At 46.5% G+C, this 144,179-nt stretch overlaps 1 protein-coding gene across 4 annotated transcripts; it reads left to right on the top strand.

The window, feature by feature from the left end:
* The first annotated feature begins 23,517 nt into the window (after positions 1-23,517).
* On the top strand, positions 23,518-130,340 carry LOC147122344 (volume-regulated anion channel subunit LRRC8D-like). Of its 4 annotated transcripts, none has more exons than XM_085983395.1 (4): positions 23,518-23,855; positions 25,489-25,741; positions 37,012-37,154; positions 127,051-130,340. In XM_085983395.1, the coding sequence occupies exon 4, from the start codon at positions 127,053-127,055 to the stop codon at positions 129,621-129,623; it is 2,571 nt and encodes an 856-aa protein (XP_085839521.1). In that variant the 5' UTR covers positions 23,518-23,855; positions 25,489-25,741; positions 37,012-37,154; positions 127,051-127,052; the 3' UTR covers positions 129,624-130,340. The 4 variants fall into 4 exon arrangements, with proteins under 4 accessions (XP_085839521.1, XP_085839519.1, XP_085839522.1 ...); XM_085983393.1 differs by having other exon boundaries at positions 25,457-25,741; XM_085983396.1 differs by lacking the exon at positions 25,489-25,741.
* The last annotated feature ends 13,839 nt before the right edge of the window (positions 130,341-144,179 follow it).

Raw genomic sequence — 144,179 nt, 5'->3', positions numbered from 1 at the left:
ATGGAGAGAGTGCAGTGAAGATTCACCAGATTGATAACTGGGATGGCAGGAATGACGTATGAGGAGAGATTGGGTCGATTAGGCTTATATTCGCTAGAGTTTAGAAGAATGAGAGGGGATCTCATTAAAACTTATAAAATTCTAACTGGACTCGATAGACTAGATGCAATGGCTTCTCTTCCTGCTCCCGCACTGTTACAGCCGAAGTTCCTCAAGGATCTATCCCTAATCCCCTCCTATTTCTCATCAACATGCCACCCCTCGGCAACATCATCCAATAACGCAATGCCAGGCTCCACATGTATGCTGAGGACACCCAGCTCAATCTCACCATCACCTCTCTCAACCCCTCCACTAACTTGGATTTATCACGTTGCTTGTCCGACACCCAGTCCTGGATGAGCAGAAATTTCCTCCAACTAAATACTTTATTGGGAAGACAAAAGCCATTGTCTTCGGTCCCTGGCACAAACTCCGTTCCCTCGCCATCGACTCCATCTACATCAAAGGCACTATAGAAATGCAAGTTGTTGTTGTTATTCTTTAAAATACAACATTTAATGTTACTCTTTCCAAATCCTTTCTGTGGAAAAATGGTCAAAAAGATTCTGAAATGTGACAAGCACAGATGTAGCTAATTAGGTAATACTAAGTGAAAATAGCAGTTATATTATACATGTCATGAGAGAATTTAGTGCAGGAAGGAATTTCCATGAGCCAAACCACTATGACTTAATCCCTACTGGTCTTATATTTAAAGTCTTACCTTACATACAGCCAGAGGGAATAGCATTGAACAGATGGTGGAGCCCCAGACTTGTAACAGTTTACTCAATTACATAGAATTACATGGGCCCAGAAATTCGGGTCGGGGGCTTCCCGCGGGTGTAAGCCCCCGACCTGCACTTACCTAGCGCGCCGGCCGTTGAGCTGTGGGCCCCCGTGGGATTCCAATCCTGGGCCTCCTCCAACTGCCGGCGCGCAGTGCTTGCGTATCCCAGGGGCGCAGTTAGTTCGATGCGTCCTCTGGGATCACGTGGGCCATGGGGAGCCAATCGGAGCAGGGAATGCTTCATTCATAAGTTTGACAGGAAGTGCTGTCAAACTTAGAAATACTACGAGCCCCAAAACATCACTAAATCTTCAAATAGATTTTTTTTAAATCACATTTTTTAAATAAACTATAAATTACATGAAATAACTATTTTAAACAATAATTTAAAATTTTGAAAAAATAATTTTATTTTCTAATGGGGCTAAAAATAAACTTACCTTTCTTTAAAGTATTTAAAAATAATAAACCTGTGGAAAAAATGTTTTAATTTGAATTAATTCACCACTTACAGTACCTTGTAAAAAGCAGGCTTTTAAAATGTGTAACTTCTGGAGACTTACCCTCCCGGGAAAACCTGCAAAAAAAACGCAAGTTCAATGCGCACGCGCAGCCTCTCCTGCGCACGCGTTCGAACTCTGAACCCCTTCTTTCAGGGGAACGGAAGTGCCGGTTTCCCGCGCATGCGCAGTGCATGCAGGAAACCGGCACTTCCATTCGGCCTACGGGTGAGTACCTCGTGCGTACTCATCCGTGGAGACCCGAAGTTCTGGGCCATGGACTTTACAGCACAGAAACAGGCCAGTCTATGCTGGTGTTTATGCTCCACATGAACCTCCTCCTACCTTACTTCATCTCACCCTATCAACATATCCTTCTATCCCTTTTCCCCTCATGCATTTATCTAGCTTCTCCTTAAAGGCATCTCTGCTATTCACCTAAACCACTCCCTGTGGTAGCAAGTTCCACATTCTCACCACTCTCTGAGTAAAGAAGTTTCTCCTGAATTCCTTATTGGATTTATTACTGGCTATCTTAATACTATGGCCCCTAGTTTTGGGCTCCCCCACAAGTGGAAACATCTTCACTATGTCGACCCTATCAAACCCTTTCATAATCTTCAAGACCTCTCAGCCTTTTCTTTTCTGGAGAAAAGCACCCCAGCCTGTTCAGTCTTCCCTGATGGTTGTACCCTCTCAGTTCTGGGATCATCCTTGGAAATCTTTTTTGCACTTTCTCCAGTGCCTCTATATCCTTTTTTGTAATATGGAGACCAGAACTGTGCACAATACTCTAGGTGTGGCCTAACCAAGGTTCTATATAAGTTTAACATAACATCTCTGCTTTTCAATTCTATTCCTTCAGAAATGAACCCCAGAGCTTTGTCTATATTTTATACGGTTTTCTTAACCTGCGTTTCTACTTTTAGTGATTTGTGTATCTGTACCCCTAGATCCTTTTGTGCCTCTACCCCATTTAGACTCTTATTTTGCAAGGAGTAAGTGGCCTCCTTATTCCTCCTACTAAAATGCACTACCTCGCACTTAACTACACTGAAATCTATTTGCCAGTTACACGCCCATTCTGCAAGTTCCTGATGAGGCTAGACTAGGCAATAATGTAATTTACATAACCCCACTACTTTCACTTCTGTTACTTTCAGACATTGGAGGAAGTATCGAACTAATGTTATACACCATATTGTTAGGATATTCTATGATGTACAAGATATGTTATAGCAATGCGTCAATAGAGTGGCTGAGCAAAAGCACATAATATTGCTTGTAATGCGATTGTAGTGTTCAAATGGATGCGCGTGCTTATTTTATTCATAATGTCCCATCTCTTCAGACAGCAAGAAGAACCAAATTACCCACAAACTGAATCAAAGGAACGCCGGTCGGCAGAGCATCAAATTTCATTGTTTGAAACGCTCACAAGTATGATACACGCAACAATTTTGATACTTCTGCTGAGGAGGTAGTACAGGATGAGCCAATGAGTACTGTTAAGGAAGGGGTAATGGTGGTGATAATTGAGGGGCCTGCTGGTACAGGACAGAGGCGAAGCGTGCTTCATGCCCTTCTTGCATGAATATGGATGCAGATTTTATAGGGTCTGCTTACACAGAGGCTGGTGTAGCAACGGGCTGTACCGAGAACAAGAACAAGAACTTGTATTTATATCGTACTTTTAATGCAGAGAATGTCCCAGGGCACTTTGCAGAAGTGTAAGGAAAAGAAATGGGCACTGAGCCAAAAAACAAAATATTAGGAGGTGTACTCAGCAGTTTGGTCAAGGAGATGGGTTTTAAGGAGTGGCTTAAAGGACGAGGAGAGGAGGCGAGGTGGTGGGGCTTAGGAAGGAAATGGGTGGCGAGCGGGGTTAGAAACATAGAAACATAGAAGATAGGAGCAGGAGTAGGCCATTCGGCCCTTCGAGCCTGCTCCGCCATTCAACGAGATCATGGCTGATCATCCAAACCCTGGCACCCGGTCCCTACACCGACAGCCATCCCACCCAAGCCCTACCCCCGTAACCCCACGTATTTAATCCCCCCTAACACTAAGGGTCAATTTTTTATCATGGCCAATCAACCTAACCCGCACATCTTTGGACTGTGGGAGGAAACCGGAGCACCCGGAGGAAACCCACGCAAACACAGGGAGAATGTGCAAACTCCACACAGACAGTCACCCGAGGCCGGATTTGAACCCGGGTCCCTGGCGCTGTGAGGCAACAGTGCTAACCACTATGCCACCGTGCTGCCATGTTGGGTGGGGGGGGGCGCTGGAGGCATGCACAAGAGGCTGGAGTCAGAGGAATGGAGAGCTCAGAGGGATTTGTAGAGCTGGAGAAGATTACAGAGGTGGGGAGGTGAGGTCGCAAAGAGATTTAAACACAACAGTGAAAATTTTAATTCTTATGTATTGAGGGACTGGGAGCCAATGTATGTCTGCGAAGATAGGTTAATGGTGACTGGTGAGCATTCTTTTTGTGGGATTGGATACGGGCAGAAGAGTTTTCAATGAACTGAAGTTTACAGAAAGTGGCAGATGGGAGGCCGGCCAAGACTACATTGGAGTAATTGAGTTTGGAGGTACAAACGTATGGATTTCAGCGGCTGATGGGCCGAGTTAGGGAAGGAGGTGAACGGGTTTACAGAGGTGGAACTAGTGGTCTTTGTGATGGAGAGGATATGAGGTCAGAAGCTCAGCTCTGAGCCAGACAGGATATCAAGGTTGAGAACAGTCTGGTTCAGCCTGAGATGGTGGCCGGAGAGGGGGATGGAGTTAATAGCGAGGGTACGGCTTTGTTATGCTAGGATTCAAGACAATGGCTTTGGTCTTCCCGATGTTTAGCTGGACAAAACTGTGGTTCATCCAAGATTGGATGTTAGCAAGCAGTCTGACAGCACAGAGGAAGTGGGGGTGTTAAGAGAGATGGTGGAGACATAGAGCTGGGTGTCATCAACATGCATATGGCAGCTGACCCACATCCACGAATGATGTTACCAAGGGGCAGCATGTAGATAAGGAAAAGGATGGGACCAAAGAAGGAGCCTTAGGGAACCCTGGAGTTAATGGTGCCTGGTGGGAAGGGAAACTATTGCTAGAACTACCCTGGCTACAATCAGTTAGGTAAAACTGGAACAAACTGAGGGCAGTTCCATTGAACCAGGCAGTGAAAAAGAGGAAATAAAAACAGAAAATGCTGGAAATACTCAGCAGGTCAGGCAGCATCTGTGGAGAGAGAAACAGAGTTAACGTTTCAGGTCAATCACCCTTTGTCAGAACTGGAAAAAGCTGGAGATGGATGAAAAAGAGCTATCCAGCCTAATCCCACTTTCCAGCTCTTGGTCCGTAGCCCTGTAGGTTACGGCGCTTCAAGTGCATATCCAAGTACTTTTTAAATGTGATGAGGGTTTCAGCCTCTACCACCCTTTCAGGCAGTGAGTTCCAGACCCCCACCACCCTCTGGGTGAAATAATTTCTCCTCAACTCCCCTCTAATCCTTCTACCAATTACTTTAAATCTGTGCCCGTTGGTTATTGACCTCTCTGCTAAGAGAAAAAGGTCCTTCCTATCCACTATCTAGGCCCCTCATAATTTTACACCTCAATTAAGTCTCCCCTCAGCCTCCTCTGTTCCAAAGAAAACAACCTCAGCCTATCCAGTCTTTCCTCATAGCTAAAATTCTCCAGCCCTGGCAACATCCTCGTAAATCTCCTCTGTACCCTCTCTTGGGCAATCACAGCTTTCCTGCAATGTGGTGACCAGAATTGTACGCAGTACTCTAGCTGTGGCCTAACTAGTGTTTTATACAGTTCAAGCATAACCTCCCTGCTCTTATATTCTATGCCACAGCTAATAAAGGAAAGTATCCCAAATGCCCTCTTAACCACCTTCTCTAACTGTCCTGCTACCTTCGGGGATCTGTGTACATGCACTCCACAGTCCCTCTGTTCCTCTACACTTCTCAGTATAATTTATTGTGTATTCTCTTGCATTGTTAGCCCTCCCAAATGCATTACCTCACACTTCTCCGGATTGAATTGCATTTGCCACTTTTCTGCCCACCTGACCAGTCCATTGATATCTTCCTGCAGTCTACAAGTTTCTTCCTCACGGTCAACCACACAGACAATTTTTGTATCATCTGCAATCTTCTTAATCATTCCTCCTACATTGAAGTCTAAATCATTTGATCTATACCACAAAAAGCAAAGGACCTAGTACTGAGCCCTGCGGAACCCCACTGGAAACAGCCTTCCAGTCACAAAAACACCCGTCGACCTATTGCTTCCTGCCATTGAGCCAATTTTGGATCCAACTTGCTACTTTCCATTGGATCCCATGGGCTTTTACTTTTCTGACTAGTCTGCAATGTGGGACCTTGTCAAAAGCCTTGCTAAAATCCATGTAGACGGCATCATACGTGCTACCCTCATCGACCCTCCTTGTTACCTCCTCAAAAAATTCAATCAAGTCAGTCAGACACGACCTTCCCTTAACAAATCCATACTGACTGTCCTTGATTAATCCGTGCCTTTCTAAATGACGTTTAATATTGTCCCTCAGAATTTTTTCCAATAATTTGCCCAGAACCGAGGTTAGGCGGACTTGCCTGTAATTATTCAGTCTATCCCTTTCTCCCTTTTTAAACAATGGTACCATGTTAGCAGTCCTCCAGTCCTCCGGCATCACACCTGTAGCCAGAGAGGATTGGAAAATGATGGTCAGAGCCTCCGCTATTTCCTCCCTTGCTTCTCTTAACAGCCTGGGATACAGTTCATCCGGGGCTGGCGATTTATTTACTTTCAAAGATGCTAAACGCCTTAATATTTCCTCTCTCACTATGTTTATCTCATCTAATATTTCACACTCCTCCTCCTGAACTACAATCACAGGATTGGGGTAATATACTGGCATGGGTGGGAGATTGGCTATCTAACAGAAAACAGAGAGTTGGGATAAATGGTTCATTCTCGGGTTGGCAATCAGTAACTAGTGGTGTTCCGCAGGGGTCAGTGCTGGGACCCCAACTCTTTACAATCTATATTAACGATTTGGAGGAGGGGACCAGGTTCAACATATCCAAGTTTGCCGACAATACAAAGATGGGAGGGAAAGCAGTGAGTGAGGAGGACATAAAAAACCTGCAAAAGGACATAGACAGGCTAAGTGAGTGGGCAGAAATTTGGCAGATGGAATATAATGTTGGAAAGTGTGAGGTTATGCACTTTGGCAGAAAATTCAAAGAGCAAGTTATTATCTAAATGGAGAGAAATTGCAAAGTGCTACAGTACAAAGGGATCTGGGGGTCCTGGTGCATGAAACACAGAAGGTTAGTATGCAGGTACAGCAGGTGATCAGGAAGGCCAATGGAATCTTGGCTTTTATTGCAAGGGGGATGGAGTATAAAAGCAGGGAAGTCTTGCTTCAGTTATACAGGGTACTGGTGAGGCCACACCTGGAATATTGCGTACAGTTTTGGTTTCCATATTTAAGAAAAGATATACTTGCTCTCGAGGCAGTTCAGAGAAGGTTCACTCGGTTGATTCCGGAGATGAGCGGGTTGACTTATGAGGAAAGGTTGAGTAGGTTGGGCCTCTACTCATTGGAATTCAGAAGAATGAGAGGCGATCTTATCGAAACATATAAGATTGTGAGGGGGCTTGATGGGGTGGATGCGGGGAGGATGTTTCCACTGATGGGTGAGACTAGAACTAGGGGGCATAATCTTAGAATAAGGGGCTGCCGTTTCAAAACTGAGATGAGGAGAAACTTCTTCACTCAGAGGGTGGTAAATCTATGGAATTTGCTACCTCAGAGAGCTGTGGAAGCTGTGACATTAAATAAATTTTAAAAGGAGATAGACAGTTTCCTAGCTGATAAGGGAATTAGGGGTTACGGGGAGCGGGCAGGGAAGTGGACGTGAGTCAAGGTTCGAATCAGCCATGATCCTATTGAATGGCGGAGCAGGCCCGAGGGGCCGTATGGCCTACTCCTGCTCCTACTTCTTATGTTCTTATCGTCCCTCTCTTTTGTGAAGTCAGACGCAAAGTATTCATTAAGAACCATACCCACGTCTTCCGCCTCAACACACAGCTTACCTTTTTGGTCTCTATTTGGCCCTACACTTTCTTTAGTTATCCTCTTGCTCTTTATGTATTTATAAAACATCTTTGGGTTTTCCTTGATTTTACTTGCGAAGGAAGGAGGCAACCCAGACAGCCCCTTTCTAGCCGGGATATCGGGGATTGAATCATCTGACTGCGTTAAGAGTGAACGCAACCCCAATTCCCCTTTCAACATTAGTCCCACACCTTACCTTCCCTCTGTTACTGACCATCACACCGTCCTCTTGGCCATGATGCTGAAATAAAAGCTATGACAAAGCAAACATTCCAATCAAACTTTGTTCATCTATCCATCCAATATTATATCAAAAAATCAACTAATCACTCTTGTGCATTCCCTTAGTGACTCTGTTGCGTGTGTCTTTGCCTATCCTTGTGCTCCTGCGCTGTGCTAGCCCAGTGGCTGCAGCATGGCTGATGGAAGGCTGCTGACTTTCAGTGGGGGAGACTGCAGATAGCCTTGCAGGATGACCTCAAGGAGCTCTGGGCCTAGTAGGCCCAGCTTCAGACTGCACCGGCTCGGCATGGGCGGCAGCAGTCTGGGCTGGCTGTCTGACAGGCAACAGCAAGGGCACAGGCGGAGTGGCAGTGGTGGGAGGATGAATGCTGTCATCCTGAGAGAGGACAGTAGGGTCGTCCTTCACAGATCCACTGCCGCTCCCCCCGGGGCAGCGCTTCAGCAATCCTAATAATCTGATGGAGTACAGACTGCTGGGCTGCTGTGACACCCTGCAAGCTCCTTTTAACACTGGTAAAACCAGTCTAAGCTTCCGTTGCAGCACCAGACATTGGGCGGCTTCTGCTTGTGCTGCAATGGATGCTGAGACTTCGGCCATCAGACGCAGCATGATGGTTCGGTCCACATGCATTAATGGATCTGCCCAGCCCTTCCACACTGGAAAAGATGGTCTCCAAGCTCTACCCAAAGCCTGTGCAAGGCTGGAGCTGGACTCCTCCATGCTCCCTGACATTGCATTCAGTCTTTCTGGCAGGCCTACCAATGCACCAAACATTTCAGAATGTAAGAAATAAGAGCAGGAGTAAGCCATGCAGCCCCTTGAGTCTGCTCCACCATTGAATAAGGTCATGGCGGACCATCGACCTCAACTCCACTTTCCCGCGTGATCTCCCTATCCCTTGATTCCCCTAGAGTCCAAAAATCTATCTCTCTCAGCCTTGAATATACTCAAAGACTCAGCATTCACAGCCCTCTGGGGCAGAGAATTCCAAAGATTCACAACCCCCTGAGTGAAGAAATTCCTCATCTCGGTCTTAAATGGCCGACCCCTTATCCTGAGACTATGCCCCCTAGTTCTAGACAGATGTGGTGCCAGTGGACTAGAGGACTGCTAATGTTGTACCGTTGCTTTGTTTAAAAAGGGAGAAAGGGATAGATTGAGTAATTACAGGCCAGTTAGCCTAACCTCAGTGGTGGGCAAATTATTGAAAAAAGTTCTGAGGGACAGTATTAATCGTCATTTAGAAAGGCACGGATTAATCAAGGACAGTCAGCATGGGTTTGTTATGGGAAGGTCGTGTCTGACAAACTTGCTTGAATTTTTTGAGGAGGTAACAAGGAGGGTTGACGAGGGTTGTACATTTGATGTCGTCTACATAGATTTTAGCAAGGCTTTTGACAAGCTTCCACACAGCAGACTGGTCAGAAAAGTACAAGCTCATGGGATCCAAGGGAAAGTGGCAAGTTGGATCCAAAATTGGCTCAGTGGCAGGAAGCAAAGAGCAATGGTTGACGGGTGTTTTTGTGACTGGAAGCCTGTTTCCAGTGGGGTTGCACAGGGCTCGGTACTGGGTCCCTTGCTTTTTACGGTATATATCAATGATTTAGACTTCAATGTAGGGGGCATGATTAAGAAGTTTGCAAACGATACAAAAATTGGCCGTGTGGTTGACAGTGAGGAAGAATGCTGTAGATTGCAGGAAGATATCAATGGACTGGTCAGTTGGGCAAAAAAGTGGTAAATGAAATTCAATTCAGAGAAGTGTGAGGTAGTGCATTTGGGGAGGGCTAGCAATGCAAGGAAATACACAATAAATGGTAGGATATCGAGACGTGTAGGGGAACAGAGGGACTTTGGAGTGCATGTCCACAGATCCCTTCAGGTAGCAGGACAGTTAGAGAAGGTGGTTAAGAAGACATATGGGATACTTTCCTTTATTACCTGATGCACAGAATATAAGGGCAAGGACTGAGCATGCCCATCAGCATTCTTCTGTAGGCCGTCCCATCGAAGTCTTTATCGGAATCCTGTGCAGTAGAACTAGTGTGCGATCTCATCCTCCAGAGTCTGGCCCCTGAGTTACCCTTTCCTCTTGCCCTGGCAGGAGACCACTCATGCCGGGTGTCTCACCACATGCAGTTCCTGCATCTAACCTAACCTCTAAAGTATGCAGAATGTCAGTATCTGAGCTGATGGCTGGGAGTGTGAAATTGAGTGACGGTGTTTCTTCTTCTTCTTCACTCTCCTTTCCCTCTTCTTGTTCAACCACTGGCTGGGCAGGCTGGATTACTTGGGTGCCTGAAATGAGAAAGGCACAAAGATAGGGTTGTGGTGAGGGGAAGGGTGAAAGCAAGAACTACATGCTTACACCATGCGTAGATTGTAAATCAGAAGAGATTGTGGGATGAGGCAGAGGTAGGATGTGAGGAGGATAACGTATGAGGATACCGGCTTCTTGTATTCTTTAGCCCTGCTGCTGCCCACGGGTTCAGCCATGCCCTTGCCAAGAATGGCCAGCACCGTCTCCTCCAAGGGTTGAGGTGATGCTGGTGAGCCTGTCCCCCGCCGGTTAAAGTCTGCTGGTGCCAGTTATGCGCCACTTTTTCCTGCAAGTGAAAGGGAAGTGTGTCAGTAAGTGTGGTGTAATGTGTTGGAGTGATGTGCCTGTCATGGTTGGCTAGCTGACAGTGTGTTCAAGCTACGAGATGTGGGTGTGAGGCTTGCAGCAGTGGTAAGTGTGTGCTATGAATGTGAGGTCTGCGTCGTGTTTGATAGAGATTGTTGGTAGGTGAGTGATGGGGGTGTGGTGCATTGTGCAGTGTCTGAGGCTAGTGGTGCAAATGGGGGAATATGGCATTTGAAGATGCAGTCACTGACCTTGACCACTCGTGTGAGGTCATTAAACTTCTTCCTCCACTGAGTCCAGGTCCTTGCAGCTATACTGCTGGCATTGACCACATCTATCTGCTCCCGCTGCAGTTTTGTCTGTTGCCTGGAGGGCCTCCTGCCCCCCCTGTTAAAAGACGACCTCTCGCCTGGAGTTGATCTCCTGGGTCCAAGGCCGCCAGAGCTGCATCCAAGAACCCTGGAGCCCTTTCTCTGGCCTGTTGAGCTATTACTCAGTCTTCTCATTTATAACACTTGCCTCCATAAGCAGTTCCAGCACCTGTTGCAGGAAGCGGGCACGTCCCCTTTAACAGGTGCAGACTGCCTTTAAGTAGTGCAGGCTAACTTCAATTGGGGATAGCCTCGCATGAGCTTGGGGCCACCTGCTGAGCATTCAGCCACTCAGCAACGTGTTCAGCGCTCGGCTGAACACTACAATCATGTAAAGTAGCAGGCAGCACGAATTTCACATGCTGCCTGCAGTCCTCTGAACAGGCGTGGGTTGCTATCGCATCGCAATCCTCGCGCCCGTTTTGGGGGGATACCGAATTTCTAGGCCTGTGACTTTAATTAGAGTTGTTTTCGGTGCTGTGGGAGGGGCAGAAACCTGATAAGAAAGATTCAAACCGGGTGTTGCAGAGAGATGGGCACAGATCTGGGAGGCAAGAACACGTCAAGGATTTTGAAAAGGAAAGAGGTTGGAGATGGAGCAGTAGTTTACAAGGACAGAGGGGTCAAGTGTGGTTTTTTTAAGGAGCAGGTGATAATGACAGTTTTGCAAGGTAAAGGGACAGTGCCTGAGGCTAGGGAACCACTTACAGTCTCACTTGGAAGCCAGTTACCTTGCATAGTCTGGGTCATCTGGAGAGATTCAACCCCCAGATATGTGCTACTATAGAAGAATGCAGTCAACAATTAAGCACACAACTACACCAGTGGCATCTGCAGCGATTATGTCACATATGTAGGTCATAGGCATACTTTATAAATGCTCTCACTGCTGCAGTTATAGAGAATTTAAGGTAAAAAGAACAACAACTCCAAAATGTAGTCATAGCTGGTTGCAGCTTATGTGGAGAATGGTTACAAGCAATCATAAGGAAAGATTCCAAGACCTCGTGCACTAATCCTGCAGGAAGAAAGGGGATGGTCTTCACTGCAATGAATGTAAGAATATGCAGAAACAAGTTAAAAGGGTGATCGGGTGGGCAAAGAGAGATGAAGAAAAAAGCACAGCTGCAGATGAAAGAACATGACATTAAAAACATTATTTTCAGTGTTTCAACAGTAAAAGAGGTGAGGACCATAAAACATACAAACCAACCTGAAACAGGGCAAGCACAAGTCAGTAAACATTTTGAATGACCTCTTCCTCCAAGTATTGACAAGGCAAGACACGAGCAACATGCCCTCCCCAAACGGAGTTAACCCAGACAGGTAAAAGGGCTCAAAAACAATAAGTCCCCAGGGATAAACAGTATTTATCTGAGTGTTAAAGGATACTGAGTGTTAGGGAGAAGATATGCGCAGCCTTGACAATCATTATGAAGGAGTCACTAGACACTGGGGACGTCGCAGTAGATTTGAAACAAGCCAATATTCAAAACGGTGATAAATCAGACGCAGGCAACTACAGACTCAAAGGGCTTGACTTTGCCATTGGTGTGGGCTGGGGGCGTGTCAGCCGCTTTTCGTGTTAGCCACCCGGCTCCAATTTGATGTGGGAAAAATATGCGATTTTCCCCTAATTGGGCAATTGATTTCCAGCGTGTGGGAACGCCTGGCCCACATAGTCTTTCCATCCTGAAAGTCATTTCCGATGACGTCATCAATGCTGCTGGATTTAAGGCCTGCAAGCAGCCTTGATTCTTCTGGAGACTGCAAAGGCTCTGCAATTTATATGAAGGAGTTGAATTGTGGAAAATGTCAACTATCAAGCAAAAGTGTGCTCCTCGGTTTGATGAGCCCTCCCTCCAAGCTCTGGTGCACGGAGCCAGCTGTAATAAGGAGGTACTGTTCCCTTCCTCAGGGAGAAAAAAGCCACCCCAGCAGACAAAAGCTGTGTGGCTACAAGTGGCCCAGGTTGTCAACTCCATTTCAATGAGCCGCAGAACCTGGCTGCAATGCAGGAAGAGGTTTCATGATCTTCTCCGCACCGGAAAAGCGAGTATGACTTTCCCATCACCCTCAATCTGATCCCCATCACCTCTCCTCACCAGCACTCTGCTTTGCCAACCACTTCCTCCACATTCCACTTGACACTTACATCCCTGCACCCTTACCCATTCCCTCTCTCTCTATGGTCACATTCACTTAACTATTCGACCATGCAGCCCTCACACTTCCTATCACTGTGATGACATGACAACAACTACTTACAACACACAGGGACAGTCCTTTGTATCCTTCTAAGCATCTATGCTATGCATTCACTACACTCACTCCTTCCATGGTCCATGACTGATACCTGGGATGGCAGGAATGACGTATGAGGAGAGATTGGGTCGATTGGGCTTATACTCGCTGGAGTTTAGAAGAATGAGAGGGGATCTCATTGAAACTTATAAAATTCTAACAGGACTAGACAGACTAGATGCAGGAAGGATGTTCCCGATGGTGGGGGAGTCCAGAGCCAGGGGTCACAGTCTAAAGATAAGGGCCATGGTGTGGTGATGCCGGAGTTGGACTGGGGTGGACAAATGTAAGAAGTCACACAACACCAGGTTATAGTCCAACAGCTTTATTTGAAATCACAAGCTTTCGGAGCGCTGCTCCTTCTTCAGGTGAAGTGGAGAAATGCATAAAGACACAGCTTATATAGTCAGAGAATCATGTCAGATGTTTACAGGTAACCTTTCCAACTGCCATTTATCACACCTCGGCAGAGAGATAATCACAGCAGTCAAAGGTGTGAATGGTGTCCAAACAGGTCAGTCAGGGAAACATTACATCAAAGCTTGTGATTTCAAATAAAGCTGTTGGACTATAACCTGGTGTTGTGTGACTTCTTACATTTGTCCACCCCAGTCCAACTCCGGCATCACCACACCATAGCTACTATCGACACCACAAACTGCCGGCTCAAAGTGGAGAGGATCTCCAAGAAGATCGCGCATATCGACACAGACATCAGGTTTCTACAGAGATGCAAGAAAGCAGACAAGATCCCGAAAGGACTACAGATCACTAACCCACTCAAGTCGACCTACAACACAGACTACGCTGAGAGACTCTGCCGTCGTACCTCTCGCACACTCCTCAACCATCTCGTACACCAGCTCTACAGCAGACACCGCAACCTCGAAACCGAGATGGAGTCCATGTTCTCAGCCTGTGCTCAGGACGCAGCAGACCAGCTACGAGACACCGCCAAACAAACAAGGCAACAGAACTACGCTACCTACATGCACACCAAGAACAGGAAGCTTGAGAAACTTGGCATCACCAGCAGCAGCAACCAAGCCTCCCCCGGTACCACGGTTGAAACCACAGGGAAATCCATGGTCAACCTGTCCGACCACACCCTTCAACCAGACGAAATTGAAGTTCTCAGCCGAGGGCTCAATTTCTGCCCCACCACCAAAATGGACCCCATCGGTCTCGCGGCAGACACAGAGGAATTCATCAGGAGAATGAGGCTCCGGGAATTCTTCCACAAATCCCAAGATGTCAGCAGCGAACCCAATGAGACAATCAATGATCCGGAACAGCAGACAGAGGGATCCGCAGTGCAGCAACCGAAGAAGAAAGAGTCAAATTGGACCCCTCCGGAGGGTCGCTGCCCTAAGCTTGACATGTATGCTCAAGCTGTCAGGAGATGCATCAACGCCAGATTCATCAGCCGCACTCACAAGACAGTCCAGAATGTCACCCGAGCACAACGCAATGCCATCCACGCTCTCAAGACCAACCGCAACATCGTCATCAAACCAGCAGACAAAGGAGGTGCCATCGTCATACAGAACAGAACGGACTATTGCAAAGAAGTATACCGACAACTGGACAACCAGGAACACTACAGACAGTTACCCGCAGATCCGACCAAAGAACACACCCGCCAACTCAACAGACTGATCAAAACCTTCGATCCAGACCTTCAAAGCATCCTACATGCTCTCATCCCACGTACTCCCCGCGTGGGAGACTTCTACTGCCTCCCAAAGATACACAAAGCCAACACACCTGGACGTCCTATCGCATCAGGCAACGGAACCCTGTGTGAGAACCTCTCTGGATATGTCGAGGGCATCCTGAAACCCATCGTACAGGGAACCCCCAGCTTCTGTCGCGACACTACAGACTTCTTACAGAAGCTCAGCACCCACGGACCAGTTGAACCAGGAACACTCCTCGCCACGATGGACGTCTCGGCACTCTACACCAGTATCCCCCACAATGACGGCATCGCTGCGACAGCCTCAGTACTCAACACCAACAACAGCCAATCTCCAGACGCCATCCTACAACTCAGCCGCTTCATCCTTGACCACAATGTCTTCACCTTCGACAACCAGTTCTTTACCCAAACACACGGAACAGCCATGGGGACCAAATTCGCACCCCAATACGCAAACATCTTCATGCACAAGTTCGAGCAAGACTTCTTCGCTGCACAGGATCTCCAACCAACGCTATACACCAGATACATCGACGACATTTTCTTCCTATGGACCCACGGCGAAGAATCACTGAAAAGACTACACGATAACATCAACAAGTTCCATCCCACCATCAAACTCACCATGGACTACTCCTCAGAATCAGTCTCATTCCTGGACACACGAATCTCCATCAAAGACGGACACCTCAGCACTTCACTCTACCGCAAGCCCACGGACAACCTCACGATGCTTCACTTCTCCAGCTTCCACCCTAACCACGTTAAAGAAGCCATCCCCTATGGACAAGCCCTGCGAATACACAGGATCTGCTCAGACGAGGAGGAACGCGATGGACACCTACAGACACTGAAAGACACCCTTGTAAGAACGGGATATGACGCTCGACTCGTCGATCGGCAGTTCTGACGGGCCACAGCGAAAAATCGCATAGACCTCCTCAGAAGACAAACACGGGACACAACCAACAGAGTACCCTTCGTCGTCCAGTACTTCCCCGGAGCGGAGAAACTACGCCATGTTCTTCGCAGCCTTCAACATGTCATCGATGACGACGAACACCTCGCTAAGGCCATCCCCATGCCTCCACTACTCGCTTTCAAACAGCCGCCTAACCTCAAACAGACCATCGTTCGCAGCAAATTACCCAGCCTTCAGGAGAACAGCGACCACGACACCACACAACCCTGCCACAGCAACCTCTGCAAGACATGCCAGATCATCAACACAGATACCATCATCACACGTGAGGACACCACCCACCAGGTACATGGTACATACTCATGTGACTCGGCCAACGTTGTCTACCTCATATGTTGCAGGAAAGGATGCCCCGGAGCATGGTACATCGGCGAGACCATGCAGACACTGCGACAACGGATGAACGGACACCGCGCAACAATCACCAGGCAGGAGTGTTCCCTCCCAGTCGGGGAACACTTCAGCAGTCAAGGACATTCAGCCTCCGATCTTCGGGTAAGCATTCTCCAAGGTGGCCTTCGAGACACACGACAACGCAAAATCGTCGAGCAGAAACTGATAGCCAAGTTCCGCACCCATGAGGACGGCCTCAACCGAGATCTTGGGTTCATGTCACGCTACATGTAACCCCACCTGATGCAGGGTCATCCAGACTCGAGTCGACATTGGCTTGTTCTCTCTACACAGATGCGGCCGGACCTGCTGTGATTTCCAGCCAAAAAAAATGTTTTTTGTCTTTTTTTGTTTTTCATACAGACCCCAGCATCTGCAATATTTGACCCCTTGTGACCCCACCTCATTGTTCTTTGATGTAATGTTTCCCTGACTGACCTGTTTGGACACCATTCACACCTTTGACTGCTGTGATTATCTCTCTGCCGAGGTGTGATAAATGGCAGTTGGAAAGGTTACCTGTAAACATCTGACATGATTCTCTGACTATATAAGCTGTGTCTTTATGCATTTCTCCACTTCACCTGAAGAAGGAGCAGCGCTCCGAAAGCTTGTGATTTCAAATAAAGCTGTTGGACTATAACCTGGTGTTGTGTGACTTCTTACATTTAAAGATAAGGGGTAAGCCATTTAGGACAGAAATGAGGAGGAATTTATTCACCCAGAGAGTGGTGAACCTGTGGAATTCTCTACCACAGAAGGCAGTAGAGGCCAATTCATTAAATATATTCAAGAAGGAGTTAGATATATTTCTTAAGGCTAAAGGGATCAAGGGATATGGGGAGAAGGCAGGGACAGGGTACTGAGTTTGGATGATCAGCCATGATCTCATTGAATGGCAGAGCAGGCTCGAGGGGCCGAATGGCCTACTCCTGCTCCTATCTTCTATGGAGGAGCTTAGTCGCAAGGGTATTGAAAACATGGTCATTGTTCAGAATAGAATGACATCTCTTGAGGAGCGATGGTCAGCTATTGGGCAAACAAAGCAGACCTTCATGCAAGTCCTCTGGAGTAGGACTTCCAGTGCAGAAATGAGTCCTCATGGCGCCCCTGCAGTGCAGCAAGGTGCTGTCAAGCCACTTGCTACCTCTGAAGTGGGGCGGACCCATGAGTGGGATGTTGGTGGCAGACAACAAGGAAGTGGGGGCTCCTCTCCAAGCGCTCACATGACCATGCCACAGCAAAGCCCTCGGTCAGAGCCCCACCAGTGTCCTCACTCAAATGAGATGGGCGTCTCAGCCCCTGCACAGCCGTAGGAGCAACAGACTGTTGGCGAGCCCGCACAGGTTCGCAACCCCAGAGGACGCCCGCCAAAGGCGTTGAGACAGGAGCAGCAAGAGAGCGAGCAAGGGGCCTCCACATCTGCTGAAGCCACAGGAGAAGCACCATGTAGGAGCACGCATAAGAGGAAGATAAAGCACAAGTAGTCACAAGGGTAGTCACTTGGGTGCTGTGTTGTTTTGTTTTTGGACCAGCCATCATTGTGATTGTATTATAAAGTGTTTTGATGGCAAACTGTTGAAGTTGTGGCCTGTGTCATTTCGCAAATGGGACTTTCACATTGAGGGCTTAGGGTGCCTTTCGATTATCAGAATGGTGGTCAGAGTGACAGGATTCCGTAGGTTCTTCTCCATTGTCGATGATCTGGTAAGAAGGAGCGAGACTAAAGTGTTTGATTGTGCAGGCTAAGCAAATCTGGCCAGGATGAGTGCGTCCCTTGTATGCTAGGCAGCAATATGGTGGCGCTCTGGCGCCTTCTGGCCTGTGCATCTTCAGGTGGGTGACTAGCAGCTTGGCGCTCCTGTTGATGTTCCTGCTGTTGGTGCTGCTGTTGTTCATGGTTCTGCTGCTGCCGCGGCTGGTCTTCATCCGAATCTGATGTCCAGGAGGAAAGGAATTAAATGGTCGCCATGCTTCTGGTATATGCCTCAGTTGAGGAAGCACTTAGTCAAGGTGGCGAGAGGGGTTTCCCAGGAGGTCACACTGGAGATGGGTGTCAGGCTCCAAACTTCCACAACACTGAGTATGCCTGCTAAAAGTTCCCCAGACCTGAAACAACAAAGTTCTGCCACCTGCAAATGATCATCGGTGAAAACTCCTTTGTAATGGTGGAGCTGCAGCTGTTCGTAAGCAATCCACGAGTAAGGCCGCCAGGATTACCTGGCGTGTTCCAGAGGAGGCATGTAGGATGGGGGAAATGTGTTAAAATCGGAAAGGCCTCTCAAAATGGGATTATAGAGGCAATTGACTGGTTGTTAAGGGCCTTAAGGGCCTATCCCGCCTCTCGGAAAACACGCACTTGGGAAAATTGCTCGGAGGCGGGATGGAGGCGGGAACGGGCCCGCCCGCCAGTTTTGGCAATTTTAACAACTTGCACGCCTCCAAACCCGCCTCCTCGAGGCTGGGAAAATTGAGCCCAAAGTCTTACTTCAATTCCATGTGAAATAATGGAATCTATTGTCGGGTGTAAACTTGGAGGTAAATTTGGGACTGATATAAGGATGTTTTTCTTCACACAGAGCGATTAACACATCCAATGGACTCTCAGATACTGAAGTGGAGGTGAAAACACTGAAGAGACCCCCCTCCCTCACACATCGGGTCCACAGGAAGATGAGAGACCCCCCTCCCTCCCCCACACACAGGGTCCACAGGAAGAGGAGAGACCCCCTTGCCCTCCATTCCCCTCCCTCTCCCCCACATACAGGATCCACAAGACTTCAACGTAATTCTGGATTGGTGAATTAAGATGAGCAAAATTGCCTTCTCATCCGTAAGTAACTTGTGATCTTGCGCTGGTGGCACTCTTTCCTGTTTGTGGGTTCAAGCCCTACATCAGGATTTGGTACTTCAGTGCAGTACTGAGGGAGGGCTGCATTGTCAGAGGTGCTGACTTTTGAGATGTCAAACCAAGGCCCTGTCTGCTGTTCTGCTGGATCAGGTGATATTGAAGATCCCAATAATATTTGAAGAGGAACAGAGGTTTTTCTGGTTTCCTGGCAAATATTCCTTCCTCAATCAATACCACTAAAAGCAGATTAACTGGCCATCCATACTCCTATCTTTTATGTGGGAGCTTGTGTGCAAAATTGCAGTTGCATTTTCCTGCATGGAGAAAGATTGCACTTCAAAAGTAATTACAGGAAACTTTGGTTTATCCAGAGGTTATGTGTCCGGAATATTCAATCTAACGGCAAAAATCAGGAGCCGTTTTCTATATGTTTTTTTAGTTCTCGTTGCTTTTTTTTTTCCCAGTCAAGCACTGCAAGGTCTGTAGCTATAGCAACAGCTTCAGCTACAGATGCTTGCAGCTGCAGCTGACTGTTTTGAAGCTGTTGCTAAGCAACAGGGTTTGTTGATTCACACAGAGCTTCTCAGTTCTGTATGTTTAAACATTAACTCTGGTATGTCCGGCACTTTTGAAGTTACGGCACCAGCTCGGTCCCGTCAGTGCCGGATATCAGAAAGTTTCCTGTACTTATATGAGAAGCACTTTGAGATATTTCAGAGAAACGTGATGACTATATAAATGCAAGTTTTCCTTTGGTTTCTTTCTGTGGCATTAGAGTTGAGGGCAGTAATGACCTTCACTGTCTCTGGTAGTGCATTGTTGAACAGCTAAATATTGCAGCAGGTTTTCAAAGCCCAGGTAGCAACACCCCACCCCTGACTCTGAACTCCTGTCCTTTTGCACTGTGATGTAATTACCAGTGGCTGCGACACCCAAGCTCTCTGACATAAATAGGCTGTGTTTACGTTCCACTAGTGTGCGCCACTGTTTACCTTTCTGATAAGACTCCTCTTACTTCATGCCTTTTCTTCATTTCTGTTCTGTCTTCCCATTGTTCTTTGCATCCTTTCATTATTCTTTGCGTCTTTCTCTTACTGTTTCACCTGCAACCCCGACTATGTTTTTAAGTGGTTAATATCAGTGCAAATCAGACAATGCTAGAGCCCAGACTCTGAGCAAGCCCCACTGTTTTATAGCTCCACAAAAAGGAAACAAGAAGTTTTACCTCAAATGTACACCTAATAAGTCCTATTTCACAATTTCAGGTTGTTTAATGCTACAGGTGGCAAGGTATTTGAAAATGTACCCACATTTTCTTTTCAACAATGTTGTCCAATTTTGTTTCACTTATAAAATCATAGAATAGTACAGCACAGAAGGAGGTCATTCGGCCCATCGAGTCTGCACCGGCTCTTTCGAAGAGCAATCCAGTTAGTCCCACCAACAGCCCCCAACTCTTTCCCCATATCACTGCAATTTTTTCTCCTTCAAGTATTTATTTAATTCCTTTTTGAAGGCTACTATTGAATCTGTATCCACCACCCTATCAGGCAGTGCATTCCAAATCCTAACCACTCGTTGCGTAAAAAAGTTTTTCCTCATGTCGCCGCTGGTTCTTTTGCCAATCACCTTAAATCTGAGCCCTGTGATACCTGTTTACCCGTGTTGCTTTTAAAAGATAATTACAGTATACTGGCTAATCTTGTAGCATTGCCCACCCTATGCTAACCCTCAATATTTGATATACTTTAACCACCATTTTCAATCTTGCTTATATTGGTACGTATCTGGAGCATTACCCATCTTGCTCCATCTTCAAAACATATCTCTTCTTCAACTGTACATTTGATCATCTCCTTAACTCTTCACCTAAGCCCTGCTTGGTGTCCATCTCACTTGTCAAGTGCTTTGGGACATTTCACTATATTTCACTCTAAGTTGCTATCTATGCCCTTAAATTGTAACCCTCGGCAGAATTTGGCAAGACTGGACAAAGCAAAACCCAACCTGCGCATATAAGGGTTGCATTTTTGAAATAGAGCCAAGAGAAAATTGATGTAAAAAAAGGAATCCTTGCTATGGTATAGATGAGGAAATTGTCAGTGGCATTGTCCATGTAGCAGGTCAGAAATGCAGAAAAAACATCAGCAAGTAAGATCTTTAAGCTGACTTGTCAGTGTGGTGAACTTCTCTGCTTTCCGGATTGCTAGAACTAGGAATAGCTTGCCCCTGTGACTAGTTGGCATGGGGAATTGGCCATTCTACAATCAACCAAATTACATATTCCAAATCCGTGTAGCCCAGAAATACTATTCTGGGTGTTCTATTGCATGACTTAATTAGGTGCCTATTTTATTCCAATATTGATTGGTGTCACTTTAATTTCTGGTTCTAGTGCCCATTGAATAATCTGATCTGTGTCAGAGAATAGAAAGAATTGCCAAGATATGCACTGGAAAATAAGTTTTCAGCAATTCCATTGAAATGTTCCCAATTTAGTCAGTGCTATAAAATCTGCTCTGTATGTTACATTTTGGTACATGTTTTCCTGACCGCTAAATATAAAGCAGGGGAACAACCTATACTCCAGATCTTCCAGTATGTTCGGCAGTCAGTGTTATTGTGCACCTCTGATGGTTCGGTTGATAAAGACAAGCTGTAACCGAGCCATATTGCCTAGAAGGTCCAAGGTTTCATTCTTGGTCTATTGCTAATCTCAGTTTGTAGGGCAGTACATAGATTACTGTAAAGCAGGCTTAGGATACGGAGAAGGAAAAGACCATGAGGGCTAATTATGAAGGGGTTGATTAGGGTAGACATAGAGACGATGTTTCCACCTGTGAGGAGTCCAAAACTAGGTTTGCTCTATCTACCCTATCAATTCCTTTCAAAATCTAAAACCTCAATCAAATCATCCTTTAACCTTCGTCTCAACTACAAGTAGCAAGTCCCACATTCTAACCACTCTCTGGGTATAGAAGTTTCTCCTGAATTCCTTATTGGGTTTTTTAGTGACTATCTTATAGTCAAGACCCCTAGTTTTGGACTCCCCTGCATGGAAACGTCTATGCCACATCTACCCCTTCATAATTTTAAATACCTCTATTAGGTCACTCCGCGGCCTGTTCAGTCTTCCCTGATTGTAATTTCCTGATAGCAAACTTAGCCTGGGTGCCTCTGGGGAATAAAGAATCAGCCCGACTTACCACTCCTGATCACTATCCAATGACACATGCTGGAAAGTGCTGATGGTGTTTGGCTGAGGACAGCATCAGTCTTGGTCATGATGCCCCCATCTCAAATAGCTTGCCAGCATTCACTGCCTCGGCCCATGCATGAAAAATGAACATTTAGGTAAGATACCAAGCAGGGTCCATGGAACCCTGCTCTAACATATGTCACGTGCTTTCAACAACAACAACTTGTATTTATATAGCACCTTTAACATAGTAAAGCATCCCAAGGCGCTTCACAGGAGTATTATAAGACAAAAAATTTGACACTGAGCCACATAAGGAGATATTAGAACAGATGACCAAAAGTTTGGTCAAAGAAGTAGGTTTTAAGGAGCATCTTAAAGGAGAGAGGCGGAGAGGTTTAGGGAGGGAATTCCAGAGATTAGGGCCTAGGCAGCTGAAGACCCTTTCAGGAGATAAGGGTCGAGCAGGGGAGGGGTGACAAATGATAAACATATTGACTAGTCTCACTTTCAAAATACTAGCGTTGAAATTTCTTTTGGCCGAAAATAGTGACTTCATTCTGCTTTATAACAGTACTGTTGCTGTATTTTCCCCTTTATTATTAGTGTGAGAGTGACTGTGCAATATCGCTAGTCATGTTGTATATCTAGTGAGAGAAAAGTTACAGACAGGAGTTAATAGCCTGTCTGTATTGTGTGCAGTTTTGGTCGCCTTATCTGAGGAAGGATGTTCTTGCCATGGAAGGAGTTCAGCGAAGATTCACCAGGCTGATACCTGGGATGGCAGGAATGACGTATGAGGAGAGATTGGGACGATTGGGCTTGTACTCGCTGGAGTTTAGAAGAATGAGAGGGGATCTCATTGAAACTTATAAAATTCTGACAGGACTGGACAGACTAGATGCAGGAAGGATGTTCCCGATGGTCGGGGAGTCCAGAACCAGGGGTCACAGTCTAAGGATAAGGGGTAGGCCATTTAGGACAGAAATGAGGAGGAATTTCTTCACCCAGAGAGTGGTGAACCTGTGGAATTCTCTACCACAGAAAGCAGCAGAGGCCAATACATTAAATATATTCAAGAAGGAGTTGGATATATTTCTTAAGGCTAAAGGGATCAAGGGGTATGGGGAGAAAGCAGGGACAGGGTACTGAATTTGGATGATCAGCCATGATCGCACTGAATGGCAGCAAGGCTCGAGGGGCCGAATGGCTTACTCCTGCTCCTATCTTCTATGGTTAGCCGCTAACAGCATATTGTGGCTCGGTGCCAGCTACAGATGTCAATTCATAAAACGGACTGCAAATACAAACTAATAAAGAGCCATCGGAGTGCTCTGCAGTAAATCTGGATCTGAAAAATGACTGTGGAGTATTTCCAGCACTTACAGAACCATTGCCTCAGCCTTCTGTTCCACGCCATGTCCAAGCCGGATTTTTGAGCCTGATTCCGATTCCTATTGCAAATAGCTGGTTAGTGAGAATATGAACCTTTGGAACGACTGCTCCGATTGAATTTCCTCCAGGCCCCCGGAGGCTTAAACACAAATCGCCTAATCGCACTGGGGTTAATCCGTGGTTGTGTCTTTTTATCAGTCGCGGAGGAACGCATTTGGCGTGTTGTGTTAAAGAGTTTACCCCCCCTGTGACAGGGGAATCCCTCCCAGATCGCACGGAACCCCGGGGCAACACTCGGTACTTGTGACCGCCTCCCAGGTTTGTACACTGTGACAGATGTGTTTATTCAGTCGTGCGACAGTGGCTTTTACGATACAAACGTCGATATTTGATGGTTACAAACGAGATTTGGGGGGGGGGGAAATCAGCTTGTTTGTAACCATCAAATATCCAGGATTAACGTGTGAGTTGTTTTTTTTTACTTTTAAACTGGCAGGGTGACACTGTTGCAACGTCAGGCGTGTGGTTCTGCTGTAATATATGTTAGTGCAGCACCTGCATTGGCCGGGGTGTTAACTTCTGTCTTCCTGTCTGCTCCTTTGCACTTCGACACCTACAACTTATAAACAATTTTTAAAAAACTTTTTTTATTTGCATTATCCACAATGTCCGGCATGTAAAATAACGTTTCTTTGCGCATTCACTTTATTGTACAGTATCCCCTCTTTAAAAAAAAAACTGGGACTATATACGATTAAAAATTATTTATTTATATATATGTATGATGCTTTGCTACATTTCTGAGAGCGTGTTATTTTAAAATGAGCAGTCAGAGCACTCGTGACTGGTCGGTGGCAGCTGGGGGGGGAGAATCACCAAAGTTTTTGACACGGGAATCGAAGTACGGTTTGTGACTGGCTTCCCTATTAGAACAGAATCCCCAACCTGCCTTCGTTACAATGTATGCCTGCAAGTCAGCTTCATTAGCCCCATGAAAAAAAAAGATACAAGAGTTGCATCAGGGAGGCGCTGTGTGTGTGTGTGCGCGCGCTTTTTTTTTAATTCTTCGAGTGAAAGGTTTGCTGCATCTCACTCAGGACCCCCTTCCTCTCACTAACAGTTTTCTGGAAGACCGTCGAGAGCCCTGGGGGCATCAAGCGCACTCTTATTTCCCCCTCTCCTCTCCTCTCTCGCCTAAACACCAGAGTGACAGCCGCGTCCGCCCTCAACAACTCGTTGTAGCGAAGCCGCGGCAAGCTGGCTTTTTATTATTGAGCGAAAGTAGCACAATGAAGGGTGCTTTAAGTTTTATTTGATTTGCAAAGCTTTTTTTATGAGGAGGGGTGATATATATATAAAGTTGGTGATTGTGGTATTTAAATATATATATATATTTGCTGGAAAATGGCTTTGCATCAACAGTGCCTAACTTCCGTCCTCCCCTGTCTCTCTCCCCCCCCAGGCCGGCAGCACGAGTTCTCCTGACTTGTGCGGGAGGAGATGGTGATAGTCACCGCCTCCCTCTCTCTCCCTCCCGCCCAGCGATTACACCAAACGTGGCAGGAGCCGGCCGGCTCCGACTGAAACAGGTTCTGACTAGTCGAGCCGCGCCTGCCAGCTAGCGTTTAGCTTGATTATTTTTTTAATTTTTTTTTTCCGTTTTGGTTTTTTAAAAAAAACCTACAAAAGTAGAACTTGGGACACAGAGAGAGAGAAAGGTGACAACCATCAATGATTTTGACCCAGAAATAAAGCACCATTTTAGAAAGCTAACATACAAGACAAAGTGTTGTTGAAGGATGCACTGCCATCCCCCAGCCGGTGCTGCAATAAGTCTTTGTGTCATGTTAAGAGTGAGGAAGGTTGTGTCTTATTTTATACAAATCTCTCCCTCCCTCACACAAAATTGGTGTTTACAGGGCGCCCCGATTTTGTTTTCGTGTGTGACTAGGAAGTAAACAGGGGCTCAGCACACCACGTCGTCATAAAAAGCAAGCAACCGCAGCAAAGCGAAAGGATCCTCGCCGCAAAAAAGGAGAGAATGTGCCCGGCCGCCCGCCTCCTCCTCCTCTCCTCACAGTGGAAGGAAGCGCTCCGCTCTGTCTAGAGACCGCACGCACAGTCACACAGACAGAGAGAGAGGAGAGGAGAGGAGAGAAGCGGCGGCGATTCGTCGCGGGCAGTGCCCGGCCACTCAGGACCCGGTAAGTACACACACAGAGAGAGAGACTAGCTAGGACAAAATGACTGCAGAGCAACGTTAGAGCGATCTCCCTCTCTCCCCATTGTTGCTCAAGATCAAAGCAGCAAGCCAACCGTTTGCTATTCGCAGTTGTGTAGCTGCCACCATAACGGCTTCAGTGTGTAATATTGGGCCGGGGGGGGGGGGGGGGGACCAGGAGAAGGGCAGGGGGGAAATAAAACATAAGCCTCTCGCCTTTTTAACGTTGTGATGTTTCTTGAGTTGCACTGCCTGCACTCTCCCCGCTATGGCGGTTTAGGTGTAAGCCTTGTAAATACATCCAGTGCAGTTCTTGTTGGGTTTGAGGATGCCTGCATGATATTCTCTTTCCCCCCCCCCCCCCCCCAGTGCACTAACAGTAATCATTTTAACCGAATCCAGGGGGGAAATAATCAGCCATTTGCGTCATATTTTGCTGAATGGGGAAAGTGGCAGCCGGTTGAATGCAGTTTGTTGTGTGATGAGTTTGGGTTTTTCATCCGCTGACATTTCTGATTTTAAATTTACTTGGGGAAGCTATGGGGGGGGGGGGGGAAATAGCCCACAAACATCAGTCTGAGGACGGAATGACCTATTCCCAGAACATTGTATAATTGAACCTCTTTTTTTCTGTCACTGGCAAACCTACCGTGTAGTGTAACTTCTTCCAACTTTTAAGAAAATTATATATTCATCTGAATGTTATCTGCAAAGAAGACACAATTTAGAAGAATCGTGCAAAACTTGAAGTGGCAAATTTGTGTTCTCAAGGGGATCATAGTTTGGAACTTGTTACAACACATTCCCAACAAATGTATTTTCTTTGGATTTTTTTTCTCTAAAGACTGAGACAATGTACAGGCTTTATTTTGTGGAAACTCATCATCTTGAAATACCGCTGTATGACATAGTTGCTGTACTCTACTGCAGTTACATAGTAACTAGTGTGGCAGTGAGCTGATTCTTACATAGTTTATGGTGCTCCGAATTATCAATTTTTTTCCAAAAAACGTAAGAAAAAGTTGAGGATTAGAAAGTCATTTGGCCCATCAAGCTTGGCCCAAGTGTTCCAACTCACCCAGCCTAGCATCCAGTTGTATATTGAGCATCTACGATGTACAATTCTAACAGTACAGAAGAAACATAGAAGATAGGAGCAGGAGTAGGCCATTCGGCCCCTCGAGCCTGCTCCGCCATTTAATAAGATCATTGGCTGATCATCCAAATTCAGTACCCTGTCCCTGCTTTCTCCCCATATCCCTTGATCCCCTTAGCCTTAAGAAATATAGAAGGAACCCGCTGGCATTGGCACTCTGAAAGAGCTATCTAACTTTTATTTTTTATTTTTCAAATATTTATCCACTTACCTTTTTTAAAGAAATCTGTTACAGATTCTGTTCCCATCACTGTTTCTGTTGGGGATACTGCAATCCATATCCGTTAACAGCTGGGGCCTAATCAGTGACTTACAAATGTTTAGCTTCTTGCTTTTGTACTCTGTGCTTTTTTTTTAAAGTTTAATTTTCCCTTTGTCATTTTGGTGATCATCTTACATTTATGTTCACTCACTGACCAGTGGCAATCGTTTCTATTTACCTTATCACCCCAACCCTCCACCCCATAAACATCACTCATTAAGTGAACTTTTTTTAAGATCTGTCATGTCTTGTCTAAGACCTGACATGTCCTGAAATAATAGTCTGGATTTATTACATTTCATAGAATGATACAGCACAGAAGGAGGCCGTTCAGCCCATTGTACCCGTGCTGGCTCTTTTTGAAAGAACTATCCCCTGCCCTTTCCCCACAGTATTTATCCAATTCCCTTTTGAAAGTTATTACTGAATCTGCTTCCATCACCCTTTCAGGCAGTACATTATAAATCATAACAACTCGCTGCATAAAAAAAATTCTCCTCATCTCGCCTCTGGTTCTTTAGCCAGTTAGCATAAATCTGTCCTCTGGTTACTGACATTTCTGCCACTGGGAACCATTTCTCCTTATTTACTCTATCAAAACCCTCAATGATTTTGGACACCTCTATTAAATCTCTCCTTAACCTTCTCCGCTCTAAGGAGAACAACTCCAGTTTCTCTAGTCTCTCCACATAACTGAAGTCCCGCATCCCTGGTACCATTCTAGTAAATCTCTGCTGCATCCTCGCTGCGTCCAGAATTGGACACAAAACTCCAGTTGGGGCCTAACCAGTGATTTATAAAGGTTTAGCATAACTTCCTTACTCTTGTGCTCTTTGTCTCTGTTTATAGAGCCAAGGATCCCATATGCTATTTAACAGCCTTCTCAACTTATCCTGCCAACTTCAAAGATTTATGCCATTTAATACTTTGTATGTGCCTCAGTGAGACCCTCCTTTAACTACCATCCCTCTAGACTGTAGAGTTTAAGTTTATCTAATCTTCGAATGTAAGAAGTCACACAACACCAGGTTATAGTCCAACAGTTTTATTTGAAATCACAAGCTTTCAGAGTGCTGCTCCTTCGTCAGGTGAAGTGGAGAGATGCATAAAGACACAGCTTATATAGTCAGAGAATAATGCCAGATGATTACAGGTAATCTTTCTAACTGCCATTTATCACACCTCGGCAGAGAGATAATCACAGCAATCAAAGGTGTGAATGGTGTCCAAACAGGTCAGTCAGGAAAACATTACATCAAAGAACACCACTTCACCTGACGAAGGAGCAGCGCTCCGAAAGCTTGTGATTTCACATAAAACTGTTGGACTATAACCTGGTGTTGTGTGACTTCTTACATTTGTCCACCCCAGTCCAACACCGGCATCTCCACACCATAGATAATCTTCCCTTGTAGCTCATCCCTGTTACTCTTGGGATCTCACTTTTTTTTACTCTTCTCTGCTCCCTTTTGAAATGTGCCACCCAAATTGGGTCATAAGGTCAAAATAACTTCTATAGACTTCAACTGTGCTATTCTGACTATGTATCATAATATTTTCTTTAACTAAAACAGAAATCACTGTAAACACAAAACAGACCTGTTAGCCTCTGGAGAAAACAGACAAGTCAACATTTTGGGCTGACTCTTCAGTACAGTGAAATAAGAGATTAACAAGCCTATTAATAGAATCTGAAGAGATAAGGGAAAAACAAATGAGCAGAGAGAAACAAGAGAAAGTATCACCCGAATGATTGTGAGATGATGTAAGAGATAATCTGTTGAGCAATGGGAAGAAGCATTGAAGAAACAAAGAACACCTGAATAGCTGAGGCATTGGGAAGGTTTTCCCCAGGAAAAGCAAGAAAATGGGAAAGGTGGAAAACTTAGGAAGTCTGCAGATCAGGCCTGAAACTAAAACAGAAATTGCCGATAAGGTACATTGGGTCCGCCGGCTTCAAAAAGAGAGTTCCCACTCCCCTGCACCAACCTCCACCAGCACTGTGTTCTGATGAGGGGTATTTCTCCCTCTGCTTCCCCCACCCAATAAAAAAGCCAACATGTCTCCTGGCTTTCTGGACACTGATCCACCCCAAATCACCAGCAACCCTTGCTGTTTATATAAAAAAAAAAAAAAAAAAAATGGGTGACCTGATAGAGGTCTTTAAGATTATGAAAAGTGTATATAGGGTGGCTGTAGAGACAATATTTCCACTTTATGACCTCTAAAACTAGAGGTCATAAATGTAAGATAGTCACTAATAAATCCAATAGGGAATTCAGGAGAAACTTCTTTACCCAAAGGGTGAGGTAAGAATGTGGAACACTCTACCACAGGGAGTAGTTGAGGCGACTAGCATAGATATATTTAAGGGGAAGCTAGATAAGCACATGAGAGAGGAAGGTTATGGTCATAGGGTTAGATGAAGAGGGATGGGAGGAGGCTCGTGCGGAGCATAAACACCGGCACAGACCAGTTGGGCCAAATGGCCTGTTCCTATGCTGTAGACTGTATGTAATATGATTTTGCTCAGGTCTGCAGTTACTAAAGTCAGTGTTTGAACTGGAGGGCCGCAGAGTGTGCAGGAGAAAGAAACCATACTAGTTTTTAAAAAATTAATTCTCCACATTGTCATGACATTGAAAGTGATGAATCCACTATCACATCCAGTTCCTGTGCAGATTCAGTTCCCTTCATTCTATACCAGTGTTGTTAATTCTTTCTCCCAAAATGCAATAGTTTACATTTGTTGATATTAAATTTCATTTGCCAAGAATCTTATGACTTATACGAAACAAGATGAAGGAAGAGCAGTTTGAAAGGCAGCCATCACTGGGTATAATAATGACAGATGATACTGAGAGTCAAAGAGCTTTTTTCGGAGATGACCTCTAAATGAACAAGGATCAATATTCAGTCCATTTGCAGTATAATGTGGTGCTCTATTATATAACTTCTGTTGTTAAAAGAATACTGCAAATCCTAAACAACTGAAAATAACATGGCCTTTCCCCTTTCTGTTTCTATTTCTAAAATAACATTTTATTGCCCTCAATACTTGGAAAGTGTGGATATAATTTTGTTTTCATACCTATGTTATGTGTAAAAATATTTCAAGCATGTTCTATAAAGGACACAGTAAGTGGTGTTTGTAATAAATAAGAGCACACTTGAGGTAGAACTTGATTGCTGGTGAATTAGTCTGGTAGAGGCTTGCTTCTGGACATGGATTCTGTAGACCACAATGTCACAGCTAAGTTTCAGGACCACTGTTTGACCGTAACTAAGTGAAATTCTGTTTTTTTAAATGATATATAATTATGTAATTTCTATGGGTGTTTCACAATTCCGACCATGAAATTTAGTGGGTTTGCACTTAATCAGTCACCTGAGAAGAAATTCGGCCCTATTTCCTATAGAACAGAATCGACACAAGGAGCGGAAAGCATAGCTTGTACGGTGTAGGTGAGAAGCAAGTGCATTCTGCTCCATTAGTTGGTTTCTGAGTAAGGATGTACAGTGGCAACAAGTCTGTAGTTATGCTTTTTGAACTTTCTGCAGAATTGCTGCTGCCAAAGAAATGCATGCCAAATTCACTTCAACTACAGATACATAATACTTACCCATTTTGTGGGGGGGGGGGGGGGGGAGACTTGGAATATTTTTAAATGCTTAATTTTTTTGCTTTCTGTTGGCTAATTTTGTAGCTTTCATTCCAATTTTCTTGCATTTACTTTTTTTAAATGTTGTAGGAATCATTTTTTTTATCCTGTGTTTTTGTAATAAAAATGTTCTAGGTAAAAGGGTGTAGCAAACTATCTGGTCTAAGATCTGTTTCATAATTTTTGTAGGCAGGGACTATTATGGTGACTAGGTGGTTTCCCAAGTCTATTTTACCTCTGCACAATGCTCAATGAAGCACAGATTTTGGAGCTGGTTTGTTGATTATTAGAACATAAGAAATAGGAGCAGGAGTAGGCCATACGGCCCCTTGAGCCTGCTCCGCCATTCAATAAGATCATGGTTGATCTTCGACCTCAGATCCACTTTCCCGCCCTATCCCCATACCCCTTGCTTCCCCTAGAGTCCAAAAATCTATCGCTCTCAGTCTTGAATATACTCAACAACTGAGTATCCACAGCCTTCTGAGCGAAGACATTTTCTTCTCATCTCAGTCCTAAATGGCCAACTCATTACCCTGAGATTATCATCCCTTGTTCTAGACTCTCCAGCCAGGGGAAACAACCTCTCAACATCTACTCTATCAAGCCCTCTAAAAATGTTATACATTTCAATGAGATCACCCCTCATTCTACTGAACTCCGGAGAGTATAGGCCCATTCTACTCAATCTCCTCCTAGGACAATCCCCTCATCCAAGGAATCAACCGAGTGAACCTTTTTTGCATCCCCTTTAAGGCATGTATATCCTTCCTTGGATAAGGAGACCAAAACTGTATACAGTACTCCAGATGTGATCTCAGCAAGACTTCCTTACTCTTCTCCAACTCCCTTGCAATAAAGGCTAACGTACTATTTGCCTTCCTAATTGCTTGCTGTACCTGCATATTAACTTTCTGTGTTTCGTGTACAAGGACACCCAAATCCCTCTGCATATTATTTGCCTCCAACAAACTTTATCGTTCAAAGGATAATACTGAGAGCCAATGTCTTAACTGGTAGGATGGCCCTAGCTGCACGGACATCAAGAAAGTTACTGTCGGTTTGTGGGAGTAAGCTTTTCTGTTTGAGCTGCTTAAACTCCAGTAGTGGCCCTGTGCACACCTTGGGATACCTAGGTTGGCCGCTGCCAGCCTATTTCTCAGCTCTTTGTGCAAGGAGCACCGTTACAGTACAGAGGGAGTAAATGGGGGTGAAGTACAGATCAGCCATGATCGAATTGAATGGTGGAACAGGCTCGAGGGGCTGAATGGCCTCCTCCACGCACTGAATCTCTGGTAAACAAAGTCTGTGTATGGCTTTCTTGGTAGCTTGGTTTGGAGACTCTTCAGCGTGATGATACGCTTCTAGTGTGAGACATCTGGCTAGCACCCCCCCCCCCCAAAAAAATGTTTGAAAGGGGAATTGCTAGTGAATTTCAATTTCAATTTTATTTGTCACATAACCAAATACAACAAATGAAATCCAGTCAGTGAAATGCTTTTTTCTTAACGAGCCGAGCGCACCAAGCAGCAAAGGACACTTCGCTGCCTGGTACGCACGGAGCCCGCAAGGACGGCAGCCATCTTCATCGGCGCCATCACAATAGGGTCCGCTCTCGTCTCGCTCCGCCTTTCCCGCACTCCTGCCTGACAATCTTCAGCCGCCGTGGTACCGACGTCCCGGGCGGTCTGACCTCCGAGCCTCCCGCGGTGTCCGACCTTCCAGGGCCTGTTTTTCCCGCCCTCGGTCCGCTGGCCGCCTCCCCTCCTACCGGTTCGACCTCCAAGCTGGATGGTTTTGCACATGGAGTTTTTATTTCTTTTTTCCGGAATTGTGACACAATTTGAAGAAATTGCATCTTAAAATAATAGTTAAAATTACAATTCTAAAAATCAGGGAGAAGAGGTGGATGTTGCGGGCATTTAATTTCATAATTTTCTTTGGATAGCAGAATTTGAGCACAGGCTTTGATGTAAGGTTTGAACCTGGAGCGTACAACATCAGAAGCTTGTGCTGAAAAACACAAGTCTCCGGCTGTTACGTAATAAAGGATCTCTTTTGATCTCTGAAATGGGTGCGTGAACTAATCTGCTGTTACGAAGCACAGTCTTCCGGCAACCAAATCTGGCACCAATGGGTGACCAGTCGCTCGCTCGAATAAAAGCAAGTATTTGGCAGCTGTGTACTTTGGCTAATGGACTTGTGTACTGAATAAATAAGTGCGCTATTCAAGTAGAAAAGCTCCCAATGCCACGTTATCTAATGGTCGTGAAAAGGCGATTGAATCTGAGCGAAATGCTGAATAGTGCTGGACAAGAGTGTTGTAAGTCGAGCATAGGCCTGTTCTTTGACTTTGAAATGCAAGACAAATGTAAGCATCCAGCTATGATTCAGTGGATAAATTAAGTTTCTAGCGTGATTGTGAATTGAACAGACCAGGAAGGTTCTAATCCCAAAGGCGACATGGGGGAAAATTCTTTTACGCAGCGAGTGGTTAGGATCTGGAATGCACTGCCTGAGAGGGCGGTGGAGGCAGATTCAAACGTGGCTTTCAAAAGGAAAGTACCTGAAGGAAAAAAAAATTGTAGGACTACGGGGAAAGGGCGGGGGAGTGGGACTGGCTGAAGTGCTCTTGCAGAGAGCCGGCACGGGCTCGATGGGCCGAATGGCAGCCTCCTGTGCTGTAACCATTCTATGATTTGCTCCATGGTCTCTGTCAAGTTAGCTGAACTCAGCCAGTGGGGGAGCGGAGAAGGAGATTACAGCTGACTTTAGTGTTCCCACATTGGGAGGGGGAATATTCGCCACACCTGGAGAAAAGGTGCAAGCTTGTGAATGCAAAATAATACTTGTCTGTGCTGCCTCGACCATTAAATTAGCGTGCTGATGCTCACTGTCCAGGCTCGCATGGACAATTGCTGCTTGCATGATGTCCTGGAGGGCTGCAGGTGCTCATGGAGCTACACTGCAGCATGAGCCACTGCATCCGGAGAAGAGGAAGGATGGGGAAATCACCTATCCTGTCCAGCCATTCCCGTGCTCGAGTCTGTTTGTAAACTGTACGTTTAACTGGCATTGAAACCAAGCTATGAAGTGCAGCATTCATAATTGGGACATGAATGTGCATTAAAATAGCTCTAGTGCACTGTGCTGTTGCCTGTGAGAAGATGAGCAGTGCAACATCTATGAAGGGGGGTGATTTTTGCCAATGGGGGCGTGTTGCAGGCGGGACTGCTGCTTGTCTGGTCGATGTCCTGCCTCCTTCGATTTGTGGCCAACCCGCGCTATTTTCCCATGATTGACCTTGTTAAGTCCGCCCAGCGGGCTTAGCAGGCCAATTAAGGGAAAGTCGGTTACAGAGAACATCAGCATATGATGATTCATCTGTCAAAAAAATTTTGACAGATGAATTGTCAGCGTTTGACAGCTCTGTGAAGCTGTCAAACACTGACATTCTCTGTAGTTTGATGAGTTCTTGAATTCAAGACCTCATCAAACCTCAATTAGATGGTTGTTGCATTGGAGAATACAACGGCCATCTGTCATCTCTACCGCAGAGGTGTGAGACTCTCCACACTAATCCCCTTCCCACCTCGGGACGGTTACCCGCCCCCTGGCAAGATGGCAGAGGCGGGTTGGAGGCAGGTTGGGCACCCGCCCCCAAATTCTGCCATTTTCCCGGCAGTCCCGCTTCCATACCCGCCTCCCCAGGGCTGGCAAGATCGCGCCCATAGACTCCAAGTGAGAGAAAACAGTACAAATTGTGACCAGTAAACATGCATTTAAAATGGCAAAACTTTTTAAAGAGTTTGTGTTCTGTGGAAAGTTGGGGAAAATGAACTATGTGCTAAATATAAGTCACATCAATATTTAAATAAAACTGCAACTGCTGGATATCTAAAATAAAACAAGAAATGCTGGAAATTACATAACCGGTCAGCCAGCATCTTTAAAGGAAAAAGACAGATTGAGTTCCAGGCATGTATCCTCCCTTCTCCTGCACTCCAGAAGGGCTACTCACCTGAAATATCAATAATCTGTGTTTTTTTCTCTTCCCAGATGTGACTGACCTGTATATGTCCAGCATCTGCTGTTTTAAAATAAATTATCAGTGTCAGTGAGCTTATTTGACATATTCGTGACAGGAAAGATCTTGCTTCAGTTAGTACACCTTGCAGGTGCACAATATGTTACTTGTAATTCATCAGGTCAAGTTGCTCCCACCACCTGGAAGTAGCAGTCCTTCGCCTTGACGCTATATTGCTTAAGACGCTCTTTATTGATGTAGAAACATAGAAGATAGGAGCAGGAGTAGGCCATTTGGCCCCTCGAGCCTGCTCCGCCATTCAATGAGATCCTGGCTGATCATCCAAATTCAGTACCCTGTCCCTGCCTTCTCCCCATATCCCTTGATCCCTTTAGCCTTAAGAAATATATCTAACTCCTTCTTGAAGATATTTAATTAATTGGCCTCCACTGCCTTCTGTGGTAGAGAATTCCACAGGTTCACCACTCTCTGGGTGAAGAAATTCCTCCTCATCTCTGTCCTAAATGGCTTACCCCTTATCCTTAGAGCAGTGGACACAACGTATAATTGTACTGCTGGGTATTTTTCAACGTTCAAGTTGACACAGTATGAATTTTTACATTCCCAACATTGTGCTTTACTGCTGGTGAGAATGCTCATTGTCATTATTATATACTGATAATGCACTGGATGAGTGGTTTGTTCTTTCTCATCCCCATAACGTTATCAAGTATATTTATCCATAAGACAGCAGAGTTGTCCATTAGAAAGAATTTGCATTTCTATAGCGCCTTTGAGGACCTCAGGATGTCTCAAAGCACTTTACACACAATGAAGCACTTTTGAAGTGCAGTCTTTTTGTTGTAATATAGGAAACGCAGCAGCCAGTTTGTGTACAGCAAGGTCCCACAAACAGCAATGAGATAGTGACCAGGTAATCTGCTTTAGCGATGCTGGTTGAGAGATAAATATTGGCCAGGGGATTTTTGCGTCCATCTGAGATGGCAGATGGGGCCTCGGTTTAATGTCTCGACTGCACCGCCAACAACGCAGAACTCACACTCAGTGCTGCACTGGAGTATGTGCTCAAGACTTGAACCCACAACCTTCTGCCTCGGAGACAAGAGTGCTACCCACTGAGCCACTGCTGCCACATTAAGAGTGGCACTTTTGATTAACCAATATATCCTGGTAACATCCAAAAGAAGAGCTTGCACTGGTTCTTTTTCACTTCCCCCCTCGCCCCCATTGAAATTGTTTTTCCTTATTAGTTAACACTCTGCAGGCCTCCCTTGTGGAAATGGCTGATGAGGTAGTGGTTTCCTGTTTGTGTACACAAAGAAAGATGAGAAAAATGAAGCCATTCCCATATTTGTGGCACAGGAGTGAAGATACATTTTACCATCTTTATAACTTGCTGTTTGTTATTTTATTCTGTTTCTCATCCTTTTGAAGTCTGGAGTTTTACTTGTTTAGCTTTGGGATTCGTGGAATATTTTTTGAGCAGAAATTTATTCTATAAATCTATTTTAGTGATGTTGGTTGAGGGAACACTGGTCAGCACTCCCCTGCTCCTCTTCGAATAGGGCCGTGGGATCTTATACGTACACTGGAGAGGACAGCCGCGGGCCTCGGTTTTACGTCTTAACCGAAAGATGGCGCCTCCAACAGTGCCGCACTCCCGCCAGCACTGGACTGGGGTGTCAGCCTTGATTATGTGCTCAAGTCTCTGGAGTGGGACTTGAAACCACAACCTTCTGGCTCAGAGTGCAGAGGAAGCTCGATGGCCTCACCTGCCATTAGCATTATCTGACCTGCTGCAGGAGCAAGTGGACATTTCATGAAGGCAGGAATCCTACATTGTGGATCTTGCAATGTTCTAAGTGGTGGGTGACTCACCCAGTCCTCGACAGCATGGTGCTAACAGCACATTCATAGCACTTAGCATTTTGTTTGTGAGTAAACTATTGAAAATTATAAGTAACAGTTTAATTGCTTTTGAGAAATCTGTAACATCCTTTGTCACCAAATGTCATACTAGTGACAGAAACGTATGTGAACATAGAAGTATCAACCGGGGAGGCTTTTTTCTTTAAACACTATTTTAATTAGTTCTATTTTTTAAAGAGTTTTCTGGTTTTTTTAGGTATCCTGCACTCTGGCACTGCTTTTTTAACTAAAAGCACAACTCTCCAGATGTCCATCTATTTCAGAATGGGACAGGCACTCTGACAGCCTCATCTGGTGACAGCGAGCTGCACTTGATCTTTCTGCATAGAAGTTAACCAAGTAAGTCAACACACACCTACATTTCTGGGTGGAACCAAATCTTGCAGCAGTGCGCCATGTATTAAAGTTGTGATTCGTCACTCCTTTATTGTACAGGAGCCATGTGCATTCAAAATGGGGGTTGGGAAGTGTGTCACTGAAGCTGTAATTCACATCCTTTTTGTTATCCAACTAAATGTGTGTGTGTGGGAGAATTTGAGCCTCTCTGCCAGATCATGTTGGCCTAAGCACCAGTCTAATTTCCCTGCTTTATACCCTTTCCAAAGCCCCCATGTCATTTTGTAGACAAGATAACTGGTATGGTCTCGGAGAGAATTGCTCTCCGCTCCTACGACTTGCACTCTATGCATCTGGCAATTGCCCTTGCATTCTACTTACTTTCACAATTATTGTCACTTCATGGAGCCCTGAGTCTGCTGTAGTGTACAAATGTTTCTTTGGCTCAGTTGTATGTGTTGTCATTTTCTTCTTTCAATTCAGTAAGGTAGCATATGCATCACAATTGAATGACCTTTGGTAATCCTCCATCTGGGTGATTCGTTGCTCTGACTCCATTTGAACAGTTTTCCTCTCCGCCCCTTTTGTTTGTCAGTACGATAAGTCTGTAGCCACTCGGTTTAGTTTTTAATTTGGTCAATATTGTGAACGGCAGCGATGTTGTGACTAGGACTTCAGTAAAAGGTCTTCAATCTAAACAGTAACTAGGTCTTCAATCTAAACAGAGGAAACTACAAGGGTATGAGTGATAAGTTGGCCATGGTAGATTGGAAGACTACACTAAATAAAAGGTATGAAGGTGGACATACAATGGCTAACATTCAAGGAAATAATGCATAATTTGCAACAAACATATATTCCTCTAGGGCATAAAAACCCAAAAGGAAAAGTGATCCAACCATGGCTAACAAAAGAAATTAAAGCTAGTATTAAGTCAAAGAAGGAAGCTTATAAAATTGCCAGAAAAAGCAGTCAGCCTGAGGATTGGGATCTTTTTAGAAATCAGCAACGGGGGACCAAGAACTTGATGAAGAAATGGAAAATGGAATATGAGCACAAACTAGCGCAAAATATAAAAACGGATTGTAAAAGCTTCTATAGGTATGTGAAAAGGAAAAGACTGGCAAAGGTAAATGTAGGTCCTTTACAGTCAGAGATGGGAGAATTTATCATGGGGAATGAGGAAATTGCAGAGAAATTAAATAAATACTTTGTTTCTGCCTTCACGGAGGAAGACACAAAAAACGTCCCAGAAATACGAGAAAACCAAGGGTGTGGTAGAATGAGGAACTTAAAGAAATTATTATTAGTAAAAAAAAAACAGTACCAGCAAAATTAATGGGACTAAAAGTTGATAAATCCTAAGGACCGAATGACCTACATCCTAGGGTTTTGAAAGAGGTGGCCATTGGGATAGTGGACGCATTGGTTGTCATCTTCCAAAATTCTATAGATTCTGAAGCGGTTCCTGCAGATTGGAGGATAGCAAATGTAACCCCGCTATTTAAGAAAGGAAGGAGAGAGAAAACTGGGAACTAAAGACCTGTTAGCCTCACATCAGTAGTTGGGAAAATGCTGGAATCTATTATAAAGGATGCAATAACTGGGCACTTAGAAATTAATAGTAAGATTGGGTGGAGTCAACAAGGATTTATGAAAGGGAAGTCCTGTTTGACAAACCTATTGGAGTTCTTTGAGGATATAACTAATGGAGTAGACAAAGGGGAACCAGTAGATGTGGTGTATTTGGATTTTCAGAAGGCCTTCGATAAGGGGTTGGTGAACAAAATTAGGGCACATGGAATTGGGGGTAATATACTAGCATGGATTGAGAATTGGTTAAGACAAAACAAAGAGTAGGGATAAACGGGTCTTTTTCAGGATGGCAGGCTGTGACTAGTGGGGTACCGCAAGGATCAGTGCTTGGGCCCCAGCTATTCACAATCTATATCAATGATTTGGATGAGGGGACTAAATGTAACATTTCCAAATTTGCTGATGACACAAAGCTAGGTGGCAGTGTCAGTTGCAAAGAGGATGTGAAGAGGCTTCACGGGGATCTTGACAGGCTCAGTGAGTGGGCGAGAACATGGTAGATGGATTATAATGTGGATAAATGTGAAGTTATCCACTTTGGTAGAAAAAACAGAAAGGCAGAGTATTTCCTAAATGGTGAAAGATTGGGGAATGCAGATGCTCAAAGGGACCTGGGTGTCCTTGTACATGAGTCACTGAAAGTGAATATGCAGGTGCAGCAAGCCATTAGGAAGGCAAATGGTATGCTGGCCTTCATTACAAGAGAATTTGAGTACAGGAGTAAAGAAGTCTTACTCCAATTATATAGGGCCTTGGTGAGACCACAACTGGAGTACTGTGTACAGTTTTGGTCTCCTTATCTAAGGAAGGATATACTTGCCATAGAGGGAGTGCAACGAAGGTGCACGAGATTGATTCCTGGGATGGCGGGACTGTCGTATGAGAAGAGATTGAGTAAACTAGGCCTGTATTCTCTTGAATTCAGAAGAATGAGAGGGATCTCATTGAAGCATACAAAATTATTACAGGCCTTGATGGGGTGGATGCTGGGAGAATGTTTCCCTTGGCTGGGGAGTCTAGAACCAGGGGCCACAGCCTCAGGATAAAGGGTAGGCCATTCAGGACCGAGATGAGAAATTTCTTCACACAGAGGGTGGTGAATCTTTGGAATTCTCTACCCCAGAGGGCTGTGGAGGCTCAGCCATTGGGTATATTCAAAACAGAAGTCGATAGATTTCTGACTAGTAAGGGCATCAAGGGATATGGCGATAGGACCGGTGAATGGAGTTGAGGGAGAAGATCAGCCATGATCTCATTGAATGGCGGAGCAAGCTCGAAGGGCTGAATGGCCTACTCCTGCTCCTATTTCTCATGTTCTTATGTAAAAGGTAATGATGGGAGTGTGGAAGTTTTGTATAGCATCCATTTTGAGCCGAGCAGTCTAATTGTAGGTTTATTTCTTGCAAACTTGGGTTGTGTTTTTGGAGTGTGCAGGACAGCAGAGAAAACTACTGGTAGTTGCAGAATGCCACTGGCAGTGGTGGGAGTAATTGGAGATAGACCGAGTTACAAGAAGTTTATTGGCACTACATTGAAGCACCGTTGTTTAAATGTGATTTGCTTTTCCCCCCCCTAATGTATTACCAATATGTTAAATAACCCCAGTGACGGGTTGAGCAGGATCTGCTAATTCAGGGGTTCTGAAACTTTTTTGGTTGAAAGACCCCTTTTCAAATCGATTACTAAATCACAGACACCCGAAGGACCCCTTTTCAAATTGATTAGTAATCATAGACCCCCATCTAAATGATAATACTCAAATGAAAGTGCTTCATGTAAAGAGTGTTTTAATAATGCGTTTAAGAAAACAGGTAATTACTTACAGATATCAGTGAGATGGGTGAGCCTCCTTCTCACTGCAGAGTCTGTCTATCCTTGGTGTGATGTTTGACTATTTATTTCTACGCCTCCTTTCGCTCACATCACTTCAACCCTCCAGTAAGCCAGATGCCATTTGAGCTCCTCCAATTACTCCATGGCTAAATATACTCTCATGCGTGACGCTCTTCACAAACCAGCAAGGTCTCAGGTCTCCCATGACTTGGCTGGTGGCAGAGTGCGGAGGATCGCTACTATTGGTGTCAGCACCCTACCCTAAGAAGAGAAAACTGAAAGGGGCCAAATTTCCCAATCTTGATTGCTATCCAAAGACTCCTGCCGGAAGCCTGCTTGTGTTGGCACTGATAAGGACAAGATCAGCTCAGCTGTCGTAGCATGTCAATACTTAGTATCCAGGTCCACACGAAGAATGGACATATGAACAAGGTACCACAGGGCAGCCAGCACCTATACCAAGTCTTGGTAGCTTCAGGTCAGGAAGGGAGAAAATCTAAATTTGCCTAGTTATTCCTTCATGTTTCATTTCAGTTTATGACTCTGTGTCTAGTTAGAAAGATTTGCTCATATGTGCCCCCTATCCCTAAGCCCCCTATGATCATTCCTTTTGGTTCAATTTAACTTGGTCCCCCTTTAGCTAGATCCTCACACTCACTTTTAAATGCTTGGATCCGCACCGCCGCCCCCCCCCCCCCCCCCCAAAAAAAAAGTTTAATTTCTGAAAAAAGCCATTCCAGCAAATCGGAAATATCAATTCACACATATAAAATTTAGTTCCACGTTTTTGTATATTTCTGCTTGCTCAACTTGGAAATCGAAATAGCTGATTCACAATTTGAGCCGGCGGCTCCTCAATGGATTAAGATTAATTGTGTCAATTTCATCCAGGACTCAGTGAGGGCAGGTTGGTTCGGAATCACGTTTGGACACTCGGGATGATCCAGATTTTATTTAATGCGACCCAAAGGCTGATCCATGCTGCATTTACCAGCCAAGCTTACGCTCTCGCGCAAAAACTAGAGATGGCGTTGCTGCTGATATTTCTCCTCCGTCCTTCACCGTCGGGATGGATATGCTTGACGTATTTTCCGCTGCCGGCTGCTCACTACATAACCCCTGTGCTGCCGCTTGCTGCCCTACCGATTGGTCATTCACAGGGTCTCCTACTCCCCATGTCCGTCCGTCTTACAGGTCCGTAGCCTGCGGCTGGAGTGTTTGAGTGGACCTGATGGTGACTCGCTGCTGCCGGGGTGCCCCCCCCCCCCCCCCCCCGGGTGGATTCTTCTGCAAGCCTCCCACCGGGAGGGCAGCCACGTCAGGTCGATTGAATCAGGAAGGTACCAAGAGGCCGCGCTCGAAGGTAGGTTGAGGCTACTCCGTCTCAACCCACCGTCACACGCGGATAGTATCACCTTTGCCATGCGCTGATTGGATGATACCCGTTTGTCGGTGGTTTGTTTGGAAAGTTACTAAGATGCTGATTGGCTAACAGAACCGTCAACCAGCCCCCGATGTCAGGGAATTTCCGTTTATAAAATTTAGTTAGCGCCAATCAGTAAATGCCTCAATCGTTAAGTGAGGTACCAGCAGGGGTAAAAATACTTAAACCCAACACAGAGCAGAATCTTTGCTTTCAGAAGCCAAACTGGTATGCAATCTGTAAGCAAACCACTTTGCACTAAACATTTAAAAGTAGGGAGGGAGATAGAAGGACAATTGGTCAAATGTTTCGCAGATCCCCTGGGACGTCTCCGTGGACCCCAGATTGAGAACCACTGTGCTGATTCATTCATTGCCGCTGCCACTTTTGAACTATTCCTATTCATGCCTACTTTTTATTCTCAAGTCAATTATCCGTTTACCACTTCACTTGGTCTCGAGTCTTTTTTCCAATGAAATGTGCTTTTATTTGTAGTTTTCCCCCTTCTCCAAGTACTTACTCCTTGGCCAAGGAATGGGTAAGCAACCTACATTCTGCTAATACTGCTCCAATCAGCCATGAGGATACGTGAGGGTAACTTGTCCCATGACTTTACCTCCCAGACTTCCACAATACCTTCTGCTGAGATCAGCAACCTGCAGACACAAAGCTCTGCCCTGCCACTCTGTGGAACATAGGAACAAGAGAGGAACAAGAGTAGACCATTCAGCCCCTATTCAGTTAGATCGTGTCTGATCTGTATCTTGCCTCCATCTACCCGCCTAACCCTTAACACCCTTGCCTAACAAAAATCTTATCAATCTCTGTCTTGAAATTTTCAGTTGCCCCTCTCCCACCACCCCCCCCCCCCCCCACTGCCAGCCTCAACAGCTCCTTGATGGAGAGAGTTCCAGATTTCCACCACCCTTTGTGTGAAGAAGTGCTTCGTGACATCACCCCTGAACGGCCTAGCTCTAATTTTAAGGTAATGCCCCCTTGTTCTGGACTCCCCACCAGAAGATGGCACTACCTTGCCAAAGCAGGCACACTGTCCAGTTCCAGTGTTGACCCCGCTTTATTGATATACACACTCCATCACTTTCTCTGAAGCATTCCATCTGAATGCTGGCAGTGTAACGGCAAGAATACCTCGGGTGACTATATTCACCAGCAGTCTTGGGAGACTTGCATACTGGCTAGAATTAGATCTTCAGGTTTGCTGTTGCAGATACTTGAACAGTTTCAAAAACCTTTGTCCTTTCCTGAAAATGAGAATAATAGTCATTTACCAGCTTACTGGTATTAATGCAAAAACAAAATACTGCAGATGCTGGAAATCTGAAATTAAGAAAACGGAAAATGCTGTAATTCTCAGCTGGTCAGGCAGCATCTGTGGGGAGAGAAACAGAGTTAACGTTTCAGGTCGATGACCTTTCATCGGAACTACTACATTTCTGACGAAGGGTCATCGACCTGAAACGTTAACTCTGTTTGTCTCTCTATAGATGCTGCCTGACCTACTGAGTATTTCCAGCATGCTTTGTTTTTATTATTGGCATTAATGCCTTGTTTATTGAAGGAGTTATTATGACTGTAATAATCCCGCTTTGTTTTTTTTTAACCAACCATGCATTCTATTAGGGCCTGTCATTTTATAATCTTCAGTCACTCAAGTTTCTTAATGACCATTTCTTTGCCAACTTTCAGTACAAGAAAGAACTTCCATTTTATATAGTGCACTTACTGAGATGTCCTAAAATACTTCACATCTAATGGGGCAGTAATTCCTCCCCAAACGCGTGAGTACGGAAGGGGTACTCAGCGTCTGGCCGGAGGAAATGCCGGTTTTCAGCATGCACAGCGCATGCGCTGAAAACCGGCATTTCCTCTCCTCTAACCCAAGAGGTGAAGAGGCTAGCGCGTGCGCTGTAGGGGGCAGCGCGTGCGTCTTGGATTTCCTCTGTTTTGGGGGATTTGCGCATGTGTAAAGGCCTCCGGTCTTTACGCTTATAAAAGGCACACGTAAGTATTTATTTTTACAGGTTGTGGTAAACCACTTTTATACCTGTCTGTATGTGTATGTGTATTCCACTAGGTACAGGTCTGGACATGCCTCGGCTGACTCCTCCCACTATTCCAGGTATATAAGTGACTACCTCCCAGTCCCTTAGTATTCTGGACGGGTCGACCATCGAGACTAGACCTTCATTCTTTAGTTAATAAAAGCCTGGTTGTTACTCGCTTAACCTCAGTCTTTTGAGTAATTGATGGCGCATCAATTTTATTAACTAAATTTTTATAATGGAGAAGATCCTCACACCAGCATGCCTGGACCTGGACAGTCGGGAAGCGGACGCTTCCACCAAGTTTGCTCACTGGCTCATGTGCTTCGAGGCATTCCTGACTGCCTCCACTGCGGTCGTAACGGATGCGAACAAACTGTCTGTCCTGATCTCCAAGGTGAACCACCGAGTGTACTCAGTCATCCGGGACGCGACCTCGTACACAGCCGCCCTCCAGCTCCTCAAGACCCAGTACACGCGCCCTGTGAACGAAGTTTACGCCAGGCACCTCCTGGGGAGTCGCAAGCAACAACCTGGGGAATCGACTGAGGAATATCTCCAAGCACTGTCCATGCTTGGCCGGGCCTGTGGGTGTAAGGCGGTAACGCCCACTAAGTACACGGAGGAACTGATCCGGGATGCCTTCGTAGCGGGCCACAGGTCCAACTACACCCGACAGCGACTGCTGGAGCAGTGTGACCTCACCCTCGACAAAGCCTCCGAAATCGCACTAACGCTGGACGCAGCCTACTGGGGCATGGATGCCTACTCCTCTGCACCGTGGACGCCGCGGGGAACGACAACCTGGGACACGGTAGGACAGCCCCATAGCACCGTGCCACCCCAGCCACAGCCCAACAACGGCCCAACCACCGCAGCAGTGTCCCAAAGCCAGACAGCAGTATCCCAAGGCCAGAAATGCTACTTCTGTGGCCAGGCCAAACACCCCAGAGCGCGCTGCCCGGCGAAGAATGCGGGCTGCGGGAAAAAGGGACACTACGCTAGCGTCTGCAAGGCCAAAGCCACCCCGAACGCCAGCAGCGCCGCGTGTGGGCCGTGCAAGCCGCCATCTTGGGCCCCCAACAGCGCCGCGTGTGGGCCGTGCGGGCCACCATCTTGGGCCTCCCCAGCCATGTGCGAACCACCGCAGCAGCAGCCATCTTGGACGACTCCAGCCACATGGGAATCATGGACGCTGCCATCTTGGACACCAGCCGGGACGCAGCAGGCCGCCAACCGCCCCCCCCCCCCCATCTGATACCCGCAGCGACACACTGACCCCTACGCTGGCCTCTGTTACGCTGGACCAAACGAGACTGCACCAACTAGCTCGGTCCAAAATGGACGTTAAGGTAAACGGCCATGCAATAAACTGCCTTTTTGACTCCGGGGGCACGGAGAGCTTCATCCACCCCGACACGGTGCGGCGTTGCTCTCTCCCAGTCCTGCCTGCGCACCAGCGGATTTCTATGGCCGCCGAGTCCCAGTCAGCGGACATTGGCAGCTACTGCGTGGTGACACTAGTAGTAGACGGGACTGTGTTCAATAATTTTAAACTCCTGGTCCTGCCCCAACTTTGCGCTGCCGTTCTACTGGGGTTGGATTTTCAGTGCCACCTCAAAAGCGTTACGATGGCGTACGGTGGCCCCCTCCCCCCACTCACAGTCCGCAGCCAGCAGCCTCCAAATTGCCCGCCGCGCACCAGATGCAACCTCTCCACACTCAGAGTCCCACCCCCCCCCCCCCACTGTTTGCTAACCTCGCCCCCGACTGTAAGCCCATCGCCACAAAGAGCAGGCGATACAGTGCCGGGGACAGGGTTTTCATCAAAACCGAAGTGGAGCGGCTCCTGAAGGAGGGGATTATTGAGGGCAGCTCCAGCCCCTGGCGAGCCCAGGTTGTGGTCGTTAAGACCGGCGAGAAACAACGCCTGGTCATCGACTACAGCCAAACAATAAACTGCTACACCCTGCTGGACGCCTACCCACTCCCCCGCATAGCTGACATGGTCAACCAGATCGCGCAGTACCGCGTCTTTTCGACCATTGACCTGAAATCAGCGTACCACCAGCTCCCCATCCGCCCCGAAGACCGCCAGTATACTGCTTTTGAGGCAAACGGCCGCCTCTATCACTTCCTTAGGGTTCCCTTTGGCGTTACCAACGGGGTCTCCGTCTTCCAAAGGGAGATGGACCGGATGGTCGATCAAAACGCGCTGCAGGCCACTTTCCCTTACCTAGACAATGTGACCATCTGCGGCCATGACTTGCAGGACCATGACGCAAACCTCGAGAAATTCCCCCGCACCGCCCAACTCCTGAACCTGACATATAACAAGGAGAAGTGCATATTCCGCACAGACCGCCTCGCCATCCTTGGCCGTGTTGTGGAACACGGGGCCATCGGTCCCGATCCGGACCGGATGCGTCCCCTTATGGAACTTCCACTGCCCCACTGCCTAAAAGCTTTGAAGAGGTGCCTAGGGTTTTTTTCCTACTACGCCCAGTGGGTCCCCTACTATGCAGACAAAGCCCGTCCGCTGATCAAATCCACCTCTTTTCCCCTGATGGCAGAGGCCCGCTCGGCCTTCCACCGTATCAAGGAGGGCATTGCCAAAGCCACCATGCACGCAGTGGACGAATCCATCCCCTTCCAGGTGGAAAGCGATGCGTCCGACTTCGCTCTGGCCGCCACCCTTAATCAGGCGGGGAGACCTGTGGCATTCTTCTCACGAACCCTCCAGGGCCCGGAGACCAGACACTCCGCGGTCGAGAAGGAGGCCCAGGCTATTGTGGAGGCTGTGCGTCATTGGAGGCACTACCTGGCCGGAAAACGATTTACCCTGCTCACTGACCAGCGTTCAGTTGCTTTTATGTTCAACAACAAGCAGAGGGGCAAAATCAAAAATGACAAGATCTTGAGGTGGAGAATCGAACTTTCCACCTACAATTACGAGATCTTGTACCGGCCTGGGAAGCTCAATGAACCCCCAGATGCCCTATCGTGTGGCACCTGCGCCAGCGCGCAGATCGATAGGCTGAGAGCCCTCCACAATGACCTCTGCCACCCGGGGGTCACCAGGTTCTTCCACTTCATCAAGGCCCGCAACCTGCCTTACTCCATTGAGGAGGTCAGGACCATGACCAAGAACTGCCAAGTCTGCGCTGATGGCGCATCACAGGTAAGTGGTGTTTTAGTGCAACTTAGACATTTTTTTTTCCACATGTTTATTATTTTAAAGAATCTACAATAAGGTAAGTTTAGTTTTAGACCCTTTTTATTAAAAAAATTATTTATTTTCAACAAAAAAAAATTACTGTTTAAATTATTTTTTTTCACTTATTTATACTTAATTTAATGATTGGGGTGTTTTTAAAAATTTTATTTAAAGTTTAAGTAGTGTTTTGGGGTGCAGTACTTCTCATGAGTTTGACAGTTCTTACTCTCAAACTTATGAATGAAGTTTCCCCTCCCCTGATTGGCTGAACAGTGCTCACCTGATCCCAGCCGGCACATCGCACTAATTACTCCGCTGGGTCAGGTTAGCACAGCGCGCCAACATCAGAACCGGGCCACTGACAGGAAATCCACTGCGGGCCAGGTTTCAGCTGCCGGCGCGCCGGGTAAGTGCACATCGGGGGCTTGCACGCGCGGCAAGCCCCCGACACCAAGTTCTGGGCCAATGAGTTACTTTTGAAGTGCAGCACTGTTGTTAAGTAGGCAAAAGCAGCAGCCAGTTTGTGCAATGTCCCAGAAATAGCAAATTAATGAACACCAGTTCATCTGGTTTTTTTTTGGTGGTGATTGCAGAGGGAGGAATGTTGTCCAGGGTGTAGGGAGAACTCCCAGCACTTTGAATAGTGCCCTGAGATCTTTTACGTCCACCTAAACAGATGGAGGATACTCCGTTTAATGTCTCATCCAAAAGATGGCACCTTCAGCAATGTCGCACTCCCTCAGTACTACACTGCAGTGATTAGCCTAGGTCATGTGCTTAAGAACTAGAGTGGGGTTTGAACCCATAACCTCTGACTCACAGGCGAGAGTGCTACCAACTAAGCCAAGTGATACAGTTCAGAGACCTTGAATATCAGTGACATTTTGGTACAAAGTTGGCACTCCCACATGTTATTCCAAAGAATGAAAGGATGCTGAATCCATGTGCGCACAAAGGTCAGAAACTAACAGCTGGAGAGGGGAGATGTAGTGCTGAGTAGAAGTCAGATATTTCACCACAGAAGAGGGACGAATTAGAGTGCGCCTCTAGGTCCTGCTTCTTGACCCCCACTCTATTGACAGGGGCCGAAGAAAATGAAAAGGGGAAAAAGAAGAGAAATTGAGGGAGATTTAAAATTGATCACTTGATTACTGGTTATTGAGTGAAGACGGCAATGCTCCTAACCATTTTGTCATTCCTGACATGGTTTCCACCAAAATAATTCACCACAGGCTCCCGTTTGGATTTATTTTTTGCTACTCCTTCTCTTCCCTTCCCCCTAAAGAAAACCAATCAATATTACCCCTTTTAAACAGCATGAGCCCCATTTTTGGATGATACTATGTAGATTTGAATGTCTAGCTGCAAGAGGTTAGTAGACTGTGAAAGGCCAGGAGATTGTGGTGTTTTGCCTTTAGTTCACTTTAGCTGTTCAGTTCTAGGAGCTATTTAAACTTTGGTGTCTTGGTTGAGCTAATAATAGGTTAATGAATTGGTTATATAATGATGTGATTTGCTGTTCTCTGGCTGTTTTCTCCTGGGCTATTGTGCAAGTTAAGATGGTAAAACTTTGAGGCAATTAATGACAGATTGACCTTAGTGCAAAAGGTCAGGCAAATGTGGAGTTTAGTCTCCGTGGGAGTGATTGGGGCATAAATACAGAAACTTTCACTTACTACTTTTACTGTATTTTGACTTTCATTTACTTCACTTTAACTGTTCAATACTGTTTGGTGCCTTACCTGTGGGCTGGTTTGATCTGATAATAGATTAGTTAATTAGTTACATAAGTGGTGTGATTAAAGATGATAAAGGAAATCTTTATGGAGGATGACGGAATGGTGGAGATACTAAATGAACATTTGCCTCAGTTTTTTACAGAAGCATATGATAGTGGGACTGAAAGGGTAGAAGAGGACGAGATTGGATAACTATAGATATGAACGCAGAAGGGTGTGCCAGGAGCAGCACCAGGCATACCTTAGAATCGGGTACCGAGTGAAGCTAAACACCAAATGCATGCTGAACACCAAATGCAGCAGCCTGTAGACCAAGTTAAGCAGTCACACAATCAATGGCTTAGAGCATAGTTCTGTACCACATCCAGTCGAGGATGTTGGTGGACAACCAGGCAGCCAATGGGAGGAGGAAGCTCCAGGAACATCCCCATCCTCAACCACCATGAGAGTGCAAGAGGCAAGGCTTAAGTGTTTACAAGCGATTTCAGTCAAAAGTGCCAAGTGGATGATCCAACTCGGCCTCTAGCGGCTAGCCAATTCAGTTTACTTCACGTGACATTAAGAAGTGACTGAATGCACTGGACACAGCAAAGGCTATGGGCTCTATCAACATCCCAGTGGTAAATGCTGAAGACCTGCTCACCAGAGCTAGCAGCTCTCCTAGCCAAGATGTTCCAGTACAGCTATGAAACGGGTATCCACCCAACAGTATGGACGATCACCAAGGTATTTCCCATCAATTTTTTTTTGAAAAGCACAAATCTAACCTAGACAGTTTCCACCTTATCAGTCTCCCCACAATCATCAATAAATTGATGGAAGGAGTCATCAATAGTGCCATCACGCAACACCTACTCACCAATAACCTGCTCACTGCTGCTCCGTTGAAGTTCTGCCAGAACCGCTCTGTTATGTCCGTGTAATAATAAGAAAAGGACTGCAGAGAACGGTATAACAGGTGTTTACTCAACGTGGTTCAAACTGCAACTGAAACAACAGATTACTACTCAGCGTTATATACAGGTGTGGTCACTGCCGGTACTACAGTATACATCAACTGTAGAAAGTAGTTCCCCCCCTTAAAGGTACATACATTACAATTCCTCCCCTTTTTAGATTAACAGCACCATAACACTCATTTAACAATGAAATATCAAACTGATTACAATTAACACTTTTAACATGCAACATTAGCTGAAAATAGTCTATTTATAAATTCAGTCTTTGGGGAGGCTTCCTGATCCTTTCTGGATAGCGCCTTTCCCGAGTGTCTTGCTCTTGGTGCGGAGGTGATTCTGGCCCCCTGTCGTTGGTTGGTTCATCAGCTTCCGATGCTACTGTTTCTGGGGTAGATGCTACCTGTACGTCGGGTTCATCACCAGGTACGTATGGGCGAGGCATGGGGTTGACTCGTTCCTGTGACTCTAGGATCTGGTCAGCATGGCGTCTCACGATGCTCTCCCCAACGTCCACTGTGTACATTAGTGGCTCCTGCCGTGTGCATATCGTTTCTGGTTGCCATTTCTCTGTTCGGTAGTCGCGGGCCAAGACTGGTTGCCCTACATTGAAGCTCCTTGTCGGCCTCTCATTGATGTGCTGGAATTGCTTACTCTCAACATCTCTTCGTACATTTGGTCTGAGCAAATCCAGACGAGATCTCAACCTTCAGTTAAAGAACATCATGGCCGGGGCCCGGTTGGTGACTGCATGTGTCGCATTTCTGTAGGCTAACAGGAAATTGTCCACCTTATGCTGCAGTGGAATGTCGTCATCGCACATGGCCTTTACTGCTTTTTTTAAAGGTTCGTACGAACCTCTCAGCCAATCCATTTGTGGCTGGATGATACGGGACGGATGTGTAATGCTTTACCCCATTCCTTTTCATAAATCTTCAAAACTCTTCGGACACAAACTGTGATCCGTTATCAGAGCAAATCTGCTCTGGCAAGCCGTTCCTGGCAAAAATGGTCCGTAGGACTGCAATAGTTTTCTCCGTGGTGGTGGAGGACATTTTGATCACCTCAGGCCATTTCGAGTGCGCATCCACGGCTATTAAAAACATTGAGTCCATGAATGGACCAGCAAAATCAATATGCACCCGTTGCCATGGAGATGAGGGCCACTCCCATGGGTGTGGAGGGGCATATGTTGGTGCATTTTGGACCTTCTGGCATCCTGAGCAGCTCTTTGTCAGGTCCTCGATTTGCTGATCGATCCCCGGCCACCACACATAAGCCCTAGCAAGGCTTTTCATTTTCACCCCTCCCAGATGACCTTCGTGAAGCTCATTGAGCACTCTCTCCCTTAACTTGGGTGGAATTACCACTCGGGATCCACACATCAAGGTCCCCTGGCATACTGACAGCTGTTCTCTTCTGGATGAGAATGCTGGCAACAGTGAGTCGCCATGTGCTGGCCATCCCTTCACCATCAAATCATATACCCAAGACAGTGTCGGGTCATTTCGGGTCTCCTTCTCTATACCAGCGTTAGTTACTGGCAAGCATTCAATTATAGTCGAATGAAATATTTTGACAGGATCCACTGCTGGTGCTTCCTCCGCAGTAGGCAGTGGCAGGCGTGATAGCCCATCAGCGTTTCGATGCTGTTTCGTGCCCTTGTACTCGATTTCATATTGGTGCGCCCCTAGAAAAAGGGACCATCTTTGTAACCGTTGCGCAGTCATCACCGGAATGCCCTTCTTTGGATTAAAGATGGAGATAAGTGGTTGGTGGTCAGTCAGCAAGGTGAACTTCTGCCCGTGCAGATAGTGATTGAACTTTTTCACTCCCCACACTAGGCTGAGGGCCTCCCTGTCAACCTGGGCGTAGTTACGCTCGGCTGAGGTCAGTGACCGAGATGCAAAGGCTACTGGCCTCTCCGAGCCGTCCAGGAATTTGTGCGACAGCACCGCTCCAATGCCATAAGGTGATGCATCACACGCCAACCGAATTGGTAGTGCTGGGTTGAAATGAGCCAACACCTTTTTTGATGTGATCAATGCTTTGCTCTTCTGGAAAGCTCGTTTACATTCGTCACTCCACTTCCATGGTACCCCCGTTTGCAGTAGGGTGTTCAGTGGGTGTAGTACAGTAGACAAATTCGGCAAGAACTTATGGTAGTAGTTCACCAGCCCGAGGAACGTCCTCAGTTGTGTCACGTTTTCCGGTGCTGGAGCCTTGACTACTGCCTCAATCTTTTCAGGGGACTTATGTAACCCCTCTTTATCAATAACGTGGCCACAATACGAGATTTGCTTCTGGAAAAACTCGCATTTGTGGCGATTAGCTCGGAGCCCATATTCCTTCAATCTAGTGAGCACCTGCTCCAGGTTGGCGAGGTGATCACTGTCATTTTCGCCCGTGACCAGGATGTCGTCCAAATAACACTGGGTCCCTGGAATCCCTTGCAGGACTTGTTCCATTGCCCTTTGCCAAATAGCTGGAGCTGATGCTACCCCGAACACCAGTCGGTTGTATTGGTAGAGACCTTTATGAGTGTTGATCGTGAGGTACTGTTTCGAGGCTTCCTCTACCTCCATTTGCAGGTACGCCTGGGCCAGATCAATTTTAGTGAAGCGTTTCCCTCCAGATAGCGAGGCGAAAATACCTTCAATCAGCGGAAGCGGATATTGTACAGTGTGAAGGACTGGGTTCACTGTCACCTTAAAGTCCCCACAGATGCGAACCTTCTTTTGTTCCCCAGGCGTATTACTCAACGACCTCTTCATTACAGGAACAATGGGTGTAGCCCACTCGCTCCAGTCCACTTTGGACAGTACTCCTGAACGTTCCAAACCTTCCAGCTCTGCTTCGACGGCTGGGCGGATCGCATAAGGTACCGGTCTGGCCTTGAAAAACTTTGGGCTTGCATTTTCCTCTATTTTGATCATCGCTGTTATGACTTTGTGTTCCGAGTCCCTGCTGGAACACTTCTTGTGCGTCAGTTAGCATTTTTGACAGTCGTCCAGGTGTGACGTCGTCATCCTTTTTGGCATCTACAGTCAGTGCTTGTATGGAATGCCAATCTAGCTGTATCGTCCGGATCCATTCACGTCCTAGTAGTGGTGGTCCTCCATCTGGCAATACATATAGGTCCATTTTTGGTGTTTCCTTGCCGTTATATATAATGTTCACCCTTACTTTTTCCTTTGGGGTAGACTTTTTGCCCCGTGTACGTCTTCAAGACAATCTTTGTATCTCTCAAGGGTATATGTGAGAATAGCCGCTTGTAGTCCCTTCGGTTTATGACTGTTAGGGCTGATCCTGTGTCCAATTCCATTTTCACTTGGACTCCTGCTATCTTGAGCGTGACCCAGATAGTTTGGTGATCCTCCGTTTTGATCACAATCCTTGCTTCCGGAGTCTGTATCACTCTTCTGTTCGTCACCTTATGTACCTTCTTGTACTTCTCCTGTGGAGATTTCTTGATGCTGGTTTTCTTTCCCGACCTGCAGACTCTTGCTATGTGTCCTACTTTTCCACACTGTCTGCACACTTTGTCCTTGAACCAGCAATCATTATGGTCGTGTGTTGTTCTGCCGCAGCGATAGCACTTCACTGTTCCGTATGACATTTCATTTGTGCCATATTCTTGCGGTCTCCGTTGTATCTCTGCAGCGCCCCATGCTGCTGCTTCGTGTGATACTGCAATGCTGAAAGCCTTGTCCAGCGTAAGATCCTTTTCTGATAGAAGCCGTTTCTGGGTTCCTTCACTTTGAAGCCCACACACAAACTTGTCCCTTAAAGTATCTGCTAGTCCCGTTCCAAACTGGCAGTGTTTCGATAGCTTGTGCAGTTCCGTTAAATACTCAGCATTACTTTCATCTTTATGCTGGTTCCTTTTGTGAAACTTAAATCTTTCTGCTATCAGCAGCGGTGTGGGGTTTAAGTGGTCCTGTAGGATTGACACTATGTTTTCAAAATCCTTTTCTACTGGCTTCTCTGGGGTTACTAGGTTTCGTAGTAAGCCATATGTTTTTGCACCCATTGAATTCAACAATACCAGTGCTTTCTTGTCATCTGGCACTTCATTCGCCTTGCAGTATACTTCTATGCATTCGACATACGTCGTCCAATCTTCGACTTCATTGTCGAACGCTGTGATACTGCCACTCTTCGGCATTTTTGGGTGTGGTTAGACTGGCTTAAAATGGCGTCTCCTGCGCTTTCCTTTCTTCCCCGCTGCGGCTTAAAATGGCGTCTCCCGCGCTGCTGCCAACGCCGCTCTCGGCGGTCCTTGTGGGAAATGGCGACGCCCTGTGGGTTTCGTGCGCTGCTCCTGCGCTGCTGCCAACGCCGCTCTCTGCGGTCCTCGTGGCAATGGCAGCGCCTCGCGTTTTCCTGTGCGCCCCTCTCCCCCGTTGACGCTGCTCGGCCCTTGACCACCGGCTGTGTTCTGCTCTCTCTCGCCTCTCTTCCCCCGTTGACGCCGCTCGGTCCTGAACACCGGCTGCGCCCTGTGCGCTCTGCCCTCTCTCTCCCCCGTCGACGCTGCTCGGCCTTTTTCTGTGCCGCTCGGTCGGGCTCTAGCCCGCCGCTGTCTGGGAAGGGTCTGCGCAGTACCTGTTGCCAGCCCGTTTCGCTGGACCACCGTGACTGGAAAGCCAAGCCTGGCTCTCGACAGCCTCCCCTGCGATGCTCAAATCTCCGCTGGATGACTGGGCGGTTGCCCGTGGTCGACGCCCGTGATTCTGGACTCGACCTTCTTCCACTGTTCTCCAGGAGCGAATCCTTGGGAGGTGATGCAGAGTTGCAGGTAGGTTCGAACTTGCTCGTCGCCACTGTTACGTCCGTGTAATAATAAGAAAAGGACTGCAGAGAACGGTACAACAGGTGTTTACTCAACGTGGTTCAAACTGCAACTGAAACAACAGATTGCTACTCAGCGTTATATACAGGTGTGGTCACTGCCGGTACTACAGTATACATGAGCTGTAGAAAGTAGTTCCCCCCTTAAAGGTACATACATTACACGCTCAACTTCAGAACTCATCACAGCTTTGATCCAGACATGGATGTAAGAGCTGAATGCCATACGAGAGGCAAGATTAGCTGCCCTTGACATCAAGGCAGCAATCGACAGAGTATGGCACCAAGAAGTCAACGTGGGTCAGAGAGTAAACTCTCCAATGGCTGAGTCATAGCTGACGCAAGGGAAAATCGTTGTGATTGTTGAAGGCCAGTCATCACAGCCCCAGCACATCAGTGCAGGAGTTCCTGAGGGCAGTGTCCTCAGCCAAACTATCGTCTACTTCATCAGTGACCTTCCCTCCGTCATAAGGTTAGGAGTGGGGCTGTTCACTGATGATTCCAGTGTTCAGCTCCATTCACAACTCCTCTGATAATAAGGCAGTCCATGCCAGCCTACAACAGGACCTGGATAGCATTTAGACTTTCGCTGAGAAATGGCAGGTAACATTTGTGCCAGATAAGTGCCAGGAAATGACCATCTTGAACAAGAGAAAGCATAACCACCTCCCACTGACCTTCAATGGCATCACCATCACCGAGTCCCTCCCCACCATTTATCCTGGAGGTCACCATTGACCAGAAGCTTAACTGGACCACCATGGCTCAAGAGCAGCACAGAGAAGGGTACTCTATGATATGTGGCTCATTTCCTTACTCATCAAAGCCTCTCCACATTGTACAAGGCACACAAATTGGAAATATTACATAGAATTTACAGCACAGAAGCAGGCCATTTGGCCCAACTGGTCTATGCCGGTGTTTATGCTCCACACGAGCTTCCTCTCACCTTATTTCATCCTTCTATTCCTTTCTCCCTCATGTGCTTATCTGGTTTCCCCTACTCACCTGGATGGGTGTAACTGCAGTGACAACTGAAGCTACACACCAGCCAGGATAGAGCAGTTCATTTGATTGGTGCCGTTGCCACTGGGCTCAATATCTACCCCTCCACCACTTGCGCACTGTGGCTACAATTATATATGATCTACATGACGTACGGCAGCAATTCATGGATTCACCAGACTGATACCTGGGATGGCAGGAATGACGTACGAGGAGAGATTGGGTTGATTGGGCTTATATTCGCTGGAGTTTAGAAGAATGAGAGGGGATCTCATTGAAACTTATAAAATTCTAACGGGACTAGACAGACTAGATGCAGGAAGGATGTTCCTGATGGCGGGGGAGTCCAGAACCAGGGGTCACAGTCTAAAGATAAGGGGTAAGCCATTTAGGACAGAAATGAGGAGGAATTTCTTCACCCAGAGAGTGGTGAACCTGCGGAATTCTCTACCGCAGAAGGCAGTTGAGGCCAATTCATTAAATATATTCAAGAAGGAGTTAGATATATTTCTTAAGGCTAAAGGGATCAAGGGATATGGGGAGAAAGCAGGGACAGGGTACTGAATTTGGATGATCAGCCATGATTGCATTGAATGGCGGAGCAGGCTCGAGGGGCCGAATGGCCTACTCCTGCTCCTATCTTCTATGTTTCTATGTTTACTGTGACAGCATCTCCCACCATTGCGACCTTACCATCAAGATGAATGAGCAGCAATGTTGTAGGACCACCATCAACGCCAAATTTCCCTGCAAGTCTCATACCATCCTAACTTGTGTATATATATCACTATTTCATCATCATTGCTAGGTCAGAGTCCTAGAATTCACTACCTTACACCATTGTGGGAGCACCATCACTATAAGGACTGCAACGGATCAAGGAGAATGTCTACCACCATCCTTTCAAGGCAACCAGGGATGTCCATGTTGCCCACATTCCCAAGAATAAATATAGAACTCATTGGTTAGACTGCAGTTAGAATATTGTGTCCTGTTTTGGGCACCATATTGTTGGGAAGGAATGTCAAGGCCACGAAGAGTCTGTAGAAAAGGTTTGTTAAAATGAGACCAGGAATGAGAGGCTTTCGTTCTAATGACTTGAGTAGAAAAAAGCTAGAGGAAGAAAAGAACAATAGCTCTGTTCATTATAACAAAGAAGGTTAAGAGAAGATCTAATGGAGGTGTTCAAAGTTACAAAGGATTTTGATTAGATAAATCTGATGGGGGTGGGGGGAGGGGGGGGAAGAAACTGTTTCCACGGGTTGGTAAATTGGTAACCAGAGGACATAGAATGACCTACCAGAAATAGTGTTGAAAGCTTAATCCATAATTCAAAAGAAATTGGATGCATATTTGAAAAAGAAACATTTAAAAGGGTATGGGAAAAGGGCAAGGGAACGGGACTAAGAGGAGAGCTGGCACCAGCACGATGGGCTTATTGACACTTTCTGCGGTGTAAGATTTCATGTTTAGAGGTTGACTAAATCCAAACTTCATGTGTAGAGTGAGAATTTTATCAAGGCAGAGTTGTCAGGTGAAGGCCTACTTTGGTTACATTTTTAGACTACTTGGCTGTCCAGCAAGAAACGTTATGTTCGAGCTATCAAGATATTGTAGTAACCCTAGCCGCCATTTTTGCATGCTGATGTGTTTTGGCCTTATTCCCTTCTAAATTGATGGTGGGTCTACTAGAACCCAGCTGTATCCATTTTCAGTTCAAGGTCTACATAGGTTCCACCCTGAGAGTGTACCTCTTATTTATGCTTCATAGTTGAGGTAGAGGCAATGTCTGTGACTTACCGACAACTGTCAGCACCTGCCCCCTCTCGCCTCCTCCTGCGGGGTGCCGGCCGCGATCCGTCAGCCCGGCACTTCTCTTGTGTGCCTGGTTCTTTTGCCGGCACCCCGCTCCCTGGTGGTCTAGCAGTGTCCCGGTGCGTGCTGCGCTCGGCCCCTCCCCTTTAATCAGGGGAGGGAGGCCTGCAGTAACGCGGCGCTACGTGGCGACGTACTATTCAACAGGAGCTCCCCAAGAGGGAGGGGGAGCACTTCCAGTAGCGCCGCACCCTGCTTGGGGCGCAACCATTCAATTTCGGGCGCAGGGGTGCTAAAAGTAGCGAAGTTATCGCCCGATGGGAGCGCGAGCCAATTTTCCCCCTCTGTCTTTTTAAATCCCTGTAGGTCTTCCTGGCTTACAATGCATCGTATAATTAATTATTAATTCAGTATGACCTACAAGGATTTTATATAATGTTGATTGTACATTTAAAAAGTGCCTTGTATAAAGGTGTGACTTGTACAATGAACTTTAATGCGAAACCGCATGAAATCCTTAATTTATAAATTACTTTGAAAACATGACTGGAGTGGTTCAACATTAGGCATGTAGGTGTGGAATTAAACAACACGAATGGCTCATCTCGAGCCCCACGTGGTAGCTGAGTACTGTTATGCCGTGGTCGTCTGCAGCACTGTGTAAAAGAAAGGGAATTGAAATTGAACAGCACAGCAGAAGAAAAGGAGACGATAGTTAAACTGAGTCAGTGAATCGTGAAGATCAAAACCAGTGTGAGAAAATGCTAAATCTATGACCTGAGAAATGTAGGCTCATAAAAGTGCTCCAACACAACAACTATCTGTTGGGAGAAAATAGAAGATGCTTTGCAACTCCTTCCCTTTATTTAAAAAAAACAAACTTCCCTAGACTTTCAAACACGAGACACTGCAATGGGACTAAAATGTACCTGAATGAATGAAAATGCTTTGCTACAACAACAACAACTTGCATTTATATAGCACCTTTTAACATAGTAAAGCGTCCCAAGGAGCTTCACAGGAGTGTCACCAAACAAAATTTGTTACCGAGCCGCAAGGGACAGGCGACCAAAAGCTTGGTCGACGAGGTACGTTTTAAGGAGCGTCTTAAAGAAGGATAGAGAGGTTTTAGGGAGGGAATTCCACAGCTTGGGGGCCTAGGCAGCTGAAGGCACGGCCACCAATGGTGGAGCAATGAAAATCGGGAATGCGCAGGAGGGCAGAACTGGAGGAATGCAGACATCTCGGAGGTTTGTAAGGCTGGAGCTGGTTGAAGAGATAGGGAGGGGCGAGGCCATGGAGGGATTTGAAAACCAGGATGAGAATTTTAATGTTGTGGTGTTGCTGGGCCGGGAGACAATGTCGGTCAGTGAGCACGGGGGTGTGATGGGTGATCAGGACTTGGTGCGAGTTAGGATACGCGCAGCAAATTTTTGGATGAGCTCAAGTTTCCGGAGGTGGAGGCCGGCCTGAAGAGCATTAAGACAAGTCTAGAGTCGAGTCCAGAGGCAACAAAGGCATGGATGAGGGTTTCAGCAGCTGAGCAGAGGCAGGGGTGGGAACTGGCGATGTTACAGAAGTGAAAGTAGGTGGTCTTGGTGATGGAGAACACATGGGGTCAGAAGTTCAGCTCGGTCAAATAGGATACCATGGGTACAGCTATTAAACTTGAAAAAGATTTGTGTGCTGTGCTGTATTATTGCCTTCTCCGTCTCAGTAAATGACTTCCTACAAGTTGCTTGCAGGCAATGTGTCTCAACAATTCTGCCTATCTTTTTGGAGCTGATGTTAATTAATCTGCTTAATTCTTTGAATAAATGCTATCTTGTTTCTGCTTTTGATGGGGATGTGTTAAAGTGGCCCTCGAAGGGTTAAAATAGAAAGTTGAATTTCTCACGCGCACGACTTGGTCAAGTGGAACATACGATAAACGCTTGTCATTTCAATACGTTATAGCAGCAGCAATACTGTTAATTTGTTACAATTATTGGACCCGTGTAAAAAATGCTGTTACACAGATGACAGTCCCTTAATGTATTGAGACCTGTTTTTAATTGATCAAGTTGCAGGGTTGATTCAAGATTCTCCCTTTTGAATCTTCTCTACATAAAGTCACTACCTTTATTACAGTACAATTTGGTACTTTAATTGGTGAGAACAATGACAGTCTAAATTAAATGTACTGAGGCATGCATTTAGCAGCGTTTTGAATTGTAGATGTACCCTGTACATCTGCAGCCATGAACAACACAATCTTCAGAAAGCAATAACCTGATAGAGGATTAACCATGGTTAATCTTCTGAGTATAACTCTAAAGGCCAAAGGCCATGTTGAAGGAACATTATGGCCTCACTTTAGAATTTCTTATGTATTTTATTTTGCATCAACAGTATAGTGGGAATTTTCACCATGTGTTTGTTTTTTTTAATATTTGTTTTACAATTTTTAACAGTACGGCGCAACTGTTGTCCATTTTAACTTCACAGGAAAGCTGCCCCCCCCCCCCCCCCCCCCCCGGCCAAAACAGTAACTTGAAGCTCCTGCTTCAAAACTTTAAAGCTGCCCCCAAATTACATGGTATGTGCTAAATGGGATAGATTCAGAACAAATCTAGCAGCTCAAAACTGGGCATCCATGAGGTGCTGTGGGCCATCAGCAGCAGCAGAATTGTGTTCCACCACAATCTGTAATCTCATGGCCCGGCATATCCCTCACTCTACCATTACCACTAAGCCAGGGGACCAACCCTGGTTCAACAATGAGTGTAGAAGAGCATGCCAGGAGCAGCACCAGGTGTACCTAAAAATGAGGTGCCAACCTGGGGAAGCTGCAACACAGGATTACATGCATGCTAAAAAGCAGAAGCAGCATGCTATAGACAGAGCTAAGCGATCCCACATCAACGGATCAGATCAAAGCTCTGCAGTCCTGCCACATCCAGTCATGAATGGTGGTGGACCATTAAACAACTAACGGGAGGAGGAGGCGCCAAGAATATCCCCATCCTCAATGATGGTGGAGCCCAGCACATGAGTGCAAAAGACAAGGCTGAAGCGTTTGCAACCAACTTCAGCCAGAAGTACCGAGCGGATGATCCATATCGGACTACTCCCGAGGTCCCCACCATCACAGAAGACATTCTTCAGCCAATTCGAATTACTCCACGTGACATCAAGAAATGGCTGAGCGCACTGGATACAGCAAAGGCTATGGGCCCCGACAACATCCCGGCTATCGTACTGAAGGCTTGTGCTCCAGAACTAGCCGCGCCTCTAGCCAAGCTGTTCCAGTACAGCTACAACACTGGCATCTATCCGACAACGTGGAAAACTGCCCAGGTATGTCCTGTCCACAAATAGCAGGACAAATCTAACCCGGCCAATTACTGCCCCATCATTCTAATCTCAATCATCAGCAAAGTGATGGAAAGTGTCATCGACAGTGCTATCAAGCGGCACTTGCTCACCAATAACCTGCTCACTGATGCTCAGTTTGGGTTCCAGCAAGACCACTCGGCTCCCGACCTCATTACAGCCTTGGTCCAAACATGGACAAAGGAGCTGAATTCCAGAGGTGAGGTGAGAGTGACTGCCCTTGACATCAAGGCAACATTTGACCGAGTCTGGCATCAAGGAGCCCTAGTAAAACTGAAGTCAATGGGAATCAAGGGGAAAACGCTCCACTGGCTGGAGTCATACCTAGCACAAAGGAAGATGGTTGTGGTGGTTGAAGGTCAATCATCACATCCCCAGGACATCTCTGCAAGAATTGCTCAGGGCAGTGTCCTAGGCCCAACCATCTTCAGCTGCTTCATCAATGACCTTCCCACCAACATAAGGTCAGAAATGGGGATGTTCGTTGATGACTGCACAGTGTTCAGCGCCATTCGCAACTCCACATATAATGAAGCAGTCCATGCCTGCATGCAATAAGACCTGGAAGACGTTCAGGCTTGGGCTGATAAGTAGCAGGTAACGATTGCGTCACAGAAGTGCCAGGCAATGAATATCTCCAACAAGCGAGAGTCTAACCACCTCCCCTTGACATTCAATGGCATTACTGTAAAGTCTGTAGGTATTATGACGAATTAATACACAGACTACAAGAGTAACTTTAACAGGACTTTACTATTTGAAGGTCAGGGCGAATCTGCCCAATAAATCCTGACACAGCACTTACATACCGGGGTGGTCACCGTCGGTATTACAGTATACAGCAGCCAAGATAAAGTAGTGCCACACCTAAAATAGTTCTCTTAAAGGTGAACGGTTACATACAATAGTTCTCTTAAAGGTAGAACAGTTACATACACTACAATCCTCCCTTTTTAGCTTACCACATACTTATTCCCCATTAAACATAACATCATAACATATATCCAACTTCATGTTAAAACAGTTCACAGATGTAGTCTCTGTGGAAACAGTTCACAGATTCAGTCTCTGCGGGAAACAGTTCATAGATTCAGTCTCTGCGGAAAACAGTTCACAGATTCAATCTCGGTGGATGCGCCTTCCGTGCTTCTTGACTCGGTCCTGACAACACCTCAGTGGTGTAGCAGTTCCCTGTGGTGTAGTCGGTTCACATTGCTGGAGTGACTCATCCAATAGTCCTTCACTGGACTTAACAGCTTGAACTTCCGTCCTTCTGAACCAGCATTGTTGGCTTGTAAAAACTTGAGTACCTTGGGAAGTTTTTCTACTTCCAAACTGATTTGGCTCCGTTCGAAGGGACCCCGTGCGTGATCTAGTAGTGATGATGATGGTCCAGATGATCATCATCTTCTGCTTCGTCTTTTCCTTTTCTGCTTCTTGGAGACTCTCTGGGCTCCACTGTCCGCTGCCAGCTGCATGCACAATTCCTCCTTCTCGTCCTCCTTTTTCCGTAGTAGCGCCACCATCTCCCGATGTTCCTTAGACTTTTTGTGATTCTTCATGGTTTCTGCACTTTGGGAGTTTTCATCACAAGCTGGGCAGAACAGGTCATCGTAATATTCGATGTCGTCCAACAGGTCATGGTAATATTCGGTGTCATCTTGAGCTAGGCCAGTGAGAGGGTCTTCTATTTCCTCCATACCCAGCTGGACATTAGCCAGCTTTTGTTCCAAATCCAGACATCTTTCCTGAAGAGACTTCTTCAGGCGTTCAGCTTCATCCAGCTTTTTCTGGGCTTCCTGCAAGTCTTTTACTAATGACTTCATTTGTGATTTCAATACTTCAACTTCATTCGGAGATTGGTTGATCGGACTATTCAATCCCTCTACTGCAGCAGCTGTTTCAACCTTCTGTTCAACATTGACGTGAGTCAGCGTACTTTTGGCATCCAAGGGTTGCTCTGCTGCCATCTTCTCAGTCTGTGTTGCAACCTCAGCTATTTCAATAACTTTTGGGAGCTCCAAACCCCTCTCCTTTGAAGATTTAAACTCCTGTTCAATTTGTTCCCATTTCAGAGTCTTGTCCTTCAGCATATGAAAGAGTTGGCTGACCGTTAACTCTTCTGACCTCATACGTTTCCCAGTAGCTGCAGGGCTGTTTATAACCTTGCCCTGGGGCTCCTTTGCTGTTTCTACTTCGCCATCATCCGCAGCCTCCACCATTCGAATTTCCCCACTTGAATCGTCCGGTGATGCTGCACCCAACTTCAGTAGGAGCTCGGAGTTCATGGCGACCAAATCAGTCTTTTCTGCCTGCAATCCGCTAACAAGCGCTTTCAGTTGCTGAACCTCTTGCTCCACCAGATTAAAGCACGCACCTTCTGAAACCGAATCAGCTTTGATTCGTTTGGCCTCCTTGCCCCGACGGTTTGTGTGCTCCTGCTCCTTTTTCTCCATCAGCTGTTTCTGTTGTCTTTCCAGGTTCTCCCACTCTGTGTCACAGAACTTTTTCATTGCTTTCATCTCTTGTTCGAGACGGCAACTCAATTGTTCTAATTGCTGTTGTAATTTGAAATGGAGTTGAGTTCGAGCCCGGTGTTCCTCAGAATTGTGCATATCTGTAAACTGGACAGACTCAGAATTCTCTGTCAAACTATGTTGTTGTTCAGTGGAATTCTGTTCTGAAACTTTGTTCTCCTCTGAAGCATAAGCATTTATGCACTCCTTCGTTTTTCCAACCTTAGTCAGCAAGTCCATTTTAAACTTGTCTTTCGCACCTGGGCTGGTCTTATCGTCATCCGTTTCAGAGTCTGAGCTGATTGTCTTCACCGAGTTCTCACTCATTATTGCTTTTAAATAGTGCCATTCCATGTTTATTTCCCAGATCCACTCCCGTCCCAGAAGTGGTTGACCTCCCTCAGGTAGTACATATAAATACATTCCTTGGTGTTCTTTGCCCCTGTCTCTCACCTTGACTTTTATCTTTCCCATGGGGTATACTTTCTGCCCCGTGTATGTCTGCAATACGATCTTGGTATCTCTCAAGGGTATGTGTGAGAATAGCCGGTTGTAATCCCTTCTATATATGACTGATAGGGCTGATCCTGTGTCCAATTCCATTTTCACTTGGACTCCGGCTATTTTTAGCATGACCCAGATAGTTTGCAGGTCAGCTTCCTTACTCACATTGTGAATTCTCAGACTACCCAGTTCCTGAACGGTTGGGTCTGAATCCGAATTCTGTTCATCTGAACTCTTCTCAGCCACCTTGTGTACCTTTATTGTACTTTTCCTGCGGTGACTTTTTGTTGTTGTTGGTCTTCTTTCCTGACCGGCATACCTTAGCTATGTGACCAAGTTTGCCACATTTTCTACATTCCTGGTTTTTAAACCAGCATTGGTTCTGGTCGTGTGTTGTCTTCCCACAACGATAACATTTCGATGTAACCGAAGTAATTTGATCCACACTGAGTACCGCTGCCTTCAGCTGCATTTCCGCTGTGCCTCTCGCTGCGGCTTCGTGCGATGCTGCAATAAGGACAGCCTTATCAAGTGTGAGATCGTTCTCTTCTAGCAGACGCTTTTGTGTTCCTTCCTTCGACAACCCGCACACGAACTTGTCTCTCAATGCCTCTGTCAGATTTTCCCCAAACTGGCAGTATTTCGCTAGTCTACGCAGTTCGACCAAGTATTCCGCGTTGCTTTCCTCTTTCCGTTGCGTTCTCGCATAGAATTTGAATCGTTCCGCCAACATCAGTGGTGTGGGGTTCAAATGATCCTTCAGGACAGCAACAATATTAGCGAAAGTCTGATCCGCCGGTTTAGCTGGTGATAGAAGATGCTTCAATAGCCCGTATGTCTTTGCCCCCATTGCGTTTAATAAGGTGAGAGCTTTATCATCATCTGCTATCTTATTGGCCTCACAATATATCTCGATACGTTCTATGTACGTGGCCCAATCTTCCACCTCGGAATCGAAGTTGTTGATGTTACCATGCTTAGGCATCTTCACTATCTCTCACTATCTGCGAAACAAACACAAAATTTTTCTTTAACTTTTTTTTTCAAAATGGCGGTTTCCCGCGTTTCTTCCCCTGGCGGGAGGGGTAAGCTTTTCCCTCGGGCGACGACCGCTGGCTTTCGGGGTTCGCAGCCTGCGCGTCAGCTTCAGTGCGTTCCTTGTTCCCTTTTCTCGGCAGGGCAACCGGCGCTGGGTACAACCTGTTGACGGCGAACAGTTTCAGCTGCTGGGCTGGATCTCGCTCAGTCTCCCTCGCTCGGGCTCTGTCTCTCCCGCTCGCTCGGCTCTGTCTCTCCCTCAGCGGCTTCCAATCGCGCCTCCCAGCCCTCTCGCAGTCCGGTGTTTTCCTCCCCGGCTGCGGCTGAGTTCTCCGTGATTTATTTATTTTTATATCTTCCCGCGCCTTACGATCCCGGTCGCAGCGCTTCGTGGCCTCGGTCGCTGCCCGGCCTTTTTCACTCCAATCGCACCTCCCAGCCCTCTCGCAGTCAGGTGCTTTCCTCCCCGGCTGCGGCTGAGTTCCCCGCGGTTTATTTATTTTTATATCTTCCCGCGCCTTACGATCCCGGTCGCAGCGCCTCGTGGCCTCGGTAGCTGCCCGGCCTTTTTCGCCGGTCGCGGTCCAGCTGTCTCACGACGCCGTTGCGTCTCCCAGCCCGCTTGTACCGCGGCTTCCATGCTCCACGCTGCCCCAGTCTCAGCGCCCCTGGGCCCGACTTCTGTCCGGCTCCTTTCCCCCGACCGTGGTCGAGTTCACCGCCCTTATCCTCCGTTTATTTTTTTATTTTCCCTTTACTCACAGTCACCGTGGCCGACTTGCTTCTCGTGCTGATCGGCTCACTCACCACCGTGGCAGAAGGGACAATCAGTGCCTGTTGCTGATGGAAGGCTTAGTGTCTGAATTCTTCCTCCTTCCTTGCTCTGCAGACTCGAGTTTTCTCTCAGCAGAACGACGAGGGCGGGTGCCTCTTCTCGACGCTCGTTAACTGCTTCGGAAGTATTGTTGCCGCAGGGTAAGATCGAACTCGTCGCCACTAAAGTCTGTAGGTATTATGACGAATTAATACACGGACTACAAGAGTAACTTTAACAGGACTTTACTATTCGAAGGTCAGGGCGAATCTGCCCAATAAATCCTGACACAGCACTTATATACCGGGGTGGTCACCGTCAGTATTACAGTATACAGCAGCCAAGATAAAGTAGTGCCACACCTAAAATAGTTCTCTTAAAGGTGAACGGTTACATACAATAGTTCTCTTAAAGGTAGAACAGTTACATACACTACAATTACCATCGCCGAATCCCCCACCATCAACATCCTGGGGGGTCACCATTAACCAGAAACTTAACTGGACCAGCCACATAAATACTGTGGCAACAAGAGCAGGTCAGAGGCTAGGTATTCTGTGGCGAGTGTCTCACCTCCTTACTCCCAAAAGCCTTTCCACCATCTACAAAGCACAAGTAAGGAGTGTGATGGAATACTCTCCACTTGCCTGGATCAGTGCAGGTCCAACAACACTCAAGAAGCTCAACACCATCCAGGACAAAGCAGCCTGCTTGATTGGCACCCCATCCACCACCTTAAACATTCACTCCCTCCACCACCGGCGCACCGTGGCTGCAGTGTGCACCATCTACAAGATGCACTGCAGCAACTCGCCAAGGCTTCTTTGGCAGCACTTCCCAAACCCGTGACCTCTTCCACCTAGAAGGACAAGGGCAGCAGGCGCATGGGAACGCCACCACCTCCAAGTCACACACCATCCTGACTTGGAAGTATATCGCCGATCCTTCATCGTCGGTGGGTCAAAATCCCGGAAATCCCTCCCTAACAGCACTGTGGGAGTACCATCACCACACGGACTGCAGCGGTTCAAGAAGGCGGCTCACCACCACCTTCTCAAGGGCAACTAGGGATGGGCAATAAATGCTGGCCTTGGCAGTGATGCCCTGATCCCATAAAAAAAAATTAAAAATTATTAGCCTGGAAATTGGTTTGCCCTCGAACCCGCACCCGTTCGAAAGAATGCAGGCAGCATGTGAACTTCGTACTGCCTGCTCATTTCCTTGATTGTGGCGCTCAGCCCACTGCTGAACGCGCTGCTGAGTGGCTGAACGCTCGGCAGCAGGCTCAAGTTCGTGCGAGGCTAGCACCCCTTAAAGCTAGCCTGCACTTCTTAAAGGGGAGGTGCATTCTGCCTGCAGCAGATCATTGAACTGGCTGGGGAAGACGGTGAAGAACAATTAATGATGGCACAACAGGGGGAGTGAGGGTGCACCAAAGTTCTCGGAGGCAACACTGAAGGTCTTGTTGCAGGAGGTCGATAGGAGGAGCGAGGTCCTCTTTCCACATGGGGCCAGGAAGCCCTCTAGGCAACAGTGCAAAGTGCAGTCGGAGCAGATTGACCACTCATTTGAGGTCATTAGTGGCTAAGACAGAGAATTCATCTTCAAATGCCATATCCTACCGTCTGCACCACTAGTTTCACACACTGTTCAATGCACCACACCCCCATCACTCACCTACCAACAATCTCTACCAAACAAGACTCCTACCTCACATTCATAGCTTCATCTCGCCCTCACACACTTACTACTGTTGCAAGCCTCACACCCACATCTCACAGCTTGCACACACTGTCAGCTATTCAACCAAGACAACCACAACACTCTAACACATTGCGCCACACATTAATACACTTCCCTTTCACTTGCAGGAAAAGGTGGCTCTCAACCGCTGCCAGCAGGACCTAACCAGCGGGGGACAGGCGTGCCTGCATAACCTTACCCAAATGGAGGAGACAGTGCTGGCCATTTTTGGCAGGGGCATCGCTGAGCCTGTGGCCAGTAGCGGGGCTGAAAGATGCCGGTATCCTCATATGTCCTACTTGCCCCTCCTCCCACAATCTCTTCTGATTTACAATCTGCACATGGTGTAAGCATGCACCTCTTGCTTTTCCCCCCCTCCCCTCACCACAACCCTGCCCATGTACCTTTCTCATTTGAGACACCCAAGAAATCCCGCCTGCCCAGCCAGTGGTGCAAGAACAAGAGGGAGAGGAGAGTGATGAAGAAGACATACCATCACTCAACCTGACACTCGCCACCAGCTCAGATACTGGCACTGTGCAGAGTTTAGAGGGTAGCTTAGAGGTGGCATCTGCACGTGGTGAGTCACCAGGTGCGATTGTGCTGCAGGCAGGGCAGGGGGATAGGGTAGCGCAGGTACTTCGATGGGGCGGCCTACAGAAGAGAGCTGATGGATATACACAAGAAAATGCTTGGTATATTGGCAGGCCTGCCAGAAACCCTGAGTGCAATGTCAAGGAGCATGGAGGAGTCTGGCACCAACCTTGTACAGGGCTTTGTGCAGAGCTTGGAGCCCATGATTTGCAGTATGGAAGGGATGGGCAGATCCATTAGTGCACTTGTAGACCCAACCATGATGCAGCGTCTGATGGTCGATGTCTCAGCTTCCATTGGAGCACAAGCAGAAGCCACCCAACGTCTGAGTGCTGCATGGAAGCTCAGAATGCTCTCGTGCAGGCTCGGACTTCTGCCATCGTGGCTGCGTTTACGAGTGTGGAAAGGGGCTTGCAGGGTGTCGCAGCAGTCCAGCAATCTGTCCGCCAACAGGAATGCTGAGGCTCCATCCCGGAGGAGTGGGAGTGGCTCCATGGAGCAAGAATCTGCTGTCCTCTCTGAATGACAGCATTCGTCCTAACACCACGGCCACTCCGCCAGTGCCCTTGCTGTTGCCTGTCAGCCAGCCAGCCCACACTGTTGCCGCCCATGCTGAGGTGGTGCAGTCTGTAGCCGGGCCTTCTAGGACTAGAGGGGCTGGAGGTCGTCCTCTAAGTAAGTCAGCAGCCTTCCACTAGCCGTGCTGCAGCCACTGGGATAGCTTGATGCCACAAGCTTTAGGCTCGGGTGAGACTGCTACCAGTGAACCAATCTGGCATGAGAGAAGGGGTAAAGAGGGAAAATTGGAATGGTAAAGACATAGGGTGAATCTTCCCCCTAAAGAATTTTATAAACTACATTTCTTTAGAACAACTATAACATACACAGAGGAAGTAACTCATTTTTATCCAACTTGCTTTTAATCCTCAGATGTTGCTAGTGAGGTCATTTTGGGCCTACATGTTAGATAACGGCACGGTGGCATAGTGGTTAGCACTGTTGCCTCACAGCGCCAGGGACCCGGGTTCGAATCCGGCCTCGGGTGACTGTCTGTGTGGAGTTTGCACATTCTCCCCGTGTTTGCGTGGGTTTTCTCCGGGTGCTCCGGTTTCCTCCCACAGTCCAAAGATGTGCAGGTTAGGTTGATTGGCTATGATAAATTGACCCTTTGTGTTAGGGGGGATTAAATACGTGGGGTTACGGGGATAGGGTGGGATATGTGTTGGTGCAGGGGTTACGGGGATCGGGTGGAATATGTGTCGGTGCAGGCTTGATGGGCCAAAATGGCCTCTATCTGCACTGTGGGGTTTCTGTGATAAATATCTTTCATCTATTGGGTACCTGTTTTAAACCATGGATATAAATAGAAACAAAAAATATATTCTTGTATGAATTTTGGTGCATATCAAGGTGTGAGCCTTTAATGCTAGGAAATGGGTTGCTTTGTAGAAAGAAAGACTTGCATTTATACAGCATCCTTCACGACCTCAGGAAGTCCCAAAGTACTTTACAGCCAATTAAGTATTTTTGGAGTGTACTCACTGTTGCAATGTAGGAAATGCGGCAGCCAATTTTGCGCACAGCAAGCTCCCACAAACGGCAATGTGATAACGACCAGATAATCTGTTTTAGTGATGTTAATTGATTGAGGGATAAGTATTGGCCAGGATACCAGGAATAACTCCCCTGCTTTTCATTGAAAAAGTGCCGTGGGACCTTTTACACCCACTTGAGAGCAGGCGAGGCCTCAGTTTAATGTCTCATCTGAAAGGCGACACCTCTGACAGTGCAGCATTCCCTCAGCACTGCAGTGGAGTGTCAGCCTAGATTTTTGTGCTCAAGGCTGTGGAGTAGGACCTTGAACCCACAACCTCCTGACTCGGGCAAGAGGGCTATCAACTGAGCCACAGCTGACACTTAAGGCAGACTAGTTAAGGCAGCTAGTGTCCACACCAGGCACTACCATCAGGTGTAGCTTTGCTTGATGCAAAGTAAAGCTCCCATTGATCTGTCCTGACCTCAAAAGAGCACCATCTCTGAGAGATATTGCCATGAGTGTTGCATTAGAAGCAGTTTTGTGCTGTGACTCATTCATTTCACATGGAACCTTTTTATAACCTGCAGTTGGAGAGGACTTTCATCTCATTAGTCTAGGCTACATTTCAACCCTGTTGAGAGGTGAATGGTTATTATTTAACCCACTGCACCACCCGCTCTTCCCCCACCTTTTGCTCCAAGCTAGATTCTGGCCATCAGACTGTAGGAATCTGTGGTAAATGAATCTCACTTTTGTTAAGGTGCTGCAGCATGTAATGGTGTCACAGCTATGTCCTTTCAAAACAACAGAAAAAATAATGTTTCTGCCCATGTGCCTGCAGGGACCATTTAGATCTTGTTCTTTGACATTGTGGTTGCTGGGAGAATATTTTGTACAGCACACACATTTTTTTCTGTTGTGTGGGATGAAGGGTGCACAGCTGTTCTGGTTTAAGCAGTGAGCATGTTCTGTTATGTCTGTCTGTCTGAAAGTAGTAGCTCTATCGAACTATATCACGGGTTATTTCCAGCAAAAGGGTTGAACATTGCAACCCTCAACGTAAACAGCCTTTTGAAACAGTCCTCTATTTTCCACAAGAACATTTGTATGGAAACGATACTGACCTCGCATTTTACAATCTTCAGTATTCCACAGAACAGTGTTATAATCTGCCTATGATCAATTCTGTGCTGTCTTTGTTTACATAAATTGTCTAAGTAGACGGTAAACTGTCTAGATGAGTTTAGATAACCTTTAGTGAAAGTGAATTTCAATATAATCAAGATAGGAAGTAGAGCATTAAGAAGACTTTGACCAGTCTATATTAGGGCTAGAATTTCTACCTTTTGACTATAAATGGGGTGAAAATCTAGCCGTTGCATCCATCTTGGGAGTATTTCAGCATGCAGCGTTCTGTTAGTCTGTGTCTACTCTGTTTATCTTTCAATCTCTTGTCACACTATGACTAACCTTTTATTTAAACTCTTTTCTCCTCATTCCCTGACCCAACTCTATTGTAAACCTGTTTTATTTGAGGCAGGCTGCTATCGAGAACTGAACAACCAAATTCGGTAATCTCAAAGTACAGCCATATGAAGTTGTGTGGACAGCATTGCCCCCAGTCGCCACACCACAGGAACAGAATGTCATATCACCCCAGGGCAAGTTCGAAACAAAGCCTCTGTCCCTTCCACGCAGCAATTTTAAAACCTATTAATGACCGAGAAACAAAATTATATCTCCTTTTTAACATATTAGTACAATGTATTTTTCTTTAAGGTACACCTTTAAATGTCAACACTGTGGCTACAAGAACAGGGCAGCGACTGCGTGCTCTGCGACGAGTGGCTCACCTCCTGACCCCTCACCGTCTCTCCGCCATCTACAAGGCTCAAGTCAGGAGTGTGATTGAAATACTCCCCTGGATAGGTGCAGCTGCAACAACACTTGAAGCTCCACACCATCCAAGACAGAGCAGTTCATTTAATTGATGCCCCTGCCACTGGACTCGATATCCACTCCCGCCATCACCAGTGCTCTTGTGGCTGCAGTATATACGATCTATGCACAGCAGCAACTCATTAATGCTCCTTCAATGTCACCTCCCGCCCCTGTGAACTCCACCACCAAGAAGGGCAGGAGCAGCAATGTTGTGATAACACTGCCACCTCCAAGTCACACGCTACCATGTCTTGGACATAATATCGCCATTCCTTCACCGTCGCTGGGTTGATATCCTGGAATTCCCTACCTAGCACCATCGCCACAAGGACGGCAGAGGTTCGAGGAGAAGGCCCACCACTACCTTCTCAACAAACCAAGGGCGGGCAATAAATGCAGCCTTGCCAGTTTTGCTCACATCTTAAGAACAAATATCAAACTATAAAAGCTCCCCAGTGGTTCAGCTGGTTAAGGTTGTGAGTAGCTGAGCTGTATAGACCAGGAAAAGGCTGTGGTTTGTGCTGGGTTAGCGTATCCTAGCTGGGGCAGTGGTAGTGTAAGAGATTCCGAAGGAGACCGAACCAATATGGTGTGTAGCGGGTATATCTTATTGATGGATTTAAAAGACCACATAGCTGTCACACAGTTTAACAAGTTGACTCACTAGCAAAACACGATTCTTGCGCTCAAGGATGGCCTAGTACTTCAAGTTACAGTGATTAACACAACAGACACGATATTACCAGGTTCCACTTGGAGGTTGATGTCAGGACTCTCTTCTGTGCCTTTGCATGTGGAACTTCTTGAACTGTTTTATATCTTGTTTGTATTCTTTTTAGTCTAGCTATTGTGGGGGGTTGATAACTTGCTAGATCTAATCAAGGACTTCCCTCTCTTGTTATTCGCAGCCCATTTGTCTGGCTATTGGGGAAGCGCGGTAGCTGCTAGATCTCATCAAGGGCTTCTTAGCCTGTTGGAAACGCATGCTGGGATACTTGTCCATTCCAATATGTAAAATATCTAAATAAGCATGTATAGGCTTTATCTTACAGTAGAAGATGTTAAGGTTGGCTCTGTGTCCCTGATCTAGAGATGAAAATCAGCCAGGGTCCCCTATCCTGCAAATTCTGCTGTAAGTGCATGTATGTGGACATCTGACTGGGTGTCTCCAGTGGTCAAATTACCTAGCAACATGCACTCTCGAGGCTCATGCATTTTATAAAAACAAAAATTGCCCGTCAGGTGAGACAGCAGCTGGTGGAGGATGGCTGACACCTGTGGAACTGTACGCTCGTAAAGGACATGCCCTCGGGGGACAAGGGAGAGCAGAGTAGCAGGAAAAAGGACAGAGGAAAGAAAACCATTATAGATATTCTCCACTTTTAAACCAGAAACATGTCCTGTTACTCCTGCTGTTTGCATCAGTCGCACAGCATCTGCCCCATTACATGATGCCTCTTTTCAACATTGACTCTAACCTTCCTTTTATTCATTTTTATGGCTGTATTCCACTAACTTTTCTCCATTGTTTTGTCCTTTGACTGCGAAAGAACTTTCACCCTCTCTACCCAAGAGGCAGGCAACACGCTCCCAGGTCTCTTTCTACTGGCCACTTCTTGTTAATTCCTCCTACCGCCCTGATCTTTCTTGCCCTTCTGGAGACTGATCCGCCCTCCCACTAGACTAGTTGACTTCAGATTCCTGCCTGAATAAGGGAGTTTGTTGCTCAGCCCCAGCCAGCCTGCAGTTAGATGAGCAGCACTAATTTTTCAGTTGCTTTATTTCCACGTTGCGTAGAACATCATTGCTTTCCATAAGCATAATATCCAAACTTACTGTTTTGGGGAAAAAAAGGTTGGCCCTCTGAAACTTGACCGTGTTCAAACAAGCATTATTCCAATACTGCAATGGTTTGATTCAACGATCTTGCACTTTTTTAAGATGGAAGAACAGTTTTTTCCCACCTTCAAAACAAAACTGCTTTTCTGCAAATGCTGAATTGTTTTGAATTCTAAACTAACTTTTGCCTGTCGACCTCTCTCTCTCTCTCTCTTTCCTCCTTTTAAGACGCTCCTTAAAACCTACCTCTTTGACCAAGCTTTTGGTCACCTGCCCTAATAGCTCCTTATGTGGCTCGGTGTGAAATTTTGTCTGATCGCGCTCCTGTGAAGCCCCTTGGGACGTTTTACTACATTAAAGCCGCAGTTGTTCTCGCTGATTATAGCCGAGACCCCTTGTAAATTTGTTTAGGCCCTTCTGACCAAAGCCCTTCTCTGTTAGGTTGAAACTTCTGGATCCACCTTTTTTATTTACTAGTGGATGGAAACTTATTACACCCGATGGTGAAGAGGCTGAGTAAACAAAGCCTCCTCTTGAACCTTGATTGTCCGTCTGTGTCGGAATTGAACCTTGCATTTCATTGATCTCACGCGGCTACAGTACTTTTAAGGTTGAGAAACTGGAACTGAAATCCAGCTCTTCTAAAGTGCTAACAGTCTGAAAGTAATTGTAATTGTGAGGTGCAGCGAATTTCATAGTCGCTACTCTTGGCCAGTAACACGATAAGGCTTTAGAATGGTTGCAGATACAGTCCTCCAGCAAATTCACTGGAAGTGCAAGAATTAACCTGCAAATGAAAGAGAAATTCAGAGATCCAGACTGGTTAAATAATGGCTCTGTTTTAGGAGTAGCTTGGACTTTGGTAAACCGGCTTCTTGTTTAGGAACAGAGGCTACTAAACATGCATAATTCATATATGCTGCAATAATTGAGAGCTGAGTCATTGGTGTATCCAGTGACGGCTTCATTCTGATTTATTTCTTGTATTTATGTGAACGAGTGAGTAATACGTTCTGTTATATAAAAATAATAATCTTAATAACATTTCCCCAGTACAGTAGAATCCTCTTGCAGCGAATTCAAAATCTCAACCAAACTGGCTAAGGAAGGCGGGATGTTTGCAAAGTATTCTGTCAAAAGTCTGGAAATGAGCGGGAGAGGGAAAGTATTGATGCTTGCCGGAACTTTCAAATTTGGCGAGGACTTAAAACGGGCGCTATCGGATTGGCTGCCCATTATTCACCCCGCCTGATTTTTTTCCTCTCATTTCGAAGTCAAGGGTGCTCGGCACGGGGACCTGAGGAGAGAGAGAAAAGAATTTACATCTGTCTGTCTTAGCATTACTCTCAAACTCGCTTGATCATCATGCAATGCAAACAGCTTTGTAATATTTCAGAGTTAAGTCCTCACTTGGATGTATGAATATTTTGATTCGAGCACGATTTGCAATTTTGAATTGTGTTATGCAGGGTTTCAGAATAAAGGGTCACCCTTTTAGAACTGAGATGAGGAGGAATTTCTTCTCTTAGGGTCGTAAATCTGTGGAATTCTCTGCCCCAGAGAGCCGTGGAGGCTGGGTCATTAAATACATTTAAAAGTGGAAATAGACAGATTTTAACAAGATAAGGGAGTGAAGGGTTATGGGGAGCGGGCGGGGAAGTGGCTTTGAGCCCAAGATCAGCCATGATCTTATTGAATGGCGGAGCAGGCTCGAGGGGCCCAGTGACCTATTCCTGCTCCTATTTCTTATGTTCTTATGTTTCTGATATTGTCTTTCCTATTATTGGAAGCCATTGAGGCCAATTCATTTACACATTTTCTGTCATGCTGAATATGCTGTTCTCGTACAAAACCGAATTTAATCAGTTAATGTGGCTGGTAGCAAGTGTGTCATTGGGTTACTGATGACATGCAGCGTTGCGCCTATAATTTCTGGGAAGCTAAGTTAAACTCACTGGAGCTGTGCTGTGGCAGATGCAATCTGCATGCCTTTGGCAAGTATTCAATACAGGAAACTCTCGTTTAAACGGCACCTAAATATCCGGAACACTCTATTAACCGTTAAAATTCATATTCCAAAAACAACACCTCAATAACCAGCAATGTTGCCGAGTCCGAGTCTCCCGCGGTGGCCGAGTTGGTCAGTGGGGGTAGTTCTCCAAACTGCCACTACTCAGCTTCTTGGCGCTGTCGGAAGTCCGAACACCTCAATAACAGGAGTCTGACTCTCCCGCGCTGCCGGTAGTCTCTTCCGATCCGCCATTTTTCTGTCTCTCTCTCCATCTTTATCGTGAATTATCTCTCCCATCTTGCATTATGGATTACCCTCAACTGGCAGTACTGTACTTAATCAAGCATCTTCCGCCATCCGTTTAACACAACATTCTGTAGGTGAGTACCCAATTACTGTATACTGCACATTTCTTGATTTTTTTTATTTTTGTTTGTTAAAAATAGCCTCGGTAGATAACCCTCTCCGTCATCCGGAATTTTTAATTAACCAGCGCCATCCCGGTCCCGTCGGTGCCGGATACCAAAGAGTTTCCTGTACTTTGATGCACTTTGTACTTTTAAAGATTCAGGCTGCTCATGAAGCACTCGAGTCCCGGAGCCCTGCACCCCCACACAGGATCCGCGTTTATCCCTGGCCGCATTTATCCCTGTACCCCTTCAGCTGCAACCCTATGGAAAGCATCAGCGCATCATTGCAGTTTCATTTCTTAAAAAAAAAAATTGCATTGTGTATTTTGTTAGATCAGCGCAGCTCTGATGTCAGCGAGTTCTTCAAAGCATCTAGCTGTAGAAAAATAAATAAAGGCTTCACTTTTTTTTTGAGCATCATGGAAATGTAACATGTTTAAACAGTGGAATAATTCTACTGACTCGCCAAATGCCTTCAGTAGCCACGTGCATACTTTTAAGCTAGGTTGTTGGATTTTTGACTGGGATGTATCGCCCCCCGCTATTGTTCTGGTGTGTGGGCTGTGCATGCACAGTATTCTGTACAGATGTGCTCTGCATGCTAAGAGAGGCCACACACACTGTATACAAACTGCAAATGGCAGTCAACAAAATTGAAAGATCTTCACGTACTTCTGGATTTCCCTCTTTTTCCCCCTCCCCGCACAGACACGCAGCCTTCCCTGGGTAAATGAACAAACTGCTTCCAGGTTTCTGCCACTGCTCCTGTCTAACGTCATGGTAGCGTATGCCAAAAGCAGCCTGTGATGAGGTAACATGTCATCTGGTGTTTCTTTCCCTCGATGGAGAAGTGACCAGCCTCCGCCCAGCACCACCATTAAGACCGTTGCGTTAAGGCTGGGAATCTGTTTACTAGAGAATCGTAGTTGCGAATATGTGTCCCGCCACTTGTCAGTATCCTACGGCACCAGACTGCTCTGTAATGAATATATTTTACATCCTTCTCCTAAAGGCGGTATGAAAAATCTCCTTGCTACATTGGAATGTTAGCGCACACCTGTAGTAGGTAATCTCCCTTCACACCTCTTTTAAAGGACTGTATGATCACTTTGAGTGAACGGTCTTCCTCACACCGATGCTTTAGTACACAGGGCCTTTTAACTTGAGGTCTTTAATTGGAGGCAGCAGAGAGGCCTGAGTTGGAACAATGCAACAATATGAAATATTCTCAAGTATGCAGTTGTCCAACAGTACCAGATGGGAGCGAGACAGAAAAAAGAAAGACTTGCATTTATATAGTGCCTTTCATGACCACCGGACGTCCCAAAACGCTTTACAGCCAATGAAGTACTTTTTTTTTTTGAAGTGTAGTCACTTGTAGGAAATACAACAGCCAATTCGCGCACAGCAATGTGATAATGACCAGATAATCTGTTTTTGTGATGTTGATTGAGGGATAAATATTGGCCAAAACACCGGAGATAACTCCCCCTGCTCCTCTTTGAAATAGTGCCACGGGATCTTTTACATCCACCTGAGAGGACGGGGCCTCGGTTTAACGTCTCATTCGAAAGACGGCACCTCCAACAGTGCAGCACTCCCTCAGCACTGCACTGGAGTGTCGGCCTAGATTTTTGTGCTTGAAAATCTAGCCTTGAACCCACAACCTTCTGACTCCGGGGCGAGCGTGCTACCAACTGAGCCAGTGGAATGGAATTGTATTGAAAGAATGAGGAGGACTTGAACCTATGGTAGGTACTCTAAAATTCTTCCTCCTCTGCCTGACCCCTACATATTCCAGGTTACTCCTCTTCATTCAAAGTTCTTTAGTTTGGATCATCTGATAATTCCATTCTTTTAAGCATTAAATTCTCACTTTGTTGTGTTAAATTACATTGCTTAATTCAAAAGAGTATAGGAATCTGAGATGAGCCTGCAATACCATTTCCCTGATTCTCCAACCTAAGCTCAAGTATGGTTCCTCACTGGGAATGTGGAGTCATTGAATTTTTCCCCCAATTCCCAAACCTCAGCTCACTGAGACCAATTGTGGCATCTCTACCACTACATGGGCTAAGATGGCTAAGCATAGACTAGGGACTGAACCCGTGACCTTCTACTTTTGTGTGGCTCAGCTATTTACTGGACACACTTGCTGAGTCATTGGCAGAGCCCATCTATGTTAAGCAGACCGGGCCTGCACTGGATCTGAAGGAGTTGTTTCAGTACACAGTCAGAGGTTCTAAAACCAAGTAAGGACTTGTTGAAAAGACTGTCTTTGCTGTGGTGTTGTAAACAATCCTGTTGGGAGCAAACGAGGTGGGCTACAACATGACCACTTATACCCTTGCAACAGAATCTTGGCAGCTGTTTGTATGGAAAGGCGTCACAAGATTTATGACCCCTTTTTTGTCAAGCAATCCTGAGTTGTGGTGCAGTGTTACGTTTCATATTTGGCTTTGACTGCAGGTTTAATTTGATGGAATGAAGTTTCCCTTCTAAGCTGGTTATAAAGGTCATTTGTGAAATGGGTTTGGCTAGTCTCCACTTTGTCCAGCAAAAAACTTTACTCATCAGCACCAAGTGGGCTGTCTCACTCGGTCCACAATTGCGGGTGTTGTGGGAAATCGAACTTAGCACATTAGAATGAAAGAAATACTTGCATTTCTATAGCACCTTTCATGACCTCAGGACGTCCCAAAGCACGAACAGCCAGTGAAGTACTTTTGATGTTGTTGTAATGTAGGAAATGCGGCAGCCAATTTGCGCACAGCAAGCGCCCACAAACAGCAATAATGATAATGACCAGATCATCTGTTTTTGTGATGTTGATTGAAGGGCAAATATTGGCCAGGACACCGGGGATAACTCCCCTGCTCTTCTTCGAAATAGTGCCGTGGCACCTTTTACATCCACCTGAGAGAGCAGACGGGGCCTCGGTTTATCGTCCCATCCGAAAGAGAGCACCTCCGACAGTGCAGCACTCCCTCAATACTCCACTGGAGTGTCGGCCTAGATTTTTGTGCTCAAGTCTCTGCAGTGGGACTTGAACCACAACTACAGCTGACACATTATAAACAAAAATCGATGATATGTGAGTGTCTGAAAGGGGAAAGTGTCCCAATTCCTCATGCTAACGTTTTTGCCTATATGTGCACAAAAAATTCACCCAAAAAAAATTAGTTGGCTGGTGGCGATATATTTAAAGTGTGACAATATTTTAGTAAACTGCCTTGAATTTTGTGGTACATTTTTTCACAGCGTTGATTTTTTTTTAACCACTTGAATTCTAGTGGAGAGCGACTGACATGCGTCAGCATTGTAGAGCATTGAAACATGTCACCAAGGTCTTTTTTAAAATCGGACAAGAGCACATCTTCAATCACTGCTCCAATAAAAATAAACTAGGTCGCACAAGTCTCACCTTTTTATATTGCTGTCTCTGCCAGTAATGCAAATTGGACTGCTCACAACCAATGTTCCCTCTCTTTTTGGTGCACGGTTCCTTTAACTGTCTGCGCGACCCATTCAACTTTCCATGCAGTTTCTTCCATTGAAAAGCCGGTGAGCAACCTGCGCGAGACCGCTAGACAACTGCGTTGCCGTGCAGCTTAGCGGGAGCGTTGCTCACAACTCATTTCCTCCTTTTCCTCCCCCCCCCCCCCCATAAAAAATAGTGTAAAAACAAAATCCACATTAAAAGCTCAAATTAATAGAGAAAATTCAAATGATAGAAACAATTTTTTTTTAATGTAACATGCTGCAAATACACGGCAGACCATGTTAATGTTTTGGATGTCAATGAAGGGTCAACACCGGAAATGTTTACCATCTCTTTACAGGTCTGCCAGAGCCACTAGGTCTTTGCAGCATTTTCCGCTTTCATTTGTAAAAAGTAAAATGTCGTATGGAAGAGATATTGGTGGGGAAGTGGGGCCAGACTTGTTTTGTCAATAGCACACTGCCCTTTCTCTCTTCCTGCCGTTTGTACTAATAAAGATATTCTATTATTGTGCATGTTTCCAATATCTTCAGAACGTCTTCCCTTATTTGTTCCCTGTTATGTTTAAAACTATCTATCTGTGCAAATATTTGACTTATTTTATTTAGAAGGACGACCATCACATGACTTTAGTCCATTAATTTTTAACCGCATGGAATGATTTTCAAAATCAATCGCCATGTGTTTTGGAAAGCAAAATACTACAGATGCTAGAAATCTGAAATATAAAAGAGTAAATACTACGAACACTCGGCAGTTAAGGCAGCACCGAGGAAGGCAGGGTTAACATTTCAGATCAATGGCCTTTCATCAAATCACCAAGACATCATCTCCGGACAGTCACTGACTTCATCTCTGGAGATCTTCCCACCATGGCCTCCAACTTCATTGTCACCCAGTCCCGCACAGCCTGCCTCTACCCCCTGCCTCCTCCTCCAGATCCATAAACAGGACTGTCTGTGTACTACAGGAAACTCTGGTATCCGGCACCGACGGGACCGCCGTGTTGCCGGTTGATCAAAAATTCCGGATGACGGAGAGGGTTATCTACCGAGGCTATTTTTAACAAACAAAAATTTAAAAAATCAAGAAATGTGCAGTATACAATAATTGGGTACTCACCTACAGAATGTTGTGTTAAATGGATGGTGGAAGATGCTTGATTAAGTACAGTACTGCCAGTTGAGGGTAATGCAATGCAGTGACTACCAGCAACGTGGGAGACACACAGTACCCCTGTAAAATGGCGGATCAGAAGAGCCTACTGGCAGCGCGGGAGAGTCACACTCCTGTTACAGGGGTATTGAGGTGTTCGGACTTCCGACAGCGCCAAGAAGCCGAGTAGTGGCAGTTTGGAGAACTACCTCCACTGACTAACTCGGCCACCACGGGAGACTCGGCAACATTGCCGGTTATTGAGGTGTTGTTTTCGGAGTGAAAATTTTGCCGGTTAATAGAGAATTCCGGATATTTAGGTGCCGTTTAAACGAGAGTTTCCTGTATTACATAGTATTTACAGCACAGAAACAGACCATTCGGGTAACAGGTCTATGCTGGTGTTTATGCGTCACACGATCCTCCTCCCACTTTGCTTCGTCTCACCAGGCTCGATGGGCCGAAATGGCCTCTATCTGTACTGTGAGGTTTCTGTGATTCTGTGAACATATCCTTCTATCCCTTCCTCCCTCATCTACTTATCTAGCTTCTCCTTAAAGGCATCTGTGGTATTCGCCTCAACCACTCCGTGTGGTAGCGAGTTCCACATTCTAACCACTCTCTGAGTAAATAAGTTACTCCTGAATTCCTTACTGGATTTATTACTGACTATCTTCTGTTTATGGCCCCTAGTTTTGGACTCCCCTCACGTCTACCCTATCAAACTCTTTCATAATCTTAAAGACCTCTATCAGGTCACCTCTCGGCCTTCTCTTTTTCTAGAGAAAAGAGCCCCAGCTCTGGTATCATCCTTGTAAATCTTTTTGCTCCTTCTCCAGTGTCTCTCTATCCTTTCTGTAAAATGGAGGCCAGAACTGTGCACAGTTCAAGTGTGGTATAACCAAAGTTCTATATAAGTTTAACATAATGTCTCTGCTTTTAAATTCTATTCCTCTAGAAATTAACCCCCAGTGCTTTGTTTGCATGTTTTATGGTTTTGTTAATCTGCGTTGCTACCTTTTTAATTTGTGAATCTGTGCCCCAGATCCCTTTGTGCCTCTTCCCCATTTAGACTCTTATTTTCCAAGGATTAGGTGGCCTCCTTATTCCTTCTACCAAAATGCATCACCTCGCTTATCTACATTGAAATTTATTTGCCATTTACTCGCCCATTCTGCAAGTTTGATAACGTCCTCTTGTATTTTGTCGCAGCCTTCCTCAGTATTAACTATACCCCCCTATTTGGTCTCGTCCACAAATTTTGATATTCTACTTCCGATTCCCGAGTCCAAATCATTTATGTAAATGGTGAACAGCAGTGGTCCCAGCTCCGCTCCCTGTGGAACGCCACTTCCCACCTTCCGTCAATCCGAGTAGCTACCTTTAACTCCTACACTCTGTTTTGTAGCCAGCTTGCTATCCATTCTGCTACTTGACAACGTCCCCTGACTCCATATGCTCTGACCGTAGTCATGAGTCTACTCATGACCGATTGTTTCAGCCTGCTCCTGCCCCACATAACTTACTTCCTTTTATTTCGACTCCAATTTTTTTCTCCCTTCGACTCTTCTGCTGCCCGCCACCATTTCAACCAATTCCACTTTCCTGACCCTAACCGTCACCTTTTCCACCAGGAACGTCCAGTCCCTCTATACCTCTCTCCCCCACCAGGATGGCCTGTGGGCCCTCCGCTTATTTCTTGATCAGTGGTCCAGTCAGTCTCTATCCACCTCCGCCTGTCTAAACTTGTTCTCGCATTGAACAACTAATCCTTTAACTCGACTCGTTTCTTCCAAATGAAAGGTGTTGTTATGGGAACCTGCATGGGCCCTCGCTATAGCAAAATACTGCGGATACTGGAAATCTGAAATAAAAACAAAGTGCTGGTAACACTCAGCTGGTCAGGCAGCATCTGTGGAAAGAGGAAGGTAGGGTTAAAGTTTCAGGTTGGTGAACTTTCTTCCGAACTGCTCCTCAGTCTATCCCCAGAGCTGATGATCGCAAAGTCGAGGAAGGAAAGGAAGAGTCCGAGATGGCCTGTCTTCTGTTTCTCTCTCCACAGATGCTGCCTGACATGCTGAGTGTTTCCAGCATTTTCTGTTTCTATTTGGATCCTAACTGTGACTGCCTATTTGTAGGTTATGTTAAGCATTCTTTACCCCAGTCCTACTCGGTTCCCCCTCCCTGACCTTTTCCAGTACATAGATGATCGTACTGGAAGAGGTACTTCCTGTTGTTCCCTTGAACTGGAGAATTTAATTGACCTTTTCTCCACACTTTCACCCCTCACTCACCTTCATGTGGTCCATCTCTGACTCTTCCCTTTCCTTCCTTGAATTCTCTATCTCTATCTCTGGGGCTAGATAGAGGAGCGGTTCTGACGAAAGGTCATCGACCTGAAACGTTAAACCTACCTTCCTCTCTCGACAGATAACGCCTGACCGGCTCAGTGTTTCCAGCATTTCCTGTTTTAAATTTGTGTTTTGGGAAGGGTGGTTTAAAGGGTGTACACTTGTACATGTCCCTTTCTTTCACCCCCTTTCCAGCATACATGCTACGGTCCTACTGAAACACCAGTTCCCACTTGTGCTTTGTTGTCACGTGCCTTCCAATTTTAATTGCTGGCACTCTCGTGGTGTAGGATGAATTCAGTTGGGAAGACATGATCTTCCCGTTACTGTTGGACTTGCTTGGTGTTGTGCCATGCTTGGTCTGTGTAAAAATATAAACCGTGGAATTTCAAGACAGTGTATTTATTCCGTTTTATTTCTGTTCTGCGTTAGAATGGTTGTGGTGCTTTTATCAAATACTATTATATATGAAATACAAATGATAATCAAAATCTGACGCAAAATAATAGAACTTGGAAATAAAATAGATGCAATTTAAGCATAGGAAATAATTGACACTGGCAAGAATTTGCTTGACATTGTAATTAGAATAGACCCTTGGGCCTGGTTCTGCGGAGGTGAATTTGAAAGCCGCAAATGGTCTGCTTTGCTTTACAGAAGAATCCTGATGGCTTAATCTGTGCTCATGAGTCCAATGTCTGTTGCCTGAGTGGAGCAGAGTGGGTGGGATGGAGCTGGTGCTGTACTATGTGGAGCTTCTGGCACGAGCCAGTCTGCTGCAAGTAGCTTTACCATGAAGCAAGGTCCAGAGCTGGGTCACTTGATGTGGATGGTACCATTTATGGCACCAATTAAAAGTAGAGATTCTTTTCTTTTTCTAAATGACTGCAGTCGAATGTCAGACATTCTGTCCACATCAGCCTCCAACTACCAGTATCAATGAGGGATCGTCTCAAACAAAACTATTTGGATATCAGGCGAATTATGTACCATGCAGTTCCTGCTCTCCTATCTCCGCACCCCCCACCCCCCCCCACGCCAGCTCTCCTTCCTCCTCCCCACCAGCTCTCCTTCCTTCCCCCCCCAGCTCTCCTTCCTTCCCCCCCCCAGCTCTCCTTCCTTCCCCCCCAGCTCTCCTTCCTTCCCCCCCCAGCTCTCCTTCCTTCCCCCCCCAGCTCTCCTTCCTTCCCCCCCCAGCTCTCCTTCCTTCCCCCCCCAGCTCTCCTTCCTTCCCCCCCAGCTCTCCTTCCTTCCCCCCCCAGCTCTCCTTCCTTCCCCCCCCAGCTCTCCTTCCTTCCCCCCCCAGCTCTCCTTCCTTCCCCCCCCAGCTCTCCTTCCTTCCCCCCCCAGCTCTCCTTCCTTCCCCCCCCAGCTCTCCTTCCTCCCCCCCCCCCAGCTCTCCTTCCTTCCCCCCCCCCCAGCTCTCCTTCCTTCCCCCCCCCCCAGCTCTCCTTCCTTCCCCCCCCCCCAGCTCTCCTTCCTTCCCCCCCCCCCAGCTCTCCTTCCTTCCCCCCCCCCCCAGCTCTCCTTCCTTCCCCCCCCAGCTCTCCTTCCTTCCCCCCCCAGCTCTCCTTCCTTCCCCCCCCAGCTCTCCTTCCTTCCCCCCCCAGCTCTCCTTCCTTCCCCCCCCAGCTCTCCTTCCCTCCCCCCCCAGCTCTCCTTCCTTCCCCCCCCAGCTCTCCTTCCTTCCCCCCCCAGCTCTCCTTCCTTCCCCCCCAGCTCTCCTTCCTTCCCCCCCAGCTCTCCTTCCTTCCCCCCCAGCTCTCCTTCCTTCCCCCCCAGCTCTCCTTCCTTCCCCCCCAGCTCTCCTTCCTTCCCCCCCCAGCTCTCCTTCCTTCCCCCCCCAGCTCTCCTTCCTTCCCCCCCCAGCTCTCCTTCCTTCCCCCCCCAGCTCTCCTTCCTTCCCCCCCCAGCTCTCCTTCCTTCCCCCCCCAGCTCTCCTTCCTTCCCCCCCCAGCTCTCCTTCCTTCCCCCCCCCAGCTCTCCTTCCTTCCCCCCCAGCTCTCCTTCCTTCCCCCCCAGCTCTCCTTCCTTCCCCCCCAGCTCTCCTTCCTTCCCCCCCAGCTCTCCTTCCTTCCCCCCCAGCTCTCCTTCCTTCCCCCCCAGCTCTCCTTCCTTCCCCCCCCAGCTCTCCTTCCTTCCCCCCCCAGCTCTCCTTCCTTCCCCCCCAGCTCTCCTTCCTTCCCCCCCAGCTCTCCTTCTTCCCCCCCAGCTCTCCTTCCTTCCCCCCCAGCTCTCCTTCCTTCCCCCCCAGCTCTCCTTCCTTCCCCCCCAGCTCTCCTTCCTTCCCCCCCAGCTCTCCTTCCTTCCCCCCCAGCTCTCCTTCCTTCCCCCCCAGCTCTCCTTCCTTCCCCCCCAGCTCTCCTTCCTTCCCCCCCAGCTCTCCTTCCTTCCCCCCCAGCTCTCCTTCCTTCCCCCCCAGCTCTCCTTCCTTCCCCCCCAGCTCTCCTTCCTTCCCCCCCCAGCTCTCCTTCCTTCCCCCCCCAGCTCTCCTTCCTTCCCCCCCCAGCTCTCCTTCCTTCCCCCCCAGCTCTCCTTCCTTCCCCCCCCAGCTCTCCTTCCTTCCCCCCCAGCTCTCCTTCCTTCCCCCCCAGCTCTCCTTCCTTCCCCCCCAGCTCTCCTTCCTTCCCCCCCAGCTCTCCTTCCTTCCCCCCCAGCTCTCCTTCCTTCCCCCCCAGCTCTCCTTCCTTCCCCCCCAGCTCTCCTTCCTTCCCCCCCCAGCTCTCCTTCCTTCCCCCCCCAGCTCTCCTTCCTTCCCCCCCCAGCTCTCCTTCCTTCCCCCCCCAGCTCTCCTTCCTTCCCCCCCCAGCTCTCCTTCCTTCCCCCCCCAGCTCTCCTTCCTTCCCCCCCCAGCTCTCCTTCCTTCCCCCCCCAGCTCTCCTTCCTTCCCCCCCCAGCTCTCCTTCCTTCCCCCCCCAGCTCTCCTTCCTTCCCCCCCCAGCTCTCCTTCCTTCCCCCCCCAGCTCTCCTTCCTTCCCCCCCCAGCTCTCCTTCCTTCCCCCCCAGCTCTCCTTCCTTCCCCCCCAGCTCTCCTTCCTTCCCCCCCAGCTCTCCTTCCTTCCCCCCCAGCTCTCCTTCCTTCCCCCCCAGCTCTCCTTCCTTCCCCCCCAGCTCTCCTTCCTTCCCCCCCAGCTCTCCTTCCTTCCCCCCCCAGCTCTCCTTCCTTCCCCCCCCAGCTCTCCTTCCTTCCCCCCCAGCTCTCCTTCCTTCCCCCCCAGCTCTCCTTCCTTCCCCCCCAGCTCTCCTTCCTTCCCCCCCAGCTCTCCTTCCTTCCCCCCCAGCTCTCCTTCCTTCCCCCCCAGCTCTCCTTCCTTCCCCCCCAGCTCTCCTTCCTTCCCCCCCAGCTCTCCTTCCTTCCCCCCCAGCTCTCCTTCCTTCCCCCCCAGCTCTCCTTCCTTCCCCCCCAGCTCTCCTTCCTTCCCCCCCAGCTCTCCTTCCTTCCCCCCCAGCTCTCCTTCCTTCCCCCCCAGCTCTCCTTCCTTCCCCCCCAGCTCTCCTTCCTTCCCCCCCCAGCTCTCCTTCCTTCCCCCCCCAGCTCTCCTTCCTTCCCCCCCCAGCTCTCCTTCCTTCCCCCCCCAGCTCTCCTTCCTTCCCCCCCCAGCTCTCCTTCCTTCCCCCCCCAGCTCTCCTTCCTTCCCCCCCCAGCTCTCCTTCCTTCCCCCCCAGCTCTCCTTCCTTCCCCCCCAGCTCTCCTTCCTTCCCCCCCAGCTCTCCTTCCTTCCCCCCCAGCTCTCCTTCCTTCCCCCCCAGCTCTCCTTCCTTCCCCCCCAGCTCTCCTTCCTTCCCCCCCAGCTCTCCTTCCTTCCCCCCCCAGCTCTCCTTCCTTCCCCCCCCAGCTCTCCTTCCTTCCCCCCCCAGCTCTCCTTCCTTCCCCCCCCAGCTCTCCTTCCTTCCCCCCCCCAGCTCTCCTTCCTTCCCCCCCCAGCTCTCCTTCCTTCCCCCCCCAGCTCTCCTTCCTTCCCCCCCCAGCTCTCCTTCCTTCCCCCCCCAGCTCTCCTTCCTTCCCCCCCCAGCTCTCCTTCCTTCCCCCCCCAGCTCTCCTTCCTTCCCCCCCCAGCTCTCCTTCCTTCCCCCCCCAGCTCTCCTTCCTTCCCCCCCCCAGCTCTCCTTCCTTCCCCCCCCCAGCTCTCCTTCCTTCCCCCCCCAGCTCTCCTTCCTTCCCCCCCCCAGCTCTCCTTCCTTCCCCCCCCCCAGCTCTCCTTCCTTCCCCCCCCCCAGCTCTCCCTCCGTCCCCCCCCAGCTCTCTCTCCGTCCCCCCCAGCTCTCTCCGTCCCCCCCAGCTCTCTCCGTCCCCCCCAGCTCTCTCCGTCCCCCCCAGCTCTCTCCGTCCCCCCCAGCTCTCTCCGTCCCCCCCAGCTCTCTCTCCGTCCCCCCCCAGCTCTCTCTCCGTCCCCCCCCAGCTCTCTCTCCGTCCCCCCCCAGCTCTCTCTCCGTCCCCCCCCAGCTCTCTCTCCGTCCCCCCCCAGCTCTCTCTCCGTCCCCCCCCAGCTCTCTCTCCGTCCCCCCCCAGCTCTCTCTCCGTCCCCCCCCAGCTCTCTCTCCGTCCCCCCCCAGCTCTCTCTCCGTCCCCCCCCAGCTCTCTCTCCGTCCCCCCCCAGCTCTCTCTCCGTCCCCCCCCAGCTCTCTCTCCGTCCCCCCCCCAGCTCTCTCTCCGTCCCCCCCCAGCTCTCTCTCCGTCCCCCCCCCAGCTCTCTCTCCGTCCCCCCCCCAGCTCTCTCTCCGTCCCCCCCCCAGCTCTCTCTCCGTCCCCCCCCCAGCTCTCTCTCCGTCCCCCCCCAGCTCTCTCTCCGTACCCCCCCCAGCTCTCTCTCCGTCCCCCCCCAGCTCTCTCTCCGTCCCCCCCCCAGCTCTCTCTCCGTCCCCCCCCCAGCTCTCTCTCCGTCCCCCCCCAGCTCTCTCTCCGTCCCCCCCAGCTCTCTCTCCGTCCCCCCCAGCTCTCTCTCCGTCCCCCCCAGCTCTCTCTCCGTCCCCCCCCAGCTCTCCGTCCCTCCCCAGCTCGCTCTCCGTCCCTCCCCAGCTCGCTCTCCGTCCCCCCCCAGCTCGCTCTCCGTCCCCCCCAGCTCGCTCTCCGTCCCCCCCAGCTCGCTCTCCGTCCCCCCCAGCTCGCTCTCCGTCCCCCCCAGCTCGCTCTCCGTCCCCCCCAGCTCGCTCTCCGTCCCCCCCAGCTCGCTCTCCGTCCCCCCCAGCTCGCTCTCCGTCCCCCCCAGCTCGCTCTCCGTCCCCCCCAGCTCGCTCTCCGTCCCCCCCCCAGCTCGCTCTCCGTCCCCCCCCAGCTCGCTCTCCGTCCCCCCCCAGCTCGCTCTCCGTCCCCCCCCAGCTCGCTCTCCGTCCCCCCCCAGCTCGCTCTCCGTCCCCCCCCAGCTCGCTCTCCGTCCCCCCCCAGCTCGCTCTCCGTCCCCCCCCAGCTCGCTCTCCGTCCCCCCCCAGCTCGCTCTCCGTCCCCCCCCAGCTCGCTCTCCGTCCCCCCCCAGCTCGCTCTCCGTCCCCCCCAGCTCGCTCTCCGTCCCCCCCCAGCTCGCTCTCCGTCCCCCCCCAGCTCGCTCTCCGTCTCCCCCCAGCTCGCTCTCCGTCCCCCCCCAGCTCCCCGTCCCCCCCCAGCTCCCCGTCCCCCCCCCCAGCTCCCCGTCCCCCCCCCCCCCCCCAGCTCTCCGTCCTACCCCCACCCCCCCCCCCCCCCCCCAAAGCTCCTTTATTTTTCCACCCTCTATTATATTATGATGGGGGTAAATTGTCTTCCATCAGTGACCTAACCGAAATGCTGCCTGCGATTTGTCAAATTATGGCCAATGGAAAAGTATTCCTGTTTGTGGGGATAAAAACAAATATTTTGAGACCGTTACATATAACGGAATTGTACTGAAATCTGGTCAGGTATCATAAGAAGAAAAGTTAAGGTACAATTGGAGAAAAATTGCAGATACTACTTGGGACATTTGAGCAACTGGGTACACGATAACACGCAGGCAATGAATTAACTGTCCAATGACCACCCTATGGCTGGAGGTTTATCAGCTTTATTCTTGCATCTGTTGACTGGTTTTTAAGACCATATATTGTGCACCACTTTGAGAGTCAATGTTGATACTGCCTCGAAGCCATATGATGATTATCGGAATGGGAACTGTGCAAAGAAAGAAAGACTTGCATTTATATAGCGCCTTTCACGACCATCGGACGTCTCAAAGCGCTTTACAGCCAATGAAGAACTTTTGGAGTGTAGTCACTGTTGTAATGCTGCATTATTGTTGTTGTAATGCTGCATTATTGTCGACCTGCCTCGCACTACAAGTAAAGATCGTGAGACAGATGACCTTTTGGGGAAGAAGTTCAGTTGTAATCTGGTACCCAGAAGTATATGGCAGTAACCCCATTCAAGGATGATATCAATAAAGTTTGAGTGGTTTATAATCAATGTCAGAAACCCATGATGCTTACTACCATTTTAAAAAGTTCCACGTATTTATCACTTTACAACACATACTGTGCAGCTGGGAAGATTAGATGATTTTAATGCTGTTGTCACGGTGACCTGGCCAAAACTCTCCATCCATTTGGACATCCACATGAAAGGAATAACAAATGGGATGGAACCTCGGCAAATTTATTATAAGATTTATGTGCAGAAATTAACAGCCTGTGTGTATTACTGTGACTGCTTTTTTTAAACTCATTTTGGCTTGGAGTTCTTTTAGCGCAATTCGCCCAAAATCGACCAAACCAGTGCAAAATTTGCGGAATTTTAAGTGCAGATTACGTCCAGTGCATCTTGCGTTTCTGTGATCTTTTTGTGCTAGTTTTTTTTTAAAAAAGTTGCGCTAACAGCTCAGTGTGCCCGAGCAATCCCTTAAAATTAAGCTGGTATTTTTAGGCGCAAGGACACGTTTTAAAAAGCTTTTGAATATAATTTATTTTAATTTACTAAGGACCTGACTACTGTACACCAATATAACCAGCAGATGTCTTGACGAAGGGTTTCGACCCGAAACGTTGACTCTAATTTCTCTCCACGGATGTTGCCTGGCCTGCTAAGTTTTTCCAGCATTTTCTGTTGTTATTTCAGATTTCCAGCATCCGCAGTATTTTGCTATCTAACTAGCAGATGGTTCAGTATATTTTTAAAGTCATTTTCTGTTGCTTAAAATAGGGTAACTCACAGGTGGTGGACGCGACACTCTCATTAAAATGCTCATTTTTTTGTGATAAACCTATTTTCAGCTGTATTAATCAAACTGCTCCAGGTTACCACTCTTAACTGTGTCGAGGAATATTTTTTTAAAGTAAATACTACATTCTAAAACTCTGCCCGATTGCGCTGGTTCATGGCAGTCTTTACGTTCGGCTATATGCAAATGAGTTTGAGAAAAAACACTTCTCAAAACAAGTGCAATTTTGGCTGCATCTTGAGCCTGGATCCGCGATTGCACCCAAAGTGGAAACTCTACCCGTATCTATCTAAATGGAAAAAGTGTGTCCTTGCTAAGTAATAAATATGAAAATTCATTTATAATATCTGAGAGTTTTTTTGAGAATCTGGAAGGGGGCAATAGGCCATTTAAATTTAACTACATTTTTAAAAATATTGTGAGGCCGGGCAAGTGGTTCTGCCCAGCATTCCACTAAAGCTTCGAAAACTTTTTTCCAGTTAGTTTGCAAGGTGGGGCCAGTGAAATTGATTCCAGCCCTGACGTGTGTTGTAAATGCAAGCCTGTCACCTGTGACAGAAGCACTAGAAGTACATCCTTTTGAAAATACGGCTGTAAGTTTCCATAATGGGTGACTTTCTTTTTGAGGAGGGGGCGAAGAAAGGGGAACCAGACCTCTGCCCAAACAATAATTGCATTTTCTTGAAAGTACTTTTAGTACAATACAGACCGCAGAGGCTCTCGGGAGCCGCAAGCCTACATTTCGTTGTACTGCACTTGTGCACTAACAATGACAATAAAAGTTGATTTGATTTGATTTTTAATAAATGATCAGACATTCTGGTGGTAAATGTTTATATAGTGCCATTTACCGGAATTGGGTTCTGATTATATCCTTTTATTTTCACGGATCCTGTAAAATAACTGCAAATGGGGCTTGCTTAAGTTTGTGTGAATAATTTAACATGAATGGGGGGGGTGGTTAAATACAGGATTTCTTTACTTCTGCCTTGTATTTTAATTCTGATCTGATCATTTTCTGATTTTGGTTGGAGCTGTACAGTTTGTTCAAGCTGCGGGAACCTGTGAGAGGTGTAGTGTCAGATTGAGGTGTGCGTTGAGTGGAGTTACAAGAACATAGAAACTAGGAGCAGGAGTAGGCCATTCGGCCCTTCGAGCCTGCTCCGCCATTCAACGAGATCATGGCTGATCATCCAAACCCTAGCACCCAGTCCCTACACCGACAGCCATCCCACCCAAGCCCTATCCCCGTAACCCCACGTATTTAATCCCCCCTAACACTAAGGGTCAATTTTTTTTTTTATCATGGCCAATCAACCTAACCCGCACATCTTTGGACTGTGGGAGGAAACCGGAGCACCCGGAGGAAACCCACGCAAACACGGGGAGAATGTGCAAACTCCACACAGACAGTCACCCGAGGCCGGATTTGAACCCGGGTCCCTGGCGCTGTGAGGCAACAGTGCTAACCACTATGCCACCGTGCTGCCATCAGCAGCAATTGAATTCACGTGCTTTCAACTGTATTGGTGGTTGTGTTCAAGATACTTTTAATTGCCACTAGAAAGGTGATAGAGATGAAAATGATGTTCCCTCACACACACAAACACAGAAAAACAGCAGGTGGGTTGTGCGTAGGGAGGAGTCTTATTTTCCACTATTTTTTGGTAGAACTGCAAAATGGTGATCTCACTGTACAAAAGATCTCTGGTTAGTCAGTTCTGTGATTTGTTTGTGCGTGGATGAAAGGACCTTGCTACCACTTGATCCCCGCCCAAAGACGAATGTGCCCATATAACTGCAGCTAGCACTCTGTGCAGCCAGACGGGAAGATGATGAGGCACAAACCATTTGGGAAAAGAGCTCAAGATAAATCCTCAGATTTTGCCAAGGCTATACTCGTATAAGCTTGCCTGCTCATACATTTTGAATACAATTTTTAATAAGCAAGACTTAATGACTATAGCGGCAATAGACCTTTCGGTAGAAGTTTACCAGTCACGAATGGTGCGAAGAAACACCATCCCTACTCTGGCTGATTTTAGATTTTTTCAAGGGAAAATTACCCGGATGAACTTGTTCCCATGTGTGATATCCAGGTTAAGCATATGTGTGATGTATACAGTTATCGGAAAGAATCGAGTCTGCTTGGTGTACCAGAGCCTGGTAGTGGAGAATGTGGGCTGCGTGATTCGCTGGTGAGATCCATCCAATAACATGCGCGTGACAATTATTGAACTTCAACAGTAATAGATAAGTTGCTTAAAAAGAGGAAACTGAGCACTCATGGGAGGTGTAATTGCCAGACTGAGGGGTGGACCCTGCTGAACTGGATATCAAAACTAACTGTAAGCTGATCTTGAGGACACTAAAATAGGCAGAGCAGCAGAGACATTGGATGCGGAGGATTTAAATTGGCTATACTTTGACATACTTTTCAGTTGATGCATAGACATGGCCCTTTCAACAGGGGACCTCTGTAATCCATTCAGTAAGCTACCTATCCCTCTCTCTGGTGTTTCTGTATGCTTGCTGCTGCTCGAGTCTTCATGGCAACCGGTGCTCTGTGTGAGCGGTTGACGTCATCCGCTAACGCAAGGTCCCGAGATCCCTCCACAATGCAATCTTTTTCCAGTGCATTGAACCTTTTCACTTAGATTGTCATCTGCAGTGCAACAGCTGTGACTGGGGAGTACCCATATGGCGATATGACTGGCAGCATGTGCTGCCTACGGAGCCGCACTGTTGTCGAATAGGCTATGCTGAGAGAAATGTTGATTAGAATATGTCCTGCACGGGGCACTAATCAGTGGATGTGAATTCCACACCTGACTTGGCGTCACCCAGACCTTGGGAAGCCTTGCAACCTAACGCATCCACAATTACTTCAAAGATGATTTGCGATATCGATCGTGGGCGGGGGTTTGCTGCTTATCTTGTGCTTCTCCTTTTTATTAAATGCCAGTTTATCCAATAAAAGTGGGGGGGGGGTGAAAACACAAAGACAGTGGAGCAGCAAGTTCACTATTTTCTATGCCAGCAAGTTATAATTTGTACCATCACAGCTACCGATGGGCTATTCAAATAAGCTGTGAATCAATAGAGGAACTTGTGGCATTGCTTCCTATACAGAGTTCTTCATAATTTAGCTATTTGTAGGACTGATTGCGATTTTTCCGCAATTGCCCATCGTATCTATTGAAGTGGCAACTGTGGCCCCTGTGAAAATCACCTCTCTGTGCCATTTTTCGATCACACACCTTTATTTGCCTTTTTCAGCCAAAGCGCATTCATTGACTGGTGGACACCACATTCAGCATGTCCATTGCATGCTGCACTGCCTACGTTCTCCATTGGATTGTCATGGGTTGCTCTGGCTCGCCAGAGATGTCCCTTCAACTCTCCATTATATCGTGCACGAGGACTCGTGAACCTTTTGTACTTTGCTGCCGTCTGTTTATAGCTGAATTTCATAGAAATTGCTGCACAGTAGTTGGCCATTCGGCCCATCACACCAGTAGCGGTGCTACCTTTAGCTGAAGCTACCTACTCTAAGCTCATTTCTCTCCCTTTTCCTGTTAACTAGGGATGGGCAATAAATACTGGCCTTGCTAGCGATGCCCATACCCCGAATAGGAAAATAACTTGTACCGCTCTCCAAGCAGCTCCCTAGGGAGCTACGTAACCAGGCCTATGTAACTTGAGTTTTCCCTGTGTCTAATTCACGTGTGCGTTTTGGCTGCCACTCCGGACCCGAGCCCATCACTTCTATTTCCCTAATATCTCCATGGGTGCGATCTTGCCAGCCCTGGGGAGGCGGGACCGCCGGGAAAATGGCAGAATTTGGGGGCGGGTGCCCAACCCGCCTCTATGCCATCTTCCCAGGAGGCGGGTAGCCGTCCTGTGCCGGGTCCCGTCTCCTTGGAGGCGGGAAGAGATTAAAGCAGGTAAGTTAACAGGCAGAAAATAGGATTATCCCCTTTTTGCCCTCAAGTGTGGGCTTCCCGAAGGCTCCGAAACCAGACAGGTCACCGAGGCAAGTAGTGGGTCTGCGGGGGTCAGACACGTGCAAAAGTGTGCTATGAAGGTAAGTGACGGGTGCAAGTGTGGAGAGGAGCGTATCTGAGGTAAGTGCTATTAAAAGTGTACTTACTATTGTTTCTTCCTGCAGGCTTCGGTCGGTGGGTATGCAGAGAGTCTCGCACCTTTGCGTTGGAAATGACAGATGGCCGTTGCATTTTCCAATGCAACAACCATCGCATTTCTGCAAAAGAAAGAGGTTTGATGAGGTCTTGAATTCAAGACCTCATCAAACTACAGAGAATGGCAGTGTTAGACCGCTTCACAGAGCTGTCAAACGATGACAATTCAACTGTCAAGCATTTGTGACAGATGAAACGTCATACGCTGACGTTCTCTGCGACCGGCTTTCCCTTAATTAGCCTGCTGTGCCCACTGGGCAGGCTTAACAAGGTCAATCAAGGGAAAATAGCGTGGGTTGGCCAGAAGTTGTTGGAGGCGGGATTGAAACCCGACAGGTGGGAGTCCCCCCCTCCAAAAGCTCCCCATTGGCAAAATCACCCCCCTTCTGTGATTCGCTCTCCTATTTTGTTTGATAATGCTCTTGTGAAACACCTTGGGACGTTTTACTATGTTAAAGACGCTATATAAGTTGTTGGCACAATTTCCCTTTCCAAAAGAGATTTGGAAAATTTAATTTAGGTGTCTTTGCAATTTCCTCCCCCAACCTCCCTTAATATTATAGGATGCACACCATCCATGCCTCTGGATTACTATCCAGTAACATAACCACTATGCTACTGTATCTCTAAGTGGTCCTACCTGTTCTTTTTGCTTTTACTTTCATACTCTCTTAGCCTTCCTACTTAATTTACCTTTTTACTTCCATTGTATACCTTTTTATTTTGTTATAGTTTTCTTCTATATTATCCCTTATATTGATCATGGGATTTTTTTTGTTAAAGGTACAAATTCTTCCTCTTTTATTTATGGGACCTCTGCCATTGACATATCACCTTTACTCCTAGTAGGAGTGTCTTTAACCTACACCTTATCTATCTCGTGTTTAAATACCGCTTGCTGAGTAGTCCACTGTTTGATCTACCTTTTTTTCCAACCAGTTAATCTAGGTCTCCTTTCATCCCACTGAAATCGAGTCTAACATTTTTATCTTGCATTGAAGCAGCAGCCTCGGCTTGGTGGTAGCGCTCTTGCCTCTGACTCAGAAGGTCGTGAGTTCAAGCCCCACTCCAGGGACATGAGCACATAATCTAGGCTGGCACTTCTGTGCAGTACTGAGGGAGTGCTGCACTGTCAGGGGTGCTGTCCTTCAAGTGAGACGTTAATCCAAGGCTCCATCTGCTTGCTCAGGTGGATGTAAAAGATCCCGTGCCAACATGTATACTTCAACCAGTGCCACTAAAACGTTTAATTGCTCATTTGTATCATTGCCCTGCTCAAATTGGCTGCCGCATTTGCCCACATTACAACAATGACTACACTTTAGAAGTAATGAATTAGCTGCGAAGCCTTTTAGGATGTCCCGAGGTCATGAAAAGCCCTATATAAATACACAGATGTTCTATATAAATACACAGATGTTCGTTCTTTTTTTCTCTTTTGAACTCTTCTGAAAATCTGTTTCAATTATATGAATCCAATTAAATTATGGCCACTATTTGCTGCATGGTTTCCTACCTACAATTCACTTACTTGTCATTCTTTGTCATCCAGAACCAGATCTAACACCTCACCCTTCCTTTAATATAGTTTATGGATGACTAATTGCATTCTGAGAAACCACAAATGTGAGCTACCATACCCTGGAGCCTGAGGCAGGTTGACTTTACGGTACCTGCCAGTTTGATAGAAAAGTGCGGTTCTGACCAGGACCCATGCTGTTTATGGTGATCAACCTCCAGTATGGTTTAAGTGGAAAAACTGGTTTGATTTTTTCTAATGCTATCTGCCTGAGTTAGTGCCCTGGCTTCTTGACTTTCCTGAGTTTGGCACAGAAAGATCATTGAAGCAGCCAAACCATTTTATCCCTGAGATGTGATTCTGTGATTAACTGTCTGGCAGGTGTAAATATTAATATCTATTTGCAATCTTTAATTATAATACATTTTTCTGCTGTGTATTGCTATGGCGAGAGCCAAGCACAAAATAAAGATGCATTCAACTTGACACAACTAAGCAAAGGAAAATTCAAGTCATCTGACTCCACGTGACCATGGCCTGCTTCAAGCTGTTGGTAAATCCGATGGATTTAAAGCTTAGGCTAAGTTTGTGCAGCTGTTCATTTGAAGACAGATCTTTTAAGACATGTGCTAGGCTTGGACTTAAGTACAGCCTTGTTTTAATTGACCAGTCAGTTCTTACAAAGTATGTGCTTTGCTATACATCTCCTGGAAAAAGGAGCCCATCCACCACCTTAAACATTCACTCCCTCCACCACCGACGTACCGTGGCTGCAGTGTGTACAAGATGCACTGCAGCAACTCGCCAAGGCTTCTTCGACAACACCTCCCAAACCCACGACCTCTTCCACCTAAAAGGACAAGAGCAGCAGACGCATGGGAACACCACCACCTCCAAGTTCCCCTCCAAATCACACACCATCCTGACTTGGAAGTATATCATCAATCCTTCATCGTCACTGGGTCAAAATCCTGGAACTCCCTCCCTAACAGCACTGTGGGAGTACCTTCACCACACGGACTGCAGTGGTTCAAGAAGGCGGATTACCGCCACCTTCTCAAGGGCAATTAGGGATGGGCAATAAATGCTGGCCTTGCCAGCGACGCCCACATCCCATAAACAAATTGAAAAAAAAATATCCGTAAGCCAAGAAGACCCCATTCACTCTGACAAACTGCAGTTCCTGTCTCAATGCCCTTCTGTAGCTTTGTGCAAATGTTTCTGCTCTCGTAGGGTCAAGGGTTAGGTTACCTGCTTCCGCAGAGAGGTGAAGTCTAGACGTTTACTACCAGACCACTTTGTATGATTTAAGCCCCTTTGTATTTGCAGAAATGAAGGAGATGTTTAGTAAATTGTGCAATGCCACTTGCACAAAGGTGACCAAAATTGAACAGTCGTGAATGGTGATGAACCATTAAACAACTAACGGGAGGACGAGGCTATATCCCCATCCTAAATGATGGTGGAGCCCAGCACGTGAGTGCAAAAGACGAGGCTGAAGCATTTGTAACCATCTTCAGCCGGAAGTGCCGAGTAGATGATCCATATCGGCCTCCTCCTGAGGTCCCCACCATCACAGAAGCCAGTCTTCAGCCAATTCAATTCACTCCCCGTGATATCAAGAAACGACTGAGCGCACTGGATACAGCAAAGGCTCTGGGCCCCGACAACATCCCAGCTGTCGTGCTGAAGACTTGTGCTCTGGAACTAGCCGCGCCTCTAGCCAAGCTGTTCCAGTACAGCGACAACACTGGTATCTATCTGACAATGTGAAAAACTGCCCAGGTATGTCCTGTCCACAAAAAGCAGTACAAATCCAATCCGGCCAATTACCGCCCCATCAGTCTACTCTCAATCATCAGCAAAGTGATGGAAGGTGCCGTCGACTGTGCTATCAAGCGGCACTTACTCACCAAAAACCTGCTCACTGATGCCCAGTTTGGGTTCTGCCAGGACCACTCGGCTCCAGACCTCGTTACAGCTTTGGTCCAAACATGGACAAAAGAGCTGAATTCCAGAGGTGAGGTGAGAGTGACTGCCCTTGACATCAAGGCAGCATTTGACCGAGTGTGGCACCAAGGAGCCCTAGTAAAACTGAAGTCAGTGGGAACCGGGGGAAAACGCTCCACCAGCTGGAGTCATACCTAGCACAAAGGAAGATGGTTGTGGTGGTTGGAGGTCCATCATCACAGCCCCAGAACATCGCTGCAGGAGTTCCTCCGGGCAGTGTCCTAGGCCCAACCATCTTCAGCTGCTTCATCAATGACCTTCCCTCCATCATTAGGTCAGAAGTGAGGTTGTTCGCTGATGACGGCAGTGTTCAGTGCCGTTCGCAACTCCTCAGATAATGAAGCAGTCCATGCCCGCATGCAGCAAGACCTGGATGACATTCAGGCTTGGGCTGATAAGTGGCAGGTAACATGCCACACAAGTGCCAGGCAATGATTATCTCTAACAAGCGAGAGTCTAACCACCGCCCCTTGACATTCAACGGCATTACCATCACCGAATCCCCCACCATCAATATCCTGGGGGTCAGCATTGACCAGAAACTTAACTGGACCAGCCACATAAATACTGTGGCAACAAGAGCGGGTCAGATGCTGGGTATTCTGCAGCGGGTGTCTCACCTCCTGACTCCCCAAAGCCTTTCCACCATCTACTAGGCACAAGTCAGGAGTGTGATGGAATACTCTCCACTTGCCTGGATGAGTGCAGCTCCAACAACACTCGAGAAGCTCGACACCATCCAACACAAAGCAGCCCGCTTGATTGGCACCCCATCCACCACCTTAAACATTCACTCCCTCCACCATGGCGTACCGTGGCTGCAGTGTGTACCATCTACAAGATGCACTGCAGCAACTCGCCAAGGTTTCTTCGGCAGCACCTCCCAAACCTGCGACCTTTACCACCTAGAAGGACAAGGGCAGCAGGCACATGGGAACACCAACTCCTCCAAGTTCCCCCTCCAAGTCGCACACCATCCTGACTTGGAAGTATATCGCCGATCCTTCATTGTCACTGGGTCAAAGTCCTCGAACTCCCTCCCTAACAGCACTGTGGGAGTACTTTCACCACACGGACTGCAGCGGTTCAAGAAGGCGGCTCACCACCACCTTCTCAAGGGCAACTAGGGATGGGCAATAAATGCTGGCTTTGCCAGCGATGCTCACATCCCATGAACTAATATTTTAAAATAGTAGGCAACTGGGTGACTCCAATTCCAGGAAAGAAACTTGGGAAGACCTCATTGTATAAAAGAACAATGAAGGCTGTTTCTTCATTGTTGCAGAGTCACAGAAGGATATCTATATCAGATAACTGTGTCTTCACATTGATTGGCACAAAATTAATGAGCATTTTATTCTGTACTTAAAATGTTGGGTCCTTCAGGAGTTGTAGTGGGTATAAAACATATTTAATGGTTATTTGCAAACCTAGTACGGTGAAGCGGTGAGCCCTAGTGAGACTGAAGTGCGATGGTGAGTCCCTATTGACTGGACTGAAATACTGATTTTGACACTGAACAACTTTAAAGGTAATTTAAACAAAATACTATCACACACACACAGCTTTGTGTTATATGACAGGGGACTGTCCCGTAAGAGGTTGCAGAAAGTATTATATTGAGCGGTTTCCACCCCCCCACCCCCTTTCCTTACTCTTCGATCTATTTCTGGCAAATGAGCCTGAGCCCACTTCCCTCCCTGATAGGCCATCGGACCAAAGGAAAATTCAAGGATGGGGAAAGCCCAAATTTTGAGGTTAAGTGCAAAAACTGCTTGTTTACTTCTTAACGCTTTTCAGTGTCTCTGCATACCGAGTTATTTCATTCATAGAATCATACAGCGCAGAAGGAGGCCATTTGGCCCATCGTGCCTTTGCCGGCTCTTAAGAACTATCCAATTAGTCCCGCTCCCCTGCTGTTTCCCCATAGCCCTGCAGTATTTTTCCTCTTCAAGTATTTATCCAATTCCCTTTTGAAAGTTACTACTGAATCTGCTTCCACTGCCCTTTCAGTCAGTGCGTTCCAGGTCACAACAACTTGCTGCATTATTTTTTTTTACATTCTCCTCATCTCCTCTGGTTCTTTTGCCAATTACCTTAAATCTCTGTCCTCAGGTTACCAACCCCACTGCCGGTGGAAAAAAATTTCTCCCTATGTACTCTATCAAAACCCTCTCATAATTTTGCACACCTCTCTTAAATTTCTCTGCTCTAAGGAGAATAATCCCAGCTTCTCAAATCTCTACATAATTGTAGAAAATATTATTGAGCAGTTTATCCCTGGTACCATTCCAGTATATCATCTCTGCACCCTCTCCAAGACCGCGAGTTTCTGCTTCGAGGCGGCTTGGGAACGGATCAGCTGCCTTCCGGGTTCCAGCCCCCAACGACATCCAGCCCACAGACGTAATTTTACGTCAATTGGCCTTGTTAAGTCTGCCCTGCGGGCTTGCCGGCCAATTAAGAGGAAACTGGTCAGATGACGTCATTTGATGACGCACCATCTGCTGGTTTTCTTAAAGGAATCATGCGCAATTTTTTTTGACCCTGATTTTTCAGTGTTTGACAGCATTGAGGTGCTGCAAATGCTGACAATGACTGTTCACAGGTGAGTTCTTGCACCCAGGCTCTCCAGTGACTCCCTCCTTAGGCTGGAACAGATGGCAGCTGCTGGTTAGGTTACAGAAGCGATCTGTCACTGGTGAGAGAGGTTCTCCCAATGAGGTGGGACTAGACAAACCCTTCAAACCTTGTTACCTACAGAAAAGTCTAAATGCATTCAAAATGAATTTCCCAATATTTTCTTACCTCTGAAACTCACCAGTGCACCGTTGGATCTTTCACACCACTTCTGCAGCTGTCATCAATGCAGAAACATTACAGCAGACTCACAACACGCCACACTTACCTGGCGTGGTGTCCGGATGTTGGGAAGCCCGCAGTGAAAGTGTCAAAATTGGAAAAAGCCTGTTAACTGCCTGTTAACCTATTAAGTGGCTATAATCCTCTTCCCGCCACTAGGTGTCGGGTCCATGCGCAAATCGAGGACCCAACACTTGGGAAGATTGACTGGAAGCGAGTTGACGGCGGGTTTCTGACCCGATGTCAATCTTTGCAATTTTGCCGGATGTCCCGCCCCCTGAGCGCCGGCAAAATTCCGGCCCAAGACCTTGGCATCATCCCTAAAGTGTGGTGCCCAGAATTTGACACCATACTCCAGCTAGGGCCTGACCACTGTTTTATAAAGTTTTAGCATAACTTCTTTGCTTTTGCACTCTGTGCCTCTATTTAAAAAGCCAAGGATCCCATATACCTTTTAAACAGCCTTATCAATTTGTCCTGCCAACTTCAAAGACTTGTCTGTAAACCCCCAGGTCTCTCTCTTGCTGCACCCTTTAACATGGTAGCATTTTATTTATATTGCCTCTCCCCATCCATCCTTCCAAAATGACTAACTTCACACTTCTCTTGTATTAAATTTCATCTGCCATGTGTCTGCCCATTTCACCAGTCTGTCTGTGTCCTCCTGAAGCCTGCTACTATCCTCCTCACTGTTTACTACATTTCCAAGTTTTGTGTCATCTGCAAACTTTGAAATTATGCCCTGTATACCCCAAGTCCAGGTCATTAATATATATATATATCAAAAAGAGCAGTGATCCTAACATCGACCCCTGGGGGCATCACTGTATACTTCCCTCCAGTCTGAAAAACAACCATTCTACCATTATCCTCTGCTGTCTGCCCCTTGCCAATTTGTGGGGAAATGTTTCTGCTAAAATGTGTGTTGAGTAGAGTTGGTCTTATCCATTTCTTAATTAGCAGTGGTTTCACATAATATTTTAATAGGCCCCAAAATAAGAGAGTTTCAATTATATGGCACTTTAATGATTTATCTCTCGGGCTGCCTCAAAGCATCCCAAATATACCATGATTTGATTCTGAAATGCCAGTCAGTGTCGCTAGGGAAACAAATGTTGCAATCGATTCACACATGGGAAGGTCCCATAAGCAGAAATGAGATGAATGACCAAATATTCTATTTTTTATGGTCTTAGTTGAGGAAGAAAATGTTTGGCGCAGACGCCGGGATAACTCCTTTTGTTCTTTGAATAGTGCCATGGGCTATCATATCCACTTGAACAGACTGATGGGGGCCTCTGTCTGTTTTATACATGTTCAGGTTTTTTGAAACCACGTGGGAGAAACGGCCCAGGTCTAGTGAAGGATTTGGAGGGGGCATAGAACCATAGCATTTTATAGCACTGAATCAGACCATTCAGCCCATTGCGCCTGAGCCAGCTTTCTGAAACAACTATCCACTTAGCCCTAATTTTACTGCCCGTTCCCTTTTACGATTGGCTGCATTTTCTCTGCGGAGGCGGGATGGCGGCGGGATAGCTGGTTGCCGGGTTCCAGTCCCACTCCCAGCTGCAGCCGCTCTGTAAAAGGGATTTTCCCTTGTCTGGCCTTGTTAAGCCCGACCTGCAGGCCCACCGGCCAATTAACAGGAAGCGGGTCTGATGACGTCATTTGATGACGCGTCATCAGCCAGTTTCCTTAAAGGGACCAAGGCCACATTGAGTTGGACAGTTGTTCTGTCAGTATTTGACAGCATTGAAGTGCTGCAAACACTGACGAGCACTGCACAAAGGTGAACGCTTGCACCCAGGCTCTCCCATGACTCCCTCCATATGCTTATGGAAGGAGTCACAGCACGCAGGGAGATTCTCTTCCCTTCCAAGGGCGGAAGAGACCTCCCCAGCTGGTTGCACATTGCACAGGAGGACAAAAGCAGGGATGTCGTCAGGAGGGCCTGTCTGCAGTGGCACAAACCTTTCCATGATCTCCGTAGATCACAAACCGTTACTGCAAAGCCACACTCAAACTCACCCTGCTGTGCCACTCAGCACATCCCCATCACTCTGCCATCCATACCCTACTCCTGCACATCCTTACTCACACCTTGCACTTCCACCCATCCCTCTCTAGCTACATTATCACTTCCCCTTCTCACTAGCCATCCCTCACACTCACCCTCATCCTACTGCAAGCATGCCAACAAACAACACACAAGGGTAGGCACTTGAGAGGTTCAGCCAATGTCCATGTGAAGTTTCTGGTAATGTGTTGTCATACAGTGAAATTTATATTTTCAACATTTCACCTTTATTGGACAGATCTGTGCGCACCTTGAGAAGTATCTTACTGAGTTCCAGTGAATGTTGAGACATAACTTCCTCCCCCCCCCCCCCCTGCTATAGTGATGCGTGTGTATGGAATGGCTTGGACATTAAAGGGATGCTTCACGGTGCTGGTGTGGGACGGTGTCAACCTGGCACATCATGTGGCAGCCAGGGTTAACAGCGTCAAGTGAAGTAAATCTGGCCATGGTGATGCCATCGCTGGCCTCCCGGGCAGCAATGTTGTCAGGGGCTGATGCCCTGTGCAGCATCAGGTGATGGCGGAGAAGGTTGGTGGTGATGTTGGTGTGCCTGGTGACATTGGTGTTGGGGCTGAGCGTGGAAGGAATCAGAGGACCAAGGTGAGATAGTTTCATTGGCTCCGATGTTGCTGCAATAGATGGCAGCTGCAGGTGAGATGACAGAAGTGATCTGTCAATGGTGAGAGAGGTTGTTCCAATGAGGTGGCACTGGACATACAGTTGGCTCTAAACACATGCAAGCTAAAGAAATCTCTATATATAGTCTGACAAATGCAGTAACTAACAGTTTCTGCGCTCTGAAACTGACCATCTGCAACATGACATCCTTTACACCACTTCTGCAGCTGTCAGCTTATCAGATACATCAGAGCAGACTCAACTCACGACAGGGTGAGCTGGCGTGTTCCCCGAGCAGCGGGTAACCCGTGGGGGAGAACGTAAAATGGGAAGGAAGCCTCAAAATAGCATTAAATTGGCCATATAACAATCTAAATTGTCTCCCCCGCCACTTAGTGGGTCAGTTCTGCGCTGACAATCTTTACAATTTTGACAGCGGACCCGCCTCCAAACCCGCCCTCTGAGTGCCGGCAAAATCCAGCCCTAAGTTTTTCTTTTTCGAATATTTATCCACGACTCTTTCAAAAGCTATTATGGATTCTGCTTCCACCAGTGGCAGCTTGGGAATGAAGTGCCAAAGATGGTGCTAAGCAGATAGCACATGACTCCAAATTAGTACTAATTGACCAGGAGACAATTTAAAAAATAACACAAATTTATAATGACGAATGGGACTCGTGATTTTTGCCAAGTTTAGCTCCCATTTTGCTGTTGTAAGTGAGAATAGTAGACTTCCATCTCTGGTTACTTTTGTGTCCTCTTCTGTGTGTGTTGCTATTTTTTTACAATTTCACAGGCCATAGTTCTTCAGCTTTGCTGCCAGCTTCAGAAATAATCCATTATGTTCTCTCTTTTTGTTTGCCTTGAGTAGAATACTAATAGGGGAAGGGAAGCGATGAATTATAACTCACGAGACATGAAGATTTTATTGGGCCAATCAAATGATCCTGCTCCCTACTCCAGTCCAGGATCAGCAATGTCTCTAATTATCTAATGCTGGTTTCCTAAAATCTGCATTTCACGTGGGTGGATTATCAGACTCTGCTGGAGATAATGGATTTTTTTTTTATTTTTTTTTAAAAGACCAACCATTTTCCTCAACTTAATTTCTGTGCTCAAGCATTCAGTCCCACATACCCTTGCATGCACACAATTTCCTGATCTGACTGTGAATAAAACCAGATTTGTTTTTCCTATTGGTTAGTTGTTCACACAAGCAGCTATGGGCACCAAGAACTTTTAGTGCAGTGACTTAATGGGACCCGTTAAGTAATATTCTGCCAATTCATTTTGAATTGTTCTCTTACAAGATGTGGATCTTCCTCGTCTCATTCAGTGTTCTCATTTCCATTGATTGTTATTCCATTGGACATTTTAACTGATGGGAATTCTAACCAACATTGGCATCTTCATATTTGGGTTACTTTTGTAAACATTTGACTTTTATTTTCCACTTGGCAGCAACTTTGAAAGTAATGCGTCAGAAAGAGCTGGTGTCACAAACTCCAATGTGTATTTTTAGATTCCTTTAGCAGTGTTTACTGTCATAGAAACCTATGTAGTGAAATAGAGGAAAGTGAAAGGCAGACAGAAATAAATGGTAAAAGGGTGAGGAACAAAAAACAAAGGGCCAAACTAATTCATAAAAAATGTGAGCATAAAAAAAGCCTGAGGGTTTTATACCTTAATGCGAGAAGCATCAGGAACAAGGTAGATGAATTAGCTGTGGAAATAGAGGTTAATAATTATGATCTAATTGGGATTACGGAAACATGGTTGCAGGGTGAGCAGGGCTGGGAGCTTAACATACAGGGGTATTCAGTATTTAGGAAGGATCGACAAAAAAGAAAGGGAGGAGGGGTAGCATTGCTAGTAAAAGAGGGGATAAATGCAATTGAAAAGAAGGATATTAACTCAGTTAATACAGAATCTATATGGGTGGAGCTAAGAAATAGCGAGGGGCGAAAAACATTAATAGGAGTGGTATATAGGCCTCCAAATAGTAAAATAGAGGTTAGGGAGGGCATCACGAGGGAAATTAGAGAAGCGTGCAATAAGAGCACAGCTGTCATCATAGGTGACTTTAACTTACATATAGATTGGACTAGCCTAATCAGTAAAAATAATGAGGAGGAGGAATTCCTTGAGTGTTTAAGGGATGGTTATCTGGATCAATATGTCGAGGAACCAACTCGGGAACAGGCTATATTGGACTGGGTACTGTGCAATGAGAAGGGACTAATCAGTAATCTTGTTGTACGGGGACCCTTGGGTCAGAGCGATCATAACATGATCGATTTCTCACTCGAAATGGAGAGCGAAGAAATTGACTCGGAGACTAAGGTCCTGAATTTAAACAAGGGGAATTATGATGCCATGAGACGGGAACTGAGTAGGTCTGATTGGACAACGTTCCTGGGAGGACTGGAGGTAGATAAACAATGGCAAACATTTAAAGATAGAATGACAAAATTGCAAAAATTGTTTATACCAATCTGGCATAAAAGGAAATCTAAAAAGGTGACTCAACCGTGGATAACAGGGGAAATTAGAGACAGCATAAAATCCAAAGATAGGGCGTATAAAATAGCCAAAAAAAGCGCCAGAGCGGAAGATTGGGAACAGTTTAAGATAGAGCAAAGGAGGGCAAAGGGCATGATCAAGAGGGGCAAAATAGCTTACGAAAACAAGCTGGCGGAAAATATAAAAACTAACTCCAAAAGCTTTTATAAATATATCAAAAGGAAAAGACTGGTGAAAACCAAAGTTGGTCCATTGCAGTCAGATACGGGGGAATATATAATGGGAAATAAGGAAATGGCAGATCAACTAAATGCATACTTTGGGTCAGTCTTTACGAAGGAAGACACAAAAAACCTCCCTGGGATATCGGGAAAAATAGGGACATTGGCAAAGGAGGAACTGACGCAAATCAATATCTCTAAGGATATGGTGTTAAGGAAGCTAAAGGGATTGAAGGTGGACAAATCCCCAGGGCCTGATAACATGCATCCTAGGGTACTGAAGGAGGTGGCCCTAGAGATAGCGGATGCACTAAGGATGATTTTTCAGAATTCATTAGACTCGGGAACAGTGCCGATGGATTGGAGGGTAGCTAATGTTACCCCACTATTCAAAAAGGGGGGTAGGGAAAAAGCAGGTAATTACAGACCTGTAAGCCTTACATCAGTTGTGGGCAAAATGCTGGAGTCCATCATTAAGGATGAAATAGCGGAGCACTTAGCAAATGGGGACAGGATAGGACAGAGTCAACATGGATTTACAAAGGGTAAATCGTGCTTGACTAATCTATTGGAATTTTTTGAGGGAGTAACTGGTAGAATAGATGGGGGAGAGCCAGTAGATGTGGTGTACCTGGACTTCCAAAAGGCCTTCGATAAGGTCCCACATAAAAGATTAGCATGGAAAATTGAGGCTCATGGGATAAAGGGGAAAGTTTTGGCGTGGATAGGGAACTGGCTGTCAGATAGAAAACAGAGAGTTGGAATAAACGGCTCATTTTCTGAATGGCAGGCAGTAACAAGTGGGGTACCACAGGGATCTGTCCTGGGCCCCCAGCTGTTCACAATTTACATTAATGACCTGGATCAGGGAGTCGGATGCAGCATTTCCAAATTTGCAGACGACACTAAACTAGGAGGGGGGGTGGGCTCAGAGGAAGAGACCAGGAAGCTCCAGAGCGATTTGGACAGACTGGGCGATTGGGCGGATAAATGGCAGATGCACTATAATGTGGACAAGTGCGAAGTTATCCACCTTGGGTGCAGGAACGGGAGGGCAAATTATTATTTAAATGGCAATAGATTGGGAGAGGGGGAAGTACAGAGAGACCTGGGTGTTCTTGTACACCAGTCACTGAAGGCGAGCATGCAGGTGCAACAGGCAGTCAAGAAGGCAAACGGTATGCTGGCCTTCATAGCAAAAGGGTTAGAATACAGGAACAGGGATACCTTGCTGCAGCTGTACAGGGCACTGGTGAGACCACACCTCGAGTACTGTGTACAGTTTTGGTCGCCTCATCTGAGGAAGGATGTTCTTGCCATGGAGGGGGTGCAGCGGCGATTCACCAGGCTGATACCAGGAATGGCGGGAATGACCTATGAGGAGAGACTATGTAGTTTAGGGATGTACACACTGGAGTTTAGAAGATTGAGAGGGGACCTCATAGAAGTGTATAAAATTCTGACAGGTCTAGACAGACTGGATGCAGAAGGAATGTTTCCCTTGGCGGGTGAGAACAGAACTAGAGGACATAATTTAAGGATAAGGGCTAAACCATTTAGGACAGAGATGAGGGGGAATTTCTTCACTCAGAGAGTGGTGAACCTGTGGAACTCATTGCCACAGAGGGCAGTGTACGCCAGCTCATTAAATATATTTAAGAGGGAATTAGATATATTTCTACGGGCAAAAGGGGTTAAGGGTTACGGAGAGAAGGCGGGGACGGGATACTGAATTAAAGGATCAGCCATGATCTCATCGAATGGCGGAGCAGGCACGAAGGGCCGAATGGCCTACTCCTGCTCCTATCTTCTATGTATCTATGTATCTATGTATCTGTGAATCAGTGCCCTGTAGATTATAAAGCCACTGTATGTTGTGGCTACTTTGCTAATTATATCCCATTTAAGGGAATGCCTTGGAGGAATTATAGCTGGATGGGAAGGGGAGGGGTGTAACTCATGTGAATGCAACCAATTGGAGATCTGCTGTCCAGATTTAAAGAGAACAAGATAAATTAGTCCCTGCACCACCCCATGGCTTTGGTGATCTTGCTGTGTGCAGTTGGATGACTTTTTTCCTGTGTGTGGCGGTTTGCATTTTTCTGAATGCCTAAGTCTCTACCCCATTTCTGCCTGCCTGTCAGTGCCTCAGTACTTCCCTCTCCATTGCAATCTCCCTCCCTGTCCCAGTATGCCCCTGTCCATCTCTATACCAGGTATGACCCTCTCTGTACCAGTATGCCCCTCTGCATCTCAATATCCCTCTCTGCACTACTTCATATGAACAGAGGAAAAGGGTGAGAAACGAGCATTCGATCCATCAAACCTTCCTCATCTAATAGACGAAGTAACTCCATGCGTTATCTTCTCACCGCCTAGTTATGGTATCTCCTGGGAGAAACAATATCATAGAGTCATAACTGCACAGAAGGAGGCCATTCAGCCTATCGAGTCCATGCCGGCTATCTGTAGAGCAATCCAGTCAGTCCCATTCCCCCGCTCTATCCCCGTAGCCCTGCAAGTTTATTTCCTTCAAATATAACAGGAGAAAAAAAAACCTGTGGCCAATTCAGGAAATGTTAGATACTCCGTACAGTGTATGTTGAACTGGTAAAACTCTAATTCAGAAAGGATAAATTATACATGAGGACAAAGTGATGCTCTGTCTACAGCCCAAGAATAAGAACAAATTGCATCCTTAATCTTGTACCCTGTTCAAATCTTTATTATAGGGCAGCAAAGTAGCTGCGAACATTAGAGGCTAAGGCCGAGATTTTCCGGGGGAGTCAGCGGGTGCGATCGGTGGCGGGTCGGGTGGGAAAGTGTTTTTTTCTTCAGTGGGTCAGGACCCTGCTGTGAACCCGCTGCCACGTGCCTTTCCCAACGTCGGGTCTGTTCGCGCTGAGCAGATCAGACAGGCAGCGGCGGGGGACCCAATTCAGGTAATTATGACCTTGTTTAGAGATCATTAAGAATACATTTGAGATCACCTTTTGATTTTACGTGCTCGCCCACGGGGCCCTCGATGAACGTGGATCACATCTGTCAAGCTGAGGCGGGAGTTCAATGGCCATTGAATCAGCTGTTGAGTTGACAGCTTCAAATGTACAGTAAAAGCTCCCACCTTAGAGATATCTTCCCTCAGCCACAAGCTCTTCCTCACTGTACTTCTTCCACAACAGATTCACCATGCTGCAAGTCTTTACACAAGTCGCCATCCAGTCTGATCTCATTACCTCTCTCACCATTGACAGATCGCTTCTGTCATCTCTACTTCACCTGCCATCTATTCCATCAGCATGGGTGCCCTTTATACTCTCTCACCTTGGTCCTCAGAATCCCACCACCATCAGCCCCAACACCAGCATCACCAGCAACAACACCACCAACCTTCTCTGCAATCAACTGAGGCTGCACAGGACAGAGTGCATCAGCATCTGACCACATTGCTGCCAGGGATAGCCTCACTATGGCCAGATTTACTTCATTTGACACTGTACACCCCGGCTACCACATGATGCGCCAGGTTGGCACCACCCCACACCAACACCATAAAGCAGCCCTACAATGCCCAAGCCATTCCTTTCACACTCCTCACCATTGTGGGGGGGTACCATTATGTCTCACCATTCACTGCAACTCACTAAGCCACTTCCAAAGGTGCACACTAATCTGTCCAAGAACGCAAAGTGTTGAAAATAAAGGTTTCAGTGTTTGACACCACATTAACAGAAACTTTACATGAACATTGCATAAAACGCCCAGGTGCCTACCCTTGTGTGTTGTTAGTTGGTATGATTGCATTAGGATGAGGGTGAGTGTGAGGGGTGGCTCGTGAGATGGGTATGTGATAATATAGATAGAGAGGGATGGGTGGAGCTGCAGGAGTCGGGTAGGGAAGGCAGAGTGATGGGGATGTGATGAGAGGCACAGCAGGATGAGGTTAGAACATAAGAAATAGGAGCAGGAGTAGGCCCTTCGAGCCTGCTTTGCCATTCAATGAGATCATGGCTGATCTTCTGCCTCAACTCCATTCACCGGCCCTATCGCCATATCCCTTGATGCCCTTACTAGTCAGAAATCTATCGACTTCTGTTTTGAATATACCCAATGACTGAGCCTCCACAGCCCTCTGGAGTAGAGAATTCCAAAGATTCACCACCCTCTGTGAAGAAATTTCTCATCTCGGTCCTGAATGGCCTACCCTTTATCCTGAAGCTGTGGCCCCTGGTTCTAGACTCCCCAGCCAAGGGAAACATTCTCCCAGCATCCACCCTGTCAAGCTCTGTAATAATTTTGCATGCTTCAATGAGATCCCCTCTCATTCTTCTGAATTCAAGAGAATACAGGCCAATTTACTCAATCTCTTCTCATACGACAGTCCCGCCATCCCAGGAAATAATCTCGTGAACCTTTGTTGCACTCCCTCTATGGCAAATATATCCTTCCTTAGGTAAGGAGACCAAAATTGTACACAGTACTCCAGGTGTGGTCTCACCAAGGCCCTATATAATTGGAGTAAGACTTCTTTACTCCTGTACTCAAATCCTCTTGTAATGAAGGCCAGCATACCATGTGCCTTCCTAATGGCTTGCTGCACCTGCACATTCACTTTCACTTTCAGTGACTCATGTACAAGGACACCAAGGTCCCTTTGAGCATCTGCATTCCCCAATCTTTCACCATTTAGGAAATACTCTGCCTTTCTGTTTTTTCTACCGAAGTGGATAACTTTGAGTGTGGCTTTGTACTAACGTTTCATGATCTATTGAGATCATTGAAATGTTTGCGGCACTGCAGGTCCTCCTGACCACGTCCCTGCTTGTACCCTTCTCTGCAATGTGCAGTCAGGTTGTGTTGATCTCCTGGGGAGGTCTCTTCCGCCCATGGGAAGGGAAGAGGACCTCCCTGCGTGCTGTGACTCCCTCCATAAGCATATGGAGGAGTCATGGGAGAGCCTGGGTGCAGCCCTGTGCCTTTGTGCAGTGCTCGTCAGTGTTTGCAGCACCTCAGTGCTGTAGAACACTGACGGCACAAATGTCAAATTAAAGTTGGCCATGGTCCCTTTTAAGGAAACCGGATGATGACACATCTCCCGACCCACTTCCTAGAATTGGCTGGTAAACAAGCTGGGCGGACTTAACAAGCTCCATCAAGGGAAATTCATTTCCGACAGCGGGATGGAGCCAGCAGTGGGGTCAGGGCCTACCACGGTTAGTAAAATCCCGGCCTAAGACACTAGGTTTAGTAGCTTAGTCCTTGAAAGGATGGTGAGTCACACAAACTGCATCAAATTTGTGGTCTCATTATGTCAATGTTCCTTTTTAATTGTGTTCTCTGTTCCATCAAACTTCAACACAATTTGTAAGCGATGAAGAACTTTTCAGCCAGTGCTGTCTCACACTATTGGCCCAGAAATTCGGGTCTCCACGGGTGAGTACACACGGGGTACTCACCCGTAGGCCCAATGGAAGTACCGGTTTCCTGCATGCACTGCGCATGCGCGGGAAACTGGCACTGCCGTTCCCCTGAAAGCAGGGGCTCAGAGGTTGAACGCATGCACGGGAGAGGCTGCGCGTGCGCATTGAACTTCGTTTTTTTTTACAGGATTTCCCGGGAGGGTAAGCCTGCAGAATTTAGAAATGTTAAAAGCAGGCGTAAGGCCTGCTTTTTACAAGGTAAGTGGTGAATTAATTAAAATTAAAACATTTTTTCCACAGGTTTATTATTTTTAAATACTTTAAAGCAAGGTAAGTTTATTTTTAGCCCCGTTAGAAAATTTAAAAAAATTTCAAAAATTTAAATTATTGTTTAAAATAGTTATTTCATTTAATTTATAGTTTATTTAAAAATGTGTGTTTTTTTAAAAAATTTATTTGAAGATTTAGTGCTGTTTTGTAAGAAGATAGGCCCGTAGTATTTATAAGTCTTGACAGCACTTCCTGTCAGACTTATGAATGGAGCATTCCCTGCTCCAATTGGCTCCCCATGGCCCACGTGATCCCAGGGGATGCTTCGAACTAACTGCGCCCCTGGGATACGCAAGCACTGCGCGCCGGCAGCTGGACCAGGCCCCGGATCGGAATTCCACGGGGGCCCACAGCTCAACGGCCGGCGCGCAAGGTAAGTGCAGATCGGGGGGGCTTGCACCGGCGGGAAGCCCCCGACCCGAATTTCTGGGCCAATTAACACTGTTATTTTGCTTCAGTAATGAAGCTGCAGTTGACCAGGAAGTGCTTGGCCAAGCTGAAGATTGAGCTTACTTTTGCTGACTGGGACCTAGTAGTAACTGGTTACACACAAGAGTTGGTTGGGTACAATATCTTATGCTGGACATTCCTGCAGTTCGAACAGTGGAATGAGTATTCTCATGACTACGGTTATAAATTCTTCATGAGCTGCAAATCTTGCACAATGTCTGTGACATTCTGCAGTCTGGGCCACCCAGGAATATTTAGTACCACAGGCTTGGATTACACTGACGGTAGGCGAAAGGTAACGAATTAACCTGGTTGTGGGAGAATAAATATATAATCAATCGCTCTCTTGTTCCCACTCACTCACGCACCAGAAGGCAGTTGAATGGGTTCAGTTGTGGTGCCTTTGTCTCCTAGTTGAGACCTGGTATGTAGTGATTAATTTTTACTTTTCCGAATCATTCTAGTTGGCACCAAATCCGTTCATTCCTATAGAACAGAGAAGGCCACAGTCGTAATGGTGCATTATTTAAAACGTCTGTTCCAATTTTGGAATGGGTTTGGACATAACTTGTTCCGTGAGTAATTTATTAGAATGTGCCCTTGGACTGTTGGGTCAGGATTTGGTGCTGTGCCGACCGGCAGCTTCTGAGCCACTGACCCCATTCCAAATCCTGGGATCGGGGTGATGTGCATAGGGGGCACATGCCCGTGCCATCTGCAGCGTGACTGGGGTGCCCGTGCCAGCGGGGGAGGAACGGGAATCTCGGAGTGGTAATGTTGAGGGCTCGGCTGCTCAGATGAAGAGGCAAAACAACGTTTAAAAAAAAAATAAAAAAATCTACTATTCTAAGAAAGAAAATTTGCATTTATATAGCGCCTTTCATGGCCCCAAAGCTCTTCACAACCAATGAATTACTTTTGAAGTGTTGTACAGTTGGGAACTGCGGCAGCCAACTTGTTCACATTAAGGTCTCACAAACTGCAATAAGATAAATGCCAATTACTGTTTTAGTGGTGCTGGTTGAAGGATTAATGTTGGCCAGGAGAGTGGGAGATTCCTCCTCCTCGGTATCTTTTATGCTTATCTGAGGGGTCACATGGTGCCTCGGTTTAACGTCTCATCCAAAAGATGGCACCTCCAACAATGCAGCACTCCCTCAGTCTCTTCTCTTAGGCAGTCCCTCAGAACCGAGGATGACTTGCTTCCACATTAAAAATGAGCTCGCAGGTGACTGATGAGTCCAATGCGGGACCTACAGTCTCTGTCACAGGTGGGGCAGACGGTGGTTGAAGGGGCGGGTGGGTGGGGTGCTTGGGTTGACGTGCGCTCCTTTTGCTGCCTGCGCTTGGCTTCCGCTTGCTCCCGGCGAAGAGACTCGAGGTGTTCGGCGCCTTCCCAGGTGCTTCTCTTCCACTTTGTGCGGTCTTGGGCCAGGGATTCCCAGGTGTCGGTGGGAATGTTACACTTTTTCAAGGAGGCTTTGAGGGTGGGTGTCCTTGAAGCGTTTCCTCTGCCCACCTGGGGCTCTCTTGCCGTGTCGGAGCTCCGAGTAGAGTGCTTGGTTTGGGAGTCTCGTATTGGGCATGTGGACAATGTGACCCGTCCATCGGAGCTGATTGAGCGTGGTCAAAGCTTCGATGCTGGGGATGTTGGCCTGAGCGAGAACACTGATGTTGGTGCACCTATCCTGCCAATGGATTTGCAGGATCTTGCGGAGGCAGCGTTGGTGGTACCTCTCCAGTGCTTTGAGGTGCCTGCTGTACATGGTCCATGTCTCTGAGGCATACAGCAGGGCGGGTATCACTGCAACTCTGTAGACCATGATCTCCTGGTCTTCAAACACACTCTTCCTCAGGCGACCGAAGGCTGCACTGGTACACTGAAGGCGGTGTTGGACTTCGTCGTCGACGTCTGCCCTTGTTGACGGTAGGCTCCCGAGGTATGGAAAGTGGTCCACATTGTCCAAGGCCTTGTCGTGGATTTTGATAATCAGGGGGCAGTACTGTGTGGCGGGGGCAGGTTGGTAGAGGACCTTTGTCTTACGGATGTTTAGTGTAAGGCCCATGCTCTCGTACGCTTCGGTGAAGGTGTTGACGATGGTTTGGAGTTCGACCTCCGAGTGAGCGCAGACGCAAGCGTCATCTGCATACTGTAATTCGACGACAGAGGATGGGACGACCTTGGATCTGGACTGGAGGCGACGGAGGTTGAACAGTTTCCCGTTTGTTCTGTAAATTAGCTCCACTCCAGTGGGGAGCTTACTGAGGATGAGATGAAGCATTGCAGCAAGGGAGATCGAGAAGATCCCTCTACTACACTGGTATCACAGAATACATTTTCATAATACAAAGATATTAATGCTGACTTCTGTATGAAGCTATCTTTCATTATTCCTCACCGGATGTTCTAAGCTATCTACCGAAACACGCCTAATGTATGTTTGCGGTTTCTACATTTCTACCTTTACTGTAGCCCAACTATGCTAACCGTCCCCTGATGCGCTTTACCTATGCCGAGCTGTTAACTTATTATCATACACTCTTCTATATGGTTTATGGACGCAATCAGCAATGAGGTTTGCCTTACTGCCTATATTTCACTATCTTGGTGGTGCCTTTGTGCCTTCCTTCCCCTAGCCCACTGAGCCAAACTTCTTCTAAGGTTCCCCCCTACCCTAGCCCTGAAATCGCATCTATCTTCAGTTTCTCTCTGATCGCCCCTCATGACCTCTCTGCGCTAATCTTGTCTATGAGACCCACTTCCTGCTCCCACGACCCTATTCCCACCAAACTGCTGACCACCCAACTTCCTTTTCTGGCTCCCATGTTAGCTGACATTGTTAATGGTTCTCTCTCATCAGGTACTGTCCCCCTCTCCCTCAAATAGAAACATAGAAAAATAGGAGCAGGAGTAGGCCATTCGGCCCTTCGAGCCTGCTCCACCATTCAATATGATCATGGCTGATCCTTTATCTCAATACCATATTCCCGCTCTCTCCCCATACCCCTTGATGCCTTTTGTGTCTATAAATCTATCAATCTCCATCTTAAATATATTCAGTGACTTGGCCTCCACTGCCTTCTGTGGTAGAGAATTCCACAGGTTCACCACCCTCTGAGTGAAGAAATTGCTCCTCATCTCAGTCCTAAATGTCCTACCCCGTATCCTGAGACACTGACCCCTCGTTCGAGACCCCCCCCAGCCAGGGGAAACATCCTCATCAACTGCCGTCCTCACCCCTCTCAAAAAAAAAAAAAAAACCTTGACCCCTCTGTCCGTGCAAACTACCACCCCCACCTCCAACCTCCCTTTCCTCTCCAAAGTCCTTGAACGTGTTGTCGCCTCTCAAATCCATGCCCATCTTTCCCACAATTCCATGTTTGAATCCCTCCAATCAGATATCTGCCCTTGCCACAGTACCGAAACGGCTCTCATCAAAGTCACAAATGACATCCTTTGTGACTGTGACAAAGGTAAAATTTCCCTCCTCGTCCTTTTTGACTAGTCTGCAGCCTTTGACATGGTTGACTACTCCATCCTTCTCCAACGCCTCTCCACCATCATCCAGCTGGATGGGACTGCACTCACCTGGTTCCATTCTTATCTATCGAATCATAGCCAGAAAATCACCTGCAACGGCTTCTCTTCCCGCTCCCGCGTCGTTACCTCTGGTGTCCCCCAAGGATCTATCCTTGGCCCCCTCCTATTTCTCATCTACATGTTGCCCCTTGGCGACATCATCTGAAAACACAGCGTCAGTTTCCACATGTACGCTGACGACATCCAGCTCTATCTCAGCACCACCTCTCTCGACGCCTCCACGGTCTCAGACTGCTTGTCCGACATCCAGTTCTGGATGAGCAGACATTTTCTCCAATTAAATATTGAGAAGACCGAAACCTTGTTTTTGATCCCCGCCACAAACTCCGTTCCCTAGCCACTAACTCCATCCCTCTCCCTAACATCTGTCTGAGACTGAACCACACTGTTCGCAACCTTGGTGTCATATTTGACCCTGAAATGAGCTTCCGACCACACATCCGCAGCATAACTAAGACCACCTATTTCCACCACCATAACATCGCCCGTCTCCGCTCTTGCCTCAGCTCATCTGCTGCTGAAACCCTCATCCATGCCTTTGTTACCTCTAGACTTGACTGTGCAAGACCTGGACAACATTCAGACTTGGGCTGACAAGTGGCAAGTAACATTCGCACCACACAAGTGCCAGGCAATGACCATCTCCAACAAGTGAGACTCTAACCATCTCCCCTTGACATTCAATGGCATTACCATTGCTGAATCCCCCACTATCAACATCCTGGGGGGTTACCATTGATCAGAAACTGAACTGGACCAGCCATATAAATACTGTGGCTACAAGAGCAGGCCAGAGGCTGGGAATTCTGCGGCGAGTGTCTCACCTCCTGACTCCCCAAAGCCTTTCCACCATCTACAAGGCACAAGTCAGGAGTGTGATGGAATACTCTCCACTTGCCTGGATGAGTGCAGCTCCAACAACACAAGAAGCTCGACACCATTCGGGATAAAGCAGCCCGCTTGATTGGCACTCCATCCACCACCTTCAACATTCACTCCCTCCACCACCGGCGCACTGTGGCTGCAGTGTGTACCATCTACAAGATGCACTGCAGCAACTCGCCAAAGCTCCTTCAACAGCACCTTCCAAACCCGCGACCTCTACCACTTAGAAGGACAAGGGCAGCAGACGCATGGGAACATCACCACCTACAAGTTCCCCTCCAAGCCACACACCATCCTGACCTGGACCTGTATCGCTGTTCCTTCACTGTCGCTGGACCAAAATCCTGGAACTCCCTTCCTAACAGCATTGTGGGTGTACCTACACCATATGGACTGCAGTGGTTCAAGAAGGCGGCTCACCACCATCTTCTCCAGGGCAATTAGGGATGGGCACTAAATGCAGGCCTAGCCAGCCAGCGACGCCCACATCCCATCAATGAATTAAAAAAAACGATTCCAACACACTCCTGGCTGGCCTCCCACATTCTACCCTACGTAAACTTGAGATGATCCAAACCTCGGCTGTCCATGTCCTAAATCGCACCAAGTCCCGTTCACCCATCACCCCTGTGCTCGCTGACGTATGTTGGCTTCCGGTTAAGCAACACCTCGATTTCAAAATTCTCATTCTTGTTTTCAAATCCCTCTATGGCCTCGCCCCTCCCTATCTCTGTAATCTCCTCCAGCCCCAAAACCCCCTGAGATATCTGCGCTCCTCTAATTCTGCCCTCTTGCACATCTCTGATCATAATCGCTCAATCATTGGTGGCCGTGCCTTCTGTTGCCTAGGCTCCAAGCTCTGGAATTCCCTGCCTAAACCTCTCCGCCTCGCTACCTCTCTTTCCTCCTTTAAGACGCTCCTTAAAACCTACCTCTTTGACCAAGCTTTTGGTCACCTGCCCTAATATCTCCTTATGTGGCCAGGTATCAAATTTTTTGTCTTTTAATACTCCTGTGAAGCACCTTGGGACGTTTTACTATGTTAAAGGCATGTTGTTGTTGTTAGTTGTATTTTATTGTTGCTAGCCTGGGATTGTAACCACTGACATAACTACAGCCTGGAAATTGCTATTGGTGATATTGCGGAGAAACACTTTAACACTTTCCTATGACGGTCATTTTGTTAACTGTTTAGTGGAGGTGTTAATCCATTTAAAATAAAGTAAACTTGAAAGGAGAAAAGGCATCAGCCAGATTTAAAGTAAATAGGTTCATGTCTGTTCAAATAGATGACAAGGGAAGTCATTAGTTTTCTAACATTGCCAGCCGTGGTTTCTAGGTTTTTAATGTGCAAGTCCTGTTGTACATTTGGTGTGTGGGCTGTGCATGCACAGTATTCTATACAGATGTGCTCTGCACGCTAAGAGAGGCCACACACAGTGTATACAAACTGCAGCACACTGCTACCTGAAAGTAAACTTGCTGGGATTTACTAAATCTGAGTACTTGGTGCTGACCTGATGCTAAAATGGAAAGTGCTCTACTCACCGTACTGACATTCCTCTCCTTGATCACATAAAGTATGAACTGATGGTGAGTCAAGTTAAACCATAATAAACAATGGAGTTACACACCCCATCAGATGGAACTGGAGCTATTAAGATGCTGAGGGTTGCCCATTTTTGGGTGATTGGGTGGGTTGGGGGGGCGGTGGGGTGGGAAAGAGACGATACTATTTTAGACTCCACAGGAAGCACCTGGTTGAGTTTAACATTTGATGCATCTTTTAATGTTTAATACCTTTGTTACTACAAGGTTATAGCCTATGAAACCCAGGCAGAGGGGACCTGCGGGAAGGAGGGAGGAGGACAGTAGGAGTGTGTGTGTGTGTGTGTGCTAGGCCGATGTAGCAGAGCCTGGTCTCCAATCATCTTGGATCCCCTTGCCATTGGACCAAGACCTTGCTGTGGCAGCTGGTGTGCAACGGCCACCCCACGTTAAAAGAATTCACGCACAGGCATCTTCCACCCTTTAAAATGAAGTTCGGGACCTGGAACGTCAGGACCCTCATGGACAACCCCAACAGAGACTGTAGGACCCGCATTGGACTCATCAGTCACCTGAGAACTCATTTTTAGTGTGGAAGCAAGTCATCCTCGGTTCCGAGGGACTGCCTAAGAGAAGAGACATTTGCATCTGTTTAGCAGTTAACGATATGCATTGTTAGCTAACATGCCCTTTACCCTTTGTGTAAAAGGCTGCCATTTTGTTATTCATTTACACATATGCAGTTACCCATTCCACTTGTTTGTTCTCCCAGCCAAGAGCAAAGTCAAAGTAACGATGATGGTGAGTTTGTCACCCTTTGGGGAAAACTATTACATCCATAATCATCACTGAAGCAAATTTAACAATGGCACTTTAGAGTGGTAGTACAGCTGCTTGCGCTCTCCATATACGAATGCTCCCTTCTCGCTCCTTTATTCCAGCAAGACATTCTGGTTTAATGGCCCTAATAGATTTTATAGAATCTTGTATGCTTTTGAGGTAAATCTTAAAATGCTATAGAAGTTTCACTCTGTCAATGTATTGGGCCTATTAAAAATGTCAGTCGTCTAAAATTCTTTGGGGATACGGGGCTTGTGTTTTAAAACCCAGTTCTTGGCTACCATCTTGAATTATTGGTGGCTATCGCCACTGTGAATTGGAGAATGTATCTTGCGTGGGAAATGCTGAGCCAGCTGATAGAATCAAAAGCACGGAATGAAATGGAAAGAAAGGAATCAAAAGAAGAAGGATTAGAGGATTATTTGAGAGATCAAAGGAAATATGCTGTTAATTGGTTAGTGATGGGTGCAATATTCTAACCCGCTCTGATTGAAAGGAGAGACTAATAACTGGAAGCAAACACATGGGCAGCACGAAGATAGAGAAAGCAATCTTGGGCCAACAGCTTTAAAGGGGCACAGCAGCTGTACCACAGGCTGTCGGCATACTGGCAGGGTGTCCGTTACTGAAACCTTCATCCATGCCTTTGTTACTTCTTGATGTGACTATTCCAACGCTCTCCTGGCCCGCCTCCCAGCTTGCACCCTCGCAAACTTGAGCTCATCCAAAACTCTGCTACCCGTATCCTATCTCGCACCAAGTCCTGTTCATCCATCACCCCTGTGCTCGCTGACCTACATTGGCTTTCGGTCTGGCAAAGCCTTGAATTTAACATTCTCATCCTTGTTTTCAAATCCCTCCCTATCTCTGTAACCTCCTGCAGCCCTACAACCCGCCGAGATCTCTGCGCTCCTCCAATTCTGGTCTCTTGCGCATCTCCGATTTTAACCGCTCCACCATTGGTGGCAGTGCCTTCAGCTGCCGAGGCTCTTAGCTCTTTAATTCCCTCCCTAAACCCCTCTCTCTTTCCCTCCTCCTTATCTCTCTCTCTCCTCCTCAAAACCCACCTGTCCTAGTATCTCCTTTATGTGGCTCGGTGTCAAATTTTGTTTGATAATCGCTCCTGTGAAGCGTCTTGGGACGTTTTACTAAGTTAACGGCGCTACACTGGCTCTTGGAATGTGTCATATATCGCCAATATTATCCAGTCTGCCATTTGAAGAGAAGAGAAACACTTCTACTGCCCCTCATCTTTCCCCCTCCATCTATTTTTTTCCATACTCACTATTTGAAGTTTTATTTTTGTATTGTTTCTTTCTTGTTTTAGAATCTACAGGTGTACACTTATTTTTCCTGCACTGTGGCCACGGTCCAGATTTTCCTGGGGACTTGCGCTACTGTAATGGCGCATCTACGGTGTAGGGGCCCTTGAATGGCTCAAATGAAAGAGGAAATTGTGGAGTAAGTAACTTCTGCCATTAATTATGCCACTCCATATTTTCCTTATGCCACTCCATATTTTCCTGGGACCTTTTGTGCCGCTCCAGTGTTGCCCTCGTGGAAAACAGAGAGAAGGTAATTATCATAGCTCCGCCCCCATTGGGTCAATGGTGATCGCCACTAGACTGAAAAATAATGGTGCTGATGGCCTGGCATTCTCTGGTTCCATTTAAATAATCCGCTGATCTTGATACTGCACAATACTAAGCGTTGTACTTGCAATATTGCACAAAACAATATCTACACAATACACTAAATGTTAAATATACAACAGTACATTAAGCACTATAGTGGATTCTACATGTAGTCTTAAAATGCTATACTGTAATATACAATACTATACTAGAACAATGTATACCATACAGTACGAAGCATATCTGTATAGCACAATATTAAACATTATTTTACAGTAAGATAGTAAATGTATCCATACAGAGATATTTCGAAACTGTCTATAGACTATTGCACTACATATATAAGGTATTAAATTAAACACTATAAATGCAGGACTACAAGATGAATGCTATATCACTAAACATTACACACAATACTATACTTACACAGTACCTCACTGAATAGTTTCTGTACAGAAGTGTTTATTTTATACAGTAGTATTGTACAACAGGTGTGTACAACAACTTTCCTCATTTTACTTGATTTTAACATGGCATTCCCTTTAATTAAATTAAGCAATACATCGTCAGCAATGGTAACCAGATTAATGAGAACAATCGCGGGCTCGGAATTCCCACTGGCCCAGCTATAGAGCTTCTAATAATATGTTCATGAGAATCTGAGGCAGCAACTTGCGTAAGTTGGATACATTTGGATCTGCAATTCTAGGTTTAAAAGAAAATGATCTGCCCCAACTTCATTAATAAGCTGTCTGAGGTAATAATAGGCTAATGGGGTGCTAACTTCACGCTCCAAATGGGGCTACTTTTAGCGCCCCAGAAAAATTAGCACCCCCGCGCCAGAAATTGAGTGGTTGCACCCCAAGAGGTGTGGAGATGCTGGACCCCTTGTGACCCCACCTCATTGTTCTTTGATGTAACGTTTCCCTGACTGACCTGTTTGGACACCATTCACACCTTTGACTGCTGTGATTATCTCTCTGCTGAGGTGTGATAAATGGCAGTTGGAAAGGTTACCTGTAAACATCTGACATGATTCTCTGACTATATAAGCTGTGTCTTTATGCATTTCTCCACTTCACCTGAAGAAGGAGCAGCGCTCCGAAAGCTTGTGATTTCAAATAAAGCTGTTGGACTATAACCTGGTGTTGTGTGACTTCTTACATTTGTGCACCCCAAGAGGGAAGTGGAGCGCTGCGAGTCAATATTGCAGCGCTGCGGCACATCGTGTCGGGGTACTGCAGGCCTTCCTCCCCTTCTTAAAGGGGCGGGGTCTTGCGCAGCGCGACCCGGGGCCCAGCTAGGCCCTCTGGAAATCGGGAGTGCCGGCAAAAGAGCCCAGCACTCGAGAAGTACCGGGCTCATGGAGCGCAGCCGGCACTCCGCGAGGGGGCGAGTCAGGAGACCGGGGACGGGAGCGAAGGCAGGTGCTGGCAGGCGGCCAGCAACAAAAATGGCCGCCCCGCACCTCGCCTTTAAATAGCGCCTCCCCGGCTGCAGGTAGGCCCGTCGGACATAGCGTCCGGCGGTAAGTCGGGGCGCTCCCGAAGATCGTGACTTCATCGGCAGTGCCGCAGCGCCGTGGGGCACTACCGGTTAGCGCCGCCGCTAACCTCCCACTGAATTTCGCAGGAGGCGTGGGCGGCGCCATGCCCGGGCGCTAGTTGCTTTGCGCCCTGTTGGTGCCCACTTAGGGCGCTAACGGGAGGTGCAAAGCAACCCAATTTTTTCCCCCATTATCTTTACAAAAGGAAACTAAACTAAATAAAAGTTCAAAGAGGAATTGAAGAGAAAGGACTGTAGTGTAAACACAAGCTATTGGCAATTACTCAGCCTTTCCTCTGCATTGCCATATTATTCAAAGTAAATTACTTTTCAGATGTTTAAATGTGTCCAAATAGAGAATTTGCATTTAAAAAGTGCTGTTCACAACCTCAGGACGTCCCAAAGCGCTTTACAGCCAATGAGGTACTTTTTGAAGTGTAGTCACTGTTGTAATGTAGGAAACATGGCAGCCAATTTGCGCACAGCAAGCTCCCACAAACAGAAATGCGATGATGACCAGATAATCTATTCTGGTGGTGTTGATTGAGGGGTAAATATTGGCCAGGAGACGGGGGAGAACACCCCTGGCGTTCTTCAAAACAGTGCCCATGGGATCTTTTGTGTCCACCTGACCGGACAGACTGGGCCTCGGTTTAACGTCTCATCCAAAAGACATTATAGTGAAAGCTCTGAGAGTGCAGCACTCCCTCAGTACTACACGAGAGTGTTAGCCTACATTTTGTGTTCAAGTCTCTGGAGTGGGCCTTGAACCAACGACCCTCTGACCCAGAGGTAAGAGTGCTAACCCTGAGCCACTAACCATAAATAAATAAATGGTTCCCAAATACAGCAACACTTAATTCAATGGCTATTGGCTACACCACTTCTGATTTGCCACTATGCTCGCTGTGACGTATTCTAATTTGAAAACCAGCAAAATAAGCATAAGTTATTGGCGCACTAGATGACAAAATGTATAGTATACACTGCTGATCTTGTCATTGCAGGAAAATCTGTGCCCATATCTCTAAAGGTGCTTTTACTCTAGTGCTTGAACATCAGGTTAAGTGACCCTATTTCAAGAAAGTGAACTCTGCAACAACCCCCTCCCACCTGCCTTTTACGCTAGGTGATGGGAGCTGGCATCCACTCTGTAATATTGAGATCTAGACTGTAAGTGTGGGAGACTGGATCCCTGCGTTTATATTGCTGCAACTGGCAGCCATAACCCAGTGAAGAGCCCACTTCTGTGGGTCCCTGATTTCATTTGCACTAAGGGGGTGTGCTGATTGAGACCGTGTCGTGGGCCGGATTCTTGATGTGTTTAAAGAATCTGGTTCCAGTCAATGAAAATTAAAGTTTTTCCTCATCGTATTGCAGCAATAAACTTTGACTCTCTTTATTTTGGGCTACTCATTAAAAGTTTAAAAAATGCCAGATAAAATATCTCGTCAGTGGCCATGGGGAACATCACAGACTAACAGGATTTAAACAATCTTACAGCAATTCAGTCATCTCATCTCATTTGATCTCATCCTTCCAGAATACCAACCCTTCCAGCCTTCCCAGCGTCTACTTTCTCAGATTAGTTCAACGTCCTGGCCTCGATAACTCTTGCATTACTTCAGCTGTTGATAACTCTTTGTATAAAGAGATACTTGCGGCCACCTGGCTTAAATTAGCCTTTCCCCAGTCTGTGCTCTTGTATTGATGTATGAAGTTTACGTTGACTATCCTGTTAATTATTTTGTGTACCTCTTTTATAAGGTCGCCTCTTGGCTTGAGGTTGAAGAGCCGGGACTCTTGCTCATAACTCCTCCCTCTGGGGATTTGAACTCGACTGATGTTGGCAATGTAATCCAGCATCCTCTTTGTTTTGTTTATTGCTACCTCACGCTATTTAGACACGGTGGGCGATGAGTCAACGATCATTACTTTCATCTCTTTTTTTCCCCTTTCCTCCCCCCTCCCTCCCACCTATAAAGTACATATGCCTCCTATTTTTTACTTCCAATGTATTGAACTCTGATCAACCCAGGCTTCAACCTTGTTGAGCTCCCTTTTGTAAGATCTTGGCTTTCTGCTCTGAGTCAAAAGTTGCCAATCCCCCCCCCCCCCCCCCACTACCCACTACAAATGTAAGCACTTTGCACTGTGACTGTGCGTTCAGGCCACTTACATTTACCAAGAATAGGAGGGGCCAACATAGACTCTAGGACATACCACTTAATACCTTCACCCTCCTATTGCAATCTAGCACCGCTTAAAGACGACTGTCTGCTTCCTTCCCTTTAGGCAGTTACTGATGAAGATTTTGCCCTGCATACCTACCAACCTTAAAGGAGTCACAGGAGAGTTCCTTTATCAGAAGGCCTTTTGGAAATTCAAGTACACTCCGTCACATTGCTTCGCCCCTGTTCATTTGCAAGGCCACTTCCTCCAGAACAAAGATAACTGGTTGAGCAAGAAAGATGGACCTCCTTTTAAAGCAATTCTGATTGATTAAATATCTTACTGCCAGCAGCTTAAAGGTTAAAACTGACTGGCTTCTTTTGCCAGAAACTCTTCATACATCACTGCACGAGATGGTGGATGTCTGTTTTGGTTTTAATCTATTGTACATGCACTTTGCTTTAGGCAAAGCGGAGGCTGAAACTATTTCTGTTGAGTCACAGCTTGGGCTGTAATGAAGCTCTCTGTTGGGTGACTTAACATCAGAAATTTGGAACTAGGGCAATATTAAAAACGTCCACTGCCTAGTTGTGCTTAATTTGTACAAGTGAGGTTTTTTTTGATACAAATGTTTCATTCAGTTTACCAAATTTTTAAAAAAAAGCATTATAAATTGGTTTATAACCAAAGACTATAAATACCCGAGAGTGAATTATAATCATCATGGAAAATAAATGGAATTGTGAATTTGTTCCTCCCAAAACACTGGTTTTAAAAAAAATCTCTGAATGCCATGTAACAAAGATAGATTTAGGCCAGTCTTGACAAAGGCCTAGAAATTCACTAGCCTTAGCGCCGCTTTTGAGGCGCTAGAGGGACTAGCGCCAGAGTTATGGCCAGTTGAAAAATTCCCTGGGGCCCTAAAGCGGCGTTGCACCGGTAGCGCTGCGCCGGCACCGATGACGTCATCGGTGTGCGCAGCGTCCCGGTTGCCATGCCGACGGGCCCCAGCGCCGAAATTCAGTTGCGGCCGCCTCGCCCGTGGCAGCCGCAACTAAGACTCTGGCAACAGAGTCCAACATGTGTTTGCGCCGGCGCATTAAAGGCCCCGCGGCAGCCGGCCGCTTTCCCGCCGGCCACCTGCCCGCAGCTCCCTCCCCGGACTTCTCCCCCCCCCCCCCCCCCGGGAACAGATGCAAGCCCGGCACTTGTCCGAGGTGCCGGGCTCATTTTTAAACAGATTTGCGCGGGCCGCGGCCGGGTGCAGGCAGCTCCTCCTTAACGGAAGGAGGAGGCCTGCACTTCCCCAGCCTGCCGCACCGCATCGGGTGCCGCAGCGCCGGAATTGCGGCGCTAAACGGCAGTTAGCGCCCTTTTCCAGGCGCTAAGACCCTTCAGTAGCGCCGGCAGCCGTTTGGGCGCGGCGCTACTGAATTTTTGGCGCGCGCAGGGGGACTTAGCGCCGGCACTAACTTCCGGCGCTAAAGCCCTGGCTAAGCCAAAACCCAATTTCTAGGCCAAAGAGTTTGACTCGAAACGTTGACTCTATTTCTCTCTCCACGGATGTTGCCTGGCCTGCTGAGTTTTTCCAGCATTTTCTGTTATTTTAGATTTAGACTTTCCCTGCCTCTGTACTTGCTTAAAACCTGTCGCATCTCTAACTGATGAAAGGTCATCGATCTGAAATGTAACCTCTGTTTCTCTCTCCACAGATGCAGCCAGACCTGCTGAGTATATCCAGCATTTACTATTTTATTATAGAATTAGACTTATTCAGTCATGTAAATCAGTGGCCCTGATCATTGTTATAATGCAAACTAACCAAATCCTCAAACATCTTTTTGAGTTTGTTAATTATGATTTTTCTTTATTTAAATTGGGATGAGCTATGCACCTTACATTTGAATTCGGTCAGTACGTTGATTGTTCATGACGTGTTATATGTACCAATTTTGCTTGTTCCAAAAATGTTGCCAATTTTTTTCTCTCTGGCTCTTTCTGGGGTACAGTTGCACAGGCACCACAAGCCTTCCAGATGCCTGCCCCAAATGGGCATTTTTCATGTGGACCCCCCCCCCCCTCCCCAAATGGTGACTGTTGCCTTCCACAGTCAGACATCCTGCCCACCTGTACCAGGCCTGACCATGATTCTGTTCTCACTTTATGCCCGCACCCACATGCATTCACCGGCGGGGCTCGCTGCATAAATCCTGGCCATCTTTTTGTTTCCTTGTAGGATCCCGACTGAGATCAGCCTACTCCACTCGCATCAGGGACTAAACCAGGCACCTTTTGATCTGTGTGGCTCAGAACCTGAATTGTACAATTGTTCTATTAACTACGTGAGATGGGGAACGCACCCAACTCCTCATTTCAAAAATGATCTCTGTTTGTCTCAGTAATTTACTCCATCATTTATTATACCTTTTATGTATTTTACAGGAATGTTTACCCTCACAGAAGTTGCATCTCTTAATGACATACAGGCAACCTATCGAATCCTGAAGCCATGGTGGGACGTTTTCATGGACTATTTAGCCATTGTAATGCTGATGGTCGCTATCTTTGCGGGCACCATGCAGCTGACCAAAGATCAAGTCGTGTGTCTTCCTGAGCCCCAATCAGACGAAAGGTCAGAAACCCAGCGCAGCATCTCGGAGAGTCCGACAAAATTTCCCGAAGCATCTGCTGTACCAGATTTAGGAAGCACTACCTCTTCGAGAGGGAGACGGAACCATGCTACTGAGGGAGCTAACGTCTTTGCTTTTGGAAGCGTGCCTACGATAACCGTTGACCTACCTGATGACGTCGATCATCCCGTACAAAGAGGCCCTCTCAACTTTGGACGTCCGACCAACTTAGAGTACCAGCAATATATTTTCATCAATCAGATGTGCTATCATGTGGCCTTGCCCTGGTACTCCAAGTATTTTCCCTACCTTGCTCTAATCCACACACTCATCCTCATGGTCAGTAGCAATTTCTGGTTCAAGTACCCCAAGACCAGTTCAAAGATCGAACATTTTGTTTCTATATTGGGAAAGTGTTTCGAGTCTCCGTGGACCACCAAAGCACTCTCTGAAACTGCGTGCGAGGACTCTGAGGAAAACAAGCAACGCTTTAAGACCTCTGTGGCAAAGCATTTATCGACTGGCAGTGAAGAAGAAAGCCCGAGTTCCAGCACACCCATGATATCAAGGACTGGACCTAAATTTTCGGCTGAGAAGCCAGTCATTGAGGTTCCCAGCATGACTATTTTAGACAAGAAAGACGGAGAGCAGGCCAAAGCTCTTTTTGAAAAAGTTCGTAAGTTCCGTGCCCATGTAGAAGACAGTGATTTGATATATAAACTCTATGTTGTCCAGACAGTCATAAAGACAGTGAAATTAGTGTTTATTTTATGTTATACGCTTACATTTGTGACTTCTATAAGTTTTGATCATGTCTGCAAACCAGACATAGAGCATTTGACTGGATATACTGAATTTTATTGTACTCACAACATGGCTTTTATGCTGCGAAAATTACTAATTAGTTACATTGCACTCATATGCGTTTATGGACTGGTTTGCATATATACTTTGTTTTGGCTGTTCAGGCGGCCCTTAAAGGAATACTCATTTGAAAAGGTCCGTGAAGAAAGTAGTTTTAGTGACATTCCAGATGTTAAAAATGACTTTGCATTTCTGCTGCACATGGTTGATCAATATGACCAACTTTACTCGAAGCGCTTTGGGGTCTTCCTGTCGGAGGTCAGTGAAAACAAACTGCGGGAGCTCAGCTTGAACCACGAGTGGACTTACGAGAAACTCAAACAGCACGTGTCGCGGAATCCTCAAGACAAGCAGGAGCTGCACCTCTTCATGCTCTCCGGGGTGCCCAACGCCGTGTTCGACATGACCGAGCTGGAGGTGCTGAAGCTGGAGCTGATCCCCGAGGCGAAGATTCCTGCCAAAATTTCCCAAATGACGAATCTTCAGGAACTGCACCTTTACCATTGCCCCGCTAAAGTGGAACAAACTGCCTTCAGCTTCCTCCGGGACCACCTTAGGTATCTGCACATCAAGTTCACCGACGTTGCAGAAATTCCCACCTGGGTCTATTTGCTTAAAAACCTGCGTGAACTGTACCTGGTTGGTAATCTGAACTCTGAAAATAATAAGATGATCGCTCTAGAGTCGCTGCGAGAACTGAAACACCTGAAGATCTTGCACCTAAAGAGTAATCTGACCAAAGTTCCTTCAAACATCACTGATGTTGCGCCCCATCTCACTGCTCTACTGGTTCATAATGATGGAACTAAACTTTTAGTACTGAATAGCTTGAAGAAGATGATCAACCTAACTGAGCTAGAGCTGCAGAACTGTGAGCTGGAGCGGATCCCACATGCCATTTTCAGCTTGACCAACTTGCAGGAACTGGACTTGAAATCCAACAATATTCGCACAATCGAGGAGGTGATCAGTTTTCAACATCTGAAGCGCTTGACGTGCCTGAAACTGTGGCACAACAAAATCATCACCATCCCCTCATCCATCAGCCTGGTGAAAAACCTCGAGCTGCTTTACCTCTCTCAGAATAAACTAGAGTCTCTGCCAGCAGCTCTCTTCACTTTACAGAAGCTCAGATACCTGGATGTAAGTCACAATTCCATCGTCGTCATTCCAGCGGAAATCATGTCTCTCCAGAATTTACAGTATTTCGCAGTTACAGGAAACCGAGTGGAAATTTTGCCAAAGCAGGTTTTTAAGTGCACAAAGATGCGGGTTTTGAATGTAGGGCAAAACTGCATCACTTCCATTTCAGAAAAGGTTGGTCAGCTTGTGCAGCTCACCCAGCTAGAGGTGAAGGGGAACTGCCTGGACCGACTTCCGGCAGAGTTGGGCCACTGTCGCCTTCTGAAGAAAAGCGGGCTTGTCGTTGAAGATCACCTCTTTGACACACTGCCCCCCGAGGTCAAAGACCTCTTTAATCAAGACTTTAACTCAAATTCGACTTTTGGCGCAGGAATATAAAGTATTGAGCAAAGCATATGTAGCAGCTTCGGAACTGAATGTTTGTTTGCTTGTTAACTGGAAAAAAAAATGTATAAAATAGAGCAAGGTACTTAAACATGGCAACTGTTTAAAAACTAGAGAAAGGTGATGCTAGTTTTTTTTGCCCTGATAAAGCTCTCAAATCATTGTAATAAATTGTAACCAATTAATTAACTGTTGGTCACTGGTTGTCTTATACAAGTCTGTTGATGACTGAATATTTGTTCGTATATCCTTGTTTGTAAATGAATTTAATTTTAATTTATTCTCAACACTTTTTTAAAAAATAAAGAAAAATTCCTTTTTAATTTTCATAACCCTGTCCAAAGAGTGGGTAGATTACCTGCTCCCTGGCCTCTCCAGGCGCTTGGCCTCTTTCAGCGCTGCTGCTGAGCTGACCATTACAAGGGTTGTGAGTGCAACAACAGTGTATCTCAAACTCTTAACTTTATCTCCCTCCAGGCAGCTTGGCTCCTCTCCTTAATAGCGCAGTTAAGATCAGAAATTTGCATAAACCCGCATTTTGTGTATCTGTGGTACCACACCACACCCACCTGCCTCTTTTTTTTGTTTGTATTTCTGTAGAAAGAGAGTTGAGTTCCAGGCTCTAATGCGTGAATTTAGCATACAGAATGTGCCAATATCTAGATCCTAGCACCAATTTCAGCTGTTTCTAAATAAAAGAAAACAACCTTACTTCAAAGTAATTGTTTTTTTTTTACTTGCCTACTTTAAAGAAGGGCCAAGGAGACCAATTTCAGCACAATGCACTCCTCCACGTGTGCTACTCGCCTAAATAATTCGAATGTACCGATTGCCATGTAGAGCAGGTATCTTCAGCCTGGATAATAATTGTGCCCAGAAAACCCTCTGACAAAACAGAATGAGGGTGCGTCATGACACAAGTCCCATTCAGTGTCTACGTTCAGTTTTATAGAAGTTGCACTTCATACTGGTCTCGACATCAATCTGCGGGCGAACCAGAGGGGGAAAAAATACATGAATACTGGCAACTTTCCACCCCCCCCACCCCCTGCTAGGCCAGTTCTAAATCAATCTGCAGATGCACAGGTTTCTGTGTAAATGAATGGGGTTGCTCTGGGATGCACCTTGGCTGTCCTCCAATAAACATCATGTTTGGCTCTGGGTTGCCGATGGAGACCTGAAATTATACCAAGTGATTCACTAAATCCAAGATCTCTCCTAGCAGAGAAAAGATATCTTCATATTTTCAATACATGTGAGAAACACATTCTCTGGCCTTTTCTTCTGCTTTCCGAGCGTTGAGAGATTCCGGTCGTCCTTTTATTACATCATAATGGTTGCTGTAGCTGGCCGAAATGCATAAGAATCCACAAATACGATAACTAGATGGATTAAAAAAAATACAATTACAAATTACCAGCTCCCTGATTGGCTCAGCTAATTGAGACGAGTTGCAGAGCTATACTGACTAGGAGGATCCCAGATCCTAGGTAGCTGATCCCTGCAAAGGTAGCAATAAAACTCCTACAAATTGATCTCCATGACCCTGGCTTAGGGACAAGAACATTTTCTAAATCTGCCACCAGTCCCTAGCTGGAGGTGTGTGTGTGTATGTGTGGGCTTGCTTAAGGCTGGCAGTATTTCCACATCCCCACGCCCTTGCAATTGGATAGTCCACTAGCACTCAAAGCTTATGTTCACCAATGATGAATTTCCCTGTGGGCAAGCTACCGGAAGTCACCAGCACATAGTCGATATGTGGAAGATGAGGTGGGGGGGCGGGGGGAATTAAGTTTGAAAAGTGACCATTCTCCCCCCCCTGGTGAAACAGCACAAACCAGTTTGTGTCAACAATGTAAATTGGTGCCTCCAACTGTTCAAAACTACATCTAAGAAAGAGATTGCATTTATATAGTGCCTTTCAGGATGTCCCAAAGTGCTTCACAGCCAATGAATAATGTTTGCCGTGTAGTCACTGGCATAATGTAGGTAAACATGGCAGCCAATTTGTGCACAGCAAGGTTCCTTAATCTTCATTTTAGCTAAAGCAAAGATAATCCAGTTATTAAACAGATTCATAGCCATGAGATTAGAAGGAAAAACTGCAAGTCTAAAATAAAAACAAATGCACAGCCAGTCCATCAGCCTCTGGAAAGATAAATAAAAGCTTAATGTTTCAGGTGTAGACCCTCTTGTCAGAACTGGGTAGTTCTGATCAAGTGCCTACACCCAACATAGCTTCTTTCTTTACAAACGTTCGCAGGCCTGATGTGTATTTACTATCTAGACAAAATATCTGAACCTCCAGGTTACTGTTGGTGCTACTAGTAGACCATAGAAGATAGGAGCAGGAGTAGGCCATTCGGCCCCTCGAGCCTGCTCCGCCATTCAATGCGATCGTGGCTGATCATCCAAATTCAGTACCCTGTCCCTGCTTTCTCCCCAGACCCCTTGATCCCTTTAGCCTTAAGAAATATCTCCAACTCCTTCTTGAATATATTTAATGAATTGGCCTCTACTGCCTTCTGTGGTAGAGAATTCCACAGGTTCACCACTCTCTGGGTGAAGAAATTCCTGCTCATCTCTGTCCTAAATGGCTTACCCCTTATCCTTAGACTGTGACCCCTGGTTCTGGACTCCCCGACCATCGGGAACATCCTTCCTGCATCTAGTCTGTCCAGTCCTGTCAGAATTTTATAAGTTTCAATGAGATCCCCTCTCATTCTTCTAAAACTCCAGTGAGTACAAGCCCAATCGACCCAATCTCCTCATATGTCATTCCTGCCATCCCAGGTATCAGCCTTAACTATTATTGCATAATCATCTGGTGATAAAACCTCCAGTAAAACTGGGCTGAGGAAAGTCATACAAACATGTTTATTGTTTGTTTGTCCCCTCCTGTCGCAAATATTAATGCCTAGGCCCGTGGTTTAGGCCCTTACAACCGCAAGACTAGGCGACAAAAGGCTGCAAATGATCTGCAATTAAGAAGACTTGCATTTTGAAAATGATGAAATCAAGTCAAAAATTTGTGCTGGGAAATAGATATTGGAGGAGCGTCCTGTGCATCAACTGTAAGTTAATTGGGGTTTTCTTTTTATTTGGCATTCTGTGCCTGAATCCATTCCATGTGGTAAAACCAGCTCCAAGGCTTCTATAAGCACAAGCACGTGCAATCCAAAAAACTTTGTGATAGGATAGCAGCTGGTTTATTTGTGGTACTTTTAACGATGCCACTGTGCATGGTGGATGCACTTAAGGGGGGAGCTAGATAAGCACATGAGGAATAGAAGGAAATGCTGATAGGGTTAGAGCGAAGTAGGGTGGGAGGAGGCTCGTGTGGAGCACAAACGCCAGCACAGACCAGTTAGGCCGAATGGCCTGTCTCTGTGCTGTAGATCCTATGTAAGTAACTAAGGAATCCAGCTGGTGTGCCAAGTCCTGGTGCTGACCCAACGCTATGAGTTCTCCTATTGAACATGCTTACATATCATACCTCTGGTGCAAAGATCAGTATTATAGTCTATTTCAGGGCCCAGTTCTCCCTGCCCAATTTGGACACAAACAACCTGTTGGGTTGAGCACAAGATTAGTTTTGCACCCACTTTGGAAAAATCTCCCTCCCAGCTAATACAGATGCCGAGAGGTTTTAGTGCTCAGGATTGAAGAGGAAATGGGCTGAATGAATTTGTGTGCCAGCAGACTTTTTTTAATGTGTGTTTTTTTGTGTGTGTGTGTGTGTTTTAATATATGGATGCAAAGCCATGACAACTGAGTGCAAAAACATTTTAATTTATTTGTAAAACAATGGATCTTGGCAGACTCTTGTGTTCCAAAAGCGGAAAAAACGCACAAATAGTCCAAATTTTTGTACAGGATCTTCCAGTTATTATCCAGTTTAAATTGGGCAATGGTCTCTTTTTAAAAAAAAAACCTAGAATATAATTGGGCACGACAGGCAAAATACATTTTTATGGAAATAATAATTACAATTTTAATTGTAGTGCAGATACAATGCGTTCTATTTTTCTGAAGCTTTTTTAATAACCTGAATGAATGTAAACCCAGGATCTTGACCTGTTTGTTTCAACTCTACTGTATTGTGAACTTTATTCTGTGTTTTATTTTTGCCGCTGCACAGTTTCTTCATGGATGTGCGAAAGATATAGTTTATAATTAGCCCTACCACAGTAACTTTTTTTAAAAAACGACTTGAAAAATGTTGGTCTTGTTCATGCATGTCTGTACACTAATCTTCCAAGTTTGGTTCTTGGAAGCCAATATTTCTCCAATTAAGATGTAATTTGGAATAGATGTCTTGTTGAATTTTAGGCAAAAACATTGCTGTCTTAATGTCAATGCACTATTGATTCTTAACCAAACCAGTCTTAGTTGTTTTCAGAACCTAATAAAGGTGCTCAAAATGTTCACTCACTGCATCCTGCTAATATAGCCAGGACATTTGTTGCATAGGTCATGACTGCCCTCTAGTGCAAATTCAGTGGCATAGTCAGTGAATTGTACCAGGAGGAGTCTGGCTCCTGGCTCCTACCTCCAGCCGTGTCTGTGAACCTACAGACTCCCAAAAAAACCCAAAACCAATGTCCATATCTACCTGCATCACTGACCAGAAATGTGATGAGTTGGAAAGTGTTTGAGGTGACTCCTTTTCTCCTAATTGGGTAGATTCTTATGCGTGTTAAAGTCCATCATTTGTATAAAGTATTAAAATGCAGCTTTCTGATTACCTGCATAACGGAATCCAAATTAGGACCAGCCAGTATTGGACTACTGTTTAATCAACTCAAGAGGCAAAAACTCTGCCTTTTTCAATGGGGTCTCAGTAAGACAAGAGTACATAAGTTATGCCTAGTTTCTAATGTCGGTGGCTTTTGGAAGTGATTCTTTATTTTGCTGGTTGAAAAGGCTCCTGTTTTAGTGCACAATGGTTTCGCCGGCATGAAATGGTGGATAGAGATGGCTACTTCCAGTCTGAACGCCCAAGTGTTCTTGCTGCATTGTGTGCCCATAGTTTACTAGTTTTATTGGTAATACTAACCTACTCCCGGCAGAGCAATGACACTTTTTCCACTTTGAAGATGTATAGAATCTATATTGTACCAGTAAGGGCCGGGAAAACAGTTGCAGAAATTAGGTTGGGGCAGTTAGGCTGCAGGCGGCCATTTTTTTTAATGTTGCCATCTCTGATGTTCTCGCCGCTTTTATTAAGAAAGCCCTGAACAGCACATCCAACATTTGGAGACACTGTTGTGAATTGTGGCCTCCTTTGAATTTGCACATTTTATAGCGGCAAACAACAGCCAATTCTGCATTCAATCAGCTCCTGTTTGCTACTATGACTGAGGTACAACAGTCTCTGTTGATATTGATACTGCACAGCCTGCAAGTCTTACTACCTAGTAAACCTGTGGATGCATTCTGTCAGTACAGCTTCATTTTCTAACCCATCGAATTTTAATTTAGCCAATTCAACAGTGCCAACTCTTCAGAGACAGCCAAGGCAGATTAACTACTGGAGAAGTAATGAAGAAAGACAAGAATAAAACGTTTCAGATAATGATTTTTTAATTGCAAATTTTGGAAAAGAACAATCCAGATAATGACACACCAACATGTATTATGGAATTTTAAGAATACAAATAAAGATGCAGTTCTTGAAATGACTTTGTTTGTTCGTTCATTTGTTTATTTGGTTTTGGGAAGATTATTTAAAAGGTAATCATTCCCCTGCACCACCCTAACACACCAGATTAGTTGTAATTTCCTGTCTTCCACCTGCTATTTTATTAGCTTGATCGATCCTGGAGAAAACACCTTCTGAGCATGCACCTGCAAATGCCATCATGATGCTGCGGATAGATGGTGCTTTACATTGTCCTTTACTCCAGAGCTACATAAAGCCTCAGAACCTATGCTGACCCCTGGTTCATTTTCCCCAACTAAAGCTTCTACACTCATCCCATCCTCTTGGCTCCAAAGGTTTGGAACAGTGAAGGGGACGGGTAGAACGGATGGCCCATCCATTACAGAAACAGCCCAATTTTCATTTCCAAATGAAAATCACGCGGGTTCTATAAGGGGCGGGCAATCCGCTCTGCCAGTTTACTGCCCAAGGACTGAAGGTGAAAATTATCTCCACTATCTCCAGCCTATCGACGGGAATAGGTTAGATTAGACAGACATTACACTGGACCACTTGCACAGTTACTTGTGTTTTTTTTTCCAGTTTTCCCAGGAGGCTAAGGTGTTAGCACCGGGTAACAAACCTTCAGGTAATACTTAAGCAGGCTGTCATTTTCTGAATAAGCAATAAGTGCTATGCCCTTTAGATCATAACAGCAGCAACTGGTCTTGTACTCCACTGATGGCCACATAAAGGGCGAATCAGGCACAAGTAAACAAACAAGAGCTTGAAGCAACCACAGGAATTTCCATTCAGCACAGAGTTGTATAGTATGCCTTTGGCACTGACCCATGCACTATATTGCCCTCCTCAAAAACAAGATAACTGCTGCCATGGCTCAATCAGCATCTTTGCACTAATATCTGACAAAAACTTTATCTATTGTACAAATGTAATAATAATAGAATTTTACATTGCCAAAGATGCCAAGGTGCATGTGCTGGCTCTCTGAAAGAGATGTCCACTTAGTCCCATTCTCTGCCCTTTCCCCATAACCTTTTACATTTTCAAATATTTAACCACTTCTCTTTTAAAAGCTATAGATTCTGCTTCCACCACTTTCTGGTAGGACATTCCATGTCCCAACAACCCTCTGTGTGTGTGTGTGTATATATAGATATATATATATATCTATATATAAATGTTCTAACCACTTTATTTTTGGTGATAATCTTATGCACTCTAGTTACTGAATCACTCAAGTGGAAATAAATTTTCCAGATTTACCTCGTCAAATCCCCTCTTAATATTGAACACTTCTATCAGATGTCCTCTTTCTAATGAAGAGACCCCTAGTTTCAATATTATTTCCTCACAGCTAGAGCCTCTCGGCACTGGTATCATCTTCGTGAATCCCTTGCCAAAATTGAATTTCATTCCCAATATTTTCTAACTGCAGCTTCACCTCTTTGCTTTTGTATCTTTAACTTATAAAGCCAAGGACCCCGTATGTTTTTTTAACAGCTTCATTAACTTGAGCTCCCACTTTTAAAGATTTGTGTGTTGAACTATTAATTCTCTCAGCTCCTCTACACCTTTGGCATATTGTGTCAACTGCAAATTTTGATAGTGTCTACTACAACAAGCTCCAGATTAAATAGGTGTGTATAAGAAAAGTGCAATGGTTACAACACTGATATTTGGGAGACACCAGTTTACAACCCTCAGGTCCGAAAAAAAATCCATCAATGACTACGCTGTGTTCTGTCCTTTAACCAGCTTCCTATCCATGGTACCATACTCCCTTTAATGCCAAATGCCTTCATTTTATTAAGAAGCCCCCAATGCAACACCTTATCAAACGCCTTGTGAAAATCCATAGACAAGATTGTTGTCTAAATGCTTGTCATCTATGCATACCGTGACTTGCTAAATTTTGCCTCATGTTTTCAAGCATGCACTTGTAATGTACCTGCAAGGTAGATCGGAACAGTACGTCTGTCAAAGAGATCCTGTCATGCATGGTCAGATGTGAGTCAGCACACACTGGTACCAGGAATAGCTGCACCACACAAAGACAAGACCACTTTTATACCCTCAGTGTTGAGAGATCATCATCTAGACACAACAGGCATCAAGGGGTATGGGGAGAGAGCGTGGGAATATGGTATTGAGATAGAGGATCAGCCATGATCGTGTTGAATGGTGGAGCAGGCTTGAAGGGCAGAATGGCCTACTCCTGCTCCTATTTTTCTATGTCATCAGTCAGCACTGATTCCTATATAAATGAAGAGCAGATTACGCACATGGTTTTCCACTCAAGATGTCATATACAGGAACAGTGCAGATTATGCTATTACCATTGCTTAAATTTGTACTACTTTGGTAAGCTCCTAAAGTGCGTGAAGAAAGAAGTGATTACTTACTTGATGGGGCCTTTTAATTTTTTGACTGATTGGTGTGCTCCAGACATCAAAATTCTGACTCGCACAACTATCCTTGCAGGCACTGCAGGGGTATAGCTTTTTGTTTTTAGGTGGGGGAGGGGTGAGGATGAGTTTGGGGTTAGTTACTTTTAGGTTAACCTCAGGTCAAAATGACCTGGCCAATAGCACTGTTCCTGTATAAAAAGCAGATTATCTGGTCGTTATCACATGGCTGTTTGTGGGAGCTTGCTGTGCGCAGATTGGCTGCCGCGTTTCCTACATTACAACAGTGACTCCATTTCAAAAAGTGCTTCATTGGTTGTAAAGTGCTTTGAGATGTCCGGTGGCCGTGAAAGGCGCTATATAAATGCAAGTCTTTTTTTTCTTTTATATGGTATGAGTAGAAAACCCAATATGTGTTTTTCCTCCTCTGTCGGAAGCATTTCAAAGCACTTCACATAATTACTTTGAAGTGCAGTGACTGTTATATTGGTAAATGTGCCAGTTATGTAGTGCACAGCATATCCCACTAACATCGAGAAGATGAATAGCCAGTTCATCTATTTTTGGCGATTGAGGGCGAAATGTTGTCCAGGACACCAGCAACACGCCTTCTTCGAAAAATGCCATGGGATCTTTAACATTAACCTAATCCACTGGAACAGCCATGCAGTTTGACATCTGAAGGCTAGCACCTCTGACAATGCAGAATTCCCTCAGTACTGCACTGGAGACTATGCCCCCTATGTCAGCATGGATTATGTATCCTCACATTTTGGAGTGGAGTTTGAACCTAATGTGACAATATAGGCAGACTTCACAGTTTTATCTCATACAGTTATGAAATAGCTAGAGTTAAAATAGAAACTGTCTTTCCTTATCCAATTTCAAAATGAGGATCAACAACTTCTATTTATATAGCGCCTTTAACATAGTGAAACGTCCCAAGGTGCTGCACAGGAGTATTTTAAGACAAAAAATTTGACACCAATCCACATAAGGATAAATTAGGGCAGGTGACCAAAAGCTTGGTCAATGGGGTAGGTTTTAAGGAGCATCTTAAAGGAGGAAAGAGAGGTAGCGAGGCGGAGAGGTTTAGGCAGGGAATTCCAGAGCTCAGGGCCTAGGCAACAGAAGGCACGGCCACCAAAGGTTGAGCGATTATAATCAGGGGTGCTCAAGAGGGCAGAATGAGAGGATCTGGAGATGAAAGCCTATATTTTATCATCAGCATTATTTTAACCCTGGCATTAAGATAACAATGATCTGAAAATCTATGCTGATCTGTCTGCAGGACCAGGTCAGGTTGTTTGATCTGGAATTTAGGATATATAAAGGCTTTACTCTAGGTGCTAATTAAATTGTGCTTGATCAAGGCATAACAGGTCTTCAGCAACCAGAACATGTCAGTAACTTCCCATCAGCATTCCACTGCAATAGTTAGAACCATTGTGTCTTTAATCATGGATACTTGACAGGTTTCGTTCTGAAGCTTTCCGACTGATTAAATACTGAGGAATTCTCCATAGGCTTTAGACTGGTAGAACATTTGAATTCTAATGATTGAACTGAAATTCACAACATCCATGATTATCCCAATTGGAATGTCTACCAAGAGACAAAACTGACTGTGCCATCCAAAAATCACGCTGCCGTCAGACTCTGTAAAAATAACATTTCTTAAAAGGATATTTTAACTCTCTATGCACGGATCCCAATTTTACTGTTTGTAAGTCTTCTTCTTGTCGTGTCCACGGACAGTCTATACATAGCCCAGCCAGAACTGGACACATTTTTGCGCCTTGTTGTTGGATTCGGCAAGATCTGCAACAGTGCAGGGTTCCTCTAACGATGGGCATTGCAGGAGATGTTGCATAGTCTGTGCCTCAGTTCCACATTCACAAGTTGTCGGGCTGGTTGAATATCCCCATTTGCTTAGTGACACCTTTGAGCAACTTCCAGATTGCCCAGTTGCAATTAGCTCCTGGGGGAAGGCTTTCATCAAGTAAAATTTCCATCGCTGGGGGTTGTTCAAGACTGGCGAGCCGGTCTTTCCACAAGGCGATGCGGGCTTCAGATGAGGTTGATTGTAATGGAACAACACTGTTCATGAAGCTCTTTCTTGACTTTAGGCGGCTGGGTGTAGGTGTATGACAATGCAGAGGGTGTCTCTCATCTGATGTTTGATGGAGTCGTTCTTTCTTGCTGGCTACCGTTCTTCTTATATCAGGGGGAGCGATACCCGCCAGGATATATAGGCTGTTGTGTTGTTTCAGCATCATGCCGTGTCTTACTGCTTCTATGTATTATTTAATCTGTAAATAAATCCTGATTAAGTAATTATAACCTGAATGCATTAGTCTGTTGGTGTAGTATTTTCTGCCATTTGAGAGAGATAGGAGAATGTGGTGGGCATTCAACGTGACCTCTGGTGTACTATATAATGTAATGGGGGGGGAAACAACTGTTATCTTGGACATGTTCCATACACAGCACATAGAAGGGTGCAGTTTATAGATTATAAGGAAACTTGGGCTTTTCCCTGCAAACCTAAGATGAAGTGGTTGGGAAAAGTCTAAATTGTAACACACACAATCTTCTGATTCGGAGGCAAGAGTTAGGAACATAGGAACAGGAGGAGGCCATTCATCCCCTCGAGCCTGTTCCACCATTCAATGAGATCATGGCTGATCTGTGACCTAACTCTATATACCCGCCTTTGGCCCATATCCCTTAATACATTTAGTTAACAAAAATCTATCAATCTTCGATTTAAAATTAACAATTGATCCAGCATCAATTGCCATTTGCGGAAGAGAGTTCCAAACTTCTACCACCTTTTGTGTGTAGAAGTGTTTCCTAATTTCACTCCTGAAAGGTCTGGCTCTAATTTTTAGACTCTGCCCCCTAGTCCTAGAATCCCCAACCAGCGGAAATAGTTTCTCTCTATCTACCCTATCTGTTCCCCTTAATATCCTGAAAACTTCAATCAGATCACCCCTTAACCTTCTAAATTCGATGGAATACAACTCTAATTTGTTTAATCTCTCCTCGTAACTTAACCCCTGGAGTCCAGCTATCATTCTTGTAAACGCTGCACTCCTTCCAAGGCCAATATAACCTTCCTAAGGTGTGGTGCCCAGAACTGCTTGCAGTACTCCAGGTGTGGTCTAACCAGGGTTTTGTGTAGCTGCAGCATAACTTCTACCCCCTTGTATTCTAGTCCTCTAGATATAAAGGCCAGCATTCCATTAGCCTTTTTAATTATTTTCTGTCATTTTAATGATCTATGTACCTGGACCCCCCAAGTCTCTTTGGATCTCCACTATTTTTAGCTTTTTACCATTTAAAAGGTACCCTGTTCTATCCTTTTCTGGTTCTACCAACTAAGCCAAGCTGACACTTCAAGATAGGTCATAGTTTTGTGGTGTGTGAAAGATGGATACCATTCCAAAAATGAAAAAAACATCCTATTGGGTAGCTAATCTATCTCCCCTCCCCCCTCATTTTCAATGAAGGAAAGAAAGTTGCCCCACTCTAGGCGTAACTCCAGCACAGTGTTTCCTCCCCAAAAGTGAGACCTAAATTTTTGTTTCTCCTCTGGAAAATTTTTTGAGGGTAATTTTATCCCATCCTGGGGGTGGAGGAGATGCTATAGCTTCCACTGACAACCAGAAATTCGAGGCTAGAAGCGTGAGTACGGTCGGGGTACTCACGCATCTGGCCGTTGGAAATGCCGGCGTTCAGCAGGAACAGCGCATGCGGGGAACGCCGGCATTTCCAGACCCGAGGTCTATTCACAGCGCGTGCGACTGCACAGGCAGCGCTTGCGCAGTGAACTTTGTGGATTTCAATGATGGATTCAGTGAGGGTAAGTCCTTAGAAGTTACACTTGAAAAAAGCAAGTGTAAAGTTGTTCATTGGCTGCGGAGGAAGATATATTTTATCGTGGAGCTTCTGAAATGCAATGTTTTTGTTTGGGAAAGGGAGGGAAGTTATTGTAAGAAATTTTAAGTAAGTTTTAAAGTTTAAATTTTTTTTTTTTTTAAAGGGTTTTCAGAACGGTAGGTAGAAGGAGCAATTGTGGCTGTGTGAATGGAATGTGAGAATGAGTTATGTATGTATGTCCACATATATTCCTTTACGTATATGTATGTATGTTTTATATTCCTTTACTAATGTGTATGAATGTATGTTTTTAATTATGATTTTCCAATAAGTTACTTTCTCTGAAAGTCATAATTAAATAATACATTCATACACATAAGTAAAGGAATATATACATAACACGCAAAGGAATATATACAGACATACATACTTTCAGAAGCTCCACGATAATAAATATCTTCCTCCGCAGCCTCTGGAGCAACTGTACCCATGCTTTTTTCATGTGCAAGTTGTAATGACTTGACCTCACTGAAAGCATTAATGAAAGCGGCGAATTATACTGCGCACGCGCTGCCTGTGCAGTCGCACGCGTTCTGCCTCTGAACCCCTTCGTTCAGAGGACAGGAAATGCCGGTTTTCCCCACATGCACTGTGCATGCTGAAAACCGGCATTTCATCCAGCCAGATGCGTAAGTACCCCGACCGTACTCGCGCATTTGGAAGGGAATTACTGGGCCAACATTTTACATGTCAATAAAATGAAAAATTTAACAATTGCACGACTTGCCCCCTCGCATCTGCGACTGAGGGTCCAAGGAGGTGCATTGCACAAGAGGTCATCATCGTACGTATCCTCACACTGTTCCCTTTGGGGAACTGTATGAAGTGGTGGAAGGATTTATGGCCGTGATTAACGCTCATTCCGTGACCGTAACCATCTTTGAACCAGCCATTAGGGTGGTTAGTCCTATGGCGGGAGGGTTTTACGGGCTCCCACAACCCATCTGAGGGGGGGGGCGGCCACCAACACCCACGGACGCAAGTATCCCGCTGGATGTCCACCCAGAATTTAAAGTTGGAGCTCCGACTCCACTTGCCGGGACTGTCTGGAGTGGGGTTCAAAACCCTACTCCTTCTGGCCCAGCGGCGGGGATGCTTACTGCTACGCAAAAGGCCCACTCCGCACAAAAGATGACACCCATACGTTTCCTGCGCCTTTTCCCTCCCCGTGACTGGAGCCCTATGCTGCCATTTCACGTTGCTAATCGGATTGGGCCTTTGTCATAGCGGTAGGATCCCCGCCGCTGGGCCAGATCAGGGTAGGGTTTCGAACCCCGCTCCAGACAGTCCCGGCAAGTGGAGTCGGAGCTCCGGCTCTAAATTCTGGGTTGACATCCAGTGGGATATTTGCGTCCATGGGTGTGGGTGGCCCCCCCTCCTTGTATAGCTTGTGGGAGCCCGTAAAACCCTCCCGCCATAGGACTAACCGCCCTAATGGCTGGTTCAAAGATGGTTACGGTCACGGAATGAGCGTTAATCATGGCCATAAATCCTTCCACCACTTCATACAGTTCCCCAAAGGGAACAGTGTGAAGACACGTATGACGACGACATTGCTAAATAAATAAATGGAATTAAAAAAATTCTTTTAGGGCTTTTAAAAGTCTTTAAATTGCTTTAATTCTCTTTAAAACTACTTCAGATTACTCAAAATAATGTAAACATTTTAAAAAGTTTATAAAAGTTACCAAAATCTTCAAAAAACTTCCAAAAACCTATTTAAACTGCTGCTTTGCATGTAAAAATGCTTAGCAGCTTGACAGAAACATTGGGGGCGTGTCCAGTGAAACTGAGACCTCAAGGGGCATGTCTCACTTACACTGCACGCTCCTGGCTTCGCGCTGGCTGCACTCCTGGGCGGCGTGACGTCATACGCTGCCCGGGATTCTTCTTTTTCAAACACCAAGTCCAGGCGTCCCTGGAGCTGATCGGCAGTAGCGCGGGGTAAGTGCATATACGGGGCTTGCACGCGCGGCAAGCCCCGTTCACCAATTTCTGGCCCATTGTCAATTTCTGGGAAGACTAATAAGCTGCCCCTAGTGACTCCTGGAATGAACACACTCTACAGTAGGAGCTTGCAACAAACGTAATGCAATAATCTTGGGGGACTTTAATCTTCATATAGACTGGACAAATCAAATTGGCAAAGGTAGTCTGGAGGATGAGTTCATGGAATGCATTCGGGACAGTTTCCTTGAACAATACATCATGAAACCAACCAGGGAACAGGCTATATTAGATCTTGTATTGTGTAATGAGACAGGGTTCATTAGCAATTTCATAGTAAAGGATCCTCTGGGGCAGAGTGATCATTATGGCCCAGAAATTAGGTTCAGGGGCTTGCCGCGCATGCAAGCCCCCGATGTGAACTTACCCAGCGCGCCGACAGCTGAAGCCTGGGCCTGCTTGGAATTCCTGTCACTGGCCTGGTTCAGCTGTCGGCGCGCTGTGCTTGCCTGATCCAGCGGCGTAGTTAGTTCGATGTGCCGGCTGGGATCAGGTGAGCACTGGGCAGCCAATCAGTGGAGGGAA

The sequence above is a fragment of the Somniosus microcephalus genome, chromosome 3 (assembly GCF_052327205.1).
Source record: "Somniosus microcephalus isolate GS21.2 chromosome 3, FLI_Smic_1.0, whole genome shotgun sequence".
NCBI classification, from domain to species: Eukaryota; Metazoa; Chordata; class Chondrichthyes; order Squaliformes; family Somniosidae; genus Somniosus; species Somniosus microcephalus.
Note: the sequence above shows the minus strand (reverse complement) of the source record. Positions and strands in the feature narration are given on the sequence as shown.

Bases quoted from the DNA above. Each gene is read 5' to 3' on its own strand.
- LOC147122344 (XM_085983396.1), top strand. From the start codon at position 127,053: ATGTTTACCCTCACAGAAGTTGCATCTCTTAATGACATACAGGCAACC.